We start from the raw sequence: 144,179 nt of genomic DNA on the forward strand, positions 1-144,179 counted from the left end.
AGAGGTTCTCGAGGGTGCAGAAAAAAAATTTGGAATCATTTTTTTTAAATTGAATTTGTTTTGACTATGGAATTATATTGACGACCCCTATAACCCAGTGGTTAGTGACACTGCCTACCGAGTTGGAGGTCCCTTGTTCAAATCCCGGTATGTGCAAACATTTATATGATGAACATGAACGTTTGTTTCCGAGCCATGGATGTTTATATGTATTTATGTGTTTCAGTTTTTTTTTTATTTATTTATTTTAAGAATCATAAAAGATAATACGATACAATAGCACCCATAAACCACTTGGGTTTGTGTGGAGTGCCGTACGTTCTAGTTTCTACATTACAACAAAAAAAAATAATTAATAGATTTCAATAGATATCAATAGAGAAAACAAAATATACTACATCTAATATATAAAATTCTCATGTCGCGGTGTTTGTACTAAAACTCCTTCGAAACGGCTTGACCGATTCTCATGAAATTTTGAGTGCATATTGGGTAGGTCTGAGAATCGGACAACATCAATTTTTCATCCCCCATAATGTTAAGGGTGGTCCACACGAACTTTTTTTGTCATTTTTTTTTTAAATTTGTTGGATTATGATTCAGCATTAAAAAATACATACAAATTTTCACCCATCTACGATCAACAGTTACTTTTATATCGCAATTTTACAAAATATAACAAAATATTATCAACAGAACAAAAATCACGAACCGAGACGTATAATTAAAATGGTTTCAATTCTTGTTTGCAAACGAACACACTAATCCGTCGAGCAAACCATGGAACCGGTACAGTGTTCAACATTACAAGCCATCTACAGGATGTTGTTTAAAAAAAAGTAAGTATATTGTATTAAATATAGATCGTTGTCTTGTACAAGTAAAAGTGTATCAATATTTATTTATTTATATGACATGCTGTCTTTCCTCAAAATACAGGTGGAGTCACAGTCACCTTTGATATATTGATTTTTTTTATGACAGTAAGGGACGAGACGAGCAGGACGTTCAGCTGATGGTAATTGATGCGCCCTGCCTATAACAATGCAGTGCAGCTCGGGATTATTGAAAAACCCAATAATTCTGAGCAGCACTACAATTATTGTACTCGTCACCTTGAGACATAAGATGTTAAGTCTCATTTGCCCAGTGATTTCACTAGCTACGGCGCCCTTCAGACCGAAACACAGTACATGCGTACACATTGCTGCTTCACGGCAGAAATGGGCGCCGTTGTGGTACCCACAATCTAGCCGGCATCCTGTGCAAGGGACTGTAATAATGTTTGACAACTGCTTTATTGTGTGATGCTGTCTCACCTATTATTCTCTTCGTGTTCCACAGACGAGGCATCGTCTCTTCTGGGGCGAATCACGAGCCGCTTCCTGCTCGGTCTGAGGCTGAGCTTTACTTCCATACTGGGGTCATTCTCCTCTAGGCCGTCGAATAATGACTTCTGTGGAGGTTAAATATGTTAAATTATTATATATACATATACATAAGTGCATCTTGCCCGATAGTATGGGGCCGAGACTTGGGCTGTTACTAAGGATATCCTCCACAAACTTCAGGTGGCTCAAAGGGCAATTGAGAGAAAACTGGTAGGAGTTACACTGAGAGACCGTAAAAGAAACGAATGGGTCAGAGAGCAAAGCAAAAAAGGGATGTAACCAAACGTGTTGCGAAATTTAAATGGGAGTGAGCTAGCCATGTCGCCTGCAAGCATGGCTCGTGGTGCAAGGCAGTGATAGAATGGAGACCGTGATGAGAAACGCCCGAGAGGAAGACCGCAGGTGCGTTGATACGACGATATCAAAAAACTGGCGGGCACAAAGTGGTTAGAAGTTGAGAACGGCTAAAGAAATTATATTTATTATTAAAAAGAGCGCAAAAGAAGAATGCTGGCTGAATTTCTTGCGCCACTTCTTCTCTCTCAGAGCGCCATTTGCTTCTGAAGCTTTATAAGAAATGACATCAAAAATAATTCTAAAGGAATCAATTTTGAGAAAATCAATGCCTTTTTATGAAGAAGAAGATAGGATCATTGCTGAAAGACAGATTGCCGAGACGCAGAATACTGAAAGAAAAAAGAAAAAGATTGATACAGATGTGAGGCCCACCTTGTCGTGCGTCATAGGTTTGGGTATGACCCTCAGCCGGGAGGAGTTGGGTGACGAGATCTTGTAGGCAACAGCCGATCCGTCCAATACCGCTTTCACTGCGCTGGGATTGGTGGCGCGAGACGCTTCCTCCGATGATCCTGAAATAATATTTTCACTTCTCATTCTCTGAAATTGCTTATTTGTGCACGATATAGGCTGCACAAAACCGAATTTTGTGCACAAGTGCATTAAACGTATCTACTCATAAATGTATGTATGTATAAAGTGATTTTGATTTGATTGTATCCTTTGGTGGCGCAAAACGTAAAATATCAGTGGGAGGCTCCTTTGCTCAGGATGTCGGCTAGATTATGGGTACCACAACGACGCTTATTTCTACCGTGAAGCAGTAATGTGTAAGCATGACTATGTAGCGGTCTGAAGGGCGCCGTAGCTATAATTACTGGAATGAGACTTAACATCTTATGTCTCAAGGTGACGAACGCAGTAGTTGTGCCGCTCAGATTTATTTTTTCCTGTGCAAAGGAGACGCCCACTGGTAAATGTCCTAAGTCACCTTTTACGAAACTTTTGGGTCTGATGCTTCCCTATTCTTGCCCCAAACTAGGCATAGCCTCTACTATATTTAATACAGTATTGTACTCGGATACAAACATCCATATTCATTCAAAAGATTGCATCTATCGGGATTAGAACCCGGCACCTCTTGCTCAGTAGGCAGGGTCACTAGCCACTGGGCTATAGGGGTGTTTTTATGCCCCATGGATAGTACATTAAACGAATCATGAAAGATGTCCAGGGTTTGGATCTTTAGTTAAGTCAAGTTTAGTTAAGTCCTACGTATTACCTACACGTATTGAATGGAACGAGCATTGGGTGTAGGTAATACATACTGTTCGATCAATGTGCAAATGACGGTTGACGATAGATGTGACCGCTAAAGTTATTTTTTCAAACTACCCTCATCTTGTCCAAGTGACAGCTATCAACGCTCACCGGCTTGTGCAAACGACAGACACGAGTCGAGAGTCCGCGTCCGATCACTGCGGTGCTGCCACTTTGTACTTTGACAACCGCCTTGTTCTATTGTTGCGTCTTACGTAACGGTTTCGATTCATAAAGTGCGTTTTAACCTTCCGTAAAACTCCTTTTAACGTCCATGCGACTTTCTACTGAGCTGCGAGTGCCGTGCATCGAGCTGGAAGTTAAGGTGCTGGAGCCGAGGCAGGAAGAGGCGACGAAATTTAAGGTTAGTGGTCACTATTTTATCTTTGTCCCGATTTACCAGCGCTAGTTTGTAATACACAACACATACTATTGTCCGGTGTGAGGTCCTTGTAGAGCTGCGAGTGCGGGTACGGACGCACCAGCGACAGGATGTGTTCGTGAACGTTGACCGCGCCGGCGCCCGAGCCGATTCCTTGACCAGACCTACCATAACACACATGAAATGTTTAGAATAAAATAGAATAGAAACACTTTATTAGCAATAAAAAAACACTCACACAAAAACACAACAATTTACAATATTAATTAAAATCTTAAAATACTAATTATTAATACTATTACTTAAAGTAATAAAAATCCCTGCTAAAAGAAGCTGACTCAGTATATTGTTGTGTCAGTACAGAAGACACCAACACAACACTGGTTTTCAGCAGCCCCTCGTGACATTTGGAGTAAACAGTTGCATTAGTCTTCCCATTGCAATTAATTTGTGTAGGTAGGCATCAAAGGAAATGACTAAATATTATATTTTCTTTTTCGTTTTTCTTAATTTATAGTGTAATGAAATTAAAATAAATAAATAATTGTAATAATAATAAATATTAAGTCATAGTATAATCTGTACGTAACTGTATATAATAAAGGTGTTTACATTCATTTCTTATACTTTTTTCATAGAAAAGGGGGACAACGAGCGTACGGGTCACCTGGTGTTAAGTGATCACTGCAGCCCAAATTCTCTTGCAATACTTGTTAGCAGTAAGCTCACTGTTTCAGAATCTTTTATAGAGGATTCATATTATGGATATAGATAAAGTTTTGTAAGCAACTGTTGATGATTAGGTATTAAAACACGAAGGTTACACACACATTACACTTATTACACAACAGTTGCATAAATGACTATAAAAAACTACGTTTAAAAACTGAAAAGCATCAAATAACTAAAAATTTAACTTAATACATCTTTACCTTCAATATGAATAAAAAACTATTATTTATATGTGCTACCTATTGATAGGTTTAAAGTCATAAAAATTACGTAAATCGGATCATAAATCTCAGAGTAATCGGTGTACATAGAAAAAACGATCGACTTGATAACCTCCACCTTCTTGAAGTCGGTTAATAGATAAACAGTTACCCTCCAAGTAGACTCGTGTTCGTCTGTCCCAGTCCACCGAGAACGTTGCCACCAAGTGAAGAATTGTTACTGAACAAACCTCCGCCTCCTAGACTACTGTTAAGTCCTGTAAAGAAACATAAAATAGAGAACCTTAGAAGAATTTTTGAAATTATATCTTCTTATGGAAGGGAAAACCGTTTCGTAACGTAAAGCGTTACGGCTTCGGTCTGTCTGGCTTCCCTTTCTGTCACGAATACGTCAGCGGTAGGCAGGCTCCTCCTCTCTCACTCTAACGAATTCTTACTTGTTTAAGAGATTAAATAGTTATACGAAAAATAAACATACACAAAATTATAATGTACATATTCAAGAATATTATTAATATATTTTACTAGCTGACCCGACAGACGTTCTGTTCATAATAAAAAAAACTCTTGCGGATGGAATTTTGGAAAATCCGTTCTTAGCTCGGTGAAAAGAAAGAGAAAATTCCTACCAAATTTCAAGTCTTTAACTCTAACGGTTCCAGAGATATTGTGATGAGTGACTATATACGTGGAAATCTCTTATATATATATACTAGCTGACCCGACAGACGTTGTTCTGTAGATAATAAAAAAAATACTGTTTTATAGGAATTTGACAATAATATTTCAAAACATCAAGAATTATTTCGTAACGTATGCATTGTTATAATGAAATTGTTTCACAGCCGAACTGTCAAACCGTGCGTCACCAGTTTCTCTCATAGAAAATATGTCCATACAAAACAAATATTGAAAATAAAAATAATTATGGGACCAAAATCAAAATGAAAACTGTTGTTGTTTGTTTTTCTGGATCTAGATGCCTTCGTTATAAACGCAGTGTAAAGTTACACCAAGTTTAAAATTATATCTCCCTGTAATGTTATCATGTAGTGACATAGGTAAGACAAAGATATTTTTTTTAAAACTTGGAATAATTTTACTTCGCGTATATTAATTGTTGGAGCCGCCCTCAGGTTATTAAATAATAAGTTTAATTGTACAATGTTACTTTGTAAAAGTATTCTTTTGATGAAAAAAAAAAGCCCGCTGGGTTTGTTGCGCCCGTTCTTCTCAGGCCTGAGCCATTCATTTTGGAATAGGTGGTAGTTTTTTTGACTTTCAATAAGTGATGTCACATCCTATTTTGAATAAAAATATTTAAAATTGAATTTATAATACCGTAATAGTAATATAACAGTAGTAGATTGATTACCTATGGACTATTGACGATTCAAAATGATCAAATATGATTTCAATGAATAAAGATATTTTGACTTTTTCTATGTTTTATGTCCATGTGCTGCTAAAAATATTACAGTCCGTTTTGTCGCTACAGCTATTGTGTTTTATTATTAACTAACTGACCTGACAGACGTTGTTCTGTATATAAAAAATAAAATAATGTTTTTTATGAATTTGTCAATAATATTTCACAACGTCAAGATTTAATTTACAAGCTATAGTTAGCTAAAATTAAGTTTATTTTTTCCCTCCTGATAAAAGTAAGAAATATATAAAAATTCTAATTAGTTATTCATTTGAAACTATTCTTTCAATTTGATTTCTGAACGACGGGTCACACATCAAAGGAAAAACAAAACTGTTGTTTTTATTTAATTCCGAGAATTGTCATGTTTATCCAACCTTTTACCTTCTCAACCTTCTATGGACTTCCACAAATAATTCAAAACCAAAATTAGCCAAATCGGTCCAGCCGTTCTCGAGTTTTAGCGAGACTAACGAACAGCAATTTTTATATATATAGATATGGATAACACAGTAGGTGTCTTAAAAGCCGGAATAAATAGGATATTGTCGAGTTCTTACCAAAATTTATTGAATTAGGCGTTACTTTGCGGAAATCCATAATTATACAAATGATTTAAGTTTTCTTTAGTGTTAATTCCGCCAATATTTGTTACTAAAACAATTCGACACGTGTTTCGCCTCTACACGAGGCTCGCCAAAATCTGGCTCGAGACTGAGTCAGTCTCGTCCAGACAACACGTCCTGAGGATGCCTCGTGTAGAGGCGAAACACGTGTCGTATTGTTTTAGAAACAAATATTGGCGGAATTAACACTAAAGAAAACTTAAATCATTTGTAGAGTTCTTACCAGTTTGGAATGTGTTGTTTTGTTGCTGGAACATTCCGGTGCCCGTTCCGAGTGTTCCGAAGGGCGTGGCCGCCGGCTTGTTTTGGAACGACGTGCCGAGACCGCCGCCTGCGTGCAAATTAAATAAACTTGTAAAACATTCTTCAAAACTTATTAAGTAATCTATACATATAAATAAAATTGGATTGTGTGTTTGTAGTATTTATATAGGTATGGTTGTGACAGGGAATTTAAAGTGGACTGTATTAATAAAAGGGGTACTCAGGTGAACAGAACAGGAATCATTGAAGTAAAGGGAATAGCCGGTACTCACCTCTTCTGCAATATCCTGGGTTCTTCTATTTCACCTGAGTGTGCTGGCGATCCACAATATATATTTCGCGGGACACTTAACAAAGAAATCACTACGATCTCACGGCGGCAAATCGACAGGAATCCGAGGATTTCCTGGATTTATAATTAAATGTTGCGGGTGCTCAACCTTCGCGTGCGGTTACTTGACGGAATGTGTGTTACGCCATACGACCATAGATGTCACGGCTCGCGGTTTATTCTTAACTTGTACCGGCTAAGTTGCTAGGATAACGCTGTAAGGGGTTAAGGAAAAGGTTGTGTGTAATTTGGACAACTGGCGTTACCAGGTATATGCTGAGATAGTTTGGCAATGTCGAGAGAATGAATGAAGAACGATTGACGAAGAAAGTGTATAAGGCCAGTGTGAATGAAAGTGTTAGAAGGGGTAGACCTAGGCGGACGTTTCAAGATCAAATCAGGGACGTCTTGAAAAAAGGCTAGGTCAAGAGTACCTCAAAACCGAAGAGCATGTATGAAAGGAATAATGCAAGTGGACGAAACGAAACAAGTATGTACGGATCGTAGCAAGTGGAAAGAAGTGGTCTCTGCCTACGGGAGAGAGGCGTGATTACATGTATGTATATATATAGGTACATTGGTAACAACAAAGTAACACTTTTTTACAATTTTTTTCCGTCTATCTGTCTGTTTGTTCCGGCTAATCTCTGTAATGGCTGGACCGATTTTGACAGAACTTTTATTGGCGGGTAGCTGATGTAATAAGAAGTAACTTAGGCTACGTTTTTGTGTTATGTCCAAGAAACGGTCTAAATCTAAAAATAATTTATATGGCAAAACAACGTTTGCCGGGTCAGCTAGTAATGAAATAAAAATGTGTGCGTCTACTTAATGTACGCACGCAAGAAGTTATTTTTCATTGACGTAATAACAAAAAAATCCTTAAAAATATCGTGCTATTTTACGATTAAAGAAAAAAGCAGTATTGTAATAAACAAGTATTAAATACAATCAATGAAAATTTTATTTTAACATCATTAAGTTAAATAACATTATTAAATAAATTTTTTTTTGTAGGCCCCCCACAAGACGGACCGACGATCTGGTCAAGATCACCGGAATACGTTGGACGAGGGCAGGATCGGGGAGGCCTATGTTCAGCAGTGGACGTCTTCCGGTCGATAATGGTGATAATGATATTAATATGTCAGCGAGGCAGCATTTTATCAATGGCCCGATAATAGAAACAATAGCCGCTAGATGTCGTTATTTAAATGGCGTCAATGCTGCTCACGATACGTCATGTGTCATGTCGTTTGACAGTGGCGCTTCGTCTTTGACGTCTAAAGTGACGTTCATCACCGATGACAGAACTAGTCAACAGGGTGCAGTCAGTCGTGTTGAGACGTTCGGCGGAGTCGCACGCAGGACCCACGGCGCTTTTTATCCGTTTTATATCCGTACCTATTTGGTGCTATTGTTGAGTTTAATCATTGAAAATTGTTGAGCAAGCCGACTTAACTCATATTTCGTGTTATTTCATGATGAAAATATTCTAAAGTATGCAACGTGGTGAAGAAGGCGACGGGTATCGTTCGATTCAAAGGTGCGTGAAGGAACCGCTCTGAAAAAAAATGGTATTCTTCCAAATATATAATAAATACATATTTGAAAAATAACATTTTTTTATAAATTGTTATTATATACTTATAGAATTCTCTTTTTTTATGAAAATAAGGGATGAGACGAGCAGGACGTTCAGCTGATGGTAATTGATACGCCCTGCCTATTACAATGCAGTGCCACTCAGGATTCTTGAAAAACATAAGAGACATAAGATGTTACGTCTCATTTGCCCAGTAATTTCACTAGCTACGGCGCCCTTCAGACCGAAACATACTAATGCTTACACGGTTATTACTGCTTCACAGCAGAAATAGGCGCCGTTGTTGTACCCATAATCTAGCCGGCGTCCTGTGCAAAGGAGCCTCCCACTGGTACATTCTCGTCCATTGGTTGTGGTTCAGTAGACACATGTGTTACAAGAGGCTTGGTAGATGAAGTATGATATATAATATGGCGCAAGAATCGTAACATTTTGGCGTCGATTGGGGCAACAACAATAATAAAATTCCCATGGCTGTATCTGGCGCTATCCATGTATAGACGATGGATAAGTGTTCAAATGAAGAACAACTTTTTTTTTAATTACAAAGAAGCAGTATAGTATTTTACTTTTTAGTATGGAAAAAGAGAGCAAACAGGCGTACGGGTCACCTGGTATTAAGTGAGGAACCACAGGAGCGTTGCCGGCCTTTAAATTCAAATTCAAATATTTTTATTCAAAATAGGATTTAAAATCACTTATTGAACGTCAAAACTACCACCCGTTCAAAGGAGACTACCTTAGACCTAAGAAGAATGGGCGCAAGAAACTCAGTGGGCTTTTTTGTCCAGTCTGTGGTGTCATTAAGAAAATCGTTTATGCTATAATAACCTTTCCTACAAAAATCTTATGGGTTCGCGTAAATGACATGCTCATGAATAGCGCGCGCGATAAATAAATAATAAAAAAAAAAATAAAAAAAACATTTAAATATATAGTTAGACACTTTTTGTATCGGTGAAATCTCGTCAGATCGCGTCACGGAAATGCTTATAGCAGTATACCTGTAGCTATACAGCTGACGTATTGTGCAGCATTAGTGCTGTATATATCTTATAAGTGAAATTGAATAGATTTAGTGAAAAGTTCAATGTTGATATAGTGTTTTTGTTTGATAAATATGAGCTAAAACTGGGGTGCGTGAGACCAGAGATGACAGCAATACTCCGGACCTGCGCTTTGTACAGCGCTAGAATGTGGGCCGGCTTGAAGTATAGCAGGTCTGCAAAGGTGGAATACTTTAACTAAGAAATACTTACCGATACTTGGTTGACTGTTGAAAGAGAAAGAAGGCGCCGCCGTCTTAAACGTGTTGGAGAACAAACCGCCGCCAGAGGTCGCGCCGAACCCGACGCTAGTGTTGCCGAACCCTGAGACACACACAAAGAAATGTTAATAGCATGTGCGTAGTAAAGGTTACTATAACATAATTTTTTTTTTTTTATTATACCTTTCTAAGTGCATTTCAACTTACTACCTATATAGGTACTGTAGCATGTGAATTCACCCTCACTCGCGAGATCGTGGCATAATAAAAGGCATTTACTATCTCAAAATTGTTTCCTTTAGAATTATTTTTGAGGTCATTTCTAATATACTAGATACTATTACCTACTACTATAATATGGCGCTCTGAGAGAGAAGAAGCGGCAAAGCAAGAAACTCTCCCAGCATTCTTTTCTTGCCCAATTTTGATAAAAAATATACAATGTTGTACGGTTATTACTATTGTCCGATCACTTAGATATTCAGCTGTGAAATCTCTTTGGAGTTTCTATGTTCTTATACGTCTTTGACTTTCTATTAAACACTTTTATAAATATTAAATATTAGGCTAAATGCCGACCGTTTTCACATCTCATCATTTCTATTCTGTCTTATACGATTACTTTTTCATCCGCGTCAATATTTTAAATTGTAATCATACACTGTTCTTTATTTTTACGGCCAACCTAGTTACATCTTTATGTGTGTGTACCCGATGATAATAATAATAACTTTTATTTCTCACCAACAACCAAAATTACAATATAGCGAAAACTTAAAAATACAGGGGATACATTAGTTTTGGTCGTGGATCGCTGGTGCCTGTCACCAGGATTCCACTTTTACACAGTGACTAAAAAGCTTGAAATTCCAAAGGATAGAGGTAAATATATATGTGTGTGTGTGTGTGTGTGTGTGTGAGAGAGAGAGAGAGAGGGTGTATGTGTGAGAGAGAGCACCCATCCTTCTCCGATTTGAGGCACTCTATTTCGAATGTGTGGTTGATAATCGACGTTCAATAAGTGATTTATGTGAAATCCTACTTTGTATAAAGATATTAACGAATTTTAATTTGAATCGATTTCACAGTTAAATATGTAATACTCTTCTATCTCAACAGGGCACTACAAAAGCAATGTGGGAGCTTCAGTGGGAGGCTCCTTGGCAAAGGATGCCGGCTAGATTATGAGAACCACAACGGCGCCGTTTACTGCCGACGAATACAGAACATCCTCCTTTTTATACGCTTTATATTAGCTTCACCTGTATGTTTGTATGTTTGTAACCGACTTCTTTGGGCGCGATTTTGACCCACTTTAAAAGGCTAGTTTTCGTTCAAACTTTATTTATATTTATTTATCGAGGACCGATGACATTACATTAATTTGACTAAAAAATTAAAAATAAATAATAGTTAAAAAAAACTAAAAAGCACACTTTATATAAAATTCAACTTTAAAAATTAAATTTAAATTGAAAATAGTGTAAAAAAATATATTTTATTATAAAAAAAGCGTGGGGTGCCTTTTAAGATATTATTAAAATAAGAATTTTTAAGATATTATTAAAATAATAATTCTTCTACACCCCACGCTTTTTTTTACAGTAAAATATATATTTTTTACACTATTTTCAATTTAAATTTATGTTGAATTTTATATAAAGCGTGCTTTTTAGTTTTTTTTTAACTATTATTTTTTGAAGTCGGTTAAAAATAAAGTCACTACCCGTTGTCTGTTCCTCCTGAGGATACCACGTGTAGAGGCGAAACACATGTCGAATTAACACTCAAAAAACTCTAAACTTATGGATTTCCGCATATAACACCTACTTCAATAAATTTACTTTCTTATATAAAATTCTCGTGTCACAATGATAGTTACCTTACTCCTCCTACTATCTATTTTTCATCCCCCTAGATGTTAAGGGTAGTCTACCTCAAATGTTTTTTTTTAATTTTTTGACAATTCATTTTATTTTTATTTTATTATGATTCAGCATTGAAAAATACATACAAATTTAAATTTTCGCCCTTCTACGATCAACAACTATTTTTGTATCACGATTTTTATATTATTCTGTTCCATCCAATAAAACGGTATAGGGTTGCAAGATGGCAATCAAATACAATAATTGTAGTACGATATATTTGGTAGGCCTGAGAATCGGTTGAATCAAATTTTTTTTAAATATGTTGGCAATACGAAGTTTGCTGGGTTCAGCTAGTTGTCATATATGACTTTTTTTCTATATATAGAAAAAAAAGTTTGTTATTTACTCACCAGGTGTCGCTGTGCCGAAGGTGGGCGCCGTGGTCTGTTGCGACTTGGCGTCGAAGAACCCACCGGTGCCGAATGACCCGAAGCCCGTGGTGGCCGTTGACCCGAACCCGGTGGTGCCCGTAGACCCGAAACCGGTCGAAGCCGGCGCCGCACCGAACGGACCCGTTGTCTGTTTCAACAAAATAAATCTTACAACCGACCTTGAATTAAAGTTGTTAAGACTATCGAAATCAATGTCAATATTTGGACTTTTCTTTGTATAGTCATTATAGCGAAGATAATTAGTAAGTTATATTTTTTAAAAACGGTTACGTTACGTATTAAGCAGTCAAGTGACAAAACCAATATGACGTTATCAGTTGACCACAAATACAGGCATTCAAGTTACATCAGTAAGGGGTGGTCGATTAAAATGTTTAAAATTCTATTATTACAGAAATTTGTTACTAAATACGATCTTTAAAAATTACAAGGTTTTATCTCAAAAGAGCTAATAATAATTCCTATTGTATAAAATAAAAAAATCCTAACCTGGTTTTGTTGAGTGGAGCCGAAACCGAAGGAAGGTGTGGTGGTACCAAATGTTGGAGCCTGGGTTGTGGTCGCTCCGAATAGACTCGTACCTGTATATAGACAGACAGACAGATAAACATCCACAACTCGGAAACAAACATTCAATATGAATGTTTGTTATTCATATAAATCATAGTTTCTCAACCTTATTTTGCTCACTGCTTTGAGAATATGTTTTTTTCTAGAGTATTTTCGTATATTTTTTTGCCTTTTTAGACTATATCTACCCACGCCCCATCTGCGCCATCTCAATGCCCCCTAATTTTCTCTGGGTCTTCTACTGCCCCCCCCGAAAGTCTCAAACGCCCACAAGGGGGCGCCCACGTTGAGAACCTGTGATATAAATGATTGCATCCAGGATTGGAACCCGGGACCTCCAGCTTAGTAGTCAGGGTACTAACCATTCGGGTACATGGGTCGTCAAAGTATGTAAGTCGTCAATTACAAGTCAACATAGGCAAACCCGAGCAGTGGTAGGTATATATTAAATAAATTGATTTACCAGGATAGACGTGGAAAATAAAATTGAGAAATAATTCATTGGGATAGTGATGAATAAAAATGAATTTGGCTTCACCAGGACAGAGATAGGTAAATTAAACTGAAAATGGTTAGTCGGGTAAATGACAGGTAAATTAAACTGAAATTAACTTCACCGGGACATAGTTTGGTAAATAAACCGGAAATGTTTAATCGAGATACTGATAGGTAAGTTAAACTGAAGTTGGATTATCCAAGGCAGAGATAAGTAAAATAAACTGAAAATGATTAGTCGGGTAAGTGACAGGTAAGTTAAACTCAAGTTGGATTCACTTGGATAGAGATAGGTAAATAAAACTGAAAATGGTTAATTGAGATAGTGATAGGTAAGTTAAACTGAAGTTGGATTATCCAAGGCAGAGATAAGTAAAATAAACTGAAAATGATTAGTCGGGTAAGTGACAGGTAAGTTAAACTGAAGTTGGATTCACTAGGAAGAGATAGGTAAATAAACTGAAAATGGTTAATCTAGATAGTGATAGGTAAATGAAATCAAAATTGGACTCAACAGAACAGAGATTTGTAAATAAATTGTATGTAACAAACAATGGTAAATAGAGGTAGTGATAGGTAAAAGACATTAAAATTGGATTCAACAGGAGAGAGATAGGTAAATCGATTGATAAATGGTTAATAGGAATAGCGACAGCTAAAAGAAACTGGTTTTGGATTCAACAGGACAGAGATATAAAGGAATGTTTAAGCCAGGATAGCTGCACAAGGTTCGTCATCTATGGACTGTAGAGACATGATGACGATCATAATGATTGGTAACATACCAGTCGAAGGCGTCACTCCAAACGCGGGCTTGTTCCCTCCGAACAGACCCGTCGTATTTGTGTTGGCGCCGCCGCTGAACGAAAACGCACCTGTGGGGTTATTAATAAATTACTAGCTGACCCGACAGACGTTGTTCTGTACATAATAAATAAAATTCTCTTTTTTTTTTGGAATTTATCAATATTATTTCATAACATCAAGAATTATTTCGTACAATATGCTCCATGTTGTTGTAATGAAATTGTTTCACAGCAGAACTGTCAAACCGTGCGTCAATAAAGAAACACGGACGAGTAAAAAAAGAATGACTCCGCGCCGTGATATAAGCAAGAGAAGCACCGTTATGCTAGTGTGTGTGCGGTTACGGGGGACACTAGTTACACAATTTTTTCTCCCTTAAATAATCATATATGGCCACAAATACTTACGTATCGTTTTTACAATTTTTCACAACGCACGACGGTTTTTTTAAATATTTTATTGAGACGCAAACTGATCTGTCACAGGCGATGACAATTCTCATAACGGTCGCCTATCGGCCTGTAGTAGTGTAAGTGTGTGAGTGGGGCTATGTATTTACACGTTAATCGGCTTGTTTTGGTGCTACACTGCTATGTAAGGTAACACGGAGTCCTTATTTTTTTACTAGTCCGTGTATAGAAAATATATCCATACAAAACAAATATGGAAAATAAAAATAATATTAATGGGTCCCAAATCGAAGTAAAAACTATCCTATCTCGCAAGTCGAACTAAACTGCACTCCATGACGTAATCTCCATTAAAATCCGTTCAATAGTTTAGGAGCTCACTGGGAACAAACATCAGGACACTAGTTTTATATATGTTAAGATATTTCACTGTAGTTAATTCATAGTAACTCTTTCTACACCCCTAAAACACAAACTAGTTATATTACAATACATTTTATATTTTCATGACGACCATTTAGGAATTTCTATTGTTAAGAAACGTAGTGAGGAGACGTCATCGTGGTTTGGGATGACGCCCCTGCGCGCTTTGAGAGAACTTTCGTGTACTGTGAACTAGTATAAGGGGACACCCATAATTTCTATCACACGTTAAGGGGGAGGGAGGGGGTCGACGAAGTGTGACAAAGGGTGCAAATGTCATGAGATCATATTTTTTTCAAAATATAATATTTTTTATCTAACTATTACACTCACACATATGATTTTATTGAAAAACAACTAAAATACAACAATAATTTCGTAACACTGCAATTTTAGTAGTTTCATAAATTTAGAAAAATGTAAAATTGCGAAAATTGTGACATCACACTATGTAGGGAATGTGACCAGCTCTGACAAAAACGGGGGAGGGGTCAAAAAATTAAGAAAGTTAATTGACGTAATATATAGATGGCCGCTAAAGGGACAGCCTTTGGAAAGTCAAACTAATATATAACTTATATTGGTGTCTCTTTAAACTATTAATACTTTAGAACGCTTTTATTTATGTAACTGATTTTTTTTAATTACTACAAGCATTAATGTCTCGGTAGTCGCTATTGCTTTTTTACCCGAATTCAAAAAAGGAAGAGGTTCTCAATTCGACGTTATTTTTTTATGTTTGTTACCTCAAAACTTTCGATTGGGATTTTGATAAAATTCCAAAAATAACAACATTCGTAACTAGAATTAGATTAATTATTTTTATACTTTTTAGTGCATATTATTTATATTGTTTTGGAATAGTGTTTTTGAAGTCGGTTGTTTTTTTATTTCAATTTCACCTCAATTGCCTATAACTATCATAATTTTTATTTTATACTGTTTTAACAGCAAATCTTTGGAGTAGGATTCTCGTGAGTTCCACTACGGGTACCAAGGGTTACCTAAGGCTTCCACTCTCGAAGTGTTTTCTACTACAAAGTAGACTTACTAGTCTGTCCGAAGGCCGTTGTGCTGCCGCCCAGATTGTTGCCGCCGAACAAACTCGCGGTAGTTGCGGCCGGCTGACCGAACGCTGCTGTAATAATAATATTATTAATAAATATAAAACATGTTCAAATTCGGAGTTTCCCTACGAGATCGAATCAGAAATGCTCCCCATTTCACCATCCGTAGGGTTACCAAAGTCACCGACATAGCCGAGATGCGAAACTGAAGTGGCACTCATATAGTTCGACGGAAAAATGGCCGTTGGGGCGGTATTGTCCTCGAATGGCGACCACGTCCCGGAAGACGCAGTGTTGGTAGGCCCCCCACAAGATGGACCGACGATCTGGTCAAGATCGCCGGAAAACGTTGGATGAGAGCAGCGCAGGACCGATCGCCGTGGAAAAGGCGGCTTTAGTTCACCCGATCCCTAAGAAAGGTGTACGCTCGGATCCGCCCCATTGCCATTACCTCCATTTTCTCCAAAGTAAAGGAGTCGATCATCAACCGCCAGCTATTGGGATACCCAGAGGAGCACCGGCTGATCAGCGACTGCCAGTACGGTTTCCGGCAGGGTCGCTCAGCTGGTGATCTTCTTGCATACCTCCATAAATGGGCGCAAACGGTTGAGTCGAAGGGAGAAGCGTTGGCGGTGAATTTGGACATAGCGAAGGCTTTAATGAAGCTAGTTGGCGCAACCAATATCGATAAAAATGTTTTGGACCCCTGAAACTTTGTGTACATTCTTTATGTCGTCTCGTGGGCCTTACTATGGAACATTAACCTACAGGGAGCATTGAAGAGTGACTTGTTCTCAGTCTGTTGAAAGCCAAACACACCGTTGGATCCCTTCCTCCCGGCTGTGTAGTCCTCAAGCCGCAGTTCTTCTAGGGATTTCCCTTCATATTCCTGGAAAAAAAATGTATCTGTTAATCTTATATATAAAATTCTAGTGTCGCGGTGTACGTAATTAAACTCCCCCGAAACGGCTCGACCGATTTTCGGGAATCTTTAGCGTGCATATCGGCTAGGCTGGAGAATCGGACAAAACCTATTTTTTCATCCCCCTAAATGGACCAACCCATTTTTTTTTATATTTGTTTAATTATGATTCAGCATTAAAATAGATACAACTTGAAATTTTCACCCATCTACGATCAACACTTACTTTTGTATCGCGATTTTAAATTTATTTTAATCCATCCACAGACACAATAGAGTTCTTTCTCATGAAATTTTGTGTGCAGACCACCTACCCAAGGTCTGAGAATCGAACAACATCTATTTTTCATCCCCCTATGGTAAAGGTTAACCCCAAATTTATTTTTTGACAATTTTTGTTTAATTTTATTTTATTATGATTCAGCATTAACAAAACAATACAACTTAAAATTTTCGCCCTTCTACGATCTACAACTATTTTTGTATCGCGATTTTTATATTATTCTGTTCCATCCACACCTCCGCTATAAGGTTGCAAGATGGCAGTCGAATAGTACGATAAATTTGGTAGGTCTGAGAATCAGTTACATCTACTTTTTTTACCCCAAAAACTTTTTAATTACTTTATATGGCAATACAACGTTTGCTGGGTCAGCTAGTTATTGTATAATTAATTAATTAAAAAAAAAAATAAAAAAAAAATCGTTTGGACCACCCTTAACATTTAGGGAGATGAAAAATAGATGTTGTTCGATTCTCAGACCTACCCAATATGCACTCAAAATTTCATGAGAATCTGTCAAGCCGTTTCGGAGGAGTTCAATCTTTAACACCATGACACAAGAATTTTATATATTAGATTTACTTATACGCTTTGCTTTATAAATATTTACTTATAACACTAGAAATAGGGGATTGATTGTAACTCTAGTAGGCTTCATAAGATACATAATAGCTTTAAGAGTAACTGTATACACTTTTATAATAAAGTCCCAGCCACTGTTCAGGCATTATCTATAAATAAATTTAAATGTTTTATTGAAAAATAGCTCTGTCGTAAATCCTATTTCTCCTCAGCTGAATATCTAAGTGATCGGACAGCCTGGGACTAGATTATGATTATTATATATAAATATTAGCAGCCCTACTGTCACGCTTTCAATGATATCATGACTTAGTAGCCCATCCCATATGTAGGGAATACACTAATATTCATTAAACTTTAATGTCACTGCTTGTGGAGGTGACATCGGTCGGGTCGTCCCCTTCTCTAAAATATGGTTGAGGAGAGCGATGGCTGGCTCATGCGTCATGCTTGCCTGAGACTCGGTTTCAGATTCTTAAAAGTTATTATATATATATGTATGGATATATATACATATTTATTTATTTATAATCGCTTATAAAATGCTCACAGAATACCTTTATTTATTTATGGTGTATGTGGATGATGCAGCTACTGTACTCAATAACTTTTGTATTAATTTACATTTAGGTACTTTTTTGACTTACTCGTGTAAGACATTGACTATTTGACGTTTGAGTGTGTTTGATGCATCATTTAACATATTATATTGTAATTGAAATGATTTCTAAAACTTTGCTACTTTAAATTGTTTCTTGCTACTTCTTCTCATTAGCTCAACCCTTTACGAGGTAGCGGTAGATAGAGTTTTTTTTTTACATTACTTTACATTTCTACATGAATAAAGTGATTTTGAATTGGAAATTTAAATTTAAACAGGAATTTCTTAAGAGGCTTAGAACGTTTTTCAGGAACTACGTCCAATTTATAGAGGTGGACTCACCTTCATACAACTGATGCAGTGGTGTCGAATGCTGATGCTTTGAGAGTTCCCGGACTTCACCAACACATCAGTCCCTGCCACGGGCTGGTACTTAACCAGCGCTGTGCCTTGACCTGGCTGGGCTGTGGCAGCTTGTTGCCCGAAACCACCTGAACACAAAGCAACAGGTTCAGTTGCCTTACAAATAAACTTGCCATAAAGTTATACCTGAGAATAAATGAGAGAATATGCAAACTGTTGTCTATGACGACCTGTATAGCCGAGTGGTTAGCGATCCTACCTACTAAGCTAGAGGTCCCGGGTTCGAATCCCGGTAGGTGCAAGCATTTATATGATGAATATGGATGTTTGTTTCCGAGTCATGGATGTTTAAGTAAGTATATTGTATTAAATATATCATTGTCTTGTAACCCATAACACAGGCTATATATGCTTAACTTGGGGCAAGATAATTTGTGTAAAAAGTGTGTCAATATTATTATTATTATTATGACTGTTTTCTAATCACAGCACTAGAGCGCATTATTGGGCATATACTCAACGTTGAGTGTTCCAACTACAGCAACGCTTCGCACAATCGAGCACTCTCAAAAGTACTGCTTTCACGTGATGCGTACAATAGATACCAACTCAGAAAAATAACGTGTATTTTTTCTATAAGTTGGCATTATTGATCCAAATTTTATTTACTATCGGTAGTAATATTGTTTATTGTTGAAAAATTTTGAAAGCTTTCGTTTCGTCGTAGTGTTTATAGAAATAAGAAAAATTAATTCAGATTGTGTTAAAAAAATGTGAGAATATTTAAGGTACAAATTTACCGTAAAATGATTTAAATATTCTTCGTTTAAGTATTGTATTTTGGTTTGAGCTGATTGTCTTGTTACCAATTCTCTAAATAAATAAAACTAATGAAGGTACAAACATTGACCATTTAATTTTACATACCACATTTAAAATGTGAATACAATTTCATTTTAGAATTCTAAAGTATACACAAATTTTTTGAACAGAAATATACTTTTGTCAACATTGCAATGGCATGATCGAATCATTTAATGAAGCAGACATCATTAATATGTTCGTGGATATGAACATATTTATCAAAATGAAGAAGACAACATCTTATTTTCTTATTAGATTGCTAACTCTATGAATATTTTTTTTCAACACTCAACTTAGAACACACGCACTCTGCTGGTGCATTTTAAAACTAATTCATATTCCAATTAAGCATCAGCATAGTTCGACATTGTGCGACACTGAGTCGCATTATACTCTGTGATTGGACACCACCTATATATCACTGAATGCCAATACAATGATAATTGTAAAGTTTTCCGAATGTCGGGCAACCTTGCAAATAAACGCGGGAAAAGTTATACATCCGAATAAACCAATCACAATTAAAATGTATATTGAAAATTTGAAAAACACCAAAATTTTATGAACGATGCGGGACTCGCACCCGGCTCCGGCGTTCCGTGCCGGTGCTCTTACCAACTGAGCTAAGCGTTCGAGTGACGTATCGCTATAAAATCTTGTTTGCTTTGTTCAACTGTCAGGTTGTGGCTTCATCTACAGGATCTACTTTACAGTTGATAACCTGTTCAACCCTAATATTTGCATATTAGGATATTGACTTGAGATGTCGCACTTGTAAACAATTTGTTATGTTTTTAAAGTGATAACCCTTACTTCTAGGATAAATACAGAAATAAAATTTGAACAACAAGAAAGTTTTATGAACGATGCGGGACTCGAACCCACGACTTCCGGCGTTCCGTGCCGGTGCTCTAACCAACTGAGCTAACCGTTCGAGTGACGTATCGCTATAAAATCTTGTATGCTTTGTTATACTCTCAGGTTATCAACTGTAAAGTAGATCCTGTAGTTGAAGCAACAACGTGATATTTAAATTTTAATTTCGCTAAAGAAGTATTCACTTCAAAAATAATATAACCAACCTGAAGTATTGGAGAACAGTCCCCCGCCCATGGTGCTTGGTTGGTTGAACAGCCCCGTGTTAGCAGTGCTGCCGAACAGGCTTCCGGCAGTCGTGGTTGGGGTACTACCAAAGCCGAAACCTGACGAGAAAGGAGACAGCTTAGTGTAGAAATAGAAAATTAAAATACAGTATATCCCCACTATAACGCGGTATCCTTATAACATTCCTTCTTTTCATACTATATTCTCTATAACGCGTTTCCATAATATGCTATTTCAATTATCTCTATAACACGGGCATGATGCTTCGCGTGCCGCGTTATTACAAAATTATTTTTTTTACTAAATTTGTGTATAAACCTTAATAAAATAGTAAAGCTAGGCAAACAAATGGAAACCCCGTTATACGGTAATTTCCCTAATAAGTTGTTCCTATAACGTGGAACCTCTCTCCCACGTTATACCTGTCTATTTATGTTTACCATAGGGAGTGATAATAACATAACATATTGAAACAACACTTAGTAAATGTCATGCAGCGACATCAATTCGTAATGTGACTTTGACATAGGGAGAAGAACTGATAAGAAACTCCCAGCCCATCTTTTTAACCATATAACAACTTAGCCTACTTAATATCTAATATATAAGATTCTCATGTCGCGGTGTTTGTAGTTAAACTCCTTCGAAACGGCTTGACCGATTCTCAGGAAATTTTGAGTGCATATTGAGTAGGTCTGAGAATCGGACATCTATTTTTCATCTCCCTAAATGTTAAGGGTGGTCCACGCCAATTTTTTTTTAATTTGTTTGATTATGAGTCCGCATTGAAAAATACATACAACTTCAAATTTTCACCCATCTACGATCAACAGTTACTTTTGTATCGCGATTTTAATATCGGCAATACAACGTTTGCTGGGTCAGCTAGTAATATTATACAATTTTAAGTGGCCTGCACAGAACCATGTATCATTATAATCTATAGGAGATTTCGACATGACAACACGTCATGACGTGTTATTTGAGTGCTCCCTAACATTTTAATTGTATATAATTATTTTGAGTAATGTGACCCCTGGTTAACACCAAGAAACAAGTCAAAAACATATTTATACTGGTAGAATACTTGTCAAAACATAATTATTGGTTTTAAATAAAATAAAATATTAGTTTAAATATTTTAATATTGTGCTTCGTTAATGTTGAAGTCAAAAGATAAGTAAAGATTATGAATTAACTCTGTTTTACATTAGTTTTATTAGGAACATTAGTATCTGTGCTTCAAATACAGGCACAGAAATTAACCGTTCATCAAATTCAAATTAAATTCAAATATTTTTATTCAAAATCACTTACTGAACGTCAAAAAAAAGAAGAATGGGCGCAAGAAACTCAGCGGGCTTTTTTTATATAAAAATATGGATTACAATGTAATATCGTACAATAAACATAATTAAAGAGCCTGAGGGTGTTCGCTTCATTCTCAGTCTGTGGTGTTATTAAGAAAATTGTTTATTATATAGTAAACCTTTCCCACACAAACGTTTTTTAATAATTCTTCTAAATTTCGTAACACATTTGTTTTGTACTTTTTTTGGGATCATATTGTAGAAGCATATACATCGCCCAAGACTTACTAACACGACCCTACCGAGCAGTAGGCATAATAAGTTTATGTTTGTTCCTCGTATCAACATTATGAATGTCACAGTTTCTAGAAAATTCCTCAATGAACTTGAGAAGCAACAGTCAAAATGTTGTGAATCTTTAGGACCTAGGTTATATATCGCGAGAATAGCCCTCTTCTGCAGCACAGAGATGGTATTAATACTGCACTGCCCCACAACAATATACCACAGGACAAGACTACGAATACATCTTACACTAAATACCTTTGAATTCCGAGTGCACTCTTCAACTTTTCATTAGATTGCTGTTACAAAAAGGTAATATTTATAACTATCATATTAATTAAATAAACACTAGGTCTATTAATTACAATGTGGAACCAAAAGTGTTAGCAGTATTATTTAACTAAGCGCTCAAAGACACGAAGGAAATTTCTGTTAATTTAAAAATTGTGTGTGACGGTACTTCAAAATCCGCTAATGCTTATAACGTCTCAGATCACACATTTCAACCGGCTCATTAATTATTGAATAGCTTTGTCGTTTGACATTGGATTATCGTGATGGTGACTCGGGTTCGAGTCCTTCAAAATGGTCAATAATGTGATTGTGACACGCAAGGTGTCCCGCCAAGCAGATTTTTTTAATGAAAATAAGGGACGAGACGAGCAGGACGTTCAGCTGATGGTAATTGATACGCCCTACCGATTACAATGCAGTGCCGCTACGGATTGTTGAATAACCCAAAAATTCTGAGCGGCACTACAATTGCGCTCGTCACCTTGAGACATAAGATGCTAAGTCTCATTTGCCCCCTTCAGAACGAAACACATAACTGCTTCACGGTAGAAATAGGCGCCGTTGTGGTACCCAAAATCTAGCCGGCCGTGCAAAGGAGCCTCCCACTGGTAAACAACAACTAAAAGTGGCTTTACAAGAATTAAAGCCATATACTTGCCCGTCCTGCATCTAAGGATGCCATAAGTCTGTTTGAATCGATAAGTCTTATTGCCTTTCTTTTTATTAATTTTTTTTTAGTTTGTTAAGTTAAAAATTTTGTTTTTCTTTTGTTTTAGTGCTAATGTACTAAGATTATAATGGAGCTGACATGTACATACATATGAAAACTACTAAATAAATAGAGTAACTAAAAAAATATTTAAAGCCATCTAGAGAATTGTTCAACCAATAGTGAATGTGAAGACGATGAGAAAATATTGTTAGAAGCCCTAGAAAATAATACTTAGTTAAAAAGTGAGTTTTCTGCTTTACACTTCCAATATGACTGTATCATTGAAGAACGCAAAATTAAAAATAAACGTACTTCCAAAATTAATAAGAAAAAATGCCTATTCGTTGTTTGTAGTACCACAATCTAGGACTAATCTGGGTCAAAACGCAACTATTCCTAGGCTCTGTAGGTCATATAACTCACTGGCCAAATTGCAGAATATTGATTTATTCATTCCGCTTGCTCAATATAAAAAGATAATAATTAATTCACACATGTGACTTAGAAACCTCATTTTCATATTTATTTTAAATAATATACTACAATATTTTTAGATTTTAGTTTATAAATTGTTAAGACTACTGTCCTATAAGCGTAGTAAAAATTATGAATGCTGTTGTAGCTTATAAGTGAATTAACTCTTATCCATTTTTTTATTATATTTTAAGTTTAAGCATGTAAATTGTAAAGAGAGTAATTTGTTAGTTGCCCAAATATATAAATAAATAAACGTAATAAGTTACAAATAATATAATAATAAGTTTTTATTAAAGGCAAAATTGTCCAGTATACATAATATTATGAAACAAATAGGTACAATGATATTCTAATACATTATACCAGTGGGAGGCTCCTTTGTACAGGATGCCGGCTAGATTACGGTTACGATTACTATTTCTGCCTTAAAGCAGTAATGTGTAAGGATTACTGTGTTTCGGTCTGAAGGGCGCCGTAGCTAGTGAAATTACTGGGCAAATGAGACTTAACATCTTATGTCTCAAGGTGACGAGCGCAGTTGTAGTGCCATTCAAAAGATTTGGGGTTTTTCAAGAATCCTGAGCGGCACTGCACTGCAACCTCTCAGGCTTTTATAAACGACAAGTTGCTGTGTCACTGTCTTATTACTTTAGTATAACAGCCAAGAATTTCGCTAACCAGAAAATGTATAACACTACTTGTTCTGAAGGCATTCGTGACAATCTCACATTGGAAGTTATTTCAAGTAATTTAAATTCGTTTATATGACAATAGAGGATGTCTCTCGCATTTAATAAGCTACAAAATAAACTACTTAAGACAACGGAATTATCCTGTAGCAACATCAAAACAAATAACAATTTATGTAACATTAGAAATAGCAACGGAATAGGAATTATAACTTTAGTACATCAACACATCCAGTGTTTAAGAGGCAAAGATTTAGAAGTGGGATTATTTTTGAACAGCAATAATATTGATATTTTATGTATTACTGAATATTGGCTAAAAGATTATGAGCAAATGCTTAATTTTAGCAATCACATACTTGGAAGCTCGTTAAGTAGAACCAACTTTATTCATGGTGGTTCTTTGATTATAGTCAACAAACAATTCCAGACCAAAAATCGTAAAGACATCGTAGCATTATCTGTTGAGCGTTTAGTGGAAATATCTGCAATAGAGACAAAAATAATAATAATTGTATGTGTATATAGACCGCCGCTGGCAAATTTTGAAATATTTGAAAAAACTAAGACGTGTTATCGAAACTATCTCAGTCAAAAAGGAAACTAGTTGTGTGTGGCGACTTTAATGTTAATATTATCAATAGCTGCTCCTTAGGTGTGCGATTGCTAAATCTGTTCAAATCATTTAATCCCTCTCATTTGTTTGCAGAGCCTACTAGAGTATCTGCGACTAGCGCCACGTGTACTGACAATATATTCACTGACATTATTCCAATAAGCAAACGTATTATTAGTAAATTTGACTCGGATCATTTTCTTCAGCTAATAAAAAATTAAGAGCATCAGATCTATTCTGAAAAAACAAGTTAAATGTACTCCTGTAACAAATTATCGATTAAATCAATTGAAAAATTACCACAATTCCAATTCTCTATTCCTACCTCAACTTCACTTGCAAGCCAATACAATGTACAACATATTTTTTGAATCATTTACTAAACTGTTTAACTTTATTTTCATTTCACAATCATTTATGACAAACAATACTTTATCTTTTAATTACTGGGCTTCCGTCCAATTACATAAACGTAGACAAACATTGTATAACTACTATGAAGAGAGGCGATTTAATACAAGTGCAAAATTTAAAAATTATGTAAGGTTATATTTTAATGAATTCAAGAACGATTGTAAATTAGCTAAGTCTCACCACATAAGTTTAAAGATTAAAAATAGCAATGTCAAAATAAAAACCAATTGGAAAATTATAAATGAAGAGTTCGGTAAAACAAATAAGAGAAATAATGAGTTCAAATTAAAGATTGGTAACAGAAACATAAAAACAGATTCTGAAATTGCAAATACATTTGAAAAGTTTTTTACTAATATACCGGTCTCTACTAAAAAAAAATCTAAATTTCAATCAATCACCTTTAAACTGCCACAGAAATGTAATACAAACTTTAAATTTAAGCATGTCGATCGCATAGAGATTATTAAAACGTTCAGACTAATTAGCGTTAAGAAAACTAAAGATCTCTGGGGAATCTCTGTTAACGTAGCGAAATCTGTAATAGAAATTATAAAAATAGCCACAGACTTAGCTTTAATTTTCAATAAGTGTGTGCTTGCGGTATATTTCCAAACCAAATGAAACAGAGAAAGATCACACCTATAGAGGTGTGATCTTAAATAGTTAAGTCAGGAGATAAATGAGATAAGAAGGAGACAAACCTTTAGCAATATTTTCGAAAAAATATATTAATGCAACTAATTAAGCATTTTTACAATAATAACCTTATGCATAATAAACAATATGGTTTTACTCAGGGTCTTTCAACCACAGATGCTAGTATCGAGTTAATAAGAAATATTTTGGATGCTTGGGAGGATTCATGTGATGCGTTAGGAGTGTTTTGTGATTTATCCAAGGCATTCGACTGCATCCATCATGAAACTTTACTTTAAAAAAATTACCACTATGGGGATAGAGATGTATCTCTAGATTTAGTAAAATCGTATTTGTGTAGTAGGATTCAAAGAGTAGACATTAATAGAAAAAGATCAACTGGCTATGATAATATCAATGTGTTTACCACAGGGCTCAAACTTTGATCCTTTTTTGTTCCTGGTTCCATATTTTATTCAAAATAAACATGATATTATACTGTTTGCTGACGATACATCTTTGTTATTTAAAATAAAAGTAGTAAATTGGTTTCATGTTAATAACTTACTCTTAAACGAAAAGAAAACAAAATGTATTACGTTTACACTCCCAAATAAAAAGCACAAACCAACACCTATACAAATAAATAGTGGCAAACTTGATGTAGTAGAAACGACAACATTCCTAGGCATTACATTAGACTTCAAGCTACAATAGGGCGCTCATATAAAAAACTTATTTTATCCACTGAGGTCTACAGTATTTGCGACGAAAAATTAGGCAGCTGACAGATGTTGAAACGCCTAGACTTGTATATTTCAGCTACTTTCATAGTGTCTTGCCCTACGGAATTATATTGTGAGGTGGGGCCGCAGATATTGACAACATATTTGTGCTGCAGAAAAGGGCAATTCGAGCGAAACAAACATAAACTCGCAATTCCATCTACTAGGCTCCGTAAAATTGCTAAATCTTTTAAAGTGGATTGTGTTATATTTTATAATAAACTCCCAAATGATCTTAAAAACCTATTAAAAAATTTAAATGGATCGTAAAAAATAAATTAATATCTAAGGCAATAGGCCTTAGATATTAATTTAATAACACGTATGTCACAGCCACTTTTCTTCCAAACTCTAAGAACTTTACTGTTGAAACTTGGTATGTAGATGAATTCTGTGAACCGCATTAAGAATTAAGATTTTCACATAAAAATAGAAAAAAAAACAATAAATTTTGAAGGAACTGAAACTCAATTTTTTTTTTCATCAATTAATAGATAGGTCTATAGTTCAAAAATGATATTGAAGTTTCGAATATATTTTTTTTTCTAAACCGAATAGTTTGCGCGGGAGACAATTGCATATGAATACCTAAACTAAAAAAAATATTTGATGTTAAGTGTTTTTTTTTTTTTAATTTAAAAAAACTATTATTAAAACATCGGTCAAAGTTACAAAGAACTACAAAAGCTCTTATATTATGTTACTTGCTGCAACGGAACCCTTCATGGGCGACTCCGACTCGCACTTGGCCGCTTTTTTTATGTTTCCCGACGTTTCCGTTTCGAATACTATTTACGAAATTTTTCGTATCAGTATACTACTATTTACGAACGAAAAACATGTGCGCTAAATAAGTTTGTAGACTTGAGAAAGTTCAAAATAAATTATTGAATCAACTTGATTACCACACGGGAAATGTATTAAAAGACTCTCATGTTTCTGTCAAACTTCATAATACATGGGGTATTATGAAGTTTGGCAGAAACATGACAGTCTACTCAGAGGTACACTCAACAGTCGGCGTAGATATTTAGACACCATATTATCTAATATATAAAATTCTCGTGTCGTGGTGTTTGTAGTTAATTGAAGAATTAGAAGAATACTCCTCCCTTGTGTGTATATTGGGTAGGTCTGAGAATCGAACAACATCTATTTTTCATCCCCCTAAATGTTAAGGGTAATCCATCCCTCTTTTTATTTGACAATTTATTTTAATTTTATTTTATTATGATTTAGCATTAAATAATAGATACAACTTCCAATTTTCGCCCTTCTACGACTACAACTATTTTTGTATCGGGATTTTTATAATATTCTGTTCCATCCACAAATCCGCTATAGGGTTACAAGATGGCAATTGAATACAATAATTGTAGTACGATAAAATAAAAATTACTTTATTCATATATATTCAATCATGATAAATTTGGTAGGTCTGAGAATCGGTTGCATCAAAATTTTAATAATTGATTTTTTTTTAAAATTATGTGGCAAACGTCGTATTACGTTTGCTGGGTCAGCTAGTTCTTTTATAAAATATTAAATAACTATGTTGACTCGACCTCTATAATTAATAAAATAAGCTTTAGAATTCTAAACAAATCATCTCTTTCCCGCAATTTATTTTCCATAGATATGTGTCATACCAACTATGCAAAGAATACTTATTTTAGAAGAACTATTAACTTGTATAACAGCACTCATTGAGAAATTGATATATTTCATCTTTCAATTGGTAAATTTAAGATACATATAAGAAAAATATTGTACTCTTTTTACATAATTGTCAAAATTCTAATAACTAAGTATATAAGTTGTGTATATACTTAAAAAAAATCTTATGTTAAACCTGTATGGGACTCACTGTCGATATTAACTTCAACTATATCATGTATATTGTTACGAACACACAAAGCACAAAGAAACTAGCGCCATCTAGCGTCAACCAGTACAACCACTCAAAGAACAAAGACAACATGAAACTCACTACTCAATACTAGATGGCGTTAGAGGAACTACTGTGTAACTGTATAGAAGTATAGTCTCGATGACCGGGTACATGCGCGAACTTTCCAGAATCATCCAACCCGGTCGATCACGTTCGCGCAAGTCGCGTACTTTCCAGATAGGAACTTCCGGAATGGTCTGGGACTCGTCTCGTATAATATAATATAAATAGCCGCAGGGAGGCGAGCCAATATCCCAGCGGCAACTCCATAGGGAGTGCCGCTTGCGCCTCTCTCTCCCCAAGAGAAGGTGCCCTCTAAGTCTACATCGCCTTCGATGTAGACTTAGAGGGCACCTGCCCAAAGCCAACTGCAGGTGGTATTTAGTGGGTAGGTTTTCACGTGAGTCCCACATAACCAACTCAGACTTAGGCTACGTCGGTATGCATGAGCATTCACCACCTCCCTAACGTCGTAATCCCGGTGGGTAGCCCTTTCCCTTGTTTGGGCGAAAAAAAAAGCGAGCCAGTTCAGTTCATTTTGAGCTACCTTCGAGGCGCACAAGTTTTCACTTCGAAGTCGCCTCAGATCAAGAGACATACCAGTGAAACCTGCGACTTGGCTACGACCAACACAACGTACAACGATGTCCTACGTTAGTGCTTAGCGTTTGGACCTAGTGCTTTGTGTTGGACCTAGTGCTAGTGAAAAAAGTCTTCAAAAGATTCTGCAGGTCTTTCTCTCCAAATCCTTCCGAACTTCCTAACACGTAACAATAGCATTTGTTAAAGAATGTATGTTCCCTGAAAATAAATAAATAAAAAGTTACCACTTTACTTACCAGCTGGTTTGGCACCGAAGGCCGAGTTGTTTTGAGCCGCCCCGAACAGATTTGTAGAACCAGCTGTGTTCGAGAACAGGCCGCCGTTAGATTGCGCTGCACCGAACCCGCCGAAACCGCTGGAGCCAAACGCCGGCGTCGAATTAGCAGCTGTACTGCCGCCGAACAACCCTGATGTATTTGACTGACCGAACAGACCTGGAAGTTTATCACATAGTCAAAAAAAAGCACGAACACCTACCTTCCTTAAAGGCTGGCAACGCTCCTGTGATTCCTCTGGTACTGCTAGAGAATGTGGGCGTCCACTTGTTTGTTCGCCTTTTCCATATAAAAAAACTGTCAAATTGGAACTTTGATAATAACATAATACCAGTAGATACATAAGAAGTGTTACATTTATCAACACCTGGTATTTGTGAGGAGCTGGTGTCTAAAGGTTGACCCTATAGGTATACAAAGAGCTTTTAATGAAAATAAGGGACGCGACGAGCAGGACGTTCAGCTGATGGTAATTGATAAGCCCTGCCCAATGACAATGCAGTGCCGATCAGGATTCTTGAAACACCAAAAAATTCTGAGCTAACTATGGCGTCCTTCAGACGGAAACACAGTAATGCTTACACATAACTGCTTCACGGCAGAAATAGGCGCCGTTTCGGTACCCATAATCAAGCCGGCACCCTGTGTAAAGAAGCCTTCCTCTGGTATTTCGGTTGTGTACATCAGTAGGTACGTACCTGCTCCCGTGGCCGACGTGTTAGCTGGGGTGGTCCCGAACCCCGACGGCGCCCCGAAGGCGCTGGTCGCCGTCGCCGGCTTGAACCCACCAAACGGTGATGACGTGCTCGACGTAGAGTTGAACGATCCTGTAATACAAACTCATGTATCTTCCTCACTCATAGCTGGTAATGTAACTAGAAATAGGGATAAGCTTACTGGTCATCAAGGCGACTTCATAAAGGCACAAATTCTTGCAAATGTCTATGTATACGTTTTATTTACAAGCATGCTTTAAATCACAATATAGGTCACATTTACAACGTTCTCACGTATAGCATGCAGGTCAAGCAATTCTTATTAAAATTATAGTTTATTTTGTACTCAAGTTTTACCTGTGAGCAAAACCAGTGTTTTTGAATTCACAACATAAGGAACAAAATAAATTTGCGTTGACACAGTAAACACTAAACTTAGTACATAAATTTCTGAAGATACAAGGTCATTTCTATTTCCAATAAGTTTAAAATTGTTTAAATTTCACCGTTTTACCGGTGCGAACAGCGACTATTTCGAAATAAAAGGGATTTGTATTGTTTCAAACCATAGTGAATAAAGTAGATAATGTGGGTATTTGCATATTATCATCTAATGTGACAAGTTGTCACAAATCTCAAACATGAATAGATACAGACATAAGTAAGAATATTTCATTAGTATCAGAACGTTTGGTGTTAGGCATCATTGAGTGGTAAGAGTAACTCGAGGTTTGTGGTTCGGTTCTAGGGAATTTTTTCTCCCTTAAATAATCATATATCCACAAATACTTTTATAGTATTGTTTTTACACTCTTTCACAACCCACGACGGCATTTTTAAAATATTTTATTGCGACGCAAACTGATCTGTCACAGACGATGGCAAATCTCGTAATGGGGGCCGACCGGTTCGTATTAGTATAAGTGTATGCGTGGAGCTATAAATTTACACGTTTAGCGGCTTCTTTTGGTGCCTCACTGTGATATGTAAGGTGACACAGTGTGAGTCTTTTTTTTTATCGTCCGTGACTCCAGTTAGAATGCATGCAACACTCACTCAAGAGAGCGCTGACTGTTTTTCACAGAATAACATAACACTTCGTTCTAAAAAATCAAACTGCAATTGTGTGTTCTCCGAGCATATGCGTGATACAATAAGGGAAGAATTGCAAAGTTGCGAAGTTGCGCTAATACCCCAACTGCAGGAAATAAAAGGGAAACTGAATACTTATGAGGATTCGCTATCTTTTTCAAGTAATAAATTTGACAGTACTGCTGCCGAGGATGAGACCCTCAAAAAGAAAACCATAGAAATTCAGAGAGAACTCGACTCACTGCGGCTGCGCAATAATGATCTCTCATCTCGCTCACGGCAAGTAGATCAACTGTCAAGAAATGCAAACGTAGAAATTCAGTGCTTGCATGAACGTAAAAATGAAAATCTTGTTTCCATTACAAAACAAGCTCAGTCAAACTATTAATGTCCCCGTCTCTGATAGTGAAATTTTTTATATGTCTAGGCTTGCTTAATCAAACCCTAACAGCGACCGTAATCGTTCGATCCTTGTCAATATAGAGATACCTTTCTAAGGGTAAAATTTATGGAGATCTCCAACCTGAAATCCCTCAAAAACCTTGGTTCTGTAAATTTAACATTCCCAATAAAACTGTTATTTCCCCACTGTTAGTTAACCACGCGTGTACCCCAGTTTTCTTAGCTAAACTTAGGATTAGAGACAATTTTTGTGAATGTGGCCTAGACGGCTTGTATCATCTGTTCTTCAATTGTCCCTTAATGCAACCTTCTTTGTACAATTTTATACCTGCTGAATAACCCCGCCCAACTTCCTTTAAATGTCTCCTCTCCCTAGTTTTCCTTTTGTAAATATTTTGCGTAAATATATTAAAAAGAATAAGATTAAGTTGTAAATATCATTAAGTACTTGTAATTATTTATGTAATTATATTTGTGTATGTCCTTTTTAATCTATCAGCATGTATATTTGTTTCAGGTATAAAATAAGAAAATAAGACTTGTTTCAATCTTTATCACCGATCACTACCAATCAAATTAGAATACAAAAATTCTCTAAGCTTGGTGGTCTACTTTAACGTGACATTGGCAAACTTGTGGTACACCTTCCACAGGAGCCATAGTAGGAAGAATAGAATAGAACTTTCTTGCTGGAGTTGTCAAGAAGCACAAGACTGGTTAAATTGAACCCTACTCATTTTGGATTACCAGAAACAAATAAATAGCCAGTATTTGTTACGGAACATCTTACCCCTGAAAACAAAGAATGGCACGGACCTGCGAGGCAAAAAGCTAAAGAACTGGGATAGAAGTTTTTTCGGGTTCGCAGTGGAAAGATATTTATGAGAAAAGATAAAAATACTAATAATGCTTTTGTTCGTGAAATGCAAACTTTATCTCGTTTAGGGTAATGTTGGTTTTGTAATAATATCGCTTGGTGTTCTAGATTGATACTTATCATTTTAAATTCAATGTCTGTAAGAGGTCTTAGAACTAAAAATATTGATTTTTTTTATAATGTGTCTTGTTGCTTCTACGATATAATTATCTTGTCGGAAACATGGCTTATGACCGGAATTAACGGCAGTGAATGATTTGATGTCAATCAATACGTAGTCTATCTGAGAGATCGCGAATCCACAGGCTTTCATAGTAAAGAAAATTTGGGAGGGGTTGGCATTGCAGTCTTTACGTCATTGCAATCGCAAAGATTAACGCATCTTGAATCCAAATAAATCCGAAGATGTATGGGTGGAGATAAAATCGTCTGGATTGTAAAAAAACATGATGCAATTTCATACAATTGATGAAATTATCGACAAATCAATCGCAATATAGCATCCACTAGTATTAATAATATTTTAATAGTTGAAGACTTCAATCTCGGTTCTTTGTCTTGGTCAAAAGTTCCAAATGAACCACATTTTATTGCTAAACCTTCGAATAGGACATATGGGCGCAAATTGTCACCTACCGGCAATAGTTGGCAACTATTATAATTGTTGTAGATATATCTGAAATATATAGGATTTAATTACATATAGCTATTTGTAAACATAAAACCGTTAATTATTAAGGTCTGATATTTAATAGACACTGTTTTGACTGTTTGAATGTTTTGAAGATGTTTGATGTTTCAATTATTGTTAAAATACTAAATTTACTGTGTAAATGTTTAAATTAATTTGTATTAGAATTAATATCATTATTCTGTATCAAACTTTATTTTTTTATGCAATTAGTCTTTCTTAATTGCATTTCGAAACTTGCTTGCAGCGCCATTTACTTACTAATGTTTATTCAAATTTGATAAACAAACCATATGATATAAATCATTTGAAGTTATATAAATTCACTAAAACATTTATTATAAATATTAGGCTGTATTTAGGAATTATTTTACGGTACCTAATTTTATTTGTTTTAAAAGAAGTTGTATCTACTTTTATCTATTGTAAGGTAGCTATAAAAGCGGTTGTTTCATGTAAAGACTGTTCAGTTCAAGTTCAGTTCTATACTACCTTAGGGAGGAGGGGATGACTGAAAAACAGCGCTACATGGAAACATAAATCCATGATTCCATGTCAGGTGAAGCTGAGCCTTTTTCTTTTGCCTTTTGTTTCATCGCGTATCCTAATTGTTCATTTTATATTTGTAATGTTTTGTATGGCAATAAAGAATTTATTATTATTATACTAGCAATTATGAGTGAATAAACTTAGTGTGTGTGTATTTCAACGTAATGGACCCTGATCGAGCAAACCCTGGCTTAACGCCGACATACACTGAACAATTTGCTCGTCGATTATAGTTCTCTCCATTCCCTTAAACAATCTAATTATATAACTAACTAGCTGACCCGGCAAACGTTGTATTGCCATATAAAGTAAAAAGAAAAAAATATTAAAATTTTTGGGGTATTAAAAATAGATGACGACTGATTCTCAGACTTACCAAATATTAAATCGTTCTTAAACTCTTCCAACTTTAGTAGTAGGTAGCTAAAAATGTTCTAAAAAAGTTCGAACGATATAAAGATTCTAATTTGTTATTCATTTTAAACTATTCTCTCGATTTGATTTGTGAACGACGGGGGACACATCAAAGGAAAATCAAAATTGTTGTTTTCATTTAATTCCGAACACTTTCATATTTATTCACCTTTTAACCCTTCCCTGGACTTCCACAAATAATGCAAGACCAAAATTAGCCAAATCGGTCCAGCTGTTCTCGAGTTTTAGCAGAGTAACGAACAGCAATTCATATATATAGATATAGATAATAAAAATCGAATCTTAGATCTAGTTTTTTGTAATAAAACAATATTAGACTTATCACGATCTCGTCAACCTATCTCGATTGTTGACCCAGCACATTCCCCCCCCCCCACTCCCCCCTCCACTACAGTCTTCCCTTTAGCTCTTAATCTATGCTCGACCATAATAATAACTTAAAATTAAAATTTCACAAAGCTGATTATGATAACATTATCAAAGAATTTAATTGATACGATTGGGATAAAATTTTAAAAGTTTATGACAGCGTGGATTCTGTGCTATCCCGGTTTTCTGATATACTTTGTAGTGTACTGACATCTAGTCTTAACAGAGTATGTGTTAACTATCATTGTCACTGTCACGACATCGACAGTGACATTAACCGTGTGACGTTGAGTGCTATATAAGGAATGCAAAGTACAGCGGAAGGCCAGTTTTAATCGGCTATTGGTTGCCTGTGGACGTGTCCGGGTGTAGTACTACATAGTAAAGATTAGTTGTTTCACTCGTGAGCAAACGATGATCATTACATACTTAATTTAGTTTTCTGTTCCAAAATATGTATGTCGATCTAATCAACCGGTATGGTTTTCTGCGGCTCTTAAGCAACTTTTAAAAGAAAAGTATAGGTATAGGTTACGCGTACGCAATTTTATATAAATTATATAAGGCAATTAGAAGAAAATCTCAAATTTAATCTTAAGCTATTTTGGTCTTTAATAAAAAATAAAAAGAATTTCAACTACTATCCTTTCCAATTTCATTCAGACACATGCAGGGTGGCTCACCCAAACCGGTCAGTATGGGGATTTCAGAATATATAAGATATAGAAGTCTATATCTAATGAAGAATATCTTGTAAGGAACCACGATATCGATTTTAGAGAAAACAACAACTGCATTCATTTTCAAAAAAAAAAACATACATCACTCGGGAATCGAACCCAATTTTGGAAAAAAAGGACATTTTTGTTGTATTACCATATTAATAGTGTAGGTTGCAAGGAGTGATTGCTATTGGTATACATATATATAAACCTTATGTCTAAAATTAAAAGAAATTGCTTTATTTGATATTATTTCACGTAAGGCAATGCTCATGTTGTCTGCGTATACTAGTAAAAAGATTTTATGTTGCTGTTATTTGAAAATGGAACGTGAGCTTCTAAGATTGCCAAATTTCAATTAAAAAGAAAACGAATGACGGGAAAGGACAATGCCGGAAAATGGGCTATATTGCGTATCACTATCATGCGTCTGAAGCAAGTATGCATACAAAATTTTCTTTTAAATTATAATTTCGCATACATTTATTTTAAGTCAGTTGCGAACTGGGGTTTAAAAGTTATATAAATAAAAAGTAATATATCGCTTCGAAACAAGCGAAACTGCCATATTAGCCTGATACGTCGCTGTGACTAAAAAACTCGCCGAATGATACCTCTATTATGGGAAATAAATCGAAGGAAAACCAAAACAAACCTAACTTTTTACACAACATTGGTAAAATATTATTTTATAAAATCATATTAATATGTTCCGTTTGCCGAATATTAAAAACACTGCTCGAATATTAAATATAATATCAGTATTCATAGAAACATAATATAATATGGGTAGGTACTGATATAGTTTAAACTGGTAGCTTTGGTATGCCAATTAAATCTACACCTTGTGTTTCTTCAACTTATTTTCGTAGCTGCTTAATGAAAAGCAAGTATGCTTCGCCGAACATTTTAAATGTAGGCTTAGAGGGCACCTGCCCAAAGCCAACTGCAGGTGGTGTTTAGTGGGTAGGCACCTAGGTTTTCACGTGAGTCTCACATAACCAACGCAGACTTAGGCTGCGTTGGTATGCATGAGCATTCACCCACCTCCCTCCCGCCGTTATCCCGGAGGGTAGCCCTTTCCCTTGTTTGGGCGCAAAATAAAAAAAAACTTAAACAAACAGCAGCAAGCAAGGACACAGAGTATTTACACTACCACAACACACACCACTAGATTGTTAAAAAATCCTACGTGCCTTAAAAGTATTCGATTAAACCGTTGACTCATATCACAGGTTACCCGTCGCCAGCTTCGAAACTAGGGTAAAACCAAAATCGTAAGTAGGAACACTGGTTGAAATGTCATGATGATAGGTTTTGTCTATATCTGTATGTTTTGTCATGAGGGCACTGTCATCAATCAACATGCAGAATGCAGTTTTTATTTTCTCTAAAATTGATATCGTGCTTCTTTAGAAGATATTCTTCAATCTCTTATATATTTTGAAATCCTGACCGGTTTGGGTGGGCCACCCTGTATAGCGCTTGAAATAGAAATGCCATTTGTGATCTCTTTGCCACACATTTTTTTTCTGTTTATAACAGTAATGACAATCTTACAAATCTTTCAGTTAGTAATGCGAACAGCCTTACGACAATACAATTTCTTCCAACAATACAATTTCTTCGATTATTATCAGCAAATCGGAAATTCTGACAGGCTTAAAAAGACTTGATAAGTTTAAGGGTGAAGGCTGTAATGAAATCCCTTCTGTGTTCATCCTCTTTTTATTGATTTTAATAAGTCCCTTAATACTGGTGTCTTTTCTTCGCTCTGGAAGAAATCTTTGATTTTACCCTTGTTTAAGAACGGCTCTCGCAATCATGTCAAAACTACATGCCAATATCAATCTTGCCCATATTTGCAAAATTATTTGAAAACTTAGTGTATCCTAAAATCCTTTGGCATTTAAAGCACTCAATGGACTCCAACCAACATGGATTTTCTGTTGGTAAATCAACAACCACAAACCTTCTTTCATTTGTAAATGAAATCTCGTTATGTCTTGATAATTGAATTTTGTGCTGACGTTTTTTATACCGATTTTCAGAAGGCATTTGATAGGGTAGAGCACAGTATCTGATATATTTTTTTATGAAAATAAGGGACGAGACGAGCAGGACGATCAGCTGATGGTATTTGATACGGCCTGCCCATTACAATGCAGTGCCGCTCAGGATTCTTGAAAAACCAAAAAATTCTGAGCGGCAATACAATAGCGCTCGTCACTTTGAAACATAAGATGTTAAGTCTAATTTCCCAGTAATTTCACTAGGTACGGCGCCCTTCAGACCGAAACACAGTAATGTTTACACATTACTGCTTCACGTCAGAAATAGGCGCAGTTGTGGTACACATAATCTAGCCGGCATCCTGTGCAAAGGAGCTTCTTGGAACTGTTCTTGAATGAATCACATCTATCAGACCACACGTGCAGAGTTGTGGTTAATGGTTGAACATCTTCATCCTTTGAGGCGACGTCTGGTGTTCCACAAAATATAAGCAGTGATGTGTAAATATTAGTGTTTCGGTCGCCCTTCAGGCGCCGTTTATAGTGAAATTACTGGACAAATGAGACTTAACAACTTGTGTCTCAAGGTGCCAAGAGCAGTTGTAGTGTCGCTCAGAATTTTAGGGGTTTGAGCGGCACTGCATTGCAGGGCGTATCAATTACCATCAGCTGAACGTCCTGCTCGTCTCGTCCCTTATTTTTATTTAAAATAAAAATATGTTTGTATGTGTGCCTGTAGTTGTGTTGTTAATTAAACACCAGAGGGCCTACCATCAACTTTTAATACGCGATGCGATTCCGATGCAGTTCAGTACATAAGTACATAAGCTGAATCACTAAAATTCGTACCATGAAGTGCCTTTTACTGAATTGCGTTTGGAGAGCTTATGAAGAATGAACGAAATAAATTTGTCTGTGGTCCGCGGTGTGAGAAAGGGATGACGCTCTACAGTCGTTGCATAAGTTTGTCTCTCTTACTCGAGCCATATGCGTTGCGTTTTGAAACCTAAAATTATATGATTTTAGCGGTTTTTTTGCGTAGACAATACCAAAAATACATTTTAAAATTGCGCTTTATAGCGACATTTATTAAATAATAGTAATATAAATAATATAGTTCTTTGAATTACAAATTAAATATTTGCTTAGGTGTTTTTGTAAAAATAACGAGTTATGAACGCTTTTTCATTGATGTTTGATTTGACAGGTCACAGAGCACATTTTTTTAAATTCGTTCTTGCGAACAGGCTATAGCCCGGGCCCTTACTGCCTCATCTTTATTATTTTCATTTTTGGTATTTATTTTCAGTATTTTCTTTTACAAAAAAGTCCAATAAAGTATTCTCATCTCATCTTTCATCAATAAATATTCCTTTTCTGTATGATTTCACTATTTTTTAAAAGTATTAACAACACGATTCACTTTCCTCTAAGGAAGTAGCAACTTTTTCGAATCGCTCACTTTGACACATAAGCTATCCAGTTTAGGTTGAAATATTACCTCATGGTACGAAGGAATCAACGAACTAAATCATTTTGCGATTCAGTTGATATCATTTTTGACATTCAATTGACATCATTGCGATTTAATCAGTCGGTTTGACGTCAACCTAAATTAGATAGCACTAATCACGTCGTGGTACGAAATAGCAAAGCAGTTCATTTTAGGTTGTTAATTGAATCGCAATAAGAGTTCATGGTAGGTATATGTATAAATCACTCGTTATCCTTTATTATCGAGATACGTCCGCACACTTCGGCCGTCCAAGCTATAATGACTCACTCAATATGGCCGCCAACCTCGCTCTACCAACTCTCCCTTCCATTTTTTTTTGACAGTCATGACGTTTCCGTACAAAAATTAAATTACTGTAAAAGTTACAAATGGATATTGTTGGCAATTGAAAGGTTATATGAGATAATTGAAACCTATCACGTCCATTGTACCAAAATGACGTGCGGCTCTGCATTGTGATGGACAGGGCGAATCACTTAACATCATATTAACGTCTTTTTCATATTGCTACAGGCATCAGGAAGCGATGCTGGATATCGGAGGATATGTGCCCGTTGTTCGACCACACTTTAGTATAAGCATTATAGGACGGTTAAAAAAAATGTTAGGCTCACCGAACCCAGTAGTAGTTCCACCGAAGGTCTGCTTTTGAAACATGACGCTGGATAACTTTCGCCTTGATGATCGTGCTGGTTTCCAAATTCACTTGCAGGTACCTACTATTAAATGCTATGAACTAGCATTATATCTGCAATTAAAATAATATCTTACAATAGAGAACACAAAACATCATTATATATTCGGCAACTTGAAAAGTATTTTTAGGTCGTCTATTAAAACGCTTTCTTCGCAATAGCACTTTATTAGAGTATAATTATTATAATGACTTCACTTAATAGTCGTAACAGAGAACTGATAGGTATTTTAAGGCGACCACTCTGGTCAACTGTTGAAGATCAACTGGCTTGCTGATCGTTTGCATTAAACACGTTAGTAATCGAATGACAACTTACTTAGCAAAGAATAGGTTGTCAGGAGGTAGATCAGAGAGAAACAATGACTATAGAATTTAAAGTACAGTAGACTATAGTTTTAATATTTGTAACAGTATTGACAGTGAAATCATTTATTCGTCTTGATAGACAGCTGTGAAAACGTCGAAAAAATTTCAGCATTGCAGTCATACTTTGAGCAATGCACGCACACTAAAACAAAGTGACATACAAATCGCGAGTGTAAGACGTAGCTTGTCACGCACAATAAAGTAATAAACCTGGCCTGTTTTGATCGGTTTTCTAGCAGCAATAGGCTCTCTCTAGTCGTAAAAATTATCTAAGCGAAAGAGATTAACTATACTTCTTTGGCGTAAAAAAAAATCAAATAATATATTCATTGAACAATTATATGTTTGTATAAAGAACAATATTGTAATAAAGAAGTTATTATATACAAGCAATATAGTATATTTCACCACGAGTGCGGAAAGCCTGTCATTGCAAAGAGTTCCGACAAATGACTACCCGAGCCGAGGCGCAGCCGAAGGTGAGGGTTGACAGTCGAAACAAGTTGCAATGACGGTTCCGCACGTGTACTGATCAACTATTTTAATACAGTTGCGAAAAAATGAAGCATTTAAATAGAATATTAAAAACACAAAATGGCGCCAACCATAATATAATAAAGGCAGAGATTTTTTTGTTTTCTTTACCCATTCTGGGTAGGCAAAAGGGAACTATGCCCATACAGCCAAGTCTTCAGTAGATTTTTTTTATTGATATGAAATGAAAATGAAATTTAAAGAGATGAAATGAAATGAAACCTAACCTAACTCATTGAATCCAAATCATTAGATTTGATATTGAAACAAATTAGTAGCTTCTTTTTAGAAATATTTGCATGAATCATAAAAACTTCTATGATTTTTTTTGTTGTAAAAACTTCGTGGTTGGATTGTTTCTTTTTAATAGACATTATTTTGACAGTTGGGACAGAAAACGCACGAGTGCGGAAAAGGTAAAGAAAAAGCTCGAGTGTGTAATAGCCAACATACCGAACGCTATACGTCCCTGCAATATACTACTTTTTGAGCAACTTTATTAAAATAGTACATTACGATACAAGTGCGCAAAGTAGGTCGTTCCCGCAAAAGCGAAGCGAGTGCAGGAAGACCTACCTACGTGCGAACGAGTATCGTATACTATTTCGCCTATTAAGTTGGGCAAAGTTCGACCACTAAAATTATTTTCAAACGTTCCCGCACGCTCAACTGCATTCCCGCACGCTCTTGTCAACGTGTGGGAAAGTAGTATTTTGCGAACGCAAAATCATGCGCAAAATCGAACTTTGCGCACGATAATAGGCAAAACATATACCGCATAATTTAGTTAAATAGACTGTATTTGAATATCGTTAATTTAAATTTATACAATTAGAGAGAAATTATATTTTTATTTTACAACTTATACAATATATTGATATTTATTTAATTCTTGTCCATTGGTTGTGGTTCAGTAAACATATGAGTTACAAGAGGCTTGGTAGCTGAAGTATGATACAAATGGTCTTGTTGACCAGCTAACGTCAGGGTGTCGATTTAATTTTTTTTTTATGGTAAATGAGGACAAACGAGCGTACGGGGGCCACCTGGTGTTATGGTGTTAAGTGGTCACCGCCCCCCACATTCTCGTGCAACACAAGAGGAATCACAGGAGCGTTGCCAGCCTTTAAGGAAGGTGTACGCGCTTTTTTTGAAGGTACCCATATCGTCCCGGAAACACCGCACAAGGTAGTTTATTCCACAGCTTTGTAGTACGTGGAAGAAAGCTCCTTGAAAACATCACTGTGGAGGACCGCCACACATCCAGATGGTGGGGATGATATCCTAACTTGTGGCGTGTCGTGCGAAGGTGGAATTCGGCGGCAGGAATCAGGTGAAATAGTGTGGGAGATAGCACACAGCCTTGAGGCACTCCAGCTCTTATGCAGTGGTGTCAATTCACTGTGATAATTTAATTACACGGTTTTTTAAGGTATGTAATTGAAAACAAGTGGTGTATAATATATAATAATAATAATAAATTTGACTATGTCTAAAACCTTCGCGCAAATGCAAGCAATACGTTGGCAATGTATCATCGCGATCTGGTGAACGGCGTTGCAGTGCATTACATACGAACAAACAATAAAGTAAGTAAAATATTTATAAATAGAACATCTTCGCATCTGCCAATATTATTGAATATAATAAATCAATTAAAATCACTTTTAATTCATGTCAAAAAAATTCTTTTCTTTTTACATTTACCACCTATTTTGTTTTAATCTGCCAATATCAATGAATTACAAATCGAATCAAAATCACTTATAATTCATGAAAGTTTTTTTACATTTACCACCTATTTTGTTTCAATCTGCCAATATTAACTAGATACTACAACCGCTTCGGAAACAAATGGCGGTCTGAGAGAGAAGAAGCAGAACAAGAAACTCTCCCAGCGGTTTTTTTGTACTCTTTTTAATCAAATATACAAAATTATATTGTAATTGCTATTGCTATAAAATTAAAATAATCATAATCTAGTCCCAGGCTGTCCGATCACTTAGCTATTTAGCTGTGGAGTAGTAGTAGTAGGAGTAGGATTTACGACAGAGCCACTTTTTAATAAAACATTTAAATTTATTTATAGATAATGCCTGAACAGTGGCTGGGACTTTATTAAGTGTATACATTTACCCTTGAAGCCTACTAGAATTAGTTACAAGCAATCCCTTATTTCTAGTGTTATAATAATGAAAAGCACTATTAAGAGCAAAAAGGTGACGATTTTTTTGAACGTATATTAAATTTTCATAAATGTACTGACAATGAACAGTCGTAATTTTGTTTCATTAAATTATTCTTTGAGAGTCTTTAACCAAGCTGATATATAGCACGAACAGCTCTCTTTTGCAAAGCATATCTATGCTATATCAATGTCAGGAGCATGACCGCACAGTAAAATACCGTACGTCATGACGATCTAGCGGTCGCAACGTTCGTGTAATCTCTAATCTTTCTAACGGCATATGCCGCAGAGCTGAGTCTATCTGCTAGTTGGTAAATGTGGACCTCACTGAAGCTTTTTATCCAACGTGATACCCCAGGAAGACCGCAGTGTCCACAAGTTACGATTAAGAATTATAAATTAAATCAAAATCACTTTTACTTCATGGCAAAAGTTTTTTCTCTTTTTACATTTACCACCACTCAAAAAAAAGTTTCGAAAGGTTAATTAACGGTTTATCTCGATACAATAACCTACAAGTTCTATGGAAAAAAGGTAAATAGCAAAGTTGTAGGTTATAAAAAGATCTACAAATTTTTCTTATACACTCTTTTCACATAATCTCAAAATTTATGTGAAAAATTCAAAGTAATTTAAGTCATTTGAATTTATGTTGTATATTATTCTCTTCCTTTCCCAATGGGTTACACATCGTACAATATTTGCTGGGCTCGAAAATTATCGCCCCTCATCTGTAAGCCTGCTGCGTGACTCAATCTAGTAGTGGCGATGTTCTACTTGCTCACATTATTTTTTTCATATTACTATTGTTTTTTTATCTTGAGATCACCGCCGCCCACTCTTGCAACACCACAGGAATCACAGGAGCGTTGCCGGCCTTTTAGGGAGGTGTACGTTTTTTTTTTGAAGGTATCCAGGTCGTATAGTCCCGGAAACAGCTTTGTAGTACGTAGAAGAAAGCTCCTTGAAAACCGCACTGTGGAGGACCGACACACATCCAGATTGTGGGGATGATGTCCTAATTTGTGGCGTGTCGTGCGAAGGTGGAATTCCGCAGCTGGAATCAGTTGGAACAGCTCTTTGGAACACTTCCTGTGATAAATGTGGTAGAAGAGACATAAGCGACATCTCTACGCAACGCCAAGTAATCCAGCCGTTCATAGAGCACTAGTCCCCGACAATTCCAAATATTGAAATAAATTCAAAACTGAATTTGTATTTAACATCGTGTTCCAACCCTAGAAACCTTGGAACCGTTATCGAGTTTGTTGCAAAAACAATATTGGGCGGCGGCCATCTTGAATTTTTAAAATGAATTCAATCTCAACTGCCCCGAAAACCATGGAAACGCTAGCCATATTGTTGCAGAGATATATTTGCGTACCGGCCATCTTGGATTTCAATAATGATATCTAATTCATTCTCATACCAGAAACCCACGGAAACGCCAGCCATATTGTTGCAGAGATATATTTGCGTACCGGCCATCTTGGATTTCAATAGTGATATCTAATTCATTCTCATACCAGAAACCCACGGAAACGCCAGCCATATTGTTGCAGAGATATATTTGCGTACCGGCCATCTTGGATTTCAATAATGATATCTAATTCATTCTCAAACCAGAAACCCACGGAAACGCCAGCCATATTGTTGCAAAGATATATTTGCGTACCGGCCATCTTGGATTTAATTAATGATATCTAATTCATTCTCAAACCAGAAACCCACGGAAACGCTAGCCATATTGTTGCAGAGATATATTTGGGTACCGGCCATCTTGGATTTCATTAATGATATCTAATTCATTCTTAACCCAGAAAACCACGGAAACACTAGCCATATTGTTGCAGAGATATATTTGAGATACACCTTAAGAGATTTTTTAATACCCCAGTTTTGCGAGATAGGCTGAGACGCCTACCAACTGATGCGATGGGCCCACCGGACCGCCCGAACTAAATCCGACAATGTGTTTAAGCTATTACTGTACGAAGACACCTCCCACTTGTAGCTATCAAGAGTCCTTTGTGTGGAGATATAAAATGAATAGTTGGATTGCACTGACGTAATGAAAGTTGTTTTTCGATATTAAAAAATTGCTTACCAATATTATTTCTCAAAATATATAGCTGTAACGATCAGGTTCTATTGAGGGTTGATTTCCGAGTTTCCCGATGTTGTGACGATGTATCAAGCGTCATGGTTCGGGGCGACTGAAGCCATCACCAATTCACAGGTATTTATAGGGAGCATTATTGATTTCCCAGACTTTAGTGCGTCTAACTTGCCTGTCGCCACTACTAACGGTTTCAATTTCGAACGCAACACGATCGAGGCACATTATATGATTGGTACCGGTTTTTAGGGTTCGTCATGTCTGTCTGTCTGTCCGTCTGTGTACACAGCCACTTTTTTTCGAAACTATACGAACCACACTGTTGAAACTTTGGTAAGAAGATTAAGGGTAACACTTGTTTACTAAAATATTCAAAATGTTTAGCTTAGTATTAAGCAATCATTAATTTATTACTGATGGCACAGGTAATAAGTTAATCCCAATAATTGATTGAAGGTAGTTTGAAAATAAAATACTTGTAACGTTTTGTTCAAAGCGGTGATTAGCTTGTGCATGTTTCATCGTTCTCATCAAACTGGTTAAGCAAATGGTGATGGGGCAGTTTATATCGATAATACGTTTCGATAAGCGGTAGGCCAATTTTTCTTTTTTTGCCAATGGATGAAATTAATTTATTCAAGTGATGTGGATTTGTAAGTAGTAAATTGCTTAAGATTCGGTCGAAATTGAGTATTATATGCAATTTTAAGGGCTTTGTTTTGTATAACTTGAAGTTTATTGTAATTTGTTTGGCAGGTCCAAACAGGTGAACTCCAACAGTTATACAGGGCCTAACTAAGGTAATATATATTTTCAATTTAGTTTTAGGACTTAAGTTACTTTTTCTATTTAAAATCGGGCTAAGAGCATTTATAGCTCACAGGCCTTTTACTCTTACATTGTCTATATGATTTGACCAGTTAAGTTTTGTATCTAATACTACACCCAAGTACTTGATAGACTTTTCCCATGGAATTTTATAGTTTTTAATAATTAATTTTTGTTTTGGCGGTTAACGCTTTCGGGTGAAGTAAATGGCAATCGTTTTGGATTCATTTATTTTTAGCTTCCAATCAGTGAAATATTGTAATAATAGGTCTAAAGACATTTGTAACCGTCCAATAATTACAGGCTCTCTATCAGAACTAGTATATGACGGAGTATCATGGGCGAAGCAGGCAAGTTGAGTATGCGGAGTAATATTTTTTTTCTACTTCTCTGTAAATTATATACATGCAGACGAAGAATTCTTAAATTAACAGTTTATTTTGATAACAACAAATTTTTATTGAGTCTAAAATATAATAAACTAGCTGACCCGACAGACTTTGTTCTGTAGATAATAAAAAAAATCTGTTTCATAGGAATTTGCCAATAATATTTCAAAACATCAAGAATTATTTCTTAAAAAATGCTCGTTGTTGTTATAACGAAATTGTTTCACAGCGGAACTGTCAAACCGTGCGTCACTAAATTCTCTCATAGAAAATATGTCCATACAAAACAAATATTGAAAATAAAAATAATTATGGGACCAAAATCGAAATAAAAACTATCCTATCTCTCAAGTTGGACCAAACTGCACTCCATGAAGTAATCCCCAATAAAATCCGTTCATTAGTTTAGGAGTCCATCGCGGACAAACAACGTGTCACGTAATTTATATATATTAAGATTACGTAAATCTAATAATGCCGAAGATTCATAGTAAATAAATATATAAGTTCATCCAATTATTCACAGCCACTTAATATGTTTAGACTTTCGAGTTTTCATAGGTATTTTGAATGTCGGCTGACGTCGATGCTGAATGCGCGCGCATCGTTGTTGAAAAAAAGAAGCGCCAAAAACTAACGTATGAAAAACGTTGACCATTCGAAAATCTAGTATAAAGACCAACAGACTACAGACAGACACAGTACAGAAATAAATTTTTCAAGACTTTTTATGGAGGAGGAGACCATACCAGCGCACGTGTCATCTGTGTTCAGTGGTCACCATCGCTTTTGTGAAAGTGCCCATGTCGTATCGTTACGGAAACACGGCACATGGAATCTAATTTCATAGTTTGGTTGTACGTGGCAGAAAGATCCCTGAAACCCCTTCCACAACCATCTCTTTGCCATACTTCTTAGCATATTTGCAGACGATATACAAAAAAAAACAAAATCCGTTCATTACTTTTGTCAAGAAGTAGACTTCTCATTTTGAGCAAATTTGGATCACTAGGTCAATAATTCAATGAACCTGAATATTTCAATATCGAAAAGCGGCGTTGCTGGTTTGCCGCGCAAAAGTTGAATAGCGCCGCCACGTGTATTATAGGCTAAACACATGGTCAGATTTGGTCCGGCCGAAACATCGGACGCGGTCTGTTACCTGATTTTCGATGGTAGAAGGTAATCCGAACTAGTTTGGAGCATGATAATTTTTATGTGTGTGTGTGTGTGTGTGTGTGTGTATTAAATAATAAATTTAATGTCGAATATAACATTGTAACCATATTAAAAAAAAATGTTTCTTACAGTAGTTTTTGATTTTTGATAAGTAATATTCAAATTCAAATATTTTTATTCAAAATAGGATATGATATCTCTTATTGAAAGCCAAAAACTACCAACCAATCCAATAAGAATGCCTAAGACCTGAGAGGAACTGGCTCAACAAACTAAGTGGGCTTCTCTTTTCTCATAAAAAATATGGTTACAAAGTAATATTAATACAATTAAACTTATTATTTACTTGCATGGTGGTCACTCTATTACCATTATCATTGACAATGTCATTTATGTTATAGTAACCTTTACCACACAAACATTTACTAACAATTCTTTGTAATTGCGTAATACATTTACTTAGAACATTTTTTGGGATCTTGATGTTTTATCCTATCCTAATTTGAATAAAAGAATTTTAATTTATGTAGTGGTCCGCTATACTGGCTTAGAAACTAATAGATACTTTCTGTGACATGCAACTTGACAAAACTAATATACCATGCTATATTATGAAAAATGATTGCATGAAAAAAATGTTTCTTTTGGTTAGCTTCATATTGTAATGTTAAAAAAATGTTATATCTACCAAGAAATATTAAAGGTAAAGGTTTGCACAAGAGGTGTATTAAATGAAATTTTTAGTTTTTTAATAATATATAATCAACCTGAATAAAAACTCCTAAAAAAGCTGTACACAGAAACTAATTATGTCATCCACATCAACAAAAGTATTTATAAAATGAATACTACTGGGCCAAACTATGTAAAACATTTTGTTCTAACATTACTATTCTACACTACTACTACTATTCAAACTACATTCAAACTAAAGCAGAATCACGGATTCGGATCATGATGCATAAAAAAAATACCGATCAAATTGAGAACCTCCTCTTTTTTGCCGGTCAGTTTTTGCAATTCGGTTAAAAAGCCCACTGAGTTTCTAGAACCCATTCGTCTCAGGTCTGAGGCATCCAATATGAAATGGGTGTTAGTTTTTGACCTTCAATGAGTGATTTTAAATACTATTTTGAATAAAAATATTTGAATTTTAATTATGCTTGCCAAAAGAATAGAACTCTCTTGTGTGTGTTTTTTTTTCAAGTATCACTATAGCACTTATTATACTTCACTGAATTCAGTCGTTACTGAATTTAGACAAGTATAATCACATTGAGCATCTAAATTCAGAAATAAGGATAGTTTCCGACTGACTGAATCATTTAGAAGCCTAATTAGAAACATATTTAGGAAGGTGTTACACATTAAGTAACTTATTTATGTTGCTCGTGGTTCATGTTCGTGGAGGATATATCTAATTTTGTTTTGTTTTCCAGAATAATAGTGATAGCCCAAAAACTTTCAGGGATAATTATTGTCAGCAGGCGTTTGGATATTAAAGAACTGAATTTTAGACCTTGATATGAATTTTCTGTTGCAATATATCTTAGTGTTACAACTAATCTTTCTTTTGTAGTAAAACTGTCTCATAGGATAGTATTGTGCTTTAACATAAACTGTGTCACAAGATTTAGTAATATTATGTCAAACGATCTCGAATCTATTCCTTGATAATTTCTGAAGTCCGCTGGTTCTAAAGCACCTATATTATAATGTTCATGTTTGCTATATTTGATAAATTTTCCAATATTGACCATTGATTTAAATGCTCATATTATTTTTGTAGATAGTACTGACTAAAAGAAAGTGTTCTGCAAAGTTTTAGGTTGCAGAAACATAAAAACAGGCTTGTGTTTATATTTGTTACTTCTTTGTGTTCTTAAGGGATTTGGATTTAATAAGTTAAGGTGACCTTTAATGAGAGAAACTAATACTCAAATATAATATTTTTACTAACATAAAATAATTAGTTCAACTGGTTATTCAAGTGAAACTTTTATTACATCGTCTCAAACTTTTTCGTCTGTGTATCGGGTGGCGGTCGGGAGGCGCCTATAGCTCGCAGCAGCTGACAGTGTAGTGTATAGACTATTGAATGAAACCCTTATAAAATATTGTTTTCAGTTTTTTAATATGTGTATATAATCTAAATAATTGTTAAGTGTAATAATGAAATAAAATAATAATGTTTGTCGTACTCTCCCTGATTGAAAATCATTATTGAAAAGTATTGGGAATTAGTCAACCCATGTAAACTGTATACCTATATATACATGAAAAATAATTGAAAGTATTCAAAAGTATTCGAGTTTCATCATTTTTAATCCTTTTCAATCAATATTTTTAACCAGGGCTAAGACACAGAGTTCAATATAAATATTAGTTGGAGACTTAGTCTACTTTTATTATTTCCCATTATCATTCCAATTTTCCAAGTATAAAGGATTGATAAAGCGATTTTTATACCCTTAAGGGTTTATTATTCCAAAAATGTTTAGTTAAATGTCTATAATGTGAAAAAAGTCAAACTTTTACCGGGGTTTCATAAAATCCATTTTTTTTTAAATGTTATGTTCCGTGAATTAAACAAATTTGTTTTTTAGAGTTAGATAATATCTTTTCCAGGGTTTTTTTTTTTCTTGTGTATATGTATTGTAAGCGGACACCACGTTATATTTCGTCAAATTTTAAATGTGGTTAAATCCAAAATATTTAAATCCGTTAGTGGTGAAATATAAATATGCTTATTTGGTTTGTAAATTTATTCATATCTCTCTCTTGCTATCAAGTGGAGCCAATTCTCTTCCATTATTATTTTTTGTTAAATTTATTTTTATTTTTAGATTATCATTGAATCTGAACTACACTAACTAATCATTTGTCTAAATTTGTGTAGATCTACTAAATTTTGCAATGTAGCAATTAACGTAAGCGCCTTGCAATTTTATTACAGACATTTAGAAATTCTGCCACAGACCTTACTGCAAGTCGATTCCATTGATCATCATCATATTTGATTACCACAATTACTTGACCATAACGATGTGACAGGAGGTGACTCAAATATCCGGATAGCAATAATATAATATAATAAAAGCAATAATAATATAATAATAAAATAATTAAAGCCCGATCCCTGTATAATTAAAGTTTAGCATATAAATCTTTTACCAGAAACTAAAGGTAGGTTACGTTAAGTTAGAACATTTATACAGATGGGCCAACAGATGGCAACAACCAGTATATAATATCTCAGATAACATAATCTAGATGAGATTAAAGATTATCCCCCTGATTCGTAATAGTCTGCTAACTTAAAGCATTGCTAATTCTCACTCTGTCTTCTTCTATTGACCTAACTCATGAATGAGAAAAAGCACTCCTTAGCGGCTGTTTAAAGTTAAACCATTATGAATAAGGGGGTATAGGTATACCAAGCTAAAACTTATCTGAAAACCAAATGCTTTTCCAGAAACTAAAGGTAGATTAGGTTAAGTTAAAACATAAATACATATGACCATCAATATATAGTGATAGTCCATATTGGAAAGTTTAATCGCTAACTTTCTTCGCAGTAATAATTATTATTCCTCCACCCTTGTTCTTTTTTTCAATTTGAATTAAATCAACGGCCAGGGCTCGGCAAAGACCAATCTATTGATGTCTGGAGCCCTCCGCGTTAACGACATGTCCAACTTCATAACACTTTAAATGGTAACTGATTCAGTAACTAAATTTTTTTCTTTTTTTTTTGGAATAGGAGGACAAACGAGCGTACGGGTCACCTGGTGTTAAGTGATCAGGTCATGCATTTAGGTACCCATGTTGTATCGTCACGGAAACACTGCACAAGGAAGCTCATTCCACAGCTTAGTATTATGAGGAAGAAAGCTGCTTGAAAACCGCACTGTGGAGGACCGCCACACATCCAGATGGTGGGGATGATATCCTAGTCTGTGGCGTGTCGTGCAAAGGTGGAATTCAGCAGCAGGAATCAGGTTAAACAACTCTTCGGAACACTCCCCGTGATAAATGTGGTGGAAGACACACAATGAAGCGACGTCTCTACGCAACGCCAATTTAGGACAGTGTGATCAGAAGCTTCTCAGTTCTCAAGTGCTTCTGCCTTTCAGCATTAAGTTATATTTCATTAGTGTTTTGAGATTACACAAAAAATTCGATCTCCAGCAGAAAGCATGATTAATGGGTAAGTAATGATAATATAACTCTAGAAATAAGGGATTGTTTGTAACTAATTTTAGTAGGCTTCATAAGATACATAATAGCTTAAGCTAATCTGTTTCATCCAGCATGTTGCTAACCTTTTCCCATGTACAGTAATAAGTATGAGGTTAAAATAAAATATACAGACATAAGCCTTTATGTTTGGTGAAATGAAGGAATACTTTTTTTAAAGATATTGAAGGTGTATCAAAATTTAATAACTACAAAAAACTAATTTCTTTTTGTAGATTAAGTTTCAATACAATGACAGTTTCTGTTCATAATGTTTCTTAGAAAATTATTAAATAAGATTCTATATAGATATCTCGAAACATAAGAATATCTCCATATATTAGATGTACTGCTCAATACATGATATAGTTTTTTTATTGTAGTTGGTATTGTTGGAGGCAGAATTAAAAAACTAAAAGGAATTAGATAAAATATTTGATGTATGAAATACATTATTGCACAATAATTAAGTCACAATGAAAGCAACATAAGTTTATGCGTATGATGAAAATGTTAACACGGAGAAAAGTTTGGTTAAGTTGTTATTTACTAACTTAGAACTATTTCAAAAACATTCTCACCAATTAACGGCACAAATTGTTTATTTTTCTCGATTCAGACGTCTTTTCAAATTCACAAATAATTCAACATCGCACAAAGATAACGTTAAAGAAATAAAACTAATTCAAAACCCGCTAATTCAAATATGAATCAACGACAAAAAGAAAAATGTCTGACTTTCGGGTTCGGCCTTCGGACTCCGATGTTTGACACACGTCACGAAATGAAATGTCAGTATAGTAAGAGACTGACAGTTATCTTTTCTTTCTGGCCGTGGCAGGAACAATGACAACCATTCAGCCATTTGTAAGTGAAATAAATATTTACGACTGCAGTTATACATTCATAGGTGTCTCCCAAATTATTTTTCATGTTGATATTTAAGGGGGAGGTTGGGTGATACGCGTCCGTGGGAAAAACATTTTACGACCCGTACCTTCCGGGTGGTGCTAAAAGAATCACAACGCCGAGTCATGGCGAGGCGGCAGTAAAAAACCTAAAACAGGGGACCTAACCAGTCTGATCAGTGCTTGGAAGGAAATGACCAACGGGGCCTTGGTTTTTTAGAGACCGAGTGTTTGGAGGTTGAATAAAACGACTGCTAGAGTTGTATTGGGAATATATATTTTAATTCAGGTACACGATATTTATACAAAATCCTTAAGCCTAATTAACCGATTACAGTTGTTATTATAAAAATTATTTACAAATTTAAAAATTACACACCAATGATTAATTACAACAATATTCATTTACAATTTTAATTACTACCAAAGCTTACATTTTGACTAATAGTTAAATGATTCATTCAATTAGAATTGAGAATAATTGCCATCGTCGTCATGTCAATTTAGCTGGCCAGCGGTCGCATGTGTAGTTTCACGTCGATCGAACATCAACAGTATGCCTCATACATTAATGTTGAATGGATAGAAGCGACGCTCTTTTAGTAGCGCGGCCACTCTATGATGTTCACGTGAATATAACCGCGGTCTTCGAGAGAACGTGACGATGCTTGTAGATCGATGAGGTGACTACTGGTGATTCTATGACTTGTACAGTACAGCATTATAAAACGGTCCTTATCAGAGCTTTTTGAGATCGAATCTGTCTGCATACGCTATTACGGCTATTATCCACGATTCATATTTCTCCGATCTATAATTCTACGAAGGTAATATTTAATTTTATTTTTATTATATTTTATTAGGGAAACAAACAGTACAACTTAATACACATAAAAAATTAAATTTAAAATATAAATCACTGACCAATAAAAGTTTCCACAATTAAATAGTACATAGAAAAATTCGAGCAAATTAATTACAATTTAAAAGTACCTATTTGTAATGAAAACAATAAATATTAATTAAATATATTGAATTGAAAATAACAAAATATTTATAGAAAATTATAGATGATTTTAGTAATAATATTAATAATAATAGCATACATTTTTAAGTTAATAAAGAGTGCATCTCTTATATTATTTAATACTAATGAGAATAAATTAAAACTAAGACATTTTCTTAATTTGTTCAATCAACTTCTGTATCGACCCTGAAAAGTAATCAATTGAACAGAATTCTTTGTTGTATACTGAACAAGAACGAAGAATGAAGGCATTTTGTGCATAGTTAGTTCGTGTTGTATGTAAATTAAATAAAGATTTAATTCGCGGAGATTGTCTTGGACATCGGAAATTAGGGCAATTAAGAAGAAGTGGAGAGTCAATCATATTATGAAGTAATCTTAGCAGAAATGTTTGATCCTTTACCTTACGACGTTTTTCCAGAGAGATTAAGTTAGGAACACACTGATCGATAGCGGAACACCTAAATTTTAAATGCTTTAAGAATTTCGTTTGAATTTTCTCTATTTCTTGAATATGGACTTTGTAATGAGGATTCCAAATTAACGAGCCAAATTCAAGTAAAGAACGAACTAATGCATTAAATAGAAGAATCAGGGTGGTAATATGTTTAAAATCTTTACTAACTCGAAGAACAAAGGCATAAAAGGCATAAAAGGCATTTATTTTCTCAAAATTGATTCCTTTAGAATTCTTTTTGATGTCATTTCTTATACTACTAGATACTACTACCGCTTCGGAAACAAATGGCGCTCTGAGAGAGAAGAAGCGGCGCAAGAAACTCTCCCAGCATTCTTTTTTTTGCGCTCTTTTCAATAAAAATATACAATATTGTACAGTTGCTATAAAATAATCACAATCTAGTCCCAGGCTGTCCGATCATTTAGATATTCAGCAGTGGAGTAATAGGATTTACGACAGAGCCATTTTTTTATAAAACATTTAAATTTATTTATAGACAATGCCTGAACAGTGGCTGGGACTTTATTGTAGAAGTGTATACATTTACCCTTAAAGCTATTATGTATCTTATGAAGCCTACTAGAATTAGTTACAAGCAATCCCTTATTTCTAGTGTTATAATAATGAAAATCACTATTAAGAGCAAAAAGGTGACGATTTTTGTGAACATATATTAAATTTTCATAAATGTACTGACAATAAACAGTCATAATATTTATTTCTTTAAATTTTTCTTTGAGAGACTGTCTATAACCAAGCTGATATATAGCACGAACAGCTCTCTTTTGCAGAGCAAACACTATATCAATGTCAGCAGCATGACCCCATAGTAATATACCGTACGTCATGATGCTGTGAAAATAACTAAAGTACACTAATCTAGCGGTCGCAACATTCGTGTACTCTCTAATCTTTCTAACTGCATATGCCGCAGAGCTGAGTCTATCTGCTAGATGGGTAATATGTGGACCCCACTGAAGCTTTTTATCTAACGTGATACCCAGGAAGACCGTAGTGTCCACAAGTTCCAATCTCTGGTCATTTATAAGTACGTTGGTTTGTACCTCCGCTGTGTTTGGTGTAATGAACCGTAAACACTTTGTTTTTTGTTTTACAAACCCAAGCATGCGATAGGATTTTGCAGTCACACATCTATAGTGATGAATAAAGGTTAACGAAGAGTCAAGATGAACGTCCAAATCTCTCACCGATGAAACCCGTTCAATAAGATTTTCATTTAAAGTGTACTTGAATTTAATAGATTTTTTTTGCGAGAAAAAGATATTACGTTACATTTTTTAATAATAGTTGTAAGAGATTATCATTGCAATATTTAAGATCATCATCATCATCATTCAGAAGGTTTACTTATTAATCTATATATCTTCATATCATCAGCATAGAGAAGAATTGAAGAATGTTTAAATACTGCAATAATGTCATTTATGTATAGGTTAAATAAAAGAGGTCCAAGATGAGATCCTTGAGGAACACCAGAAGTAACAGGCACGAACGTAGAGCAGTAACCTTTAACTGTAACAGCCTGGCTTCGATCCCTGAGGTATGAAGTAAGCCAACGGAGCAGGTCGCCATGTATACCGAGTTCTTCAATTTTACGAATTAAGATAAGATGACAGATTTTATCAATAGCTTTTGAATAGAACACAACATCCACCTGGAAACCTTGATCCACTGCAGTAGTTACCTGATGAACAAACTCACATAAGTTGGACTCCACAGATTTATTGCTAACGAAACCATGCTGTTGATGAATAATAATGTGTCGTAGTATAGGAAAAACACAGTCGAATATAATTTTTTCAAAAAGTTTAGCAATAGTACATAATTTGGATATGGGTCTGTAATTTTTCACATTGTTCTTGTCACCTGATTTAAAAACTGGTACCACATAACTTTGTTTCCACAGTTGAGGCATAACGCCACTACAAATAGATTTGTGGAATAATAAATAAAGAGGAAGAGATAGAGAGCTACGACACGTCTTCAAAAAATAGGAGGCAAGCCATCCGGCCCACTTCCCTTATTAATATCCAGTTTACTGAGGCATCTCTTTACTATAATAGGAGAAAGTGAAACCGATCCTATGCTAACAGAGCTATACTTACTCGAAGTACTTACACAATTATTATTATTGGTTAAGACAGGTGACTCATAAACGGATTCAAAATATTTACTAAAAAGGGAACAAATATCATTTCCGTCACTTGCCGTTAATTCGCTTAAATTCGTAATATCAGGGATGTTAGTGGAAGAGTTTTTCGCTCGGACAAATGACCAAAAGAATTTGCTACAATTTTTCATTTTGTTTTCAGAATTTGAAATATACAGGTTATATATTTAGTTTGTAGCCTTTTCTGGCGATCACGCAACAGACGAGACGTATCATAATCAGAAATTCTGTTATAAATTTTCCATTTCCTATGATACTTTAATTTTTCTTTAATAACTTTTATTAAGCATCTAGGGTACCAGCAGGGCAACTTATTAGTACTTCTTAAAATTTTGACTGGAATAAATCATTTACAATTTTATGCATTATTTCATAAAAAACATTAACTGCATCCAAGATATCACGGCCATCCAATAATTCAATCCAATTACATTCGGACAGTGCATTATTGATTTCCTCGTCGTTAGCACGGTGAAAAAGTCGAATCATTCTAGCATTTGGCTTAATTAATCGTAAATTGTGGATAGAAAATAATATTCCCAGAGCTGGGTGGTGTGCATCCTCTTTAACAGGCGGTTGAGTGCAACGACTAACGGAACAGTGGCAGTCACTAAAAACAAGATCTAAAAATCTACCATTGACATTATGAACTGAATTAAATTGCCTCAGATCCGCAAAATTCATAAAGTTGGCCAAGGCATACACCAGGCTATTATCATCACAAAGGTTACTCAGGATCATGACATTGTCATTCCTATCCCACACAGTCGGAACATTAAAGTCACCCAACACCAAGAAACTATCGTTAGGAAATTTAGCTTCTCACCAGAAACCAATTCAACGAAATCAATAAGCCTCTCACAATGATGGTTAATATTAGGAAAATAGCAGCAATATATATGAAGTGATCTGGTAATTGCAGTAGACATCAACGATACTGTTACTTTCATTATTTCAGCTGAAAAGTTGCTCAATTGAATGGATGTCGTCGAACGAACTGCTATGTTAGACTTTAAGGCGATAAGTACACCGCCGCCCATTTTGTCACCACGTACATTATAATTTCTATCACATCTATGGACAGTGTAGCTTGAATCAAAAAGTTCGGAATCGAAAATACTATCATACAACCACGTTTCGCTAAGACAGATAATATCATACTCCCCATGCAACATTGCCCTGAAGAACTTATTAGTTTTGGTACGCAAGCCTCGTACGTTTTGGTACAAAATGTTTAAATTATATCCCATGATTTAAAAAGTTTAAAGCAATTACACGTACAAAAAAGTTCAGTAAAATAATAATAATAACTACACTATTCCATATTTGCCTGGTATTAAAAGTAAAATTATAATATATTACATAATAAATATAAAAAATAACTATAATAACATACATTAAATGGATTCCGCGACTAAAAACCCATTTAAAAGATAACTTATAAACACATATGCCTTCACAAACGTTAAAAATTTAAATTGAGCAAAATGCATTATAAAGATATAAACAACTATAGCAGGAATACAAAAAGACTCCATAACATGAAGTGCCATAGGTAGATATATAAGTAGTCCTTATACAATTTTGTTTAAATCATTCACATTAGATATATTTAGTACAGCACTATTTTCGGAACGTCTTATCATTATACTGCAATTTTTTATCCAAACATATTTATAATTCTTCTCCTTTGCTATTTTTTTTACAGATAGCAGCAAGGTTTTATTTGAACTTGTTAGATGCTCGTTAAAGTAAACATTATTATAGTTGTTTGAAAAACCTAAATCATTACCCTTTATCTTTAGTTTTCTTGCTTGTGCAAGGAATTCATCTTTTTTCCATTGACTTAAAAATTTCACAATGATAGGTTTACACTTTTTAGCATCCTCATTTTTGTTTTTGGTGACAACTCTGGTGATAAAATCAATGTCGGTGCTGGGATCAATTTAAATGGAGGTTTTGCTGGCAACATTTTGTAAAATAGAATACAGATTTTCATTTTTATGTTCAGGAATTCCATAGATTTCAATATTCGATCGACGAGCCCATTGCTCACGATTATTGTTTTCTGTAAGGATTGATTGCATTGTAGATTTTACTTCCTCAAACTCAGATATCTTTTCACTATGCCGATTTAATTCTTTTTCACATTTTTCAATACGTAAAATTAAACTATCAAATTTTGAATTAAAGAAGTCCAAAGATTCCTTTATACAATTGAAATCCTGTCGAATCGATATTAATTCATCTTTGAGTGGAACAAGTGCTGATTTAAATTCATTCTCTTCAAGCTTGATAATTCCGATGTGACAACCGATCTAATTAACTCGAATAAATTGTTATCATTTTCGGCTTCTTCACATGACGTATCAACATAAATACGCGAAAATGAACTACCACCTGTTTTCAAATTTATATTTTCATTTGACTTATTAATGACACCACTACTACGAATAGGGATATTATCGTTGTTTGTTTGCCTGGGTAAGAAGTAAAGAGCACTCCGGGCACATCCAATGTTTCTTCAACTCCTTTTTATTATCAGTTGCAAAGAGGCACTGATCATGATAATTTTGTCTACATTTAGTACAAGTGATAATCTCACCACTGCTACTTGTTGTCAACTTGCAACACGCAAACTTCATATTTTATTTATAATAAGAATATACTAAATAAATAAAATAATAAAATGTTATTTCACTGCCGAGATTTGAACCACGGACTTTCAACATATTAAGAGTTTGGGCAGACTTGTATACCGCAACGCCAAACTGTCTTGAGTGCAAATGATGAAATAAGGCATCTGATATTGCACTACTGGCCACAACTTAAATGAGGTCATTGAACTTAATAGCTGAAGGACACACAATGTCACCGCACAACAATATCAATCACAAGATTTCATGTTTAAATACTTCAAAATAAGCACCAAACTAACTGATTTTATGTTTAATAGCACTAGTAGTTCAGCTTAGACATTAGTTAACATAAAGAACACACTTATTATCAAGTTTATACTGTTTATATACTACTTTTTGAATAAAATATTACGATGAAACGGAATTACACTTGCTCAGCACATCATCGCAATGTTGAACATATAGAATTATGTTAAAGGTTAGATATTGGACATTTATATTAATTGATGTTATTTGTTGTAGGTACATAGTTTCATCGCCTGGGCCACGAATGGTTGAACTCTATAAACATCACCCTAATCCTAAGGTGGGAGACGCACTGATAGGACGCTAGTAGGTAACTAGTCCCAAGCGCCAACCGCGGTGGACCTGGCAAGCGCCGGGCATACTCGTGGAAATAAAATGGCAACTTTACAAAATAAAAACAATAAAATAAACAATCAGCAACAACCAAACATGATCCAACAAACATTTCACACAAACATGTTCCAAGGAATGAGGAGCAATTCTTTAGAGACCTAAGAACATTCAAAAGCTTGTTGAAAATCAAACTACTGATGTATGAACATACATACATACATATATATTCACGTCTCTTTCCCGTAGGGGTAGGCAGATACCAATTCTTTCCACTTGCTACGATCCTTACATACTTGTTTCGCTTCGTCCACTTTCATTATTCCTTTCATACATACTCTTCGGTTTAGGGTACTCTTGACCTGGCCTTTTTTCAAGACGTCCCTGATTTGATCTCGAAACGTCCGCCTAGGTCTACCTCTTCCAACACTTTCATTTACACTGGCCTTATACACTTTCTTCGTCAATCGTTCTTCATTCATTCTCTCGGCATGGCCAAACCATCTCAGCATACCTTTCTCAATTTTTGTCACAACATCTTCTTTCAGACCAGAACGTTACCTTATATCACTTATCACTATTTCTTATCCTGTCACTCAGTTTAACTCCTATCATACTTCTCAACGCTCTCATCTCAATTGCATTTATTCTGCTTTCATATTTCTTCTGCCATACCCAACTTTCACTTCCATACATGAGTGTGCACCTCCTCATGCACAGCCAAACGAGCCTTATTACACACCTTCTGCCTGCTCATAAAGAAGTGCAAAGCTCCATTCACCATGTTTCCTGCATTCACTCTTGTAAATTTAGAACCCAGATACACAAATTCATTCACCTGTTCAATTTTTTCATCTCCAATCACGATATGGCAGTGTGTCACTACCACATCTCTTTCAAACACCATCACTTTCGTCTTCTTTACATTCATCTTCATTCCCTTTCTACCAAAAGCTATATTCATAGCAGTTACCAACTCCTGCAACTCCTCGACCGAAGATGCAAGTAATGCTGATGGCCAAATCAACATAGAGAAAACATTTGACGAGTATCTCATTCATTCTCAACCCACTTTAATTCTCTTTTAAATCTGTCAAGCAATTGTTTATGAACAGATTAAACAGCCACGGTGATGCTACACGTCCCTGCCTAACACATTTTTCGATATTAAACGATTCAGTGTATGCCCCGTTTATACTTACACAAGCACTAGAATCCTATAAAGAGATTGCAATGCTCGTATGAGGACATCGCTCACACCATTCGCGGACAATGCCAATGACCACAATTCATTCCTCACCACTCTATCATAGGCCTTTTCTAGATCCTCGAACGCGCAATAGACCTTCTTGTTTTTAGGAAAAAAACTTTACGGCTATGCACCGCAAGGAAAAGACCTGATCCGTACATCCCATTCTCTTTCTAAATCCCGCTTGTGCATCCCATACTTTTTCGTCTGTTTCATTCACAACTCTTTCAATCAACACTTTCGCATACAATTTAACGACGACGCTGAAAAGGCTTATACCGCGGTAGTTTCTGCAGTCCTACCGTGTCCCTTTTCCCTTTACAATGGCACGATTACAGTTTTGCACCAGTCTCCTGGTACTTGCCCATTTCGCCAGAACAAATCGAAAAGGCAGAAGAACTTGATGTTTGACTGGAAATCTTCAGTGAGCCTCCTATCAAAATCATCCTTTCGTTCTTCTTTCTTTCTAGACACAACTTCTTTCGCTGCTGATTTCAATCTTTTATACTTCGTTCTTGCTTCCTTTATCTCGTCATCCGTTGCCTTTTGAAATTGTTGGTTAGCTTTTGTTGCTAACAAAACCAACCACGCATTTTTCTTTTCTTGCACCGCCATTTGTACCTCCTTATATTACTACTTACATTATAGTTCTTTCTGATCTATGAAAACCGGAGAATATAAACTTAAAGAAATGGCAAAAAGACAAAATCCCTGCTTGGAGAAGTAAATGGAAGGAAACAAGCCCGATTCTGAATGAAGCAAAAAAAGATAACGAACACCTCAAATTTCCAAATATCCACACATAACAATTTTAAAATACTCAATGAAGGATTAACCAAAGAAAAACAGACAGATAGTAAGACAAAACCGATAATTGTGACTGGAGTCCTAAATATATCATTCCTCAAGGAAAAACTGAAGGAAATATCTGAAACCAATCTGTTCACCATAACATCTCTAAAAAATGGACACATAACCAAAATTATGCCTAAAGATATTCAAACATACAAGGAAAATTTTATTACTAACAATATATCACACTACAAATATAAAATAAAATGTGATAGAGCTTACAGAGTGGTATTACCATGACTGCATGCATCGGAAGACATTACAGAAATATTGAAATATCTTGAACATATTGATCATCCAAAACAAATAGTAAATGTCAGACATCGAGCAACAATAGAGTCAATGCCAAAATTCTATGTGGATCTTGAAATAAGGCTAACATAACAAAATAACAAAGACATTTTTAAAGTAAAAAATTTAAACCACTTGAAAATCTTTTTCGAAGACCTCTACAAAAAGAAGGAAATCCTTCAACGCAAAAGATACCAAAGATACGGGCATTCAATAAATCAGTGTTATAGACCTCTTTGCTGTGTGAAATGTGGCAATAATCACCTCACTGCTCAACTTATAAAAAAACCTGATACAGAAGCCACCTGCCCAAATTGTGATGAGGAACATCCAGCCAACTCTAAGGGTTGAGTAAGAAATCATTCTCAAAACTTCTCCTAAACCTAAATAACAAATAGCAGTCAGAATTCCTACGACCAACATCCGAGACACTACCGAACCTCTAGAATTAAGATCAAAGAAAACAAACGCTGAGGTGATAAGGACCCGACCACCAAAAGCTCCACCATAGAGAGAGAAAGCAACTTCAATGCTCAAAAAACTGCAGCACATAATGCTGACAACAATGGAAAAAAAGTTGGATAAAATATTGGACCGTATGGTTAAATTAGTCAGCATCCTGGTACAAAAAAGATTAGCAAACTCCGAGTTGTCACTTGGAAAGCCAACGGCTTGACCGAACGTCGTAAACAACTTGAAACGTTTCTTCATACAGAAATGATAGCAATAATATCTGAAACGCAATTTACATCGAAATCACATGTTAATTTTAATAATTATGTTATCTACACAACCTATCACCCTTCAGGAAATAGTCATGGTGGGACTGCGGTGGTAATAGAGTTACTTACATTAAGGACGCGTTTACGAATCCGACAAAAATAAGATATTTTTCGGTAGAGTTTGTGATGAAATGAAACTAAATCTAACACAACTAAAAATAGCCACAAATAGATTACTTCTTTATCGCCATTTAGCGGGAAATATTTGCTTTAAAATTTTGATATTTTATGTCGTAAAAACGATTATCCGTTACCTCTTCACACAAAATTGACAAATGGGGCTTCATTCAGGATCAGTTTTCTGCTACTACTTACATAATTTTTTTCTCTTAAAAATTACGTAAGGGTAACAGATATAATAATTTCAAAAACACGGGAAATAAATTAATGAATATGTTATAAATAATCTCAGGAAAAAATAAAATTGAATCGTCTAAAATTCATATATATTTCTGATAAGCATGAGCTTTAAAGTGTGGTTTTAAGGGTTATTTTATTTTGTCCCTCCGTACGCATTGCACAGAGAGATCTAATATCTATCGAAACAACGTCAGTCCGCGCCCGGCCGCCGTCGTGGGTAGACACTGTGCCGGTTGTAAGCAGCAGCTCGTACTCGGAAAGATCGAGATCAAGATTTTTTATAAGCTCTACAATACTGTGTTTGATACTTTACATATTTTGAACGCAGTCAGATTTAAAAAAAATTATGTTTCTGTATTTTTTTGAAGAATTAGTGATTTATTTTCATCTCTAAATATAAGGTCTATATTAAATCAAAATCCAAGATGGCGCCTATGAAATTTACCAACTTCTCTTCATGGGTGTCATTTTCATGGTTTGCGGGGTCAATAATAACGAATATCGGGTCAAAATCGAAATCAAAGATGGCGCCTATGAATTTTACCAACTTCTCTTCATGGGTGTCATTTTCATGGTTTTCGGGGTCAACAATAACGAATATCGGGTCAAAATCGAAATCCAAGATGGCGCCTATGATTTTTACCAACTTCTCTTCATGGGTGTCATTTTTATGGTTTTCGGGGTCAACAATAACGAATATCGGGTCAAAATCGAAATCCAAGATGGCGCCATTGAAAATTACCTACTTCTCTTCATGGGTGTCATTTTAATGGTTTGCGGGGTCAACAATAACGAATATCGGGTCAAAATCGAAATGCAAGATGGCGCCTATGAATTTTACCAACTTCTCTTCATGGGTGTCATTTTCATGGTTCTCGGGGTCAACAATAACGAATATCGGGTCAAAATCGAAATCCAAGATGGCGTCTATGAATTTGACCAACTCCTCTTCATGGGTGTCATTTTCATGGTTTTCGGGGTCAACAATAACGAATATCGGGTCAAAATCGAAATCCAAGATGGCGCCATTGAAAATTACCTACTTCTCTTCATGGGTGTCATTTTCATGGTTTGCGGGGTCAACAATAACGAATATCGGGTCAAAATCGAAATGCAAGATGGCGCCTATGAATTTTACCAACTTCTCTTCATGGGTGTCATTTTCATGGTTCTCGGGGTCAACAATAACGAATATCGGGTCAAAATCGAAATCCAAGATGGCGTCTATGAATTTGACCAACTCCTCTTCATGGGTGTCATTTTCATGGTTTTCGGGGTCAACAATAACGAATATCAGGTCAAAATCGAAATCCAAGATGGCGCCTATGAATTTTACCAACTTCTCTTCATAGGTGTCATTTTCATGGTTTTCGGGGTCAACAATAACGAATATTGGGTCAAAATCGAAATCCAAGGTGGCGCCTATGAAATGTACCAACTTCTCTTCATGGGTGTCATATTCATGGTTTTCGGGGTCAACAATAACGAATATCGGGTCAAAATCGATATCCAAGATGGCGCCTATGAAATTCACCAACTTCTCTTCATGGGTGACATTTTCATGGTTTTTGGGGTCAACAATAACGAATATCGGTTCAAAATCGAAATCCATGATGGCGCCTATGAAATCTACAAAATTTTCTTCATGGGTGTCATTTATTTATTTTTTTGCGCGGCGGCCATCTTGTATTTTAAAATGATCCCAAAATCGTTCTCTGCACCCTCGAGAACCTCGGATACGATACCCATATTGTGGAAATCATATTTTTGCGCGGCGGCCATCTTGGATTTCAAAAATGATCCCAAAATCGTTCTCTGCACCCTCGAGCACCTCGGATACGATACCCATATTGTGGTAATCATATTTTTGTGCGGCGGCCATCTTGGATTTAAAAAAAAATTGCGTTTACTACACACGACGTTATGCGACAGAATTGCCATCTAAAGTTCTAATATTTAACTACTAAATGAATACATCAAACAATTATCAAAAATACATAGGTATTAAAAAAAAAAACAAAATTCAAACTTGCTAAAGTATCAAATTCATTTCATTCCCGCAACTAACTTTAAGTACGTGTATGTGTTATGAGCGGTGTCAGTGTAGTGGTGCGATTCGATACCTCTCTGTTTTGAGAACGCGTCCTTAAGCATTATCCTATTGAGGAATACCGCACTGAAAAAATTCAAACAAACTGTATTGCAATAGTAACCGACAAGTACGAAACATTTTATCTGCTGTCTATTGTCTTCCCATACACATAATATCAGCCTAAGATTTCTCAGAATACTTTTCGAGGCTTAGAAAAAGGTTCATTAGACCTGGCGACTGGAACTCGAAAAATCTTCAAATCGGGTTAACAAACACCAGTCGAAGGCAGTTTATTTAACAAATTACTTAAGGCAATGAAAAAGCTGAATTTAGATAGTCTTTCTGCGGGAGAAGCCACATACTGGCTCAGCGACAGAGCCAAGATTATAGATCTGCTTGACTTTTTTATAACCAAAAATGTAGACGGTCATTTTTTGACTTTAGAATCATGCATTGACCTTACTTCAGACACACCAGTCATACTAAATATTAACAAGACGATAACACTTTTCAAACCATCTCCAAAAATATACACCAGAACTACAGACTGGGAAACGTATAAAAAAGCAATAACAGCAGAAACGAACGAAGCTTTTGACCGAGTTTAGCACCAATAGTGTTAAATTCTGCAGGTATCTGTTTTTGATCAAACTAATTTTAAAGGAACTTTCACGAATTATGTATTAGCGATAGGTTCTCTATGAAATATTGGCCGCAATTACTTGTAATGTAAATTAACCTAGAGGGCTCTAGTTACCAGGTCATAAAAAAATATTTGCAGGTACGTAACAGCAATCATACGTCACTAATCGTTTCTGTAATACAGAGTAAAAATCTCGTTAGTCGTTAGAGTAAAAGTGTTCTGTGGTACCTAAAAATTTGAAGTTTGATTGTCAATGATGATGTCGGTCGGCAGTCGGATGATGAATTGGTGAATAATTGTTATTATCGTATGTCGAGTGTTTTATTATTGTAGAAAATGAGTTGCTTCGTAAAATCTGAGGCCGAAAAGCTAGCTATATACGCCATTTATAGAGCATGTCGGCTTTGTGGAGGAGATGGTTACAAAATGCCAATAATACAAAATATGGTGGGAAAGGATGAACTAAATTTACAACATAAAATCTATGAATGTCTGCAAATTGAGGTGATTAATCCTTTTTATTACAAAATAAAAAATTATCATTATCAATCAATCATGGTTGTAATGATAACATTCATCACTTATTCCCGTTTTATCCACGTTCAATAAAATTGCAGATGATCCCATGAGAAATTACCGGGAATACCTATTTATACTATTTTATTCGTATTAGTTATTAATATAAACAATATTAACGATTGCGAAACTGAAGTGGCAGTGGGCAGGGCATAGTTCGACGGCAGATGGCCGTGGGGCAGTAAAGTACTCGAATGGCGACCACTTACCGGAAGATGCAGTGTTGGTAGGCCCCTCTACAAGATGGACCGACCATCTGGTCAAGATCGCCGGATGAGGGCAGCGCAGGACCGATCGTCTTGGAAATCTTTGGGGGAGGCCTTTGTCCAGCAGTGGACGTCTTCCAGCTGATGATGATGATGATGATGAGTCTTTATTCCTCTATCATAATATTAGCTGTAAATATCTTAAATTACAGGTTCATGAAGAAGACAGGATGCCTCCATTGATTTGTGAAGATTGTGCAGATAAAGTATGTGAGTTTTATGAGTTTCGAGAAATGTGCCAACAGAGAAATAAACGGACTAGATTAAAATTGGGTTTACCATACAATAAGCTAACAAAAAATATGGTAATTACATATTATATCTAGGTTTTTCTACTCTGCATGTGTACTATAATTGAATTGTTAAATTGAATCTAAAGAAAACTTAAATCATTTGTATATGTATCCAATATTACTAACAGCTGTTCCCAATATTCAGTCTATCTCCTACTTGAGATGAAAAATGTAACTATTCTTGACTTTTCTGCCCCAATAATCTTTATCTGTACCTTATCTGTACACACTGTCTGTCAATAGGATGATGTATAGCTTACCATCAATAGAAGTTTGTATGGAAATTGCAATTCACATGTCCCAGTATAAGGAGATAAGAATGACCTATCCGGTATATTGAGACAGCTTCAGATTATTGACAGCCAGTTTCTGACAGTAGAAGGTAGTAATTTATCTCTATCTGTACATAGTATTTTGGGAATGGCCTTAAGTGAACAAAGAAACCTCCCCATTTTGTTAAGATATGCCTATGACTTGAGAATAATGTGTGAAGTCTGCAAGAACCTAATCTGGCTTCTTTTTAAAAAAAAAATGGTTGCATTACAATTTACAATTGTACATTATTTTACAAAACAGACTTACAAACCTAACTTAGCTAAGTAATAAATGTAACAAGTTTATATTTGTTTTGGGTTACAATTTACCAATCAATCTGAAGATCTGTGGATCCACACAAAAGATTTACATGTTTTTATTATTTACCTCCCTACTGATAGTATAAATGTGAATGTAAGTTTGTCTGTTATGCTCTTACACTAGAGCTACTGAACCAATTTTGATGAAATATGGTACAGTGATAGGCTAGAACTTGGGAAAAAATATAGGCTACTTTTTATCCTGGAAAAGACCATGGTTCCCGCAGGATTTGTGAAAAACTGATATTCACATTGAAGAACTAGAACTATACCAATAGTAGGTTTAGTTTGCTATTGCAATCTTCCTCAAAATAAGATTCATGTAGTATGTTCGGAACGGGACCTGGAATAGGACATGAGACAATCTTCAATTTCAAAGTGGCTTATTATATTTTAAAACCCTTTACCATCACGGGCATCAGTTAGTTTAAATAATAATATATTAACCATATTCTGCATACAATGGCAATTATTAAATAGACATATATATGATATATATAAGTTATATAAGATATTATATATATAAGAGATTTCCACATATATAGTCACTCAACACAATATCTCTGGAACCATAAGGGGTAGAGACTTGAAATTTGGTAGAAATATTCCTTTCGCCGAGTAGGGATCAGCTAAGAATGGATTAGACATTAAGCTTATGGGCCTGTAATTTGCTATATCTCCTTTGTCACCTTTTTTGTGTAGTAATATAATTGTAGATTTAGTCCAATCCTCTGGAATATTTTCCGTTTTAATAATTTCGTTAAATATATTTGTAAGCATCGGACCAATAACTGGTGATGTAATTTTCAGTATTTCATTTGTAATGAGGTCTGATCCTGGAGCTTTATCATTTTTTTGTGTACTAATTGCTTTTATGGTTTCTTCGTTTAGTACTTCAGGTATTTCCTCTTCATCGGTAGATGCATCATATTCTCTTACCACTTTTCCCCAACTTTTGACTTTGATATAAATTTTGATAAAATTCTGTAGCAGCTTTTAGTATCTCAGTTCTCTTCTCTGTAATTTTACCATCCTTCTTTTTTATATTTAGTATCCAATCCTTTTTCGATTTAGTTCTTTCAGTGCCTTTTTTATTACTCCGGTTTTTTCTATATATATGTATTAAATCGTTTAATTTTTCTTTCGTTCCGTAGTTCTTTGCTTATGTTTTTTCTTATGTCTGCGATTTTTCGGCGGTTGTCTTTAGTTTTCTTTTCTTGTAGTAGTTCCTTACGTAACTGTATTAGTTGTTTACTTTTGAGTGAGACTCGCTTCTTGCTGTTTGTGTTTACTTTTCTAGGTATCGTTTTTAGTTGGTTTAGTAGTTTGTTGTATTTTTCTTGTATTGATATGCCTTCTTTACTGTCTATTGATATTTGTAAATTATCAGGTAGGGCTTATTGAATAACTGCGTATTTATTATGAAATCGTCTTGTTTTCTTAGGGCGTATCCCTGTCAGTGTAGCTAGAATCATTCTTTGGTCTGTGTTAAAATTTAAGTTATGTGTGACCGACACATTTTTGAATATTATTCTATTGTTAGTCATAATAAAGTCGATTTCGTTCTTATAAAGGCCATTCGGTGAGATTCATGTCCATTTATTTCTTAATTTCGGATACTTAGTATGTTTTGTACTGAAAAATTTACCAACATTGTTCCATTTTTGCTTCTAGTTCCAAACCCGTAACTTTCAATACTAAGCTCTTCTCCGATATTTTGTGTACCGATTTGGCCATTAAAATCTCCCATTATTATGACGTTTTCATATGAAGTTTCAATTGTATTTTGGAGGTCTTCGTAAAATTTCTCGATTTTTGTTGTCTTCCTTTTTGCTAGATTCCGTTGGTGAATACGCCTGGTTAATGGACCAATCTTCTTCATTTTCTATATTAAGTTTAATATTAAGAATTGCGATACGTTCAGTTATTCCCCTTAGTTCTTCTATTTTGTTTACAAGATGTCTTTTAATCATGAATCCTATTCCATACATACCCGACGTCTCTCCTTTATGATATAATATATACTCTCCATAATCTTCTATATGTTCTCCAAATCTTCTCATTTCGCTGATGCCTATAATATCCCATTTTTTTTCTTTTATAGCTAGTTCAAGTTCTTCAAGTTTTTCGGGTGTTCTAAGAGATCGACAGTTGATGGTTGCTATTTGAATATCATTCGTTTTCTTTTTAGTGTGTGTATTGACGTTGACGTTATTTTTAACCTTTAGAGAGTCGTGGTCATTTTCCCCCACGATGACCAGTCGGCTTGGGGGAGCATGGTGTTTTGTACTTGTGTTGTTTATGTTATAGGAATGTTGTGTTTTTTCAAATAAAACTGAAATATTTAGTCAGAGGGTTCATCATAAAGATAACCACATGTGTATTAACTGCACGAATTCATTGATTAGGAAGGAAACTTAACCTAGGTTGGGGGGTATTGATTAGGTGAAGCGTCAATAGTTAATGCATGAATTATAGTTTAGTTTAGTTGTTATATGTATACAGGTAAGATTTTAATATGTTTTTTAGGAATATTATGAATTAATATCTAAGTAATGTATTATGTGTGTATTAGTAACAGTGTAGATAACTTACAAATTAGGTATAGTTTAATTTATTATAGATGCGCGATATTATAATGTAGTCTAAGAACGTAAACTCGCCAACAAACTGTTGCAACAGTTTGTCGAGATATAATAATTAAATAAATAAAAAAAAATGAATAATGAGCACCAAGAATAAATATTTTTTTTAATTTTAATTATACATTGCAAATGTTATGTTTTAATGTGATAACCCTCACTTCTGGGATTAATTACAGAAATAAAATTTGAAATTTTTTTTATGACCAATGCGGGACTCGCTGCCTATCGCGTTCCGTACAAGCGCTCTTCCAACTGAGCCAACCGTTCGAGTGACGTATCGTTTATAAAATCTTGTATGCTTTGTTCAACTGTCAGGTTGTGGCTTCATCTACAGGATCTACTTTAGAATTGATAACCTGCTCATCGGTCAACCCCAATACGACGGAATTGGACGCGAGTTGGAGTACCACATCGTTCATAAAGTTTTATTTGCTATCTAAATGATTTTAATATTTCAGAGTACCATGACACACTTTAAGATGGATATGTCAAAGGAAAATGAACCAGAATCTAATTGTAAGACTCACAAGATGAAACTAAAGAAGGAAAGTAAGAATTTGAAGATAAAACATGGGAAAATTTTAAAAATTAAGGTGTGACTCTTCTAAATCTATGTTTTATATGTGAAACGCGCGAAATTCATACTTATTTATACAATAGAAATTCTATTATCCCGCCCTAAGTTATACAGATTGGTGATTATCTGGACTACCAGCCATATCCCATTACATACCAGTGGGAGGCTCCTTTGCACAGGATGCCGGCTAGATTATGGGTACCACAACAGCGCCTATTTCTGCCTTGAAGCAGTAATATGTATGCATCACTCTGTTTCGGTCTGAAGGGTGTCGTAGCTAGCTCAGAATTTTTGGGTGTTTCAAGAATCCTGAGCGGCACTGCATTGTAATGGGCAGGGCTGCTGAACGTCCTGCTCGTCACGTCCCTTATTTTCATAAAAAAGCTATTGGTATACCTATAGGGTCAACCTTTAGACACCAGCTCCTCACAAATACCAGGTGTTGATAAATGTAACACTTCTTATGTATCTACTGGCATTATGTTATTATCAAAGTTCCAATTTGACAGATTGAGCTACTGAAATTACTGGGCAAATGAGACTACGACTACGACTGTAGTACCACTCAGAATTTTTGGAGTTCTTCAAGAATCCTGAGCGGCACTGCATTGTAACGAGCAGGCCGTATCAATTACCATCAGCTGAACGTCCTGCTCGTCTCGTTCCTTATTTTCATAAAAAAATAAAAAGGAAACTGCCACTGACTCTTTTAAAAATGCATAAAAGGCATTTATTTTCTCAAAATTGATTCCTTTAGAATTCTTTTTGATGTTATTTCTAATAACTACTAGATACTAGTACCGCTTCGGAAACAAATGGCGCTCTGAGAGAGAAGAAGCGGCGCAAGAAATCTCTAATAAAAGCTAATTATCTCAATAAAATTGCAGAAGCAGAACAGAGAACTTCGTCGTTTGCGTGGCTCATTTTTGCCCGAGAAGAGAATACCTGATGAAGATTTAGAATTTACAAAATCTCTGGTAAGAACATTATGCAGGTGATATTCCATACCCAGTTTTAAATGGTTTGTTTTATGAGCTCACCTTCTGGAAATCTTTAGACACGATTTCCACTGGCTTTGATTTTTTTTTAATAATAAGGGACGAGCGGGACGTTCAGCTGATGGTGATTGATACGCCCTGCACATTACAATGCAGGCACTGCATCAGCTCAGGATTATTGATAAGCTACAAAATTCTGAGCGGCACTATAATTGCGCTCGTCACTTTGAGACATAAGATGTTAAGTCTCTCATTTGCCCAGTAATTTCACTAGCTACGGCGCCCTTCAGACCGTAACACAGTAATGTCATAGTCATAGTCAGTAATCTAAAAAGGCAAAAAAATACACGAAAATACTCTAGAAAAAAAAAAATCTTCTCAAAGTGGGTGGTGAGGAAAATAAGGTTGAGAAACTATGATCTACAGAATCTACTTTACAGTTGATAACCTGCTCAACCCCAATATTTGCATTACTGCTTCACGGCAGAAATAGGCGCGGTTATGGTACCCATTGTTTAAACAACTATTGTGATATCGATGTATGGTATTGTACCATAATTTTTATTCCGATAAAATAATCATAATCTAGTCCCAGGCTGTCCGATCACTTAGATATTCAGTTGTGGAGCAGTAGGATTTACGACAGAGCCATTTTTCAATAAAACATTTAAATTTATTTATAGATAATGCCTGAACAGTGGCTGGGACTTTATTATAAAAGTGTATACATTTACCCTTAAAGCTATTACGGTGCTTATTCTCTCTATGTTAGTCTTATGTTCCCCTAATTTGCATCTGTTGTGTGGTAATGGCCCATTGTGCCACAGGAACTTTTATATTACCGATATATTAGCGGAATGGTTAGTGACCCTGAATACTAAGCTAGAGGTCTCGGGTTCGAATCCCGGTAGGTGCAATCATTTATATGATGAATATGGATGTTTGTTTCCGAGTCATGGATTTTATATGTATTTATGTATGTTTAAGTAAGTATATTGTATTAAATATATCATTATCTTGTTCCCATAGTACAGGCTATATGTCAATGCTATATTATTATGTAATTACTAGCTGACCCGGCAAACGTTGTTTTGCCATTTAAAGTATAATTCACGCGATAGTTTTATAAGTAATAAAATATTGCCTATATATATATTGTACATCATTTTGTTCTATTGTCAATAGTTTTTGCAGCGCACGCAAAAATAGATTTTCGATTTTACACCTTGTGTTACAAAATAGCAATTTTATTACGGATCCCTAATTTTGAAAAAAAAAACATAGCCATATAACCTTCCTCGATAAATGGACTACCCAACACTGAAAGAATCATTCAAATCGGACCAGTAGTACCAGACATTAGCGCGTTCAAACAAACAAACAAACACTGCAGCTTTATAATATTAGTATAGATTATTATTATAATCATATCGTATTAGAAGTAGTTAATTCTTTCTTACCTTCCAGAGGTCAAGAAGGGAGCCAACACCTCCTTCACCACCACCACCGCCGCCACCTACAAGATCAGCACTAAAAAGGACGAGTTCGATGAAGGTATAAAACTAATGGTAGATTAACACACAAATAAAAGTTTATGAACGATGCGGGGCTCGAACCCCTCGCGTTCCGTTCGAGTGACGTATCGTCATAAAATCTTGTATGCTTTGTTCATCTCTCAGGTTGTGGCGTCATCTACAGCATTGGTTCTCAACGTGGGCGTTTGAAACTTTCGGGGGGGCAGTAGAAGACTCAGAGAAAATTAGGGGGTATTGAGATGGCGCAGATGGGGCGTGGGTAGATTAAAAAATATAGTCTAAAAAAGAAAAAAAAATACACGAAAATACTCTAGAAAAAAAAAATCTTCTCAAAGTGGGTGGTGAGTAAAATAAGGTTGAGAAACTATGATCTACAGAATCTACTTTACAGTTGGTAACCTGCTCAACCCCAATATTTACATATTAGGAAATTGACTTGAGATGTCGCTCTTGTAAATCTAAACAATTTGTTATGTTTTTAAAGCGATAACCCTCACTTCTAGGATTAATACACAAACTAAACTGTACTGTCCGATAAGCATTTTGTTTTATTAATTATTACATAAAATATAATAATATAATCCGGACGACCGAGCCTTGCTTGGATTTTTAACAATGTACAAAACTAAAACAAAGAAAAATCTAATAGGACATGTGGATTCGTACCGAGGTCTTCTGCTTTCCAGGTCACCCAATGTCCCATCTGAGCTATTATAGTGTTGTATATAGTGAAATTTACTTTTGTATTCTAATGTTATTGTAGCTGTTTCTCATTAAAACACAGATATAACTACATTTTTTCAACTAGATCGATTTATCACCCCCGAAATCCCCTGTATTCTAAATTTTATGAAAATCGTTGGAGCCGTTTCCGAGATTCAGATTATATAATATATATACAAGAATTGCTCGTTTAAAGGTTTGATATAAGAACCAGCAGTTAATGTAATTTTAATTAAATTTTGTTCTCAGGAAGAAGAGACGCGAAGGTCGGACGCCCCCCCTAAGAAAGTTAGGTTAGTTTGTTTTTATATACATATTTTTTTTTTATGAAAATAAGGGATGAGACGAGCGGGACGTTCAGCTGATGGTATTTGATACGCCCTGCCCATTACAATGCAGTGCCGCTCAGGTTGCTCCCCAAAAAATTCTGAGCGCACTACAACTGCGCTCGTCACCTAGAGACATAAGATGTTAAGTCTCATTTGCCCAGTAATTTCACTAGCTACGGCGCCCTTCAGACCGTAACACAATAATGTTTACACATTACTGCTTCAAGGCAGAAATAGTTGTCGTTGTCGTACCCATAATCTAGCCAGCATTCTGTGCAAAGGAGCCTCGCACTGGTAAAATTTATATCTTCATACAACAAACTAGATACTTACTTAAAACTATATTGATGAATTAAAAAAAATTAGTAGGTTACACAAGCAGTTAGACGAAGAAGAGAATTAAGGAATAACTGGTCGAGTGTGAGTCGACTCGCTCAATGAGGGTTCCGTAGATATTAGCTACACTTATAAAAATAGGTTTTTTTTTGTTTAATTCGTCATAATAAAATGCAGAGCAATATTGTATATTTTATTAAAAAGAGCGCAAAAATTTGGTGCTGAGAGAGTTTCTTGCGCCGCTTCTTATCTCTCAGAGCGCCATTGGTTTCCGAAGCGTTATTAGAAATGACATCAAGAAAAATTCTTAATGAATCAATTTTGAGAAAATAAATGCCTTTGAAATAGAAATCATAAAAATAATATTAAAATTTGTTTAAGCTTGTGCCGATAAAGAATATATTATGATATTCATTCATTCCCTTTGAAAACAAAAAGTTAAATACGATGGGAATCACGCGTACAGTTATTTTTTTTTAAATAATTTAATTTTTATTTTAATTTTTAATAATTTTTGTTACCTATTTATATTAATATGTAAATTGAAGGTGTGTGTTTTTTATTGCTAATAAAGTGTCTTCTATTGTGTTCTAAATTCGTTTAATACGATACCCCATATGACACCACTAACTCGATTTAAAATTTGGCGGAGGTGATCACTTAACTTCAGACGAAAAGAAGGCAGTGCCCCCTGTACTAATGAAAGACTTATTTTAGTACTTTATATAAATTTTAGTACTTAGACATTTTTGACTGTATCAACCACACTGTTACCATTTGAATGATGTGTTCATCTTTAATTATTACATATATCAGAATTGTACGAGGGCTGCACTAAAAGTATCGGGAATCAAGGAAGTGACACAACATTACTATTTAAAATATATTTATTGCTTTTCGAAGTATTCTCCGCTAAATTTGACATCTTTTTCCATACGATGGAACCAATCATTGAAGCAACCATTCCATTCGGAAGTTGGGGTTTCCAAAATGGCCATTTTGTAGGCGTCCACAGCTTCTTCAGGTGATGAAAATCTCTGACCACGCAATTTATTCTTTATTTTAGGGAAAGTATAGAAATCATTAGGGCCTAGGTGGGGGCTGTACGCCGAATGGTCTAATAATTCTATGTTTTCTTGCTCTAAAAACTCTTTTGTTCTATGTGTGGTGTGAGAACTCGCATTGTCGTGATGGAGGATGATGCGGCGGTTACAGTTCTCTTTACGGAGTTCAGAAACGACCTGTGGCAAACAAATGCTACGGGGGCTGCACTAAATGTCGGGAATGGAATATTTCCACTGTTCCTGTCATATTAAAATCTTTTTAATTGAATACTCCTTGGTTTTAAAAATCGAATTCCATTTATTTATTTAAAAAAGATTCTCGGTCTTGTCACAAGGTCTTCTCAAACTTGTTTAGTCGTTGAGAAAATGGAATTGACTCGAGAAAATTGTAGAGTGATGATTTAATATGACTTTCGAAGTGGTTTAACACAAAAACAGTGTGTTGACCGGATGATTTCTGCATTTGGTGATGAAGCCTCATGGAAAACCACAATTTATCGCTGGTTTGCTGAATTTCAACGTGGACGTGTCAAGCTCAGTGATGATCCCCGTCAAGGTCGTCCAAAAACTGCAGTCACCAAAGAAAACGTTGATACTGTCCGTAAGCTGATTGAGGAAGATCGACATGTGACATACCGCGAAATTCAAGCAACTTTAGACATTGGCATGAGTCAAATACAAATAATCTTGCATGAACAATTAGGTGTAAAAAAGTTGTTTTACTTATGGATACCGCATTTGCTCTGTGAAGAGCAAAAAGCGGTTCGCGTTACTTGGTGCGTCAGAACTCTCGAAAAAGATTCCACGCAGGATCCTCAATGCTGTATGAAACATCGTATCAGGTGACGAATGGATATACGCGCATCAACGTTTTCTTTGGTGACTGCAGTTTTTGGACGACCTTGACGGGGATTATCACTGAGCTTGACACGTCCACGTTGAAATTCAGAAAACCAACGATAAATTGTGGTTTTGGATGGGTCTTCATCACCATATGCAGAAATCATCCGGTCAACACACTGTTTTTGTGTTAAACCACTTGGAAAGTCATAATAAATCATCGCTCTAGAATTTTCTCGAGCCAATTCCATTTTCTCGACGACTAGTGACAAGACCGAGAATCTTTTATTAAATAAATAAATGGTATTCGATTTTTAAAACCAAGGAGTTTTCAATTAAAAAGATTTTAATATGACAGGAACAGTGGAAATATTCCATTCCCGATACTTTTAGTGCAGCCCTCGTACCTAGCATAAGTTTATATAAATGTGTATTAAATATAATGTTGATGATCCAAATAAATAAATAAATATTGAGTAATTGACTAATAATTAACATAGCAATATACAAGATACCAGTGAACTGTGTCCTCAGACACCATGACAGTTAGACAGTGACGATGTAGACTAGCCAATAGAGATGGGACGCAACCGTAGTGAGGTGACATTTATAACAGGCTATCCTTCGATTTTTTTCAAACATATTAAAAATTATCGTAAAGATTCAAAAGCCAACTGGAATTTTTAATTCCTCAAAACAATTGTACTTAATGCTTAATTTTTTTTTTTAAATTTAAATGATAAATAGTCGCGTCAAAAAGGGGGGCCGCCATGATCGTGACGTCATAATAACATAAACAAAGAAACCTCAATCGGACGTAGTTCATGAAAAACGTTTCAAGCCACAAACATCACATTTCAAGGAATTATTGTTTAAAGTTTAATAAATATTAGTGTATTCCATACATGTGGGTTGGGCTACTACTGAGTGACAGTAGGGCTGCCATTTTCTGTTAGTCCGTTAATATGAATCACTTGACTTTGTGTTCTTAACTCAATTTCGACATGATTGTGGTTTGGAAGGTTTTTCAGGAATTACGTCCAATTGTGCAAATCTTATTGGTTTTTATAAAAATAAAATCTTGTATGTATCAATCAATGTATCGTTGGTGTGTTGCTAACAACAAATTGTTTATGCTACTGTGACGTCACAACATGGTGGTCGGCATTTTCGGTCACGTGACATACAGATAATAAAACTATGATTTTAATTCTGAAGATATAAAAAAATCACATGTTTTTATTACAAACTAGCAGACCCAGCAAACGTTGTATTGCCATATATAGTAACAAGAAAAAATCAATAATTAAATTAAAGTTCTTTTTACCTCCAGAGAAAGTTAGAAAGATACAAAGATTCTAATTAGTGATTCATTTTAAACTATTCTTTCAATTTCATTTCTGAACGACGGGGGACACATGAAAGGAAAAACAAAATTGTTATTTTTATTTAATTCCGAGTATTTTCATATTTATGCACCTTTTAAACCTTCTCTGAACTTCCACAATTAATTTAAGACCAAAATTAGCCAAATCGGTCCTGCCGTTCTCGAGTTTTAGCGAGACTTACGAACAGCAATTCATTTTTATATTATTTAAAATTGGATATAAGATCACTTATTGAAAGTTAAAAACTACCAGCGATTCCAAAAGGTATGCCTCAGACCTGAGAAGAACGGGCTCAACAAACTCAGCGGACTTCCTTTTTTTATATAAAAATATGGTTACAATGTAAAATCGTACAATCAAATTTATTATTTAATAGCCTGTGGGCGGTCGCTCAATTTCCAATCAGTGGTATCATTAAGAAAGTCATTTATGTTATAGTAACGTTTACTACACAAACGTTTTTTAACAATTCTTTTGAATTTAGTAATACATTTGTTTTGAACATCATCTGGGAGCTTGTTGTAAAAGCATATACAACGCCCCACAAAAGACTTACTAACTCGACTAAACGATATTTCTATTATTTTTTATTATTATTATATTTATTTCATATTTAATTTAGCAGCATTTTCCTATTTATTCAACTTTTAAACCTTCTCTGGACTTCTACAAATAATTCAAGACCAAAATTAGCCAAATCGGTCCAGCCGTTCTGGAGTTCAACACCCGAACCTATAACATAGCATTAACTTTGATAGATAAAATTGACTTATTATAAAACCCCCCACTTTACAAGGCGCCAGTATCGTAAAGAACATACTGACTGTTACCGAAATTTACGTACTAGAGGCTAGCTTATACAGTATGGAAAGCTTCTATGAAATAAATGTAGGTACATACTTGTTAGCATATTAGCTGATGATGTACCAAAAATTAACGAAATCCGTGCAGTGGTTTTGTCAAAAAGTAAACTTTTCATTTTGAACAAATTTAAACGTCCTGTAATATTTGTGTTACTGGGTCAATGATTCAATTAACTTTAATATTTCAATATAGGCGGCGTTGCCGACTCAAAGTACCTAGTCTAAACAGACTGTTTTTTATTTTCTAATTCAATTTTGATAATTAATTTCTTTGAAAATTTCTTTTTTATAATTTAGGTATTTTAATTTGATTATTAATTTTACTATACATCTGTGGACCAGTATGACTTATATTTTCATTTATTTAATATAAGCTGTTTCCATACTGTATGTTAAGAAAAATTCAAATCTATTCACTCGGATGGGCGACTGTTCTTTGTTTCCATCACGTGATGGAGTCATCCTACGACTTCGAGTACCCCACATTAGAACCACTTTGTACCAAAAAAACTGTCATGCTATGTGTGTAGATATATTTAATAAATACCAAATGAAATAAGAGAGGAGGCAGTGTTAAATAGATTTAAATTAAAATATTATCAAACGAAGTGGTAACTGGCACCAATACTATTTTTACCAATAATATTATATTTTGTGGTGATTATTTTTACTACATTATCTCTTAGCATATCATTTATTATTGTAAATGTGTATTGCAGGGTCTTTTAGTAGGCTTTAAGTTGATTAAATTAAATGTAGCAGTAATTATTGATTGTGTTAGGTTTATAATATTGTGAAGTGAAACCACAAAAATATTTGCATGTCTGTCAAGACGAAAAATGTGCCTGCTCGTGAATTTGTAACAACTTTACTTGTGAATGTTTCTGGCAAATAAAGAACTTTGACTTTGATATGAATCATTCCCTCTCATGGACATTATTTGCAGCTAGAAAGCAATTTGCTTGATCTATCTCAATAGATGTTATAGGGACAAAGGACTGTAGGTTTCAAAATATAGTAAAAAAAGTGTGTGTGTGTGTGTATACTTATGTATGCACGCAAGAAGTTATACTTCTTTGGCCTAATAACGAAGCAAAAATCATTAAAATGATTCATTCCTCGTGCTATTCTACGTTTTTAGAAAGAACAATTTTGTAAAGATCTTGCAAAGATGGCTTTGACAATTAACTATTAAATAATGAATACGGCCGTATGGGCTTGAACCCTTTGCCAAAGAAACCAAAAAAAAAATGACGCAAACGTCAGAAATTTTAAGGAATCAACTTCAGACTGTTTTTTTTTGTTATAGTGATGCGCGCGCATCATAAAATTTCACTCTCATCATTTTTTTATAACGCGCCTAAAGAAGTTTAGCTTCAACAAAGGTAGATTTGAACTTAATTTTTAACTTTGCTCGGAAGTCCCATTTTTTATATACTGTATTTATTTCCATAGAATAGTTGATAATCGCCCCATTGACCAGCCCAGAGGAGAGAAGAAGAAAGTTGAGTCAGCGAAGGTTGGGGGGCCGAAACAAAATGGCCACTGGTGTAAATTGTGCAAAACACAATTCATTTCAGCGGCTGCATTGTACAGTCACAACAGGTGGAAACACATCCCAGATGAACAGTTGTAAGTAATTAAATGTTAAAAATATATTGTTAAACAAATATGACATCAGTCAAACCATCTAAATTATTAAAAAAACACTCACAATAACAACACACTATGAGTACACTCCCAAACACACACACACACACAGAAAACATGATTTTATGCGTCCATTTTTTTTCCTTGCTCGCTTTGCTATATTTGTTTTATCTCTATATATATAGATTATATTATTAGATGATTCATGATTATTTTTTAGTATTTGCCTATATAATATAAAATCAGTGTTGGCCAATGATCTGTACTTTAATACCTAGCTAATAAGAGATGGAATGTGCTGTAGATTTTATGAAATAAATAAATAAATTATTATAGAGTTACAAGCTGACCCAGAAAACTTTGAATTGCCATATAAAGTATAATAAAAATCAATATTTAACATTTTTGGGGTAAAATAGATGACCACTGATTCTCAGTATTGATATTAACCAGTAATATCCTTCAGACCGACACACAGTAATGCTTACACATTACTGCTTCACGGCAGAAATAGGCGCCGTTGTGGTACCCATAATGTAACCGGCATCCTGTGCAAAGGAGTCTCCCACTGGTACTCTTTTTTTTTTTTTTTTTATGGAATAGGAGGACAAACGAGCGTACGGGTCACCTGGTGTTAAGTGATCACCGCCGCCCACACTCTCCTGCAACACCAGAGGAATCACAAGAGCGTTGCCGGCCTTTAAGGAAGGTGTACGCGCTTTTCTTGAAGGTACCCATGTCGTATCATCCCGGAAACACCGCACAAGGAAGCTCATTCCACAGCTTCGTGGTACGAGGAAGAAAGCTCCTTGAAAACCGCACTGTGGAGGACCGCCACACATCCAGATGGTGGGGATGATATCGTAACTTGTGGCGTGTCGTGCGAAGGTGAAATTCGGCGGCAGGAATCAGGTTGAACAGCTCTTCGGAACACTCCCCGTGATAAATGCGGTAGAAGACACACAATGAAGCGACGTCTCTACGCAACGCCAAGTGATCCAGCCGTTCACAGAGTACTGGGTCCCCGACAATTCGAGCTGCTCTGCGTTGCACGCGGTCAAATGGATCGAGCTGATACTGGGGTGCGCCAGACCAGAGATGACAGCAATACTCCATGTGAGGCCGGACCTGCGCTTTGTAGAGCGCTAGAATGTGGGCAGGCTTGAAGTATTGCCGTGCTCTATTTATGACGCCCAGTTTCTTTGAAGCCAGTTTGGCTTTGCCCTCCAGATGGCCACGGAATTGGCAATTGCTCGAGATTTCGAGACCCAGTATTCCGATACTAGGCGAGGCTTTAAGGGAAGTGTTCTCGAAGAGCGGTGATACGGCAAATGGGGTTTTTTTAGTGGTAAACGCGCAAACTTGAGTCTTCTGGGGGTTAAATTGGACAAGGTTCAACTTACCCCATTCCGCGACCTTCTCGAGAGAGGACTCGATAGAAGACACAAGTTTCACCCGGCACTGGTCGACGTTTTCCCGAGAGAGACCTGCATGGCCCGTGTATACGGCATCACCAGTGCTGTCGTCTGCATAGCAATGCATGTTGGCGGTGTCCAACATATCATTGATATGCAGAAGAAACAGCGTGGGAGATAGCACACAGCCTTGGGGCACTCCAGCGTTCACGGGCTTGGGATTCGAGCAATAACGACCTGTAGGTCGTTATCGACGGTTATTGCTGCGCCCAGTGAGGAAGCTGGTGGTCCACTTGCATAAGCTCTCGGGAAGCCCAAATGATGGAAGTTTTGAGAGGAGCGCTTTGTGCCATACACGATCAAAGGCCTTCGCTATATCCAGACCAACTGCCAGGCCTTCCCCCTTGCTTTCAATAGCCGCCGCCCATCTGTGTGTTAGGTATACCAGAAGATCGCCAGTCGACTCTCCTGACAATATCAGAAACCAATTTAAGCAACTTGTGACTGAGATTTCGAACTACCAAGACACACTAGCATTTTACCCTTTAGACAAATGACAATAATTTTGAAATAGAAATATGAAATAAATATAATGATAATAAAAAAAAATAGAAATATGAAAACTTTTAATGCCTACTACTCGGCTAAGTCGAGTTAGTAAGTCTTTTGTGGGGCGTTGTATATGCTTTTACAACAAGCAATTGTATTACAAAATTCAAAAGAATTGTTAAAAAACGTTTGTGTGGTAAACGTTACTATAACATAAATGACTTTCTTAATGATACCACTGATTGGGAATGGAGCAACCGCCCACAGGCTATTAAATAATAAATTTTACTCTACGATATATAAGATATTGTAACCATATCTTATATATAAAATTCTCGTTTTTATATAAAAAAGGAAGTCCGCTGAGTTTGTTGCGCCCGTTCTTCTCAGGTCTGAGGCATACCTTTTGGAATCGCTGGTAGTTTTTGACTTTCAATAAGTGATCTTATATCCTATTTTAATAAATAATATAAAAATGAATTGCTGTTCGTAAGTCTCGCTTAAACTCGAGAACGGCAGGACCTATTTGGCTAATATTGATCATAAATTAATTGTGGAAGTTCAGAGAAGGTTTAAAAGGTGAATAAATATGAAAATGCTCGGAATTAAATAAAAACGATTTTGATTTTCCTTTGATCTACCCCGTCCTTCAGAAATCAAATTGAAAGAATAGTTAAAAATGAATAACTAATTAGAATCTTTGTTTCTCAGGAGGTAAAAACGAACATTATTCTAGCTACCTATACTTAGTGGATTAACTACAGGTGTTAACTATGAGGGCAATACAACGTTTGCTGGGTCAGCTAGTTTTAAATAAAAATATTTGGAATTTGAATTATAATTCACATTATATTTACAATTTATATCCACAGGACAGTGGATAATAAAGCTATTGATCCGTCCAAGGAGAAGAAAAAGAGAGTTGACATGGCCGAGGTTGGTAAAGTAAAAACAAACGGCCGATTGTGCAAAATTTGCAAGATACAGTTCCAGACACTTACAGCGTATGCCAGTCATTTCAGGTGGAAGCACTCTGCTGGCGACTCCATGTAAGTAATTAAATAGTTAATAATTCATAAGAAAATACTCCTTAACTGTGTTAAGGGTTTTGTTATGTAAATGACACACCTTTGGTAAATGAGAACTTATATTTCTTGAACTAAACAAACTGTAGCCTAATAACACCTATTTATGTATATCTAAACTAAACTAAAGCCTTAGCTTTAGTACTTATACTAAGACTACTTTGGACGCCAGGAGAATTTTATCCACGTTGGAGGGAATTCTACCAAAACCCAAGCTCTTGGCTGCTCAACCTCTGAGGGTACTTATGCATTGATTAAAAGGGCATTTCCATAGGCTAGGACAATACAAAATAGTAATATTATTTTCACACTAGCTGACCCGGCAAACGTTGTTTTGCCATATAAAGTATAATTCACGCGATAGTTTTATAAGTAATAAAATATTGCCTATATTATAGCCTGTACATCATTTTGTTCTATTGTCAATAGTTTTTGCAGCGCACGCAAAAATAGGTTTTCGATTTTACACCTTGTGTTACAAAATAGCAATTTTATTACGGATCCCTAATTTTGAAAAAAAAAAACATAGCCTATAGCCTTCCTCGATAAATGGACTACCCAACACTGAAAGAATCATTCAAATCGGACCAGTAGTACCAGAGATTAGCGCGTTCAAACAAACAAACAAACAAACAAACAAACAAACACTGCAGCTTTATAATATTAGTATAGATACAAATGCAAATGCCTAAATTCTATCCCAATTAGATAAAAATTCTGTGCAACTTACCCCTTTCCTTGTGTTTTAACAAATATTTTTGATGGCACAAACTATTGTATTACCGTATCAAAACTATAACCGTGACGAGATAATATAATATAGGTCACATTGACGCTTACAAAGGTACGTGTTAATTCATTGCACAGCTGATCGCTAATGTCAATGACCGACCGTGAAATTTGTTGAACCAATAATCGAGATAGAAACAAAAAAAAAACTATAAACGAAAATGAAGCCAGGATTCGAACCCACGATGGACGACAGTATATCGCTTCACGATTCTATCGTCGATACCGCTAGACTACGAACGTTATGACCCCACAGTGTGAAATTACCTAATATCTTATACTCAAGGAGTCGTAATACTAATTCATATCAACTGGATTTGCCATTCTCGTCATAAATCGGAAAAATTAAAAAAATTTGAACTTGCCACTGAGTTGGTTGAATAATATATTGATTATGGTGATAATAATTAACATTTTTACATATATAAAGAATTTACCATCGACTTAGAAGAACTATCTAAACTAGGATTAATATAAAAATAAAATTTGAAAACAAAATTTTTATGAACGATGCGGGACTCGAACACACGACCTCTGGCGTTCCGTGAGGCTTCATCACTTTAAAAACATAACAAATTGTTTAGAATTTCAAGAGCGACATCTCAAGTCAATTTCCTAATATGCAAATACTGGGGTTGAGCATGTTATCAACTGTAAAGTAGATCATGTAGATGAAGCCACAACCTGAGTAATTTTGTAATTTGATAAAAATCAACGATACGTCACTCGAACGGTTAGCTCAGTTGGAAGAGCACCCGCACGGAACGGGAGAGGTCGTGGATTCGAGTACCGCATCATTCATAAAATTTTGTTTTCATATTAATTTATTTGTGTATTAAACCTAGATGTCAGGGTTATCGCTTTAAAAAAAACATAACAAATTATCTAAACTAGGGTTAAGTATAAGAAATGACACTTATGAATGTCAAAAAAAATAAAATATTTTTCTTATTGAATCTACCGCTACTTCGTAAAGGGTTGAGCTAATGAGAAGAAGTAGCAAGAACCTCATTGCCACTCTTTTATATCAAGATTTACAGATCATTTCATTTACAATATAATATGTAAAGTGATGCAACAAACATACTCAAACGTCAAATAGTCAATGTCTTACACGAGTAAGTCAAAAAAAGTACCTAAATGTAAATTAATACAAAAGTTATTGAGTACAGTAGCTGCATCATCCACACACACCATAAATAAATAAAGGTATTCTGTGAGCATTTTATAAGCGATTATAAATAAATCAACATGTACATATCCATACATATGTTATGTATATATCTATGCATACGTATTGTAAATGTGAATGTATGTATGTTTGTTACTCTTTCACGCCTTAACCGCAGAACAGATTATGATAAAGATTTAGCACAGAGATAGACTAGAGCTTGTAAAAGGACATAGGCTTTTATTGCAAAAAAATAAATGAAGGGGTTAAATGAAATCGCGAATGGCCATTTATACAAATTCGTTACTATCGAAGATACAACTATGAAATTTTGAATTAAGGCACTTGATAAGAAATAATTTATAAACATTTGTTAGAGCATTTTTGAAATATATATATATATATATTTATTTATTTTTTTGACATTCACAAGTGTCATTTCCGTGACCTACGTGAATAAACTGATTTTGATTTGATTTGAAATTTAATTCATCGACACACAAAAATAATAATAATTTGTATTTAATTTCAGGCAAAACAAAAAGAGTTATCAGAGTGAAATTGAAAAATCCAATCCTAAAATGGAGAAATCCAAACAAGAGAGACAAAAAGCGGAAATTGAAGTTAAGTGTGAGAAGTGTTCTAGAATATTCTCCAACAAAAGCCTCTTGAAGGAGCATACTTGTTCGCGAAAGAAAGTTATTGGGGCGAAGTCAAAGTCCTTAACATCGCCAGATGTTGGTAAGGACAAACGAGTGACTGGACCAGCTATCGGTAAGTTTCGCGAATCACAATTTCACCAGTGGGAGGCTCCTTTGCACCGGGTGCCGGCTAGATTATGGGTGCGGCGCCTATTTCTGCCGTGAAGCAGTAATGTGTAAACATTTCTTATAATGTTTACACATTACTGTGTTTCGGTCTGAAGGGCGCCGTAGCTAGTGAAATTACTGGGCAAGTGAGACTTAACATCTTTTGTCTCAAGGTGACGAGCGCAGTTGTCCTCAGAATTTTTGGGTTTTTCAATAATCTTGAGCGGCACTGCATTGTAATGGACAATTATGTGTATATGGGCGTATCAATTGCTATATCGATTCGCCATCGATTGTGACAAATCAGTTCGGGTCGCAATAAAATAGTTTAAAAATGCCGTCGTGGGTTGTGAAAAATTGTAAAAACAATACTGTAAAAGTATTTGTGGATATATGATTATTTAAGGGATAAGAAATTGTGTAACTGGTATACCCCGTAACCACACACACACTAGCATAAAGGTGCTTCACTTGCTAATATCACGGCGCGGAGTCATTCGTTTTTTACTAGTCCGTGATAATTGGTATATATTTTAATTTATAAAAAACAGAATCTTAGTTGAAAAGTCCTTTCATTTAATTTTTTTTTTATTGAATGTCAAAAACTACCACCCGTTCGAAAAAGTATGCCTCAGACTTGAGAAGAATGGGAAAAATATTAATAAGTAAATTAAATTAGGGTTTTAGTGCAAGTATGTTAAAGTGAATGAGTGGAATTAAGTATTCATAAGGCAACATTCGTATTAATATTCGGGGTTTTATGCAATTTTTGGAGATTTTTTTTTTTACATTTTGATAATACTTTTAATTAATTTTGAATATCTATTATCAACTTAAAAAGCATTAAGTATTCATTTTGTCTGTTAACTGTGGTCACTAAACATCAGGTAACCAAATTTACACTAATAACAGGGTTGTCTCACTCATCGAAATAGTAAGTACGCGCGGCAGCCTCTACAGAGTGGCTATCTAGTAGGGACTCACGAGCCAGCGATTTGACCCTCTTTTTTTCATATGATTTTGCCGAGTGAATCTTCTATACTTGTACTATGACTTTAATATTACACAAATAAAATTTGAAAAACAACATTTTGGCATTCCGTGCCAGTGCTCTAACCAACTGAGCTAACCGTTCGAGTGGCGCATCGTCATAAAATCTTGTATGCATTGTGCAACTGTCAGGATGTGGCTTCATCTACAGGATCTACTTTACAGTTGATAACATGCTCAACCCCAATATTTGCATATTAGGAAATTGACTTGAGATGTCGCTCTTGTAAATCTAAACAATGTTCATGTTTTTTTTAAAGTGATAACCCTTTATTACACATAAATAAAATTTATTACTATTAATACATAAATAAAATTTGTAAATATAATACAAAAATAATATTTAATTGAATTATTTATTTCACAGTAAACTGCAGCAGATGTTACAGAGAGTTTACTACTTCCAAGGGTCTTGAGATGCACAAAACTCTCTGTAAAAGGTTCTATGGTAAGATATAATTTAACAACGTGATAAAAGTAATAATAAAAAGATTATTTTATAATACAGTTTAATTGATTGCTATGATAAAGTTTATTTTTGAAAATAGTAGCTGTCATGTATCAACACAATAGAAGACTATCCAATCAAAAAACTGGTAAAATAAATTAAGTTTTCTTTATTTAAATAAGCTTCATTATAATATAATTATTTTGGAAATCCTTACCATCATTATAACCATGTTCTTTGGGGGCCTGGTGTCTTCTAACACAGGTATTCATCTACCTACCCTATTTGAAGCACTGGTCTCTCACAATTCAAAAAATGTCTGAATATCGATATTAATGAAGTGTGTTAAATTTTGTTATATAATTATATAGAATCATCTTTAAAAGAAATAAATATATTATTTATATTTTATTTAGGCTTACCAACTAGATGCATAATTTAACATATGTGTATAAGAGAAACATTAATATGGGTTACTATTTACATATCTAAATTAAAGGTATGCACAACATTTATTTTTATTTGTATGATACACTATTGATCTTACACTAAGCATTAATAACTATTCAAATTATAAACTATTAAATATTATAAATAACGAATGATAATTATTCATAAGTTATAACTATGGTTCGAAGTGTAACATCTATTAAAGTGTATACAGCATTCACAAAACAAAAGAGACAACACGTTAGTATAAACAAAAATATTGAAAATTAAATAAAAAACACATTATCTATTAAAATTATTTGAGTTTCCTTTAGTGTTAATTCCGACAATATTTGTCTTTTCAACAATTCGACACGTGTTTCGCCTCTACACGAGGCATCCAGCGGAAGTGTTGTCTCGCCAAAATCTGGCACGAGACTGAATCAAATGAGCCGGAAGCCGCTCTTTTATACCCTCGTCCCATGAAATGACGCGCTGTGATTGGTCGGCTGCTGTGACGTATTACACCCGGAAAAGATACGTGACAATGGTGAAGGGACTAAATTTGTTTGTTCATTCAACAATGTAAACATGTTATTTTTGTGTTTTATTATTTCTAATATCTCTAACACATTCAAGTGAAATGCTTTTTCACATGTATGTAAAATATTAAAATTATTATTGTTCCCGAGTGAGTGACCGGTGCCAATTAAATGTTTCGCGAAGTGTGATTTTTCGGGATGATTATTCAATAAATTTTCTAACACATCTAGTTTATGACATCATTTTTTTAGTTCACTTATAAACTTGGACCCTTTATTATATCGGAAGATATAATTATCATTACTTTACTAAAAAACGAATGCTAAAAACAAATTAGAAAAAAAAATAATGAATTTACTACTAATTACTTACTTACTAATATATATTTAAGCTTTTTAATGACAAGGACACCTATCTTTTAATTAATATTTTTTATTATCTTTTTTTTAGTATGAATTTGAATTTTTTGATTAATGCCTAATACTCATTAAACTGTACAAATTATAATGTGTTACGAATTCATTTCAGAAAGGATAAATGTGGATCCGTCTGTAAAGAAGCGCTTGATGCCTTTGTGTGTGAAAGTGGCCAAGTGCGACCCGTTGCTGGAAGAGGATTCATCTGGATGTAACACAGCTAACATTCGTCTGGTATGTAACAGCCAGCTACCATCACATACTCTGGACCCAGTACTCTGTGAACGGCTGGATCACTTGGCGTTGCGTAGAGACGTCGCTTCATTGTGTGTCTCTCTACCGCATTTATCACAGGGAGTGTTCCGAAGAGCTGTTTCACCTGATTCCTGCCGCCGAATTCCACCTTCGACACGCCACAATTTAGTTTATCATCACCATCATCCGGATGGGTGCGGTTATCAAGGAAGTTTCTTCCACATGCAACCAAGCTATGGAATGAGCTTCCTTGTGCGGTGTTTCCGGCACGATACGACTTGGGTGCCTTAAAATAAAGCGCGTACATATTCCTTAAAGGCCGGCAACGCTCCTGTCATTCTTTTGGTGTTGCAAGAGAATGTAGGCGGCGGTGATTATTTAACATCGGGTGACGTGTACGCTCGAGAAGGACTCATCCATATTCACCAGTGGGAGGCTCCTTTGCACAGGATGCCGGCCAGGTTATGGGTACCACAATGGCGCCTATTTCTGCCGTGAAGCAGTAATGTTGAATTACTGGGCAAATGAGACTTGACATCTTGAGTCTCAAGGTGACGAGCGCATTTGTAGTGCCGCTCAGAATTTTTAGGTTTCTCAAGAATCCTGTGCGGCACTGCTCGTAATGGGCAGGGCGTATCAATTACCATCAGCTGAACGTCCTGCTCTTCTCGTCCCTTATTTAAAAAATTAACACAAAGGTTCGAGTACCCCCACCTCACAAGCACACACATCAGTTGACCATGTGTATTACGTTGTTCATGGGTTTTTAATTGCATAAGATGTCATTTTGACAACAGTGTTCATTATCCCTCTTGAGCTAGTCACGCACTTTGGTCTTCCGTTTCCATTTGCCTCACTCCATAGGCTATGAATGGCCTGCATACGACTTGTCTAAGCAATTGGTCTTTGATTTTTTTACCACCTCATTTAGGCAGCCCAAACAGTTCCTTACCAAGCACTTTTCAACCAGGTTTAATTGTTATTCTTTATAAAAAAAATATGCCATTTTCTTACCATTTTATGTATTAATATCCGGACAGATTGCTTGGATTTTTAAGAATGTTCATAACTTGAATAAAGAAAAAACTAATAGGACATCTGGATTCGAACCTGGGTCTTCTTCGGCTTTCCGGATCACCCAATGTCCCATCTGAGCTATTATAATCTTGTATATAGTGACAAAATTTACCTATGTATTCTAATGTTACTGATAAAACACTGATAAGTCTTAATTTTTTTTTTGATTTATCGCCCCCGAAATCCCCTGTATACAAAATTTTATGAAAATCGCTGGAGCCGTTTCCTTGATTCAGATTATATATAAATACAAGAATTGCTCGTTTAAAGATATAAGATTTTTTTTGTTAAACTGAGAATGCTGGGCTTCGACAATCACAGAGGCATTTTAATAACATTTGACCAAGAAGATATTATACAAGTTATGGCTCGTGGAGAATATGGCATGCTACTTTAAGTATTCAATTGTTAAAGTTATATCTTAAACCCATACTTAATGTTGTGATTGTTATTCTGCCCTCAAATATGCCATTCTTCATTGCCCAGTCGATTAAGTATAGAAATGCTGTCTCTGTTTCATTGAAACAAATTAGAAATAACAGTCCATCCTCCCATTATTAGATGTATTGACAAAACTGATCAACATAACTGGTTATTGGAATGCTAAAAGCAGGAGAGAGATTGAGATATCAATCTTGGATAGGCAATAGAAAAATAATCAAGTATGTCGGGTGGTAGGAGTGTTAAATTATTTACCAGTGGGAGGCTCCTTTGCACAGGATGCGGGCTAGATTATGGGTACCACAACGGCGCCTACTTCTGCCGTGCCATACCTAGTGAAATTACTGGGCAAATGAGACTTAACATCTTACGTCTCAAGGCGATGAGCGCAATTGTAGTGGCGTTTTTGGGTGTTTCGAAAATCCTGAGCGGCAGTCCATTGTAATGGGCAGGGTGTATCAATTACCATCAGCTGAACGTTCTGCTCGTCTCGTCCCATATTATCATAAAAAAAATTCAATTCTAACATGATGGACACCTACCGTTAACTAATAAATCTTTGTTTTCTACATTTGAGATAGATAATAGCGACAACAGTGGCCAATCTTTTCAAGAAAGGTATCACTACCACTTACGTTTTATGTTTGTTTCTGTGTGATCACTAGTACTAGACTAACTAGTGAAATATCTATGCTAATTAGACTTATAATCTTGTCTCAAAGTAAATTTTTTTATGAAATAAAAAATATTATTTTAAATATGTTTTTTCAGCCCTACGGCTTGGACAAAAGGTCTAAATATCCATATGGTGGTCGCAAGAACAAAAATATTCTCACCTCTAACAGAATGGTCGACATAAACGCAGAAATAGACTCGGATTTTGAAAACAACATGAATTGGGATCTCGACGAATCGGACTCAGTTGAGAGTCTAAAAAAACTGTCGCTGAATGTTATAATCTCAAAAAAATTCTTAGGTGAGGCTGAGACTAGTAGTAGACTTGGCTCTGATAGAAGTTCTAGTTCAAGTCCGGATATTTTTGCTGGTTTCAAATCGCATGAAGTGGATCGAAGTTTCGAGGGCTTATCAGAGTGCTTTAAAACGAGGTTCGATTCTAATGATGACACCAGTGAAACTAACAGTGATGTGTCAGCTCTGAAGAGAAATGATGATACACGTTTAAACGTAAGTGTGAGTAAATCGAATGAACTGAAGAAACCTGTAGTAAATTTAAACGATTGTAATGAAAAAGAAAAGATAAATACTGACTCGGGAGAAGTATCTTTTGACAATGATACAAGCGGGAAGTTACAAGAAAGTTGTATTGATTCATATATCGACAAGGACTACTCAAATTCAGGAACTGAAGCCCTCGTAGGTACTGTTTTGAGTGATATTGAAGATGGGCTGTCAGAGAAAATTGGTGGTGTGGATAAAATGGCAGCTGAATTTAAAAAAGATGTTGCGACAAAGTCCCTAGAGTTAAAAAGGCTAAATGAAGACGCTGATAGAATATTAGACAACAATGATAATTTAGAAGAAAATGAATTTTCCGAAAATAACAGTACTGGAGATGTCTTGTTTAAATCAAAAGAAAGTATTGAAAATCGGGCAAGTGAAGTTAAAGGGATGAAAGAAGATTCTTCAAAAATTCCAAATGAAAATGTTGATGGAGTTCTTATAAATGACGTACAACAGGCTGAAGCTACTGATTCTAATAGTAGTGATGTTTCTTCAAAATCTGAGGAAAATAAATCGCATATTATAAATACTGTAAATCCCACTATTATAAGCCCCGATGACGACAATCTAATGGACGCTATGAACGCTCAAATAGGTGAAAGTAAAGAAATGAGTAACGTAATATTAGGATCGCACAAAAGTATACTAAATGACAACGGCGAACCCAACACAAATAGTACCGATAATTCACAAAATGCAAGTGAATTAAAAGAAAAAACTTATAATATTAATGAAGTAGACGATAAAACTAACTCGAGAAATGATTTCGAAACAGAGGTATGTCCTGGAAATTCGAATAACAAAACAGGTGAAAGTGAAAGAGTAGTGGATGATTTAAGTGATGATAAAAGCAAAATAGACGTAAGTCTTGGTGTTATAGATGGTTTGTGTGATAATAAAGACAAAGTAGATGAAAATAAAAGTGAAGTGGAAGATTCCAGTGACGATAGAGGAATCATTGATAAAATCAAAGTTGAAACGGATGATTTTAATGATAACTGAAAAAAAATAGGTGACAGTGAAATTCAAATGCAGTTTGTAATAATGATCAGATAACATTAAAGGATTTGTTGCCGAGACAACAACAAGATGGGCTGGATGATATTTCTGATACAGAATTCAACATTGGCGATTAAACCAATAGATTTTTTTTTATAATATGTAATATTTTTGATTTAGTAATGTACTAAATCCAAACACATTGTAAATAAAAATTATTCTTTAAGTACATAGTGCCTATTCATAAGATAGAGAATAATATTATATATAGAGGTAGTAATAGCATTTCTAAATGTTAACAATTTATTACTTTCTAAAGTGATATCCCTCACTTTTGGCATTAATTAACCTGAGAGTAGAAAAAGACGACATAGGTTCCAAGATTTATGAACCATGCGTCACTCGAATGGTTCGCTCAGTTGAAAGAGCGCTCGGACGGAACCCGAGACGTCTCGACATCTCGATCAAATCTTGATCATCATTTTTGCCCAATGACAAGTTATCTCACATTCCAAGAATTAAAATTCGGGTTCAAACGTAACATTCCTACAGACGACAATCAGAAGACCTTTTCATGTTTAGAAGGCTATCCGTCATTTACATTTTTGAAAACATTGTCCGGGCTCAGAATTATAGATTATTATTGTATTCCTTACATACAGTTCATTAATTTGTAATAATGTTTATATGCACACCCAATTAAATGGATTAAGTTTGATTTTATTTATTTTATTTCAGAGAAACATCCTCCTAACCTCCTAATGAGCAATCTAGATTTCAAAAATCCCGATACATAGTTATGTATATTTATTTGAGGAAACTACTTAAAATCAAAATATATTCTTGTTATAATTTAACACGAATGACTAATTTGGCACGACAACTTACTTAATTGCAAGTTGGCACTTGTCGACGAATTCCCGAGAGAGACTAGCTTGGCCCGTGTATGTAGGGCTTCCAATCCCGCAGTCTATTTCCAATCTTGGTATATCTGGCAGTGAAATTGCTGATCCCGCGGGATCTCGGAATTCGTGGGATCCCGCACTTAGTAACCAATATAGTCTTATCGAAGGCAATTTTAGGTGAGAGATGTGGTCTTTGTCTACCCCTATTATAACTGTATACGTATTCGAACGTAAACTTAACAAAAAATAATTAAGTAATAAAAAACTTTAATTTAAATTGTAAAGTTTTTATGAGATCAAGTTACTTTTTTTTTATGGAATAGGAGGACAAACGAGCGTACGGGTCACCTGTTGTTAAGTGATCATCGCCGCCCACACTCTCTTGCAACACCAGAGGAATCACAGGAGCGTTGCCGACCTTTAAGGAAGGTGTACGCGCTTTTTCTATGAAAATAAGGGACGAGACGAGCTAGACGTTCAGCTTATGGTAATTGATGCGCCCTGCCCATTACAATGCAGTGCCGCTCAGGATTCTTGAAAAACCCAATAATTCTGAGCAGCACTACAACTGCGCTCGTCACCTTGAGACATAAGATGTTAAGTCTCATTTGCCCAGTAATTTCACTAGCTACGGCGCCCGTCAGACCGAAACACAGTAATGTTTACACATTACTGCTTCACAACAGATATGGGCGCCGTTGTGGTACCCATGATCTAGCCGGCATCCAGTGCAAAGAGGCCTCCCACTGGTGTAGTGCCAACTAACGGGGGGACTTTAGATGCATCAATAATAAAAGCGGCCAAGTGCGAGTCGGACTCGCCCATGAAGGGTTCCGTAGCAGCAAGTAACATAAACAATTTATGACATAAAAAATATTCTTACTAGATCTTGTTCAAACCAATTTTTAGTGGAAGTTTGCATGGTAATGTACATCATAAAGTTTTTAGTTTTATCATTCTTTTATTTTAGAAATAAGGGCGGGGGAACAACACACAAATGTCTCTCGCTTTTTGAAGACCTATCCCTAGCCACCAAACGTATGGTTTTTTTTATTTTTGTGTGAAAATGTTAATGCAGTTCACAGAATACATCTATCTACCAACTTTCAACAGTATAGTTATTATAGTTTCGGAAAAAAGTGGCTGTGACATACGGACGGACAGACAGACATGATGAATCTATAAGGGTTCCGTTTTTGCCATTTGGCTACGGAACCCTGAAAATTATACCTATTATACAAAATTTGAGTGCTTATGTGGGATAAAACTTTATTTGCATCTTTTGTGTGCTTATCAGATCTAAAACTATGGAGGGTGCATCAAAGGGCATTAAAAATTTTTATGGGAAAGGAGGACAAACCAGCGTACGGGTCACCTAGTGTTAAGTGATCACCGCCGCCCACATTCTCTTGCAACACCAGAGGAATCACAAGAGCGTTACCAGCCATTATGGAAGGTGTTAAGTGTTATGTGCTTTTGTTGGAAACGTCGCACAAGGAAGCTCATTCTTTGTAGTATGTGGAAGAAAGCTCCTTGAAAACCGCACCGTGGAGGACCGCCACACATCCAGATGGTGGGGATGATATCCTAACTTGTGGCGTGTCGTGCGAATGTGGAATTTGACGGCAGGAATCATGAAACGGCTCTTCGAAACACACCCCGTGATGAATGTGATAGACGACACACAATGAAGCTACGTCTCTACACAACGTCAGGTGACTGAGCCGTTCACAGAGCACTGGGTACTCGACAATTCGAGCAGTTCTGCCGGCCGGAGCTGCCCTTTGTACAGAATGTGGAAGAGAATGTGGGCCGGCTTGAAGTATTGCCGTGCTCTATTTATGACGCCCAGTTGTTTCGAATCCAATTTGGCTTTGCCGTTCTTATGTAAATTTAAGATGGGAGTAGAAAAACCTCACGTGACCTAAGTTTTCATGTCATGCCACTTAGCTAAATTGTAAAAAACATTTTCCAATTAAATTGACAGTAGCACATATAAAAATATTTCTTTCATACAATTGTTTATTTTATTGCGAAAATGTGTAAGTACGAAACATTTACCACCTACTTACTATTCATGAAACCGTTATAAGGTTAGAAAAAACAATAACCACAGTAAATTAAGAATGCTTCGTTCTCCATTTTGTGAATTTACACGACTGCGTAAAATAAAGATTTCATTTTCTAATCATAGTTATAGTAAATAAGTAAGTACCAATCTACTCTGTGGTTATTTTTTCTTAAAGAATGCCATGTTTGACAACTGTATCAAAGAATATAATATCATTGTACAAGTATGTATTGAAAAGTAAATGTTTTATAAACACGCGTCTCACCAAAGATACATATATCTTTAGTAATAATTTATACATAAATGTCATGATGGGTATTTGTGAGAGAATGAAAATATACCTACTTATAATCAAAGTACCTTTTTACCCTCTACGGTCTTAAATTCGTTTTCATTCCTTTCTCACCCAGTTCTTCTTACAATGGCCAGAAAGGGAATCTGAAGAGCATAGAATATGGACGCCGCTTTTGCTACCTACTGAGCTACTCAGCTTAGCTTGATATTGTCCAATTAGCCGCAACTAGGTTTCAGAAATAACTTTTACTAAAATAATCATTTATTACTTACGTGACCAGAAATTTTACAAGATTGTTAAATTTCGTTTTATTGTAAGAGTCCATTTTGTCTATGCCATTATCTATTAATTGATTCATAAATCTTTTTGTTATACCCAAAATATCTTTATTTTTCTCATCACTCCAATCTGTTAAATCTTTTTTTAAACTTGTCCAGTTTTTCTCGGTATACGTTTGACTTAGAGCGTCGTTTAATAAATCTATGATATCATTAAATGCAACAGTTTGATTGGCAAATCTCTTATCAGATTCACTCATTACTGTTATTGGTTTATTTTTATTTGAAATAACATTCTTTACAACTGTGAAAGTAGAGCGAACCATAGGTGCATCCAGAGTTTCATAAATTTTTATCGCTTGCTGTAATTTAACACGTGACCTTTGATCTAACGTGTCCAACGGTTTGTTTTTTACAACTTCTGTGAATGCATCAGACACTTGTTTAATTTTTCTATCATCTGTTAATAAAATTATTGTTAGTGTCTCAATCAGGAATTTACTAAAGCCTTCTCTGTTTCTACACACACCTAATTTTCTACACGCGTGTTGATCTTCAATTTCTTTTTCTTTATTAATATCATTTTGGAATACGTTCACTATGCCTTGGTTGCTTTGAAGTACATCACCATCCACGTCATTTAATAAATAATTGAAGATCCTCTGCAGCAGGTTATTCGAAGTATCTATAATATTGAGAATCACTTTCCTGTCAGACATTTTTGTTTTCATGTTATGCATGTAAGTCTCATTAAGAAAATGGCCGAATTTTTCTTTGTAATAACTCTTTAGTTTGGAAAATATGCGCCTTAAGAATACGTTTTTGGTTTTATCTTTTATACCATCGAAAACTTTGAGAGTTTGTTTATATAAATGTACAGCGAAATCATATATTTTTGTGTCCTCCTTAACCCTTAAAACTTTTGGTAAGAATTCTCCACTAGTCTTATAAGAATTTATGCCCAATGTTACTGGTTTTATTGCAGATATTTTATCACTTGTAGAAGTCATGTCTGTTTCTCTATTTTTCTCAAAATCTGACTCATCGTGGTCGCTAAATAAATTTGTGTCTATGTGATGTGCCTCTCTTAAGTTGAAATTGATTTTTATGTTTTCGTCAGTTTCATTTTTTACGTCTATTTTTTTAGCTTCTTTACTACTTGTGTCTATTAGTAAGCTATGCCTAGTTTTATCTTTATAAAGGTTATTATCATGGTAGTTTTTGATATTTTCTTTAGAAGCAGACTGTAATGATTGGTTAAATAGAGGACTGATATTTTCACGAAGAGTTTTGATATCGTACTCATATTTCCAGTCAGGACCTAAATCTATTCGTCCATCTATTTGGACACTTATGCAGAACACTGACGTCGCAAAACCTGAAAATAATGATGTTGGTACTATTAATTACGAAGTATATAGGCGTGCATGGAGAAAGGGTTTTTTTTAAATACTTTTGCACACCTAAAGGACACAAAAAAAAATAAAATAGTGTAAAATACCGTCTGTATTTGTAGGTACGTTACATCTTTCTGACCATGCAGCAGGACCACGATTCAGTGAGCCATGGTAGTAGAGAGCGTGGTCTCCTTCATAAGTTTTTTCGCCGTAAACATGTTTGACCCAGCTACCACGAGTTCCGCTCCCTCGCACGTCTTCACAATCTTCTCGTCCCAAATACCACAGTGTCTGAAGACAAAGGTTTTCAACCGGTGTGTGTTGCCAGTGATGACTTACGGCACGCAGACGTGGTCTCTAACCATGGGCCTTATGAGAAAGCTTATGGTCGCTCAGAGGGCTATGCTCGGAGTTTCCCTGCGAGATCGAATCAGAAATCGGGAGATCCGTAGGAGCGACACTGAAGTGGCAGTGGGCAGGGCACATATTTCGACGGACAGATGGTCGTTGGGGCAGTAAAATCCTCCAATGGCAATCACGTATTACTCCCGTTAGGTATAAAATTAAATAGACGCTCTTGTGCGTCACGGCCTATCCTCATCCTGCGTAGGCAGGCCGTATTAGTCGTCACGCCAGTATTAATGAAGTCATCAGGGCATATACCAGCGGAGCGAATTGGTATTCTAGCCCGCCGCGATGGCAAGCCTCCTAATGGCTCGCGCACGGAGAAGTGCGCCGGTGTGGGACGCGACTTGCGTTGAAATTCTTGCTTCTTATCATGTCCATGTTACTTCAGTTGGTGCTGGGGCCGTTGCTTCGACTTCCAAGACAGCAAATATGTCGGGTCTCAGTGCGTCTTACATCTTTGTGATGTTTGGTGTCGAAACACTAAGCCCGTCGGGCGCGCCTTTACTGGGCTAGGTACTGGAAACCTAAGCGCTGGCAGCTAAGCATCAGCCTAGCTAGCCAATGCGGAAATGCGGCCAGTATTCTTGGTATACTTCCCCGTAATGATTTCATATTAAATCAAAAATGTAAGTGGTAAAAATTTATGTCAACCATCGCGGCGGGCTTTCCTCGAAAGTTAACTTTTACCCACTAACAACCAAACTATAAAATAAACTTTCTTGTATGTACAGTATCTGCATTACCTATTATACAAATGAGCTTATACTTAGACCATAAACGGCAGTAACGCTCCTGTGATTCCCCTGGTAATGCAAGAAAGTGTGGGGACTCAGGTGATCTCTTACCAGCAGGTGACAAATTTTATCTCAGTAACCAAAAAAATTGTATTCAGTCTTACATATTATAGAAACACTTTCCAACAAGAACATAAGTTATATGATTGGGTTTGCGCAAACTAAGCTATAAAATTCTAGCATTATATTATTATTGAGTACTATAAATTTGGCTTTTGAATGTGTTACTGATAAAGTATCAATATAGCCATTATAAATAACAGCTATAACATACATACATAATAACAGCCAATGGCAATGAATAAAGTGATTTTCAATAACAATCAGAAGTAATAATCTTAACGGTCCATCTTTCTTACCTATGTTGGGAGCATGCGCTGACAACTTTCAGTTTTTTAAAATAACGTAGGTCTGGGGTTCACGGGCTCTTAAGACTAGACGTTGTATGTCTAAAAGCTTAACTTGCAAATCTTATACAATAATTAATAAATTTAAATTCGACAAAAATTCCTCGTCAGATACTTCTACTATCCATTCGAAAGTACCTATATGCGTTAGACCTATGAAGAACGGGCGCAATTTATGACCGATTTGTCACCCTAGGCAAGCCTTAGTCATGGCTAGCTGATTTCCTCGACTTCGTCCGCGTACACACATGACTAAGCACGTACTACTTATTAAAAACCTTTGTTTCTTAAAACTTTATTATCTTTATATTATACGAAGATGTTATTAAGTTGACGACCTTTATAGCCGAGTGGTTAGCGATCCTACCTACTAAGCTAGAGGTCCCGGGTTAGAATCCCGATAGGTGCAAGCATTTATATGATGAATATGGATGTTTGTTTCCGAGTCATGGATGTTTAAATGTATTTATGTATGTATGTGTTACAAAGCAATGATATGTTTAATATGTATGATATTAAATATATCATTGTCTTGTAACCCATAAACACAGTCTATATATGCTTAACTTGGGGCAAGATAATTTGTGTAAAAAGTGTGTTAATATTATTATTACATTTTTTTTTTCTTGATAAGGGCCAAGTGTCTAAGGAATATAAAATAAGGATTAAATTGAAATCTAAGTATCTTTTTCCATGATGAAAAAATTAAAGCCTCTATCATTTTATTTATATAAATTATTATACAGTATGGATTGCATATATATATATATATATATATATATATATATATATATATATATATATATATATATATAAAATAAAAGAAAATACAAGTCATACTGGTTATTAATTACTTAAACCGTATCAAAAGGTAGCACATACAAATAATAGTATATTATCAATATTTAAGGTATCAAGTTTGCATTAGAGGTGTATTAAATTAAATCTTTATTAAGTAATTTTATACTTTTCAGTTTTTGGAAGTCGGTTTTTAAACGTATTTTTTTTTTATTTACGTAAACTTATAAAGCATTTGTAAATAGACAGAAAGTGTTTTCAGCAAGTTCGAGAAAGCGTCAAATAATAAATTATGTAAATAAATAAAAATACTGTAGTTGTGGATGCTAAGGGGGTCGCGTAGACTCATGATATGCATGGAACCGTACGCCAAACTTCTTCATCTTCAATATACTCTTTAATATTATAACAACCCCTTTGCCATTAAAAAAATTGAATGTTTTGTCAGGCAACTCTGTTATAGAACCTCACATCTTAATATATATATAAATCTCGTGTCACAATGTTTGTCCTCAATGGACTCCTAAACTAATGAACGGATTTTAATTGATTACTTCATGGAGTGCAGTTTGGTCCAACTTGAGAGATAGGGTAGTTTTTATTTCGATTTGGGACCCATAAATATTTTTTTTTTTCAATATTTGTTTTGTATGGACATATTTTCTATGAGAGAATTTAGTGACGCACGGTTTGACAGTTCCGCTGTGAAACAATTTCACTCTAGCAACAGGGAGCATATTTATGAAATAATTTTTGATGTTTTGAAATATAAAACAGTTGTTTTTTTACTATCTACAGAACAACGTCTGTCGGGGCAGCTAGTATTTTTCTAAAAATGGTTTACATGCCTAGAATGCCTTCTAGATTCTTCTAGATGCCTTCGAAAATAGGTAATTCAAAGGTATTGAAATGTGGAAATTAATGTTCGTGTCTAGTGTTAAAGTTATACCGTTTACAATATTATTTTCCCTTGAAAAATAATATTTTAGTAAATGTAATCTAATAGAACCGTAAGTATACAAACAGATTCCGTAAAAAAGTGTGTGTGTACTTATGTATGCACGCAAGAAGTTATACTTAATTGGCCTAACGAAGCAAAAATTATTAAAATGATTTATTCCTCGTGCTATTCTACGTTTTTAGAAGGAACAATTTTGTAAAAATCATGCAGATGGCTTTGACAATTAATTATTAAATTAATGAATACAGCTGTATGAGCTTGAACCCTTTGCCAAAGAAACCAAAAAAATAAATAACGAATGACGCAAACGTCAGAAAATTTTAGGAACCAACTTCAAACTGTTTTTTTGTATTACATCATAAAATTTCAGTCTCATAATTTTTTTATAACGCGCCTAAAGAAGTTTAACTTCAACAAAGGTAGATTTTGACTTAATTATCATCTTTTTCTATCGCGTGATTCTTACCTCTTCTGACGACATTAGGGTTGCCTTCTTTTCCTAAAACTGTACCTACCTAGCTAGGATAAGGTCATCTTATAAAAATAGCTCAGTTTTTTCTATAATATAATAGGTATGGTATCGTAATTTAAAATCAATATTCTTTAGTTGTCTAATCTACATTAATAATAATAAATTTGTTTATTTATTTAACAAAAAGTACTTAAAAACTAGGTGAAGATGTCTCCCGTTAAGCTTATCGCCTGTGTTGGGAGTCAACGCTCTTTAACTTTTATTTACAACAAACAAAATTATATTATGCTTAAGAGTTATTTATACATTTAAAAGTTAACTAATAAAAATATAACTTTGACCTTTATTTACTACACGCAAAATTACACAAATGAAATATGTACTTTAAAGCTATTTATGAAAGTTCTACCATTACACATTACGTTACTACGATTTATAAAATAGACATGATCAGAGAAAGGGAAAGAAGGGAAATGTGTGTTGTGTGTGATTGTATGAGCGTGTGTGATGATGTGAGCGTGATACTTATAGCATACACAACTAGCTACTTAGCAACTGCTCTACCCAGTCATAGGATTTGGGTTCTAGCCAGTTAGATGTAAGTTTTTTACATTCATATATGTATGTTTTTTGAATAAATCTGTAATTCTTTATTTATTACATTATATAATTTGGCAGAGCGCTTAATGAACTGTCTATCAGCAAAAGTCGTGCATATGGGCACTTTTCTATGGTAGAGGAGGATAAACGAACGTACGTGTCACCTGTTGTTTAAGTGCCGATATTCTCTTGCAACTCCTGAGGAATCTCAGGAAAGTTGCCGGCTTTGTAGAAAGTAGTACGCCGTTATTTTGACGGTACCCATGTCATATCGTCGTGGAAACAACACAAAAGGAAGCTCACACACAGCATGTTTGTACATAGGAGAAAGTACCTTGAAAACCGCACTGAGAAATGCCAGACATTCCAGATGGTGGGGATGATATCCTAATTTGTAGCGTGGTCGGGCGAAGGTAGAATTCGGCGGCAGGCATCAGGTGAAACAGCTTATGGTCGTTGGTGGCTATCAGTTGTGGTATGGAGTGCGGTAGAAGTGGTGACTGAATAAAATAAATTAATTGAAGTCTAACACATAACAGTTTAATCTACTTTATCAATTCACACATACATAAAGTACACTGATACACATGATGTTAAGCCATTAGAATATAGAAAGGAGAAAATACAGTAACTACAGATACAAATATGACAACACGACAGTTATACAGTAGGTACCTTCTATAGATAAGCGACACGGTTATCTACTACACGCAAAATTACACAAATGACACGGGCTTCACTGCGAATGATCGAGACTCGACTACTGAGTACTGTGACTGCGCGGGTGCGGGTCATTGAACGATATTAGTTCTGCGCAGGCGCAATATTCACCGGTTGCCAGTGGTGGATTTCCACTGCACAATACTAAATATTTTATGTTATATTCTTATAAATATTATTCTGAACGTTTATGTGTAAGTCTACTACTACAGAGTAATGAATATACTGAAGTATACACACAACTATTACTTATATTGTATATATATTATAACTAATCTACTTATCAATTCGCACATACATTAAGTACAATGATATACATGATGTTAAGCTATTAGAATATATAAAGGAGTAAATACAGATACAAATATGCGACAGGTAGACAACGCGACAGTTATACAGTAGGTACGTTCTATAGACAAGCGACACGGGCTTCGAGACTCGACTTCTGTGCCTGCGCGGGTGCGGGTCGTTGAACGATATTAGTTCTGCGCAGGCGCAATATTCACCGGTTGCCAGTGGTGGATTTCCACTGCACAATACTAAATATTTTATGTTATATTCTTACTTATATTACAACTATTACTTATATTGTATATATATATATATTATAACTAATCTACTTTAGTATATTAATTACTACAGATATAATAATAATAAATAATTTTTGGATATAATTAAGTGTGAATATTAATGTTATTGTTGTTATTATAGTTTAATAAAACATTTAACGTAGATAATAATAATTAGTCATAATAAGTAGTAAGAAGTTGTGTTGTGTAAGTGTATGTCAACAAAGCCACAAGCTATTCGAAACACTGTCCATGATAAATGGGGTAGAAGATACACAATGCAGCGAAGTCACAATGCACATATCTAGCCGTTCACAGTTCTATATTGCACGCGGTCGGGCCGAGATAGACCATCTTGGCCCGTGTATCTAGGACTTCCAATTTCGCTGTCTATTTCAAATCTTGGTATTTCCGGAAGTGAAATTGTTGATCCCGCGGGATCTCGGAATTCACGGGATCCCGCACTTAGTAACAATATAGTCTTATGTAAGGCAATTTTAGGTGAGAGATGTGGTCTTTGTCTACCCCTATCATGACTATATTCGTATTCGAACGTAAATTTAACAAAAAATAATTAAGTAATAAAAAACTTTTATGTAAATTGTAAAGTTATTATGAGATCAAGTTACCTTTTTTATGAAAATAAGGGACGAGACGAGCAAGACGTTCACCTGATGGTAATTGACACGCCCTGCCTATTACAATTCAGTACCGCTCAGGATTGTTGAAAAACCAAATAATTCTGAGCAGCACTACAACTGCGCTCGTCACCTTGAGACATAAGATTTTAAGTCTCATTTGCCCAGTAATTTCACTAGCTACGGCGCCCTTCAGACCGAAACACAGTAATGCTAACACATTACTGCTTCACGGCAGTAATAGGTGCCGTTACCGCCGGTACCCATAATCTAGCCGGCATCCGATTTTTCAACAATCCTGAACGGTACTGCATTGCAATGGGCAGGGCGTATCAATTACCATCAGCTGAACCGCAGTAGACACATGTACCAGTACGGAAACTACCCACAAACGTTCGAAATGACACACTCACACAAACATGCGCATCGACGAGGCCTCTAAGCAGTTTTCGCGGTCAATACGAGTCGAGTGTCTCACGTTGTTATTTGTTTACGCGATCTTTATAAAAATGCCAGCGCATTACGTGGCATTTGTGCGTATTTGAAAGGTAATAAGTATTAATATTATTATTATAATTTATAGGTACTCGAATTATAAGTCCGTGTGATCGATTGTAATAAATTCGTGAACATAATTAGTCACAATGTGAAACAAAGATGGCGGCTGCACTAGTAATTATCATTTTTGTTATGAGTGTGGTTTGGTTTTTGAGAATTCCTTTTTATATTTATATATTTTGGATTAGTTGCCTATATGTGTTTTGTCATGGTTATCGTGGGTGTTGAAACAAATACCAGCTAGTCCTGTCAATATGAAAGTTTAAGATGGCGGCTGCAAAAATATCAACTTTATCGTCACTGGTGTCTTTTTCATGGTTTTCGAGGGTGCTGAAATAGATAGTGCTGTCAAAATGTAAATCCTTGATGGCGGCTGCAAGAAATGACACCATTTTTTATCATGGGTGTTGTTTTAATGATTCTCGAGGGTGTGGAAGCCGGACTCTTGAAATAAAATTGTTAAAATAAAATAAAATTCACCGACACTCCCGAAAATCTCGAAATGGATACCCATTTTGATTTTATTGTAAAAGACACATCCGCAATCTTAGATTTTAAAATACATGTCATATTCGTTATTGACACGCCCCAAAATCTCGAAAATGATACCTATATTGATTCTATTAAAAAGTCATATCCACGTATCTCGAAATAGAAGTTAATTGCTCTTAATAATTGACACTCACGACAGCGATAATTGCCCCGTCTAGACAATATGTTCGTGGTAGAAGTGAAACCTCAACGGCCAAAGTTTTAAAAACACATATTTGAAATAAAATATTTGAACGAAAATTAAAAAAAAATAATCCAAAAAAAATTCAATAAAATGTTTTTTTTTAAATATAAAGACTAAAAGTCATCATGTAGGCTATAATATTGTATTACACAATGTATAGCCATTTTACATACACTATACATAAAAATTTTTTTACTCTTTAACGTTCCGCAACGCTCCAAATAAGGAACTTCTAAAAATACAGTCCAGAGAACCTCTTCCTTTTTTAAAGTCGCTTGGAAAAATAACCTTACAACCCTATTGCTTCAATGAAGTGTACGCACGTGTAGGTAAGTATTTTATCAACTAGGCTTAGTTTCTGTACTGATACAAGTCTACTTTGGCTGAACGTCCTGCTCGCCTCGTCCCTTATTTTCATAAAAAAAAACATGTCAAGGTTGCGATTCTATTACGCCGGCACGTACATACCTATCGAATTTTAAATCTCTCACGACGCTCACCCTGATCTTCATATTAATATTATATTATGTACAATTATGACTAAAAACAGCTATACTGCGCCATTAACTAGTATAGTACTTTATTTACATTACGATACAAGTGCGCAAAATAGGTCCTACGTGCGCACGAGTATCGTATACTATTTTTTAATACAGTTGCTCAAAAAGTAGCGTATTGCAGGGACGTATAGCGTTCGGGGTGTGGGCTGTTACACACTCGAGCTTTTTCTTTACCTTTTCCGAACTCGTGCGTTCTCTTTCCCAACTGTCCAACCAAATAATGTCTATTAAAAAGAAAAAACGAACTACGAATTTTTACAAAAAAAATCAAAGAAGTTTTTATGATTCATGCAAATATTTCTAAAAAAAAGCTACTAATTTGTTTCAATATTAGACTTAATGATTTGATTCAATGAGTTAGGTTAGGTTTCATTTCATTTCATCTCATTAAATTTCATTCCATATTAATAAAAAAATCTACTGAAGACTTGGCTGTATGGGAATAGTTCCCTTTGCCTACCCAGAATGTGTGAAGAAAACAAAAAAAATCTCTGCCTTTATTCTTTTACGGTTGGCCATTTTGTGTTTTTATTATTCTATTAAAATACCTTCATTTTATCGCAACTGTATTAAAATAGTTGTTCAATACACGTGCGGAACCGTCATTGCAACGTGTTCCGACTGTCAACCCTCACCTTCGGCTGCGCTTCGGCTCGGGAGACATTTGTCGGAACTCTTTGCAATGACAGGCTTTCCGCACTCGTAATGAAATATACTATTTCCTATTTGCGCAAAGTTCGACAACTATAATTATTTTCAAACATTCCCCCACACTCAACAACATTCCCGCACGCTCTTGTCAACGTGTGGGAAAGTGGTACTTTGCGAACGCAAATGTATGCGCAAAATCGAACTTTGCGCACGATAATAGGAAAATATAAATACATCTCTTGTTATTTTTACAGAAGTTTTCAAAATGATAAAGTATGTGTTATAAACAGCGTGGCGTTATAATGGCGACATTAAATAAAAATAAATAAATAAAATCTGTTTATTTCAGACTGATGGCACATAAGTTTTAGTATTTCATAGAAACTATGTTAGTATATATTTCACATTGCATAGTTTAATTCAATCCAAGTTAATAAATAAAAAAATTAATTTAATTTTGAATTCATCAATGAATCATAAATGATAGAAATATTTTTTCAATTAAGGTTAGATAGCTCTTCTCTTGTGTTCATTTATCGTGTCAGTCGTGGCAAATATTTAAATTAAATTAAATCAAATCAAATTAATTCAAAATTTAATTAAATTATTGAAATTAAGTAAATTATTGAAATTTTCAAACAAATAAAGTATATATTCAAAAAAAAAAAATAAACACAATTGTATTTTATTAGAAAAACAAATATTACATAACATAAATAGGTTTAAAAAGTATACATCTATTTACCATTGACAGTTTTCGCAAAGCGTGTTACAAATAATGAACAAAAATAAGAGAAGTAATACAATGAAAGTATATTTATAGAATACACGAAGTCACAATGAATGGGAAAAATAGTATTCAGGTATTAAGTCATCCAACGCCTCGTCCAAACTCCCTCATAACGCGTTTGGTGACGTTTACATCATGATGGCAAAAGAGGCGTAGGAGGCAGAAAAGAGTCTTGGCTTCGCAACATCCGAGAGTCGATAGAAATCGCGAATGCGGCAGAAGTATTTCGCCTCGCGAAGAACACAAAGTTTAAATTACAAAGATGACTGCCAACCTTCGCTAGTCCGAGAGGCACGTGTAGTAAACACGATTTCGGAACAACCTGTGAAAAATCTAATAGCCGCGCGCTAGCGTAGACACTGACACCTACTGTGCTGTCTTACGGTCGCTCCCCATATTCAGTCTATCTCCGGTTGTGGCCTACTTGAGATATAAAATCGTAATTATCGTTGACTTTTCTGTCCAATAAACTTATCGACGGTAACTCACCTTATCCGTACACGCTGTCTGTCAATTGGAGGACGTATAGCTTACCAGTGATAGAAGTTTGCATGGAAATTGCAATTCTCGCGTGCCAATACAAGGCAATTCAGATTATTGACAGTAGAAGGTAGTAATTTTAATCTGTAAATAGTATATTGGGAACGGCCGTTATTCGATCATTATCACATCGATAAGATGTATAAGGCTTCACACACTACCATTACAATTAAGACGTCAAATAGCTTTTTAATCTAAGTTACTTCACTCTAAGATAGATTCTTCTAAATTAACATCACAAATTGGTATCAAAGCGTCCAATAACTACACCAGGACAAAATGTATAATTTTTTATATGAGAATAAGGGGCGAGACGAGCAGGACGTTCAGCTGATGGTAATTGATACGCCTTGCCCATTACAATGCAATACCACTAAGGATTCTTGTGAAACCCAAAAACTCTGAGCAGCACTACAATTGCGCTAGTCACCTTGAGACATAAGATGTTAAGTCTCATTTGCCCAGCTACGGCACCCTTCAACAATAATGCTTACACATTACTGTTTACAGAAGAAACAGGCGCCGTTGTTGTACCCATAATCTAGCCGGCATCCGTGCAAAGGAGCCCCCCACTGGAGCATATCCTCAATGTAGCAAACGGTAGAGCTAACTGTGCAGAACTGCTAGAGCAAATTGGCTTACGAACCACTGTCAGCTCCTAAAGGCGAGTCAACATACTTGAAATAGACTCAGCAAAATGTAATTATAGACAGTACAGTTTTCTTATTAGAGCTGCATGCTCAAATCTATAATGAATACTACCTTGACCTATTCAAGACAACGCCACTTTAATTTAGACGAATCCCTGTAGGTGCAATTATTTATATGATGAATATGAATGTTTGATTCCGAGTCATGGATGTTTATATGTATTTATGTATATTGTATTAAATATATCGTTGTCTTGTACCCATAGTACAGGTTATGCCCAGTTTGCGGCAAGATAATTTGTGTAAAAGTGTGTCAATATTATTATGTGTACCTAGCTGTAAGTTTTTTATAGTTGTAAAGTAAAAATATGAGAATATCATTGTTTATCATTACGGTTAAGTAGTTCCACTCATGTGTTTAGTCGCCACGCTGTATATATACTACTATTGCACTTAAACAGTATTTTTATATCTAGCAAAAAAATCTATAGGAGATGTAATTCGAGATCAAAAATGTAAACAACGATGTTGCCAACTTAAAATAATAACCTTTTCCATTGTGCGTGTTGAAATATGCTAAAATCTCATTTTAAAATTATAAGTGTAGTATAAATACATAAAAATAAATATTGCACCACGTTTTCTCTTTGTAATATAGCATAGAATACATCCGATAATTAAAATGTAAATATTTTGTGCAAACTTTGTTCTGACACTGGCAATATGATAGAAGCTCTAAGCATTTGGCTCGTCTACAGAAGAAAAACGTAAATAATGTTACAAAATATCTTTGTCGTAGTGACAATAGTCTTATAAAATTATCTATTTTGTTTTGTAACCATTATCAAATAAAGATATTTGTAAATAATATTATTTCTATATATTTATGTTTTATGTATTATGAATCAAAATAATTTTATAATTGAACTATCTAGAAAAGTGTTGATTATCTCTGAATTGTCATTTTGTTAGTGACATTTCTTTGTTTACATTTTTGATCTAGAATTACAATTCTGACTATAAATCTAAAACCCTAATCTAATGGATAATATTATTATTGTTATTATTATTTTGTTTGCCAAATTTAACTGGTTTTTTAGTTGTAGAGTCAAGTTTTAAATATATATAAATTACATGACATGTTTTTTGTCCGCGTTGGATTAAAGTAATGAACGGATTTAAATGGGGATTACTTTATAGAGTGCAGCTAGGTCCAACTAGAGATATAGGATACTTTTTACGTCGATTTGGGACCCATAATTATTGTTTTTTCCAATATTTGTTTACTGACGCACGCTTAGACAGTTTTACTGTGAAACAATTTCATTATAACAACAAGGAGCATACGTAACGAAATAATTCTTGACGTTATGAAAAATTATTGACAGTCACATAAAAAAAACAGTATTTTATTTATTATGTACAGTACAACGTGTGACGACCGATATATATATACACACACATATATATATATATATATATATATATATATATATATATATATATATATATATATATATATATCTAATACATTTGGAATTTCAATGTTCCTTCATTAATTTATATATTTTGTTTATTCGACTTTAGATGCCTTACATTACGCTCCGAAACAGAAGTGGAAGTGGGCTGGACATATAGCAAGATGTAGAGACAATAGATGAACCTCAAGAGGCAACTATGTGGAAAGGGCCAATGGAAAAAAGGAGAATAGGACGTCCTAAGAAAAGGTGGACAGAAGGCATTCAAGCGACAGCAGGATACTTATGGAAAAAGATAGCAATGAAGACAGTACATTACAACAGTCAATTATACAAACAAAAAATACATATATATATATATATATATATATATATATATATTTAAATGTAAATAATGGTAATAATCTATATATATAAAAATGAATTGCTGTTCGTTAGTCTCGCAAAAACTCGAGAACGGCTGGACCGATTTGACAAGTTTAAAAGGTGAATAAATAAAAAAATGCTCGGAATTAAATAAAAAGAACAAATTTGTTTTTCCTTTGATGTGTCCATACATAATTCCTATGAGAGAATTTATTGACGCACGGTTTGACAGTTCTGCTGTGAAACAATTTCATTACGACAGCAGGGTGCATATTTTACCAAGTAATTCTTGATGATATGATATATTATTGACAGATTCATAAAAAAAAAAACTATTTTATTTATTTGTATACAGAACAACGTCTGTCGGGGTCAGCTAGTAAGTAATATTTATTATAATAGATGTAATCATAGATATAACTGTAAGAATGTAATGATTGTAATGAATGTAAAATAATTTAATAGTAGATTGGAAATAAATAGGTTTTATTATTAGTATGCATCTATTTCCTTTAAAACTCGCACAGCGCAGCTGGCGGGAACGGCTAATAGTGTGTAAAATCATTTTTTGTATTTTCTACAAATGATTAAATCCAGTAATTAGGAATATATTAAGTAAAAATCATGTCCAAATCAGATTCTAAAAGCCTTGCACGATTTTCCGATTTCCTTTTATTTCTAGCCCTACCTGGTTTGCTATCACTTACATTACTTAATTTCACTTTATTACTTTCAATAGGTATATCAGTCTTTTCCAAATCATCGACATTCTTCAAAAATGACTCGAAATCTTCACTTTTTTCATCACAGTTATCAGTATTTGACTTATTACAATGTTCATCAATCCTATCTTTTACAGGATCAATTTCTTTCTCTTCTTTATTTACACTGTTATTATCTATATTATCATCACTATTTTCAATTTTATTTTTTATCTTACTAAGCAAAGACTCAAGTTTATTGCGTCTTACAGTGTTGGAATGTATTAGTTGTTGTTCAGCTGGTTTTACATAACTGCAGTTATTCTTATCTTCTATAGTTGATTTTATTTGTAATTCTTGATTATGTTTTTCTAGGAATATTTTTGCACGATCCACTGTGCTACTTGGCAGTTGAATTGGTTCTGAAAATGACAAAGTAAATGTTAGATACTTTGACTTGCTTCCCTTAGTATATAATTTTTTACTCGGAGACGAACATCCAAATTCATCATATAAATGTTTGCACCTACCAGGATTCGAACCCAATACCATAGTCGTCAAAGAACTCACTACAGATCTAGACAGGCATATGTTATTTAATAGGTTGTAGAGAGAATTAGCTGTCATACCTCAAGCACCTACTTCTATGGCATACAAGTTAACTGGTATTATTTTGCCAGTTCTTGCTGTCTTTTCTTAAATTATACCACTTGTTTTCTGTTATTGTGTGGATTTTTGGTATGAAAACAGAATACTTCTTTATGCACAGGATTTATGAAGGCAGGTGAAAAACCAAAGCTCGTGTTTACAATGTGCAGAAGAATTGGCGAATAAACTCCGATCTCCATCATCGCCTCCTAATGCCTGTTGCTGTTTGAAAAGGCTGCTGTACTTCTGGGAACGTCAGGGCTGATTGGAGTAAGAACAGGCACAGGTCAAGTGAAAATAACTAAGTGGATACCTTCAACATAACCATCAGGTGGGTCTTCCCACCACACTGGACTGGGGCAAGTCAATATCTCCATGAGATCTTCATCATCAATCCCACCAGCCTCTTCTATTTGTGTAATCAAATCTGCTACGTTTTGTTGATCATCTTTCAGTGGCTCCTTTACATTTAGCTCAGGATGTATAGAACAATGTTGTTCCAATTCTGGAAATTATTTTTGTATAATTATTATGATAGTAAATAAATTAACTTGTAAATTATTTTATCTGCACCCATGCTTTAAATCCTCTATTAAAGATTCTAAAACAATTATTAGCTTATTGCCAACATTAAAATACCCAATCTCCTAATAACCATTACATCGTCCAAACAAGTGTTGTAAAGATATTCAGTACAACATTACAACACTCGTTTGGTAATGTAATGGTTACTAGGACTGGCATTTTTAATGTTAGCAGTAAGCTAACTGTTATAGAATCTTTTATAGAGGATTCATATTATGAGTATAGATAAAGTCTTGTATGCCACTGTTATTAATTAGGTATTAAAACACTCATGTGATACTATTATCACACATAAACCCACATTTGTGTTTTAATACCCCTTATTACACAACAGTTGCATAAATAACTATTACACCTACTGAAAATTTTTGTATTCTATTATGTACGAGTACGTAGATACGTATAAAATATATGTCTGATCCCCTCTCTTCATCTACAACCTTAGATGTACTCCATAGAATTTGACAAAATTGACGTACTGTTTTATATTTTGTCCTCCAAAGTATATTTAAAAAAAATGATGACAAATTTAAAATGAAAAAATATGCTGCTTTAACTATTTTTAAACTTTAAAACTATTTCAAATTAGTGTAGTAGACGTCGGACAGATAACGTGCCATACTTCAAGCTGTCCCACATTCTAGCGCTGTACCAAGCGCAGGTCCGGCCACACATTGAGTATTGCTGTCATCTCTGGTCTGGCGCACCCCAATATCAGCTCGATCCATTTGACCGCGTGCAACGCAGAAAACCTCGAATTGTCTGGGACCCAGTACTCTGTGAACGGCTGGATCACTTGGCGTTGCGTAGAGACGTCGCTTCATTGTGATTATTTTACCGCATTTATCACGGGGAGTGTTCCAAAGAGCTGTTTCAACTAATTCCTGCCACCGAATTCCATCTTCGCACGCCACGCCACAAATTAGGAAATCATCCCCTCCATCTGGATGTGTTTTGTTTTATTATTTTTTATGAAACTAAGGGACGAGACGAGTAGAAAGTTCAGCTCAGATGGTAATTGATTCGCCCTACCCATAACAATGCAGTGCCGCTCAGGATGCTTGAAAAACCCAAAAACGAGACGACCCACAACGGCGCCTTTTCTGCCGTGAAGCAGTAATGTGTAAACATTACTGTGTTTCGGTCTGAAGGGCGCCGTAGCTAGTGAAATTACTGGGCAAATGAGACTTAACATCTTATGTCTCAAGGTGACGAGCGCAATTGTAGTGCCGCTCAGAATTTTTGGGCTTTTCAAGAATCCTGAGCGGCACTGCATTGTTACGGGCAGGGCGTATCCATTACCATCAGATGAACATCCTGCTCGTCATGTCCCGTATTTTCATTAAAAAAAAAGTACTAACATACCTCTTTGGGGTTTAAAAAGTTTTCTTTTATTCAAGCTATTCATCCCACCGATAAGTTTCAAATCACTTTTAGCCTTCAACTTAACCTTCTTACACTTAATGGGCCGTTTAGTCTTCTCTGGGCAATACTGTCCATTTTCGACTTTGTTCTTCTTGGGACTGTGTTCGCCCTGAAAAACATGTTAAATGATAAACTTATACATACTTATTATATACTTATTATAAAGAGGTAAAGTATGTGAGGTACTGAACCGATTTTGAAAATTATATTACCAATGGAAAGGCCGATTTTGAAAATTATATTTGTGAGTGTGATAGGCTATATATTATTCAGGTTTTATACATATAATATCTATTATCTAGATTTGAAAAAAGAAGTATTATTTTTAAATATGTTCTTAATGTAACACCGTCCCGATCTCCACGACGATCGATCCTGCGCTGTCCACATCCAACTAATTATGGTCTTCAACACTGCGTCTTCCGGTACGTGGTCGACATTCGAGGACTTCACTGCCCCAACGACCATCTGTCTGTCTAACTATGTGCCTCGCTTCTCCTACAGATCTCCTCATTTCTGATTCGATTTAAAGTTTTAAAAAACAAAATAAATTTCGTTTAATGTCCTCTTAACAATAAAAAAAGAGTGAAAAATGTACCTTTTTTGTATTGCTCTTAGCTGTCTTCGACGGTGTTACAACTGTAGCTGTCGGTCTATTTGGCTGCCCCTTCAGTTGCGACGACTTATATCTGGTCAATATTGTCTCCATTTGACTGATTTACTTCACCCTTACTTAAAACATGAGCTGGAAATATAAAAACTAGAATATAATATAGGTATTCATTACACTTTTTTATGGAAAAGGAGGACATACGAATGTACGGGTCACCTAGAGTTAAGTGATCACCACCGCCCGCATTCTCTTGCAACACCAGAGGAATCACAGGGGCGTTGCGCGCGTTTGAGGATGATTTATAGTTCTAGATAGACTATGACATCTGTAAATTTTGAAATAAATATGTTTAAAACTAACCTCTATTAACGGCTGTCTTCATTAACCTTTAATATCCTTAGTTTAGTAGTTAACTTACGGATACATCACTGTCACCGTTTAATGACAAGATCTTATCTATCCATAGTTTAGTCCAATGCTATCTGTCAATAGGTTATTGAAATGTAAGTAAGCATATAGGGATAGTATTGAAATTAGTAAACTGTTTTTATGCAAGATGTATTTTTAAATATAACTTATTTAACAAGAGTTTAGTGATCTTCAATCAAATCAAATCAAAATCAGTTTATCATGTAGCTTCCATTATGGTGAAGGGCAAAGAGAGAACAGATTCTATAAAGTATGCATTGTCTATACTCTAACAAATACTAAAGTAATGACGTAGATTAAACAGTATGCGTACAGAGAACAAGTACTATTTTATAGACATATTTTAACACCCCCCTTCAATGCTTACTTTATTCAAACTTTTAATTAACTTTAACACATATTATTTTTAACAAACACCTAAACATATGGAATGGAAAGCTTACACCAAGTTAAAATTTTTCAACAAACCAGATAATTTTCTTTAAGTAGATAACAATAGACACCATAAAAGTAATAGGTACTATCAGGTGGACATACCACACATACATGAAAACTTATGTAACAAATCATGAACATATTGAATGTGAACATATCCGCCACCTGATCCTGAGTTCTTAGACAATTCAGAGAAATCCTTTTACAAGTTCCCTTATATAATGATACCTTATGTCTATATGTTTCAGCCTTTCTACACATGTGATCCTTGCAAATGTAATAGCAGGCTGATTATCACAATACATTGTTATGTTATCAGTATGAAAATCAAAATCTTGACACAAGTTTTGCAACCAGCATGCTTCGCTTGCTGCTGAGCTTAACACTATGGACTCTGATTCCGTATAAGACAGACTCACTGAACTTTGTTTCTTAGAACACCATGATATTAAGCAATTTGAATACATAAAACAATAGCTGGTGGTGGATTTTCTATCTTGTAAGTCTCCTCCCCAGTTTGCATCACAGTACCCTATCAATGACACATTATTCAAATTCAAAATTCAAATATTTTTATTCAAAACAGGATTTAAAATCACTTATTGATCACCCATTCAAAAGAGACTGCCTCAGACCTGAGAAGAATGGGCGCAAGAAACTCACTATTACATTTGTATATTAACTTATAGTTTAAAGTATATTTTACATATCTTAAGACACACTTTAAAGCACTTAACAAAACAGTATTTGCACAATTTTGGAACCTAGAAAGTATAGAAATTGATACACATAGGGCTGTCCTTGTTCCTAAGATTGCATACATTAAACTACCTATTATCTGTCTACACTGATTTTCAATATTTTTATCACTGCACTCTTTATTTTCCAACATTTTTGTATTAAAGTTTTGATCAATAGGGGTACAATCTTACATGTTAAATTTTCTTAATACACTTTCTAAATAACGTTTTTGGTTTTATTCAGTAATACCTGAGTTTAAATGATACCTAGAAAGTCTGACACTAAACCTAAGTCTTTCATGCTAAATTCTTTACTTAATAATAACTTAAAATCTGATTTTTTTTTATTACTCCCTAAAATCAACAAATCATCTACATACAAAAGAACATATATTTTATCATTACTATTACACTTCGTATATAAGCATGAGTTACACTGTGACCTTAAAATTGAGTTAAATTTTTCTTCCCAGCTTTTATGTGACCCTTTAAGTCCATATAAAGACTTATTTAACTTAACAATGTTTTTATCCCCACTAAAAGCCACATCAGGCAATTTTATAAACACTTTTTCATCAATTTCCTCATACATATAAGCCCCAGTAACATCCATTTGATATATAGGTAATTTACACTGAGTTGCAACTCCGGTGAATAACCTGAAAGTTGACAGCTTTGCCACTGGTGCATAAATGTCATTTAAATCCATTAAATAAGTTTGCTCAAAGCCTCTTGCTACAAGCCTGGCTTTGTATTGGATAGAGTTATGATTTCTTTGTTCTGAAAACCCATTTACTGCTTATTGCGCTTGCATTTTCAGGTAAATCACAAAATTCCCAAGTATTGTTATTTTTTAATGTCTCTAACTCCCTATCAATAGCTTTTTGCCAAATACAAGCACCCTGCTTACACATAGCCTCTTTGTAAGTAGTAGGTACTTCATCTAAAGAAGAAACATTATTACATGGGAAAAAAGTGGTTTTCTTATGGATACGCTTGGGTTTATCTTGTGAAGTGAACACAGCCTCATTTTCACTACTGGTACTATGATTTTCAACCTCACACTCACTTTCATCATTCAAGTTTTCTTCGCATTCAATACTAGGTTTTGATTCTAAGTTATCACTATGAGTATTTTCTACATACACAGTTGCTTCATATACTTGTGAAGGCTGGTTTTCTTCAGAAACAATATTTTTTATGAACACTACATCGCGCCTAATGTCAACCATGTTTTGGAATGAGAAATATATTCTTTACCTTTAACATTTTCACTGTAACCCACTAATATACCTGTACCACCATATACCTTTTTCGCCTTTTGGGTCCCACTTTTTCTTTTTTCTTTAAGAATATGAGCATAAACAGGTGTGCCAAGATTTTTAAAGAATTTATATCAAACTTTTTGTTAGACCACAACTCATAAGGAGTTTTATCTTTTATAGTACTTTTTCCTGTCCTATTTAAAACATATGCAGCTGTATTAACTGCCTCTGCCCACAAATATTTATGTAACTTCTTAGCGCACAACATAGTCCTAGCCGCTTCAATTAAAGTTCTATTTTCCCGTTCTGCCTTTCCATTTTGCTCAGGACTATATGGAACTGTTTGTTGGTGAATAATACCACGCTTATGAAACAATTGAGCAACATCTTTGTTCAAAAACTCTAACTCGTTGTCACTTCTGAAATATTTAACTTTATTTCCCATTTCATCTTCAGATTTATTTAAAAAAATCTCAATACAAGTCTTTACTTCATCCTTCCCTTTCAAAAGTACACACTTCTATAATTAGAATATTAATCCTTGAAAATAACAAAATACCTTGCACCTCCGAGTGATGTTTGTTCCATTGTCCACAAGTATCAGCATGAATTAACTCACAAGTTTTAGTTGTTTTTATCTCACTACTTGGAAACGGTAAATGATGGATTTTACCTTCTAAGCAACTTTCACACTGTTCTTGCACACTACTTGCACCCTTACAGCAAATATTATTATTTTTTAACACCTCTTTGATATAAGTCATGTTTTGGTGAGCCAGTTTTTGATGCCAGTCATTTAAATCTGTATTACTTTGCACCATATCTATTTCACTACATTTATAACGAAAATCTAAGTAATAAAGGTTATCAATTCTCTTTGCAATAGCAGACACTTGGTATTTCTTATAAAATTTGCATGAATTTTCATCTGTTACCATGACATAACCTTTAGATGTGGAACATTTCACAGAAAACAAATTAGTTTTTAAGTCGGGAACATACAAAACATTATTTATGGTCGAGTCTACCCATACCTTACCATTATATACCTGTACCATTAAACTTCCTGTCCCTAACACTTTAATAGGTGTGCCGTCTCCTAGCACTACAAATTTATTTGCCATATCAGTAAAAGAGGTAAACAATTCTCTATCTTTGCACATATGATCACTCAAACCTGTGTCGACCAGAAACGTAGATTTGTTATAATCTTTCAAAGAATTTGAGACTACAAATGCATTACTTGAGCTATTATCTTGTTTACTTAATCTAAATCTACACCCACTTTTCGTATGACCTGGCTCTTTACAAAAAAAGCAGGGAAGTTCTGACTTATTGTTACCACTATTCACAGGACTATCTGTCTTCATTTTACAGTCAAATTGAGAATGATTATAATTTTTGCACCGAAAACACTGAAACTTTTTACCACTATTCCTTACGGCTGCAAATGCTGATGCTGGTGTTGAACTCGAAGCCTCTTTCATCTTCTCCTCTTCCACGAGTAGTCGAGCAACCAAATTATCATATGTTTGTTTATCATCCGGAGCAGACGCCCATGATGACACAAAATGTTTGTATTTCTCTGATAGTGACATTAGTACCTTAGTTATAACGAATTCTTCCGATATGTCTTCTCCCATTTGTTTTAGGCTATTTTACATTTCTTGAATTTTGGACAAAAAAACTGACATTTCCGTACCTTCTTCAAATTTGAATTGGAAGAACCGCTGTAGAAGTATGTCAATATTTGTTTCACTTTTCTGTTTGAAGACACTTTGTAGCTTTTTCCACATTTCAGCTGAAGAACTGCAGGTTATAAAGTGCAACATGACGTCCTCGGTCATTCTAGTTACTAGCAATGATCGAGCCCTTGCATCCTTGCCTTCCCATGCAGATTTTTGTGTTACATCGGGTGTGACGGTCTTGCCCTCTACAATATTAAATTAACTTTGACCTTTGAGTAAAACTGTTGTTTGAAAAATCCAAATATACCAGTTTTTGGAACCCTTGAGTTTACACACCGTCCCTTGAGCCACTGGGATAATCATTGTACTTTCCATCTTGCTTCGACCAACTTGATTGTAATAAATAACTTCCTAGCTTGTTGCGCTTTGAACAAGTAGTATTTGCAGAGATAATCTTGTACCTCGCCGACCACGCCTCCACGTGCTGTATGACGAATGAGTATTTTCCAAGTTGTATTATTTTAGCAAAATATCCAAAACAGATTATGTGACTTTAGACTTTATTAGGATTGAAATTAGTAAACTGTTTATATGCAAGATGTATTTTTAATTATAACTTATTTAACAAGAGTTTCGTGATCTTCATGTAGCTTCCATTACGGTGAAGTGCAAAAAGAGAGAGAACATATTCTATAAAGTATGCATTGTCTATACTCTGACAAAGACTAAAGGAATGATGTAGATTAAACAGTATGCGTACAGAGAACAAGTACTATTTTACAGACATATTTTAACAGATAGATTTGTCTACCTCTAGTAAGTTAAACTAAGGATAGATATGTTATTGAAAATGGCCGTTACAGCAATTCACTTACACTAGCACAAAGTGTCGTACAAATTACAAATTGCTAGTGTAAGACATAGCTTCTCACACACACTAAACTAATATTCCTGGCCTGTTTTTATCGGTTGTCTAACAGCAAGAGACTAGACATCCAAATTATTAATAATAAATGTCAAATAATAAATTGGGAGGGTAGGAGGCTCCTTTGCACAGGATGCCGGCTAGATTATAGGTAGCACAATCGGGCCAATTTCTCCCATGAAGCAGTAATGTGTATTTTATTATTGTGTTTCAGTCTGAAGAGTGCCATGGCTAGTGAAATTACTGGGCAAATGAGACTTAACATCGTACATAACAGTCTCAATAGAAAAACAAATCTAGACTAAAAAACAACACCAACCTGATGGTTTGTGATTCTCTCTGCCCATTACAGGCAAATCAGGATCATAGACTGAACCCTAAGATTGGAATCCTATTCTTGTCACTTGGACACACAAGATGTTAAGTGTTAGTAACCCAGTAATTTTAAGTCCAGCTTGCACATTACAGCAGAATAGTACCACTGTGGTACCTGACTAGCCAGTATATTAGCTCGGCCAAATACTAAATGTGTGCCAACAGACCATGGAAAGGAGTATGACATTCATTCGGCTAATAGATGCAGTCTCACTAGGATCTGGTAGGTAAGGTAACTATCCTCTATTTACAGCAACTTGACTACTACATAATCATCAGACAACTTACAAAAATTTATTAAGATGTAAACAGAATACCAATCGAAGCAGGCACCATTGGCACCTATCTGAACCAGTACCTGTTCTAAGTAAAATAAATATTAAAGCTTTAATTAAACAAGACTGATAATGTGTTTTAACAGTACACTGCATATAAATTAAAATAATTTAAGGATGCAGTTCAGAGTGGGTTAAATAAAACCATTGTGTACATGTAGACGATTGGACAATATTATGTATAATATTATTGAACGTTTTACTTACCCTATTTAATATATTCATAATTTTACTGTCATGTCACAGATATAATACACACACTAATAATTGCACACTATATTCTTTGTATGATAAATCATACTCACAGAACACTTTTACTGTAATGGTAATTAGATCATACTACGATACCAACAGGAATCGAACTCCGTGTCATGAACACAGTACACTATAACTCTAATGAATGGTCAATTGGTCATGAACTTTAGAGTAGAAGCTTGCCAGCCTAGAGAAACTCTTTCCGCGATTTTATGAAACGTGCAGTGATTGAATTTATCGATTGGCAGACTTACTAACTAGGTACCTACTACTTACACCATAGATAATACGAAAAATAATTTTTGAATCGACTGCTACAGATAATTTTAACGGCTGACCGGAATTTGACGGTTTGTCGTATTTTACACAGATAAAGGGTATGTGCCGATATGTACTGCGAGCACTGCACAGTGCTATCACTGTAGAAAAATTCGTTAAAAAACGGAGATAGCCACAATCGACTACGATAAAATATATAGCAAGGAGAATCTCTGCTGTAAATGACAGTTCAAAAACTAAAAGCTTCCATAATGCCGCTGGTGTAGGCACAAGGTATGGTATGAAGTATAATGAATGTAGGAATTGTAAACGAATTGAAGTATGCCGAGATAATAAATTTAATATAAATGTCGACTAAAGTAGTTAATTATTGAAAATTTCAACAACTTACGTTAACAATAAGGTATTTTTTTTTATGGAATAGGAGGACAAACAAGCGTACGGGTCACCTGTTGTTAAGTGATCACCGCCCCCCACAATCTCTTAGCGGTAAACGCAAGCTTGAGTCTTCTGGGGGTTAAATTGGACAAGGTTCAATTTTCCCCATTCCACGACTTTCTCAAGAGAAGACTCGATAGAAGACACAAGTTTCTCCTGGCACTGGTCAACGATTTCCCGAGAGAGACCTGCATAGCAATGAATGTTGGAGGTGTCCAACATATCATTGATATGCAGAAGAAACAGCGTGGGAGACAGCACACAGCCTTGGGGCACTCCAGTATTTACGGGCTTCGGTGAGGAAGCTGGAGGTCCACTTGCACAAGCTCTCGGGAAGCCCAAATGATGGCAGTTTTGAGAAGAGTGCCTTGTGCCATACACGATCAAAGGCCTTCGCTATATCCAGGCTAACTGCCAGGCCTTCCCCCTTGCTTTCAATAGCCGCAGCCCATCTATGTGTTAGGTATACCAGAAGATCACCTGCCGACCGACCATGGCGAAGCCCGTATTGTCGGTCGTTGATCAACTGGTGACCCTCTAGGTATACCAAGAGCTGACGGCTAATAATGCTCTCCATGATTTTGGAGAGCAGGGAGGTAATAGCAATAGGCCTGTAGTTTGCCGGATCCGAACTGTCTCCTTTTTTTTTGGATCGGATGGACAAGGGCTGACTTCCATGAGTCAGGGACTACACCTTTAGAATAAGAGTGCCGGAATAAACGCGTTAGCACCGGCGTCAACTCAGAGGCACACGTTCTAAGCACGATTGGAGAAATGCCATCCGGCCCGCTCGACTTCCAGACGTCCAACGAAAACAGAGCTCGCCTAACAGTTTTCTGTCTGAACTGAACTTCAGGCATAGAGCTCTGACACCGCGGCATGGTCGGCGGTGATTTTGCGTTGTCGTCAAGAGTCGAGTTGGAGACAAAAAGAGCGCACAAGAGACCGGTTTTCTGTTTTGCCGTATGGGCCAGGGTGTCATTCCTCATGTGCAACGGCAGCATGAACGGCTGGCTGAAGTTAGGACAACGACCAGAATTTGCGTGTTCCGGTTGGGTAACTGGAAAGCTGCTCGCCGATTCTGACGACGTGGTTTGACTAGGCACGGGCGATTTGCCGCTTAAAAAATCTGGAGGCACGGTTGTATTTCCTCTTAAGAACTATGCAGTTCGGATGCTTTGTGCCCAGCGCCGCAACCCAAGCTCGATACGCCTGTTTTTTGCAGTCAGATGCTGCTTTAACTGACGCACCGAACCAGGGCTGTGATCTGCCATAGATCGATATTACAGAATTTGGTATAAAAATATCCATGCCCTGTAGTATCACATCGGCTACTGCAACGGCGCAGGCACTAGGATCATCCGAAGGGAAACAAACCCCGCTCCAAGGGTAGGGTGCAAAAAAGGAACGCATCCTATCCCAATCTGCTGACTTGTAGTGCCAAACGCGGCGGGTCGCTGGTGGTCTGCGACATTGGCGTCGGATAGGCACTACACTCCTGACCAGGCAATGGTCGGACGTTCCGAGAGGGGCGTCGACAAAGACCTGGTAACCATCGGGATGTGTAGTCAGCAGAAGATCCAATAAGGACGGCATCTGGCTATCCACATCCGGGAGCCGCTTTGGCGATTCAACCAATTGGGACAGACCATACGCCGGTCCTCGACACTAACCTATGCGAAACACAGCGTACGTTAAGTGACCACCACCGCCCACATTCTCTTCCAACACCAGAGGATTCGCAGGAGCGTGGCCTGCCTTTTGAAATAGTTTATGCGATTATTACTTATTGTTAGAAGCACCTATTAGAATTATATCGTTTGGTGAGCTGTTGTTTTCAACATTATATTATTTGTAAATAATAATTCCAAGTTCTTCAGTTATGTTGTAACACCTGTTGAAAGGATCTTGCTCAACTTTTTCAAAAATAGCCTCTATTTTATACGCAACAATACGACTACAGTAAGGTGCAACTTTAGCATCAAAATTCCCGAATCACTAAAAAAAATAGCAGTCGTAAAATTTGAAAATGTATCGAATTAATTTATTATATTTATACACGAAGAAAGAAAAGTTCAAATAATTCATAGCCAACATTTTAGTCATTTGTTTATTTTTTTGAAATGACACCTTTTGACGAGCCAAAGACGATTTATTACAACTATTTTTCTTGGTACTCTTCCCCATACTTATAGTTGTAATTTAATTCATACTGTAACTAAAGTAACAAATATTGTTTTGTTTGAATAAATAATTAATAGTTTATAAAAATCCAAATGCGAAATTACTTTCTCCGACCTATTAGATGTCCAAATAGGTAGTAGGAACTTTCACTTGAATTTTATATTTGAATTTGTCCCCCAAATCATCGTGACAGTAGTCTTTAGTAGTTGTATGGTTAAAATTTAATACCACTGTCCACTTTTTTTGCATGTAGTTATAATATTACCACTTTTAATTTTTAAGTAAGTATAAATCTTTTATTCTTTTTGATACAGTCTATTATTATTGCATTCGTATAGCAAATAATATCTCATTAGAGCATAAACTTAGAATATACGAGCCTAAGGACCACCTGACAGCCCGATCATCGGTTAATTGTGGCCAATTTCGTTTGTTATTAATGCGTGCGTTAGTTAAAGGTCTTCTACACGATCGGGACCAACCGCCACCGACAAATGACAGTGCTCTTCAATATGCACATGACATCTCTTTTTTTATCGACTATTATAACCAATTGCCAATTAGTGTGACGCCATTTGAGTATTGAATACTACATTTTAGAGAACATTTTCATTTCACGGGGTTTATATAGGTTTTCTTTATAATTTATTTCATCACCATGGATGCTAGTTCTTCAGTTGGAATAATGAAATGATAAGGATATATAGGTATTTATCACGTGAAGCTGCCAGCGGTAAATTCAAGGTCAACAAATTCAAATCTTGGATTTGAATGATATTTAGTTTTTGTATCTGTCTGATAATATAAATACATAGTATTTATATATATTTAAAAACAAATATTTATGAAAGAAAATAAAAACATGTGAATAGAAATAACAAATAACACAATATATTTCCTGATCATTATTACAGATTTGACTGTAGTATATTTTAAAAGGCAATGTTAAGTGATTTTATGAAGTTATTTCATGCTTTTCATTATTATGCTTAATTCATTTACATTCCCCATTATCTGTTGAGGTATGTCATACGATTTAATTCTGGGAGGGGTAATTTTAGTCATAATATTAATATGACAACACCTAAGACTACTCCTGTCAAAACCTATTATTACATATTATGTATTCAGGCAACAATCATGGTTGATAAACGTCAACCAGAATTAAAAGCAAAACGAACTGTGAATTATGAATTTAGAATTTCGCGTTAAGTTAAATTCATTTGAATTTTGATTAAAGTAAGTTTAGGTAGTACGTTGTTGTTTTGAGTTTTAGAATAATCTAAAATTATTCATGATTTGAACGCCATGTTTGAATGTTGAGGCCACAGAATTTTCTCTTGTTGTCGTTCAACTGGTTGAAGATTATGAGAATGTACAACCTATGGTGCTTGTACAATCACATAATCTATAATCTTTTAGAATGGTGAATTATTCAAGACATCTATAATTTGGTATTTTGCTCGAATTGACAATGTGTCGGGTGTGTCGATTGCTAAGTAGGTTCTAGTACCAAGATGGAAGACCTAACACAATATTGTGTTTGCAAAAGCATGTTATTTTTGAATGAACTTTAACTTTCGATCGTCTTTGGGTAAAATGTTCTTGCCCCACCTCCAAATTATATAGTTTGATACCTAAAACAAATCACAAAATTGATATTTATCTGCTTGTTCTCTAGTTAATTTAGGTATCTTACCTGGTTCAGTGGCAAGTATTGTACAGGCTAATTCTTTGTTCAAGAGAGTATAGTTCTTCATCAATATTAATGTTCCCAGGTCATAATAACCTTATTTGGGAAATGGGATTCACTTGTATTTAAAGTTTAAATCCCAAAAATGCTTTAATTTTGATGCAATATGTCTCTTATTTTTAATTGGTTTATCAAGTTATATCATGCACATGTTCAGATGTGGGTTGTGTTTCTAGAATCTTAGAACTTTTTTGTAGAATTTAGAGGTATATTTTATACTTGTATGTGCAGGGAATTCTTTGTATTAGGATCTGTTGATTAGAAAATCTTAATATTGGGGTGCACTTTTTGCTAAATGGATTAAATATTATTGAAGAGATAATTGAACCCTTCAATTGGAAAGGGTGTGGGTCTACTAATTAATAATAATAATAATTAACACGTTCCCAGAGGCACAGATATATCCATACTTTCCATTACTGCGTTATGGGTTGTTTTAAACCTTGTCCTATACCAAAGATTGTGGCGGTATGAGGCATATTAAACCCCACCGCCCGTAGGAGACCAAAATCCTTTTTGTCGCCAAATAAGACAGTGTGCGGCTTTTGTCGTGATTATTATTAACAATGAGTTCATTAACCTAAATCTACCGCCGCCCGTGGTTAGTTTAGTTAGTTTAGATTCTATGGGTAAAATAAAATGTGGGATCTGATGTACCCCATACCTAACGTGACCATTTATTTTTTGACTCAAAACGGGACATTGATGATTCAGGTCAATAAAAAAAGAAACCGTTTAATTTTTTTTTATTCACAAAAAAGTAAGTGTTTATACAGTTCGTTAGCTTAGTTATATTTACATTTATCAGAAGAACAAATTTGCTTTAGTATGGCTGGTGACGATTTCAAATAAGTATGAAATTCTTGGCAAGTTTTTTTAATATTCACTTTAGTTTTCAACATCGCCTTTAGAACTGAAATTTGTAACTGGGTTTTCTCAGATGTCCACAATTTGTTCATCATAGAAAATACTCTTTCTACTGGTGCATTTGTAGCAGGTAAACATAAAATATATTCAATTAATATAGAAAAGTTTTCATGCTGTAGATTGTTAGCGTGAAAGTGTTTGAATACTTCCACCCAACGAGTTTCCGTGGAAACATTTACATTGTTCCATTCGGATACTTTTTGCAAAGTAATATATTTAGAAATCAATGAAAATTCATCAAAAACCTCTGTATCCTTATTGCAGTCAATATATTCCTTTTCAATTAATATGTCGAGACATTTTTGAACGTCTTCCCATTCAGGGATCTTTTTAAATCTGCCCAATAAAATATCTCCATTTCTTTGGTAAGAAAGCAAGTCCACTGCTCCAAATATTCACAGCTTGTTTTATAAAATTCTGTAGCTGTCCTTTTCACAAACTCTTCATCTATATCAGTACCATTTTTTTTCAATTTCACCATGAATTGACGGACCGTAAATGGAATAAATTGATTGGTCTGTTTCTGAGTCAAATTGTCTTTTAGTTGATTGACTTCTTTTGCCGCTTCAATTGCCGATACAGTCTAACCCTCAAGTTTCAATACAGCTTGATGAACACTTGCTGACTGAGCATGTAAAAAATAAAGTCACAATTCGACTGTGGGATCTTCAAAAAAGTTTTTTAGCATCAGGGGACATTTTTCAATACTTAAAAAGTAGTTTTTTAATGGCTGATACATTTTTAAAAACCTTTCGAAGGTAGGATAAGAGCAAGCCACCTGGCTTTGCTATAGCCGAGCATTTGTTGATATTCCATTCCAGTTTCGGTGCAAAACTCCTTTAGAGCTTCAACTCGAATCGTGTAAATATAAAAAAAATTAATATATTTTCACAATAATACTTTCATAATCTAAAGGTAGCCCGTCTGCAGCAGATTTTATTGCATTGTGAATTACATGGGCGCCACATCCAATGCCTATTAATGGCTTTTTTAAAAATGATTGCAATTTCGTTAACACATTTTTAGTTCCTCGTCTAGCCGGGCCGCCAAAAAAGACATTGGCATTGTCCCCACAAAATGCCACAACTTTTGCTGTCAAATTATTATCGGTCAACACTTGGTTTAAATAATGGACAATGATATCAGAAGTCTCACCTGGTTGGTCTTGGATATCTAAAATTTTGAATTGCACACCTACGTAAGGTTGAAAAAATCGCACTACAATTGGGTATATTTTCTTGTTACCGTGGTTTGAAGCGTCGTTTAGTATTGTAATACAGTTGGACTTATCAAGATCGTTTTTTAATTCTATCATCGCTGCAGGCGCCAAAACATTTACAATAATAGCTTCTGATTTCGTATGCGCGCCTGTAAATTTGGGATCAAAACATGAATGAATCAATTTCGATGCACAGTCATTAGAGCGAAAACTGCGGTTTTCTTGTATCGTGTGATAAGCCCAGACGCATTCTGCCGCGGTATCCAAATCCTCTGAAGTTGATGCATCCGTTTTCTTGAAAAACTTTAACATCGAAGAACTCGAAGCGGCGGCACGATCGGCATTTTTATGTTTTTCAGACTTTAAATGCTGTTCAATATCAACGGCACCACTGTGGGAAACACAAAATTCTGTACGACACTTTTCGCATCTGACATCTGACGGAGTATTTATTTGCTTGATAAACGGATATTTTGCTTGTAAGCTAATATTGAACGAACACTTGCGTTTCGGCATTTTAACTTATGCTTGAATCCAAAACAAAAGATCTCTACACTGCATCTACCAACTCGTGTCTCATGTAGACTACAACTATTAACAGTAACAACAAACTAATAACAACAAATAACGAGAAGTCGTAGATATGCGAGAATAAAATCCGCCAAACACATGTCAGCAAAGTGCGCGCGAATCGCGCGATGACGTCTTGGCCAATCACGTCTTCTTAGGTCGTGTTGACGCGCGGTCTCGCTCTCTCACACCGCTCGTTCGCGTCCGGCAAGTGCGGCGGCCGTCCGCTGGCTCGACTAACTACTCAAGTTTTCGCGCGATTTCCGAAAACGGGACAATTTTGCGTCCCAGAGTTCATTACGGGGACACCGGGACTCGTAATTATAAAAAGGGACAGTCCCGTTCAAAACGGGACACCTGGTCACGTTACCCATACCGCACTGAACAATAGCAGTTTTTTATATAATTTAGTGATGGGAAAAGAAATATCGATTTTATTTAATTGTATTTATTTATCAAACTTATGGATGTTTTTCATTAAAACAGACCAAACAATAATATTTTTGGCAACCAGTGCATTCTGTGAGAATTTTCTTTACCTTTTTGTCGGCCCCACGACTTGTTAAGAAGGTGAGGAGTTTTTCGTAACATCCTACACATCTCCTACTCATCCTCTTCTTTGATCCCTTTTCGAGATGATGTGCCTTGTTTGCAGTGGGTTCTGAAAAATAAGGTCTAGCTGAGTAAATTAGGGTAAGAGTTAGGTAGACTCGGGTAAAGTTGGTTAGAGTAGGTGTTAAGTTGGTTAGAGTACGGACGAGTGGGGTTGACTTGGGCAAAAGAGTTTAATTTTGATGAGCAAGACACCGATCTCCGCTAGTTGATTCAATGAACAAACACACTAATAGTAATCATGATTATCAACCTATTTGAAGAAAGTTACTCAAGATGTCACATTCACGTTTCTATTAACGATATTTATTATAACGAGTAGTTAGGATCTTTGAAAATTACCTGTATCCACATCCACATCCAAGTCCTTCTTTGTAAAAGTTTCAATAAGTTGTTCCACAAATAGTCTCTTTGGCATTTTATTTCTATCACCATTAATTGAATTATACACAATTCAGGCGTTAATAAGGGCTGTACCAAATATTAGCTCCATTATTACTTTCCTCCATTTGGTCACTGTAGTCAATTCCTTTTTTTGTTTCATTTTACATTAGAACACTTCCGGGGTTTTTAATGCTTTCGTTAGTTCCTGTCTTCTTTTTCCCAGTATCTATTAGTTTATCGTCATGATCTTTGCATATAGTCAACATTCAAACATTTCTTTTATCTACCCATTTCAATACTTTCACACCCTTTTTGTTCCTTTTTCCAATATCAGGCCCACATTGTGATAGGAGTTCTTCTGCCATACTCAACGAAGTATAGAAATTATCTACTATTACGATTCTTCCTTCTTAGTTCAGTCAGTTCCTCTTGTATTATGACATTCGTTTCTTCTATGTCACCAATTATCCACGGTGGTATTACCATAGTTAAAATATCCTCAAACCTAGATTCAAAATCTGAATAGAGGGCATTTAAATGTTGAACGTAAGTTAAAACGTCGTCTTCCTGGCAGCTTGTCTGTGATGAATTCGGGAACAGAGAGAATATTCGCCCCGTCCAATATTTTGCTTCATAAGTTTAACTCTGGCAAGAAACGCTGATAAGATGGACTTTGTTTTAATCAAATTTAAACTGTCGCCTTGTAATTGCAAATTAACCATATTAAATTTTGTAAATCTGTTAAATAGGCGATGTCTCTTTTCCTCTTCATTAAATTTTCTTTTAAAATTTTATCTTTAGTATCCAGAAATTCTAAAATAGTATCAAAAAGTGCAAAAAATCTTGTCAAAAATAAGCCTTTCGACAGCCAGCGTACTTCAGTGTGAAGGAGTAATTGATGAAAGTGTTCGTCATTTTTTTCACACAACTGCGCAAATAACCGCGTATTCAACGCGTTGCTTCGGATTCGGTTTACTGCATCAATGACTAAATGAAGTGATTCATGCAATCTAACACAAATTTTTAGCAACTAAATGTTGTCGATGGATGACGCAATGTATTGCTAACACCCCTGACACATTTTGATTTAAATAGCTTATAAATCCACGATAACGTCCAACCATGGCAGGTGCTCCATCTGTAGCTACTGATATTATATTTGATAAAGGAATTGCTTTTTTAATGAAGTAATCCTTCAAAACATCAAATATTGATTCACCGTTAGTGTAGGTTATCAAAGTTCTTGCGAAGAGCAGTTCTTCGTAGATTTCTTGATTCATAATAAAACGAACATTAGCCAATAATAATGCTGCATTATCAGGTAAAGTTGACTCGTCCAGTTATATATAGTGTTTAATTTAACACTCACACTAACTTATACACTTTTATTTGACACTAGTAAGAACACTCAAGGTGACATCAGGAAGCTTAACCTATAGGAATATTACAAAAAACAACGTTAGCGCGATTTTAAATGGCCTGTGGCGCCATCTAGTTACATTTTGAGTAAATAAAGCATTAAAGTTAAACATTCCGCCGGCCAAGGACGACTAAAGTCCTTAAAACAAAATTTAAGAAAATAAAACAAACTAAGAAAAAAAACATCAGTCTCAAATTACGGGGAGTCAGGCTCATCCAGAGGCAGAGGGCACAATTTTGCGATTGGTCTCTTAAAAACACTATCCTTATATTTTAATGTAACAACTCTTGTTATGCCATCTGTTCCTGGGTGTTTCTGAATAATACGTCCCAAAAGCCATTTTCCTGGTGGGAGCATGTCATCTTTGACTAAAACAACAGTTCCAATAGGGAGATCAGTTTGGTTAGTGTTCCATTTGTAACGATGTTGCAGGGTCGTGAGATATTCATTTCGCCAACGACTCCATAAGCTTTGCACCATTCGTTGAATTATATGCCATCGATTTAACGGACTGAGTTTAACATCGAGAAGAGACGGCTCAGGAACACCGATTAAGGGTTCTCCGATGAGAAAGTGACCAGGTGTCAAAGGAGGTTCGTCAAGAGTGGAATTCATAAGTGTGAGTGGACGAGAATTGACACAAGCCTCAACTTGAGATAAGAGAGTAGTTAGCTCCTCGTATGTGAGAAAAGTTTGGCCTATAACCCGTTTTAAATGCCCTTTAATACTTTTCACTCCGGACTCCCAAATACCTCCAAAATGTGGGGCACGAGGTGGTATAAACTTCCATTGTGTGCGATCATTAGCAAGAAGTTCAGAAACTTCAGTAACCGTCAGAGATTGTGAATCCTTGAACGCCAGATCAAGTTCACGGGACGCGCCTACAAAGTTCGTTCCATGATCACTCCAAATCTCTTTACAGTGACCACGTCGAGCAGTAAAACGCCGAAATGCAGCAATAAAAGCAGCAGAAGTAAGGTTCGTTACCAACTCTAGATGAATGGCTTTTGTTACGGTACACACAAATAAACAAACATAAGATTTACAGGTTCTTTTGCATCTACCAGGATACAGTTTCATTGTAAAAGGTCCACAAAAGTCTACTCCACTTGTTAGAAAAGGGCGACTAGGTTTAACACGAAATTTAGGTAAGTTTGCAATAAATGGAACATTGGGAGTAGCCTTTTGCTTGTAACAAGGTATACATTTTTGGATTGTCGATTTAACCAAATTCTTTACTCGTAGAATCCAAAATTTTTGTCAAGGGATTCTTAGTAATCTTAACTTTGAGTAGATTAAAATAACGACAACAATAGGCAGTAACCCGAATTAATTTTGACAGTGTTGAGAATAATTTTAGATAAGAAATTGCATCATCCTTTTCGATAAAATTAACATTACACAATATTTTGGTAGTAGCTTTCATTTCTAAATCTGTCGAGGGAATATCCACGGGGGAAAGTTCAAATCCATCCGTGTCATGTAAAAATTGAGGACCACTCCACCATAGATTTGACTGCTGCAGATCATTTGGGAAGGTTCCACGCGATGCTAAATCAGCGGGATTGTTCGCAGAACAAACATGGTGCCATTGATTACTATTAGTGAGAGTCAAAATTTCTGATGTACGATTCGCAACAAATGTAGTCCCTGTGTTTGGTGTCTTACGCAGCCATGCCAAAACGATGGTAGAGTCCGTCCAGGTGAATACATCATCGTCGGGTATATTTAAAATAGTTTTAACATGTTGGATCAATTTTGCCAATAGCACTGCACCACAGAGTTCAAGACGTGGAACAGAAATTTGTTTTACTGGGGCAACTTTAGATTTTGCAATAACAAGGTAAACTTTTACTTCACCCTCATTCCCTAAAACTCTAAGGTACACTACTGCAGCATAAGCAGTACACGAAGCATCGCTAAATCCATGCAGCTCCCGCTTAGTGGTGTCATCTGAAACTCCAAACCATCGTGGGAACTGAATGTTTTCAGTATGCGTGAAACGATCGAGGTAAGTATTCCATTCTACTTTAAGATCAGTAGGTAATTCTTCATCCCAGTCTAAGCCAGCTAACCACAGCTTTTGCATGAATATTTTAAGTATGATAATTGCAGGTGTTAGCCAACCTAGTGGATCGAAAGATTTTGCAATTGTGGACAATACATATCTTTTGGTAATTGAATTAGTAGAACAATAATTTAAATTTACATTAAGTTCAAAATTATCTGCGTCAGAGTTCCAAGTAATACCTAATGTTTTGATCGTATCTTCAACTTTAATATTTATGGCACTTTCAGAGTCTTTGTCAACATTTGGGATTTGTGATAGCACCACTTTACTGTTTGATGACCACTTATGTAAAGGGAATCCGCCACGAGCCAACAGCTCCGTCAGGCCCTTTTGTAACTTCACCACGTCTCCTACTGTGGATGCGCCCGTCATCAAATCATCCATGTATACGTCGTTTTTCAGGATTTCAGCTTCAGTGGGGAAATCATTCTTTTCATCTTCAGCCAGTTGATGAAGTGTACGAATGGCTAAAAATGGAGCACAAGATGTACCATACGTAACGGTAAGTAGTCTATATTCTTTTATAGGTTGTGTTGGAGATTCTCGCCATACGATTCTCTGGTAGTCAACGTCATCATTATTTGCGAGAATCCGACGATACATCTGACGACTATCTGCAACTAAGCAAATTTTGTGTTGTCTCCATCTAGTTATTAAATCTCTAATATCTTGTTGAAGAGAACAACCAATTAGAAGTTCATCGTTTAATGATTTTCCTTTTTCAGGTGTAGCACTTCCGTCGAAAACTACACGTAGCTTCGTGCTTAGACTCGTCGACCTAAGAACAGCGTGGTGAGGTAAGTAATATACATTCTGTGTTTCTGTTTCCTTTTCAGGTACCATCATCATATGACCTTGTGATTCATACTGCTTCAAAAATGTGTGATATTCTTCCTTGAATTCAGGCTTGCGTGTAAAACGTTTCTCCCTCTGTTGTAAGCGGCTGATAGCAAGAGGTTTAGCATCACCAAGGTTTGTGGGTGGATCTTCTTTGAATGGTAAGCGTACTATGTAACGACCGACGTCATTGCGAGTGTGAGTGTTTTTGAAGTGTTCTTCACATTGTATTTCTAAATCGGTCATTGGTTTCTTGTGTGGTAAATTCTCTTCTATCTCCCAGAATCGTCTGAGTAACTGATCTGTCTCAACCTTCGTTTGCATAACGACCATATTGTGTTCATACGCTACTGAATCAGTTTGTGAAACTTTGCCTGATATTAACCAACCAAGGCGAGAGTAGAGTGCAATAAGAGAATTTGACTTGTGTAAGCCTTCCAGAAGTATGTAAGCATGCACGTCAGCACCGAGCAAGATATCAATAGACCCTGGCTTGTGAAAGTTTGGATCAGCCAGATCCAACTGCATAGATAAAGGCCAGGTATCTTGTGGAAATTCTCGTGAAGGCAACAATGATGTGAGTTTTCTTAAAACATATGCATTGACTTTGAAAAAGGATGCATTATCTTTTGTGGAGTGGACTGTAAGTGAGACCATGGACTTTGTAGTTACCACCGATGAATTAGATATTCCAGAGATTTTGCCATTAACTGGAATACGATTAAGCTTTAACAACTGCGCAGCTCCTTCGGAAATGAAAGAACCCTGTGAACCCTGATCAACAAGAGCTCTCAATGCGTAAGTACCACTGTTCTTTGAATCTACATAAACTACAGCAGTAGCTAAAATAACCAGATCATCATTTGTTTCAGCTTTCAGGTTCACACTGACGTTGCAAGAAGTCTTGGGTCCAGCAGTGCCATTTCCTTTTGGGCTATCTCTCTCTTTAGCAGTATCACCAGCGTTGTCATCCTTAGGAGAGGTGAAGTGAATTAACGTATGATGACGACGACCACACTTTTTGCAGACTGTGCTTTGTCTACAGTTGAATACTGAGTGACCTTTCACGAGGCAGTTAAAGCATATGTTGTTTTTCTTAACAAAATCTTGACGTTCAGGAACGGGGAGTGAGGCAAAACCTTTGCAGTGGCAAATATAGTGGTTCTGTGAGCAAAAAGTACAAGTGTTTTAAACTTCAGTAGCAAAACTTTTGGCAGTTGTTGCTCTCGGTGATTGTTGAACAGTTTTTGGAGTATGTCGTTGTGGAGGTTGTGAAATGTTGACCATTTCCATAGTTCGGAAACGTTTCTCTAGAAAACTTATAAGGTCCTCATAGGTAGGAATGCTTGTGGAATTTTCTAATGATTGTTCCCAAAGTTTGTGAGATTCAATGTCCAACTTTGAGACAAGGATGTGCACGACTATAGAATTCCAGGAATCGACCTTCAAATTTGTTAAGGAAGTGAGACATTGGCTAGAGGTGTCTAGAAGATCTTTTATACCCTTTGCAGATTCAGTTGTCAATGCCTTTTGACTTAAGAAACGACTGAGGATATTGTTGACTATCATTCTCTTATTTTCATATCTCTCATTTAATTTTTTCCAGGCGTCATCATAGTTAGCTTCCGTTAGTGAGTAATTTTTTAGTAGTTGTTCAGCTTCTCCAGATAAACTTGACTTCAGATAATGATGTTTCTCAATTTTAGTCAAACGATCATCATTATGTATTAGAGAGCGAAACAAATCTCTAAAACTCATCCACTGACTGTAATCGCCAGAAAATTGTGGTATGGAGATTGGTGGAAGTTTTGGTCTCATCTTTGAAACTTCCAACGAAGTCTCAGAGTTTAAACCTTCATATTTCTCCTCTTTTAGCTCATACAATTTATCTTTAAGCCATGTCATTAGCTCCAGGTAATATTCTTCAGTGCGTTCAAAGTTTTCCTCTAAGACAAGATTGTAGTCTGTTTGTAACGTTTCAGCATCTATCGATACAGAAAGAGTCTCAAAAGACTTGGAATAACTAGACCAATAATCTTGTAAAATCTCCATCCGTGAATCCAAAAAACCTCTTGTTCGTTTATCAGTAGCGCATTTTTTTGAATTTGTGAGTAATTTTTCAATTTTAGTTGAGTTCTGAATCATCTGTGTGATATTTAGTTTGATCTTTTTATCCGCCATGGTATATAAAGTTCACAAAATGATTGCAGATAGAAAGCAAAATTAATGATATTCAGAACTACTAATGAATTGTTAAAGTTTTTATCACCATAAAAGTAAAAGTTCAGTTTTGAAAAATAATACAAGTCCAAAATCACTTCCAGAAACTAAGTTAAAAGTTGATGAAATTTTTCTAAGTCTTTTTTACTCGCAAATTTTCTAAGTCTTTTCTAAAACGAAATTTTCTAAGTTATTTTTGACACGAAATATTCTAAGTTCTTTTTACTCACGAAATCGGCTAAGTCTTTTTAACACTGAAATTTTCTATGTTCTTTTAACAATCACAATACTTTTAGCACTTTACTCACAATTATCCGAGCTCGAAGACCATTTGTTTAATTTAAAACTCACACTAACTTATACACTTTCATTTGACACTAGTAAGAACACTCAAGGTGACATCAGGAAGCTTAACCTATAGGAATATTACAAAAAACAACGTTAGCGCGATTTTAAATGGCCTGTGGCGCCATCTAGTTACATTTTGAGTAAATAAAGCATTAAAGTTAAACATATAGAGAAATGGGTCGTTTACAAATAATTACATAAGAAGCTTTCAATATCAGAACTCATTTCATCAATACGTCTTTCAACAGTATTGTTGCTTAAGGGAATTATTTTAATGATATCATATATATTATATTATTTATATTATATTATATATAGATATTTATATTATATTATTTATATTATATATAGATATATTACCGTATTTAAAGATAGGTCGCGAGATGCGCGGGATGAGGCTATTAATTTCGAAAATAATGGGACAATGGTCTGAGATAACGTCTCGAGTCAGTGGGTAACTGTAACGTTTGTGATGTTTTTGGCAAGGGTGAGTTGTAATTTAGCGGCAGAGTACCTAGGGTTGGAGGGGAGGTTGGTCGCTTTTTCGGGAATTAAAATATTGTATTCGTGACCTGCAAAGTGATTAAAAAGACGTGATCCATTGGGATTCGCTCGACTGCAATCCCAATGTCTATGATGGGCGTTAAAATCTCCGGAACAGATGACGGTGTTGCCGAGAGAGAGAGCTTTCGCGATGGCTGTCGTGATTCTACTGTCTTGTCTAGGGCAATAAAATTTAACTATAGTGATGCGTGTCAGTCCGCGGTGAGACTCTAATCTAATTGCAATTATATCGCATATATCATGTTCCACCGGTAGAAGTGAATGATGCGATATATTTGACTTCACAAAAATTGCTACGCCACCTCGGGCGCGGTTGTCTGTCAGTCCGTCACGTCTGTAACAGGTGAAACCGGGAATTGAAAAACGTCGTGTGGGTACGAGGTATGTTTCTTATATGAGTGTAATGTCGATGTTGTGTGTACCTAGGAAATGTATGAGTTCTCTTTTCCTACTCACAATACCGTTTATGTTAAGCGACGCTACTCGTAGAGGACGAGCAGTGTCAGTCGGGGGAGAGGTCGCCGTCTCTTCATCCATGGATACTCAGGAACTCGAAAACTGTGATGATTTGCTCCTCGTAGCTCATGCTGCGGCGGAGCAAAGGTTTCAGCTGACCTGCGATTTTAAAAACACCTGGCATAGGGCCAGTGGCCTTAGGCCTGGGAAGACTTGTCTTCCGGACTGAGTGCCCGATAGGGGCGGCGGTCCGGCAGTGGATTGCGATGTGGGTGGCTGAAGGCCTGACGGTGAAGGGGCGTTCCCTGTCATTACTGAGTTCCACCCGCGGCCGTTCGCCATGTTCGATTTGAACAGGCGGGGTTGGGGTGGTGCGCTTTGGCGGGTCTGGAAGCGCTCCTGGCGCTCCTTGACAGCCGCAAGGTAGATGCGGCGTTGGGGGCACTGGCGGTACGAGGCCGCGTGCTGTCCGCCGCAGTTGCAGCACCGGACTGGAGCATCCTCCTTCCGGTCGCACTCCGCTGTAATGTGGGCTCCCGTGGACTTGACGCAGCGGGCGGCCCGGTTGCAGTTCCCGAATGTCTGGCACCTGGAACACATTATTTGTGGTGCCGTATTTATTATTTGGTTTTTATTTAAATATTCGCACCGATTGGTGATAAATATATGTAATTTTCCTGAAGGCACCGATGTCAGTGCTCTTCGGGAGCGTCACTTGGTACCAGTGCGTCGCCCTTGAAGGCGACAACCTTAATGGGTACCCCAGCTCCTGCAGTGCCTTGCCTAGCTCTTCTGCGGAGCTGTAGTATAAACGTTGGACGACAGAGATGTGGGCTCTGTCGTCTTTATCGGTATACGTGTGGAACTGTAAGAGTTCCACATCCTTGAGCGCAGCTAAGGCCGATTCTTTATCGGCCTTAGCTGCTTGCGTGACTTTTGCTATTTAAGCAAGAGAAAAATTTGGACACGCAAATGGATTTTAAGGCGCAAAGAGCAAGGTACATCTGATAATTTTCTACGTGAAGTTGAAAAAGAAGATAAGTATACATATAAAAACCATTTAAGGCTCAGTAGTGAACAATTTGACTATCTATTGCAAAAAGTAACACCAAAGATACAGAAAGAGGACACTCTTATGAGACCTGCTATACCTGCACGAACCAAGCTACAAATAAGTTTGCGATATTTAGCAACTGGTGATTCTTTTAGTTCTTTAGAAAGCAGTTATCGGGTTCCAAAGAGCTCCATGTCCAAGTTTCTGTCCAGGGTTGGAGGAGTACATACAGGTTAGTAACAATAACTAGTACTAATCGATTTTTTATTGAAAGGCAATCTAAAATTACAATTCTCAAACTTAAAACATTTAAACAATCATTCTTCAGCTGTCTCGTTATTATTGATTCCTCCGATGCTTCTAATTGCTGCTTCTAATGCAGAATGTTGTACCTCATTGAATGACGTTGAAATGTCTTGTGTTTCTGAATCATGTACCTGAACCTGAGAACCAAGATTATTGAATATATGTATTTCAGTAGTATATTCTGCTGCACTGCTTGATGAAGAGAAATTATTTTCCATGTGCATACGATGAATTCTTTTTTGTTTTATTACCTGTAATATAGATGCTTGAACATCAAGAGCATCTGAGAGAGGCAGTTGTCTTAGCTGACTGGCCACAATTTTAGCAAAGTGTGAAAACTCGTCTTCAATCTCTCTGCTATTTAGTGTTTGGTTTTTTATGAACTGCAGTGTCTCGATAGATTTTTCAATATGTGGAGGTAGCGATGTTCGTTTAAATCTTTTACGTTGAGGTTGAGGTTTAGCAAATGTTTCATTATTCGGATTCGACACTGCTTGAATATCTGATTCTGGTGATAGCTCTCTTGTTATATCTGGAGAAGGATGTAATGGTATATCTAATGAAGGCTGTAATGGTGTGTCTGGAGACGAACATGATGGTATGTCTGGTGAAGGATTAGGCGAAGCAGCATCAGAGTCCGACTGTAAAAAAATAATAATTTATTTTTCATTATCAGATCCCAAAAACAACTGAAGAGTGGATTTCAATTAAAAGGGGTGTTCAATTAAAACAATCGCTGGAATTTTCCTGTTTGTTGCGGTGCGTTGGATGGAAAACACATTAATATGCAGCAACCAGAACACACTGGAAGTGATTTCTATAATTATAAAGGTTACTTTAGTACTGCTCTTCTAGCCCTCGTTGACAGTAACTACTGCTTTACGTTCATTGACGTAGGCAGCCAAGGAAGAGTTAATGATAGCTCAATATTTAATAACTCAATATTGAAAAGAAAACTAGAGAACGGAACACTAAACTTTCCTACTTGGGGAGTTATATTAGGTGATGAAGCTTTTCCTTTAAAAAAATATCTCATGAAACCTTATTCCCGTCGGTTGCCACTAACTACAGAAGAAAAGATTTTTAACTATCGTCTGTCCCGTGCCAGGAGAATTGTTGAGAATGCCTTTGGAATAATCGTATTGAAGTTTCGTATTTATCGTACACCAATATATGTTTGTCCCGTTAAAGTTGACAAGATTGTAAAAGCAACCTGTGCTCTACACAACTGGTTAATAAAGACATCAACACGTTATTACGCTCTTACGGGAGTGATGGATTCCGACGATATAGATGGTTCATGGAGATTAGAACCCAGATCCAGTTATGTTACTGTTCTTGGAACTACTATATAGCCTGTCTGTTACTAAATAGCCTAGATAATTTTCGGAAAAGTAAGGCCCTTTAGTAAGTCACTTTCTGGCAGTGCAGTGGTTTTTGATGCTTGCGCGAAGGCTGTTCAGCAATCCAATAACGACAATTATGTTTATTGACACATCCGTTGAGATTAAAATGGGCTTCGTCTGAGAAAAGTATGTTCCCAAAGTTGGAAAATCTCTCTTACATTGAGGTGGCAAATGACGTCCTTTTTGTATGGTCATCATGAGAAATTTCTTGGACCAACTAGATCTTACAAGGGTGAGGCTTTAAATCAAATTTCAAAATTCGCCTTAAACTGCTTCGTGATCTCCCCAAAGCCGCCGAAGGTCGCCGCTAGAGTTCCGGATATTCCCGAACAGATCGATTAACCTCCTGAATCGATTACTGCGTCCGTGAAGTACGGGGTCGACCTTAAAGTACCATTCGTAGCCTTGAACCAGTTTCATCGAACCTCTTCCGCCATTTGTTAATAACTGAGTGGTAAGACACTGCTGGATACTCCGTTAATTGAATTTAACTCTGAACATACGTCATACAGTAATGTAAGTTTTATCATTTTCGTAAAACGCTCGAACAGTGAACGCGCGATGCTCTGCCGTGATCTAAAATTTCTAGAGACGATCACATACCCTGCACCCCTCGCGATCAGCAATATAGTTGCCAAAAGTGAACTTTATTCTGGCCTACCCTGTAAACAAGTTATATATACAGAAATTCTGTTATAAACTTTTCATTTTCTATGATACTTTAATTTTTCATCAATAAATTTTATTATGGATCTAGGGTAACAGCAGGGAAACTTATTAGTTAATTAATACTTCTTATAATTTTAACGGAAATAAAATCATTAATAATTTTATGTATAGTTTCATAAAAAACATTAACAGCATCCGAGATATTACGGTCATCTATTAATTCGATCCAATTTATTTTGGACAGTACATTACTGATTTCTTCGTAGTTAGCACGGTGAAGGCATGTATCATCTGCAAATTGATAGCACATGGAGTACTTTATAAATTTATGCATATTATTAACATATGAGAGAAAATGAAGAGTTCCCCTGCGCCCTGCGCTGTACCTTCTGTAGATGCTACATGCCTACTATATGCAGTATCGATCTTAGTACCATATTCGAGCAAGCCACGTGTGTCAATTCATACGGAGCGTGTCCGCGGGTTGCAGTGGACACAATCACATATATTTTCTTGACTTGACTGATTATTTTTAAAAGATACCCGAATTCCAAAACCTAAACGAACACTTACTTTTTCATAATAAACGTCAAATTTGCAGAAACGGCTCAAAGTACTCCGCCTTGCTCAATACACAACCTCGCTCGTCACTCTCTCGCACCATCGTCGGTGATATTGATGCTAAAACCGATCCAAGACGCTGTTAAATCTCGGTAACCATCGGGACATCGGAGAAATACACACACAAAATGTTGGAATGTGCCCTGCCGTGAAGCATGTGGTTTCACGCGAGCCCAAACGTAATCGATATGCATATTTGAAAGTCCTGACCTCCTGAATGTTGCCTCGTCCGTCCAAAGAACATAGTTTATGAAAATAGGGATTTCCTCTAACTGCCTCAGGTACCAATCGCAGAAGTTTTCCTGGGTGCAAAATCGGAGGGTATCAGCTCCTGTGTACGGCGATAAGAAATAAGGGTGACGATTGTCGTCACGAAGAATTCGCCTAACTACATTGTGGTTTATACCGAATCTTGTTCCGGCTCGCCTCTTACTTGTGGTCGGCTCTTCTTAAAAATCCTCTAACACTAATTCAGCCTGCCTGACGTCGACTGTGCTTGGACGTCCACTTCCAGTAGACCGATGAAAAGAGCCGGTGGAATGTAGTCGTCTTGACATGTTCAGAAGATATTGGTACGAAAGCAGCCGTCGCTGTTCAGTGGGGGGTCTACCATCGATAAATCGTTACCGATACAGTTCGCGAGCACGATTTAAATTGCTATCTTCATGGCCTAGGCATAAGATCATATTATCGTTATATTCCGAGTTAGAAAAAACGTTATTTTGCAAAAAAAATTGGAAAAAAAACTCGAATCAGTTGTAGGATATCGATTAGATTTGAAATTGACAACATATTTTTTTTTCCAACTTGACATTTTTTGAAGCCAGTATTTGAGTATATTGGACTTGTATTGAGTTACCAAACATTTATCAATGAAAAATAGAAAAACTATTAAAGTACATAATTATTAGGCCTTTCTGTTTAATAATCTGGTTCCCTGACATAACAGCTTACTAGGGTTGACAAATTTTTTGGTTTTGATAATTAATAAAAATAATTACGGGGTATTTTGTAACACCTTAGAGGCCTTAGCCTAGAATCATTAATTTGTTCTCTCTGCAGAATTGCATTATTTTACGTTTTGAAATAAAAAAAAAAGTTAGTAGTTTGTTTTAGTCGACTTTAGTTAACAAAGTTAGGGATGATAGTTTCTTTGCGACACAGAGATTTTAGAGTGTCTGAGTCCGTTATGTGAGGATGTGAAGAAAGGGTGGCCGCGTGAATAAGTCTGAAATTATGAAGGACAATATCAAGTTTGTCGTTTTTATCAAAGTTTTTGTAAGTCTTGAGAAAAGTCCAGACATAATCGATAATATATTCTTAAGAGTATCTACAATATTTCTTAAAACTAATAACTATCACTCAGCACACATTTCCTTGATATATGAAAGAAATATATACAATTTTAGCATAAAATATTTGTGGTAAAATATTTTTTTTTAAAATATACAAACCTTTGTTTCTCTTTCTAAGTTAAGTACTCCTTTAATAGTACTTGTCAATTATTTTATTGCTGTCACCTTTTCTTTTTCAATTAAATTTCTTTCTTTGGTAGCTTGCAGCTGTGCTTGGTAAATTTCTATTTTCTTATTTTGTGTGTCTGTTAGAATGTGCCTAGTTTTGTCTACTTCACTTTCTAAAATTAAAATAATATAAACATTCAATCTTAAAAATGTTAATAAAACAATATAAGTTACCCACATTTTATAATACCTACCCTTGTGCCGCTTAGAACGGGCTTCATTGAACATTGCATCTACATGTAGAAGGCTGATCTCCGTTCTGATGATGAATAAAATTTATGTTTATGTAGTTCAAACTACAGTCAAAATAGTTGACGCAGCACATGCCACTATAATATTACATGTATTTGACAGATTATTTTGCAGTTTTCTATTCAAACATGCAAATTTTCTTTTCCATTCCACCATTAAACCTTTCTATAATATTTCTAGTACTGATATGGGCCCTATTATATCTGAATTCAGGTTGTGATTGTGGATTATGGACTGGTGTAAACATGTATGATGACTGTGCATAACCACTATCACCAATGAGTAAACCTGCAATTTCCCCTTCTTCAAATCTTATATAACACCTGCTATTAGTAAATATTCTAGAGTCGTGGACAGATCCAGGCCAGCGTGCTACGATATCATATATTTCCATCCGAGGGTCACATCAGACAATCAACCTTTACGATTGCGAAATACTTGGCCGTTTTGTCGGTTTGGATTTTTTATCGGAATATGGGTACAATCAATGCATCCAATAACCCCAGGAAATCCAGCAACACGATGAAATTGAATCTTCATATTAGCTCGCTCAGGGACGTTAGGAAATTTAATGAAGCGCCTTATTTTTAAAGCTAAAGCTTTCGATACATTGGACATTACACAATCCTTGAAACGACTGATTGACTTATTTGCTGCAAGTCGCCGCAAACAATTTGTAAAAAATAACGATTAAAGTTAAAATGTATACCTACAAAGCTTTGTATTGCAAATTACAATCTTATGAATGTAGACAATTTATAACAATACTTACTTGAATGTTTCCGGTTG

At 35.5% G+C, this 144,179-nt stretch overlaps 1 protein-coding gene and 1 pseudogene across 1 annotated transcript; both read right to left on the minus strand.

Moving 5' to 3' along the window:
• Positions 1–12,139: 12,139 nt before the first annotated feature.
• On the minus strand, positions 12,140–118,149 carry LOC126973362 (nuclear pore complex protein Nup98-Nup96-like). Its single transcript, XM_050820599.1, has 9 exons — positions 118,107–118,149; positions 29,692–29,889; positions 20,659–20,778; positions 18,692–18,840; positions 16,730–16,850; positions 15,946–16,029; positions 14,040–14,129; positions 12,679–12,770; positions 12,140–12,316 (listed from the first exon to the last, which is right to left on the minus strand). Exons 1-9 carry the CDS (start codon positions 118,147–118,149, stop codon positions 12,140–12,142), a joined length of 1,074 nt encoding a protein of 357 aa, XP_050676556.1.
• A 10,959-nt stretch (positions 118,150–129,108) lies between these two features.
• On the minus strand, positions 129,109–130,008 carry LOC126973368 (uncharacterized; annotated as a pseudogene).
• Positions 130,009–144,179: the final 14,171 nt, after the last annotated feature.

Source organism: Leptidea sinapis, chromosome 2 (assembly GCF_905404315.1).
Source record: "Leptidea sinapis chromosome 2, ilLepSina1.1, whole genome shotgun sequence".
NCBI classification, from domain to species: domain Eukaryota; kingdom Metazoa; phylum Arthropoda; class Insecta; order Lepidoptera; family Pieridae; genus Leptidea; species Leptidea sinapis.

Bases quoted from the DNA above. Each gene is read 5' to 3' on its own strand.
- LOC126973362 (XM_050820599.1), bottom strand. From the start codon at position 118,149: ATGAAATGGGAAATAAAGTTAAATATTTCAGAAGTGACAACGA. The intron at 20,779-29,691 runs GTAAGTAAAGTG...CTTTCTCGTCAG, and splicing joins CTTCGGTGCCAAACCAGCTG to GTTTCGGCTTTGGTAGTACC. The intron at 18,841-20,658 runs GTTGGTTATATT...CTTTGTGTTCAG, and splicing joins ACTGTTCTCCAATACTTCAG to GTGGTTTCGGGCAACAAGCT.